Here is a 144179-nt window from a genome sequence, read left to right as displayed (position 1 = left end):
CCTACGGCTACAGCTCCTCCAGCCATGTGTTTTTTCTTTTTATATGTTACGTTGACACACAAAGACAGGTAGTAGAGGGCGAGGGCAATAAAACGAGTTAAATAAGAAAACTCGGCGATGTTGCGTGGAGGTTGCACTTTCGTCGCGCTAAAGCACGAAGAGCGCGCGCGAGCTGCCCCCGAAACGCCGCGACGTGTTTTGTCCCGAAGCAGTGTGTGAAGATGAGCCCCCGCGAGAAAATAAACAAGCGAGCGGAGAGGCGCGTACGCCGACCACTCGGGCACACAACAACTTTTAAGAGAACTGAGAGTGAAAGGAGTGAGTCGGCCTCAAAATCTGCTGACGCGTCCGCGTGCTAAAGAAACGAAAAAAAAAAAAAACGGTCAGCAGACGGCGGCAGAAGAGGTCACGTGGCGGCGCGCATGCAGGCTCAGATTTTCATTGCAGGTGGTCCCATAAAGTGAATGGCCCTAACGAGAACCTACTTCCCATTTGCCGTCCTTCAAGTACGGGGAACATAAGACAACAAAAGCGAAAATATTAAATGTATGCGCACGCAGAAGGAAAAAAAAAAAAAAGAAACAGACGCTTGCCCCCGTTCTTCAGCATTTCGTCGTTTTTCACTCTCGTATCGCAGGAGTACAGGCGTAGTGTGTCCCCCGTTCCATCGTTACAGACGATGAAAGCTGAAAATGTCAACAGGGGCTAGAAAAAAAGAAAAAGAGCAGAACGGAAGAGACGAGGTTCAGACACCAGTGTTTACGGTCCCATTTCCGCCATTTATGTTGAATCCACATCTGTGCTTGATAGCGCAACGCGGCAAACAGAAATAAAATTTTCTTTATTTTTCCTTTCCCCCGTGTTCATTTTTAGTGTGTTTTTTCACGTTCATATATACCCGCGACGAAAGTGAGAACATGGCTATCTCGACCATTCTAAACATAAGAAAGGTTATCACAAGCTACATGAGCAGTTAATGATCGCCATCATTACACTTCTTTTGTAGCCTATATGCTACAAAAGGAATGTAATGATGGCGAGCGACCTTATAAGGTCGCTCGCTCATGCAGTGGCTAGACAGTAACTAGGAATCATCACCATAACAGGCCACGCGAGACTGCTGGGGAATGAACGGGCCAATCAAGCCCGCCTGCAATGTACAGTGCACCAGGATCCCGGCGTCCACTGGCCAAATTCAGACAGAAGGGCCAGAATATAAGAGTAGACTCTTTCTATACAGCTACATCCAAGCTTAACACGAGAGTAGGACACATGAATATGACAGCACAAACGAACACACTAACACCAGCAGGCGCGCACCGATGGCTTCCGGAGGCCATCTGTGCGTAGAACACACCCTGTGGTACACCTTAAAACTGTAAAAGCACACAAAGACGAGAACGAAGAGAGAATACAGGACCCTTACATTAATTGTGCACCCTTAAAAGTGAATCGGTGTGAAAATTGGGCTATAACTCACGCATTCACACCCCCCCCCCAAAAAAAAAATAAGGTGTAAGAGGGAGAGTTACAGACCAATTTACACCCTTATTTACGTTTGAGGGCGTAAATTATTTTACAGTGTAACATGGCACATATACTTCGCGGTAATCCTCACCATCGTCTATTCTCGCAACATCCATTTCCCAGTACATTCATTTGCTGCACACCGACGGCTGACTCAGACCACGTTGCCTGGACCAAATCAACGTGGCGGAATTTATCAGCAGCACCACGGGAAAACGCCAGAAAAGCATATATGATTGAGGGCTTCGACATGATCTTCATTTTATGAATGAAGCGTTCTTTTTCTCTCTCCTTCTCTCGCGTTATCGCATCTCAAGGAATGGCGCGGAAGGTATTTAATTTAGTATGACTACCGTAATTATGCTAAGTTGAATTTATATACATGCACAAACACAACTATATATATATATATATATATATATATATATACATATATATATATATAGTGCCTTTCAATCCCCCTCATCCCCTACCTGTATTTTATTAAAGAGATTTCGCTCCCGCACTTCGTATCTTTTATATATATATATATATATATATATATATATATATATATATATATATATATATATATATATATATATATATATATATATATATATATATATATATATAAAAGATACGAAGTGCGGGAGCGAAATCTCTTTAATAAAATACAGGTAGGGGATGAGGGGGATTGAAAGGCACTGAGATTGAGGGCGGAAGAAAAAGGTGTGTAAAAGACGGACTTGATATTTACATGTAAAATGATGTCCGACGTGTCACATTCAAAATGAAGGCTATGTGGAAATGTGAAGTCACGTCATTCTAATGTGTATATATAGCATTTCCCAAAGCCTTGCCAAGCATGCGAGTATCTCGAAGATGAGCAAAAACAAATTCGAAGCCTGCCATTGCCTAGAATGGCGAGGTATTGGACCTAATGTGCTTCTCAGCATCAGTAGATGGTGCCTGACTATAATTTTGCCCATTCGGCTTTCATGAAAGGTTATTTCATCTCGATGGGCTGTGCTTTATAACAGGATACGCTCAACAGTTTCTATAGCACCGCAATCGTCACAGCAGGCACTGGTACACTGCAAGTGTGCCGAGCTGCTCGCTCTAAGCTTCTCTGTTGGGCATAATCAGAAATGTATTGCTGTAGAAGTGTTGCTGTAAGAACGCCAAGACAGAGCAGAAACATTCCCTCCGCGGTATGCCGAGAGCAAGGTGCGCGGGCACAGCAGGAAATTCCGCAATTTTGATTCCCTGGCACGGAGGTCGTATCATTATGGGGGTGGGCTTTGGCACGTCAATCAATCAATCAATCAATCAATCAATCAATCAATCAATCAATCAATCAATCAATCAATCAATCAATCAATCAATCAATCAATCAATCGTTAATTTTCTTTTCAATTGGAGGAAGCGAGGCTAAAAGACGTGAGAACGGCTCTTCATAACCTGTGTCCAACGCCATGTACAACGTCATTCATCATTTTCAAAGCTAAACCCGTTAAACCACGAATAATAACGTAAAATAATCTACTGTAACATGAAGCGAGATACAGGCGACGCATTTCGGATACCGCCCGAAGACGCAGCAACCCGGGATGAAAAGTGAAGGCGAGCAACCGCCATGATAAAGAAGAGGTGCTGTAATCTGAACAAACTGGAGAAATTGACTCTCAATCCATATATGCGGACGTGCTGATGCGAGCATGTGCCCGTGCAATCTGATGAAGCAAGTACTTTTCTGATAATCGTAAGAAATTGCTTTCACGAGGACTTTGTTGGATCTGAGGCGGATATGCTGTGAGGCTTTATACCACGTATCATTGTTGGATGTTTGTATAAAATTGCATACTTAATACCTATCTGGCTGAAACAAAATATATATGCTTCAGTGTTCTACTCCAGATTATCGTAGGGAATATTGGTATGGGGCATCACAACAAAAACTGACTACAACAGGCTAATTATTCTACAAAAGAAGATATTGCGCATTTATGAAAACCATCAGGGGCCATGTTATGAACCATTATTTTTTAAATACAGAATGCTTCAATCGAACGACGTTTATGATTTTAAACTACTACAGTACGTACATAACAATGCGCTATATATACACTAAAACATTAGTGAAGTGCCTTACGACATGCGACTAAAGAGAAAACGGAAACTGAAAACAAGGATCAGTTATGGTAAACAACCAGCTACCATGTACTATAAATAAGCTACAATATTGATTTCAATATGACTAGAAATGCATTAAAAAGCTACGTGAAGGAATTGTTACTAACACAGTGTTTGAGAGAGTGATTATTGCAACATAAATATATTAAAATCCCTTTTTTTTCGTCTTTCTTTTTACGTTGATACGTACACGTTCATGGTCACATGCTGCATTTGAGTGTACTATTGTAATTTACATGTACAAACTGTACTTTACTGTTTGTGGACAGGGAGAGGAAAAGGGAAAAGGGGGGGAAAGGGAAACATTTATTATTTCACCGTCTATTTTAAGAACCAACTGTAACCCAATAATTTGTCAAATTCTATTTGTAAGTTTCTGCGTAAAGTCAAGTGCAGTGTGTGAAAATACGTAACGTGACGTGCATTTGCTCATCGCCGATGAACTGCCACTAAATGATGATGGTACAGGGGCCCCTGTCAGGCGCTGCACGCCTTTTGCTCCTGCACCTTTCTTGAAATTGTATTCAAAATGAATACTTTATAACGTACGGTCCAACGTAACGATTTCCGCAGGAAATCGAGAAGCGCAGGAGCGCCTCCAGACTGGAGGCAAATTAATTTCCAGAGACGGCTATTTTTTCCTCGTGGAACAGAGTATACGGCGTTGTTCATTGTTCGCTGCACACTCTTTTATTGCTCACTAGGCTACATACGGCGCCTTCAATGGCGACGCGACAAAAAGTTGCCGCAGTTCTGAGGTCTGCATACGCGAGCTTCCCCCATTCATGTGTTTAGTTTACGAGCTTCCACTAACCACGGGCACTCTTCAGGGCACATAGTTATTTTGCAGAGTTGTGTGGGTTAGATTTAGTAAAGTGATTAGCGCTGTCGCGTTTGGCCATTTTGACTGGCACGCGCAAGATGCTTTTTATTTTTTCGTCGTTTTTATCCTTTCCCTTCCTCAATGCTCAGGAAAATCGTGCCTCAATGTCAGTTACAAAGCTCGCGCTGCATAGTAGTTTAAGAAAACGTTCGAGTCTTTCGTGTTGGAGTGGTTCGTGGAATCGAAATGCGAGAAAATTGTGAAACGAAGTTTTGTGACATCATGTTGCAGTCACGTCTCGCATTTTGCACATTTGTGAGAGTACATCCTATATACGTATGCAGGTATACGCATAGGAAGCTAACGTATATACGCCCGCGAAGAAAGCGCTACGGAGCACACGCGCCGTTGCGCTATATACAAACTCGGGGCGCTATGGCTGCGATGTGTAGCCACTGTCACACGGGACAATACTTAGACCGGGGCCAGTTAGTGGCCTTGAGAGGACAGACTTAACTGGCATGAAGGACTTCCTTACTACTTCGACCATGTGCTCAAAATAGTATAGGGATAAATTTACGTGGATTGCTCGCGCTCATTTAAGGAATACATTGTTGCTCCAAAAGCAAAAGACTGAGGGGGGAGAATAAGAAATGACAGGTCGAGCGCTTACTTTCCTACTCTCCCTCCTAAGCCCTTATTTTCCTTTTGGCGCAACAAAGTGTTCATTAGATCTCAACCAACTCGCCCAGCAACAAGTTCTACTCGCCGCTCATTGTTTCCTCATTTTCCCCCCTCTCTCTCTTGCAAGTGTCAGTATCTTCTCGTGCTAAAGTGCCCTTTATTATTATTATTATTATTATTATTATTATTATTATTATTATTATTATTATTATTATTATTATTATTATTATTATAGTTGCTGTTGCTGCTGCTGTTGTTGTAAGCCATTGCTTTTTTTTTTCTCGTCCCGATACGTAAAATGCAGCTTGCGACGTCTCCAATACTGAGACACCAACTAAGTTGAGCAAACTTGCTTATCAATCACATCCGTTAGTGTCAGTATACGAGCAATTGCAGGAGTAGTGAAGTAAGCCTCCAGTTTGAGCCTTTTAGGGAATTGAATGAACAGGAGTACGCTGAGCTTCTAAGGAGCTATAGGCTGATTTTGTTTTTCTGCGAGAAGTAATTTTGGGAAATTCATTTATCAAATAGGCAAGTTAGTGTTGAGTATACGTACATCTGCAGGGCGAGTGATATTTGCGCCGAATTTGAGCTTTTCAGAGAATTTAATCAGTAGGAATGCGGTGAGCTACTGTCTATAGACTGGCTTTTCTGCGCTATAACTAAGTTGAGCGATTTCGTTTTTCAAACGAAATAAGTGGCAGTACACGATCAATTATAGGAGTATGATCCGCTTATGATTCACGCGTATCCCTATGGCCTAACCGCGAACCAGTTTTCGCTGTAAACGCGAGCGGTTATCTTCATTCATTCGCACACTGTTGCGCCAGATCATCCGCGCGAAACTTCTAAAACGAGCCGAGTATAGGTTACGGGCAGAATGACGGACCAAACCTTCACGGTGTTAGCTGGATGTGCGTGCTTAAAGAAAGAAAGAAAGAAAGAAAGAAAGAAAGAAAGAAAGAAAGAAAGAAAGAAAGAAAGAGTTCACCGAGCAAGTCTCGTCACCCGGCGAGAGAGATTTTTTGACACAGGAAGACACGACGATCCCGAGACGGCGCGTTATACCAGCGTTTATTACTTCTTCTTTTTGTTTTCTTGTTCCCTAATTCTCCTTTATTGCACGGTACGCACGGTCTTAACGCGGCAAGAAACATATTGCGCATCAAAGTAAGGGTATATATATATATATATATATATATATATATATATATATATATATATATATATATATATATATAATATAGGATGCGAGTTGTGAGAATACGCGCGCGCGTCTACCGCGCGTTGGGGCGTGTGACAAATATAGATTATATGCGCGCCGTATACGACGCGCCTCTTCTCACCGCGCAGGCGACGGGCGTGCGTATGCGTGGCGAAAGCGTTGCAATCTGCATGATGAGGAAAGAGATTGAACGGAGTCTATAAACACGCATTGTCGCGCATGGCGCGCACACACGCGCACGAGCTTTTTGGGTCGAACGCTGCGCGTGCGCTTAACCTTGTTCTGTTGCCTTGCATGCCGCGTGTATATATATATATATATATATATATATATATATGCTCAGCCAGAATTCGCGCACGAAGGTACAAACTCAGAAAGAGAAACCAAGAATGCAAAATTCTTATTTCATTGCAAAAGTGTGCGCTTATAATAATCTTTCCCACCATGAGCACACACGGTACAACTTTCCGCAAGCGCTTAATGTAACAAAGGGAGTAGCTGACGTAGGTGTAATAATTGAAAGAAAAAGTAAATGATCCGATTTTAGAAGCCTCGTGCGTGCCTCAGATCCGTATGTACAGCAACTGCGTCTAGCGATCGAGCGTCGACGTATATTGCCCGATGTATCCCTGTAATGACAAGTATGACAAGTGACAAGTATGTGTTATATAGAGGTAGAGCCAGGGGACGATGGTGAGAGGGCTTCGTGCTCCACATCCGAGCATGCTTGCACGTTTTTTTTTTTTTATCGGCACTGAGCATCACAGAAAATCGCCCACGCTTCGCAAGTGGCTAGGACAATGTCCCCAGGTATAGTGTCTTCTTATTCTTACTAAAATATAGTTCAACAGACTTCGATTAGCTGCACAATAATGACAATATTATACGAGAAAAACTTGAATCATGTGTTGGTACTCCAGTTCAAAAAGGAGACAGAATATCATATTTCAATTGTTTATTTACTACGACAGCAGTTCGTTTCCTTAATTACCACTCAGCTCTGTTCGGTTTATTTCAGTCTGAATGAAGTGAGCAATGGTGCATAACGTTTACGTTGTATGCACCTCCCACGATACTTAAATGTGAAAAATGTCATCTTTAGTCAAATTGTGTAAAGTGTGTTCCAAGGGCTGTTCTTTTATTTTCAGGTTTTATTTTCGGTGCACTATATATATATATATATATATATATATATATATATATATATATATATATATATATATATATATATATATATATATATATATATATATATATATATATATATATAATGACAGCGGTTTATCATTTCACTATTTTTGAAGAAACAAGTGCTTGCCGCCTTGGGAGTTGCAGCTTTTGTCAGACAGATAGATTGCCTTTAGCCCGTACCACCTGAGACATTTGTAAGTGTCTAAATTAATTTGACTCAGGTGGCGTGTGTGTAGTACGTATAGCAACCGAAGAGTCTGTGAATCATTCTTTCGACTTGATTTTAAGGGCGCGCGAATAGTCACTTTCGAGACTGAATCGAACACAGATCGAACAGTACCAGGAGCGTATCGAATCGAATACTTTATCAATAGTTCTTGAATATTGAACAGGACGTTCTAACAATCAATATAAAAAAAAACTTTCGCATCCTAGCATTTATAACGTTAGCATTAAAAGCACAAATGGACCCTTATGAACGATTAAGCAGCTTCGTCTCACGAAAATTGCTCTTCGGAATGTGCAAATGATCGCCGTAAAGCCAGTCAATTATGGCGCCCTGAGCAATGTAGCCCTCCACACTACCCTAAGTTCTCACGTTTTGTGCCTATATATATGTTCACGGGGATGAAATTTATCGTACCGTTTCTCCAAGTTCACGTTTAATTTGGCGCGACAGATGCTTAAAAGTATCCGAAAAGAATGCCAAAAATATTTGTGCTTACGAATAGTGATTATTCGATTCGGAGGCCGAAATCGAATAGGACAATATGCGCTAGGTTCGTCATTCAAGTTTTCGAACATTCGCGCACCCCAACCTGATTTACATTTGGCCACCCCACCACTCTGCGCATAGTTGAAATCAAGAAAAAAAAAATGGGCATGGGCAGGACATGTAATGAGGAGGGAAGATAACCGATAGTCACTAGGGGTTACGAACTGGATTCCAAGGGAAGGGAAGCGTAGCAGGGGGCGGCAGAAAGTTAGGTGGGCGGATGAGGTTAAGAAGTTTGCAGGGACAACATGGCCGGGATTAGCGCATGACCGGGGTAGTTGGAGAAGTATGGGAGAGGCCTTTGCCCTGCAGTGGGCGTATAACCAGGCTGATTATGATGATGATTTCGCGCACTCCGTTACACGCCACTGCGCTTTCCTCTCGTCCCTCGAAAGCGCGCCATGCGTTCCGCCGCGGCCCGCTCGGGTCTCGGAGCGCCGCACGGAGCGTTACCCTATATACACGCAGCTGCACATACACGGGAAACATCATCCGGGAACCCCCGCGCTTCCTCGCGAAATAACGCGCACGCTCGCGCTACTGCCGGCGCCTCCGGCATCACCCGGCGAATAAAACGGCGGCGTGTGGCAATCTCGCGCGCGCGTTAAGCGCGTAACTGCGGAGCGCACGACGGCGGCCACGGCGACGCGCCTCGCACCACACCGCGAACACAACGCGCTCCGTGCCTCCTCTCCGTCGCGCTCGAGCAAGCGAGAAAGGCAACGGCAACGTCAGCAGAAATAACAACAATAGCGAACGAAAAAGAGGTAAGGCAAGAAACAGAAACCGACAAAAGGTACACAGAAGGAAAGCCCGAAAATCACGTACAAGAAAGACACAGAAAGCCTAAGTGAAGCAGCGGTGTACGAAGCCCCACCGCGAGTGCGTCTTCCCCATAGGTGGCAGAGAGAGAGAGAGAGAGAGAAAGAAAAAAAAGACGGAAAATAAAGATAAAAAACGAGAATCTGCGGATGAGTGAAAAGCGAGAGCTTTGGCGAAGGGAGCCCCGTGGAAGGATGGCTTCGCGGTGCGCGGCGGAGGTGCAGTACAGGCCGGCAGGCGAGGCGTGCGAGCGGCGTCGTGCGATTTCTTAAAGTAGCATCTTCCTGAAGGCCCGTTTCCCGGCCGACCCCGCGCTTGGCCCGGTCCCGGCAACAGGGAGAATGACGCGGCGAGCCAACGCGCGCTTACACGAATTCTCGTCTCGTGCTGTGTGCTGCGACTGCCGCTCGAAAAAGTCGCCCGCCCTGTGTATAGGTGGTTTGTATTTTGCCCAAAAGGAGGTCCTCACGCCCGCCTGCGTATAATAAGCTGGCGGAGGTACACGACGCTGTACAGCGCGGAAGGTTAATCACCGCTGCGCGCCGCCCTGGCTCGAATCGGAAGCGTGTACCTTCCTGCGTGAGAAGGGAGGGGGTGGGTGCCCATGCGTGATAAAACGTATGTATGTATATATATAGGTAATATCGACAAGCGCCCAATATATGCGCCTGTTGCGAGATGTGTCGTCACGCCTTCGGCCGACAGCCCTCTACAGTATGTGGGTGAGGTTCGGTGTAGTTACATATGTAAAAAAAAAAAGATGAAAGAAAGAAAACGCGCATATATTAGGCATGCGGCATGGTGTGCTATTCGTGCGCCTACACGGATATGTATACAGGAGCGGCCGAGGTCACAAAAATTTCCCTTTGTAGTAACTATTCTTCTCATCGGCAGGCAGAACGCCTTGACTAATACTATGTGTCTACTACTCTCATATAAAAGCCAAAAAATAATTATGCATCAATGAAAATTAGAACGAATTGATCACCTTCATTTCTAGCCATTAAATGAACATGCGTACAACAGCAAAAAGGAAAAAAAAACGGTGTTTGAGTTAAAGATTCATTAGTATAGTAACCGATTAATTGGTTTGAGCTGGCCAGAACTGGCGAAAGCTTTGCTTCAGCGTATCAGAAACGGTACTACGGGTTTTGTGCTAAGTTTTTTACAGCGAAGCTGTTTACCGCTATCCCCAAACGGCACAATCGTGTCCACGGACAGAAGAGAGCGAGAAAAAACTATCATCATCAGCAATGGCTCATACCCTAGTAAGCAAGCAAAAAAAATGCATCATAGAGAACATGTCGAAAACTGTGATCATCAATGGCTCATACCCGCGAAAGCAATGGCTCATGCCCCCGGAAGCAAGCCCATATATTCAACGTCCAGATCGAACATCGAATGATTCATGCTAACGCACTTCTTCGCACTGGCAAGTAACCACAACACACCGGTCATTGTTATCGGTCATATTAATATGGACATTATCAAGCCACAAAACAGGTGGTTTGTCCAGTTCGTCGCCGACGAGTTTGCCTTGATGTGCTTCACCCATTCCACTCAGCCAACAACCACACAGGGAACGTGTATTGATCTTACGTTGGCAGAGAACATTTCTGCGGTTAGAACTGAAAATTTAGCCGTGTATCATAACGTAACTCCGTAACTCACAAAGCAGTGGTGACGATTGTTACAAAACAAAATGTTTGCCAAAGTTTACTGTTTGTCTCGCCGCCATATCGTAGGGGGTGATTGTTCCCCCACAGCTTCCCTTTCCAACCACCTTCACAGGTTGGAATGGGTCCTGAATTTTTTCTTTCATCTCCCTCTACTTTTCTGTCTCCCCTTACGCCTTCCCCCGTGCAGGGTACGTAGCAAAGTGAATATCTATCTTCCGGTTAACCCCCTGCCTTTCGCATCTCATTTAACTCTCTCTCTCTCCCTTAAAACTTCAGCTCGGGTGTGCCTGTCTAAATACATGTAAAAGGAGAATTCGTTTTTCTCAGCAACCACAGCACCAGACTTCAGGAGATTTGTTGCATTGGAAAGAAAAACTTAAAATATAGTGACTGTTGGTTTCGAATTTACGATTTAGGTCGTCAATTTTTTACTATGAATTGGCAAAAATAGCAAATATTCAGAAAACGAGACTATCAAGTTTACAACTTCGTAACTCAACAGCGAAAAATATCACAATTCTGTGAATTGAATCTCATAGTACATGTACAAAACTGATATGTTACACATGAATCTGAATAAATTTAGTAATGTGTAAATACAGCATTTGCAAAACCCTTGTATCCATCGTAACAAATTCACGTAATGCATGAATTCTCATATCGAATTTGTCCGCTCGGAGTGATCTAATGGATGCTGTTTACAGAACCTCGACGTCTGTTCTTGACGGAGAGCTATTAATTTGTAAACTTCGTGCTTCTACTTTTTTCGAAAGTTCCCCGTATTTTTGAAAATTATTTCAACAAAATTCAGGCCCTAAATCGCAATTCCGCTTCCAACAGTCACTAGAACTTAAAGTTCTCTCTCAAATGCAGCAAATTTCATTAAGATAGGTTCCGGGGTTATTTTAGAAAAGCGTTTCTGCGTGTACATGTATTTGAATTTCGAAGTTGTATGTTTACGTGTATTTGAAGCGTCGGAGTTGGGCCCGAGTTAAAGCTTCCTCTTTAGCTCGGGCCCAACGTCGACGCGGCCTATTTATTCAACTGGATATTCAACTGGAAATTGGTTTCTATAAATTCTTTATTAACGTTATTTCTCCCTGATTGTAGCCCTTTTTAACATTCACCTTTAAGTTAGTGTGACTGCCCGCTCGCATACTGGTCTTGTTATTCACAGCAGTTAATAATTCTTCCTCCTTTTTCGAACGTTACTACAGGTGTACCACAAGGCAGGGTTCTTGGGCCATTACTGTTTCTAGTATACATTAATGACCTTACCCAATAACATTTCCTCACACGCGCGCATTTTTGCAGACGACTGCATTTTTTATTGTTCCATCATGTGTGTCGAGGATCATACAATCCTTCAAAAAGATCTAGAACTTATTTCTCTTTGGTGTACCACTTAGCTAATGAAGCTTAACGTTTCTAAATGTAAAATTATCTTTTAGCCACAAGCATGCTAAATCTACATTTCTTTATCAAATAAATAACATCACTATTTTGCATGATACTCACTCTTTCGTTGTTAACGCACATTGCATACATATGCGCCAATCGTTAGGGTACATAAGACGCAAGTTGCATAATTAAAGACATTCGTAAACTAGCTTATCTAACATTTGTTCCACCTTAGCTTGAATACGCCGCATCCGTCTGGTCTCAGCATCAGAAATACTTGATCGAAAAACTCGAATCTATTCAGAATAGGGCTGCGCGTCTTATTTCACGTTGCTATGACTTTAACAAAAGCGTAACGCAAATTAAGCTTGACCTCTCACTACAGCCCTTGCATTACCGTCATAATATAGCCCTGCTAATATATTTCATAATTATGTCGATAATACAGCACCATCAGTTCTGCCTCTTGAAACTCCTCATTATAAGTCACATCGGTTGTACAATCTGTTCAATTTCAAACGCATCAACGGAAAGACTAATTCATTTACCTACTCAGCTATTCAAGGAGCCATTCGCCTTTGGAACAATCTTCCTAACGCCATCGCTTATGAGAGTGACCGGGAAAAATTCCGGCATCTTGTAACAACGCATTTTTCAAACTCAACATAACCTAATGCATTATTTTTTCTAGCCTTTCTCGTTATTATTATGTTACTATCCCTTAAATACTGTTTTGTTATAGGCAAAGATGTCCCTCTCGCTCTGTAATTATATTGATTATATTGTGACATCTCACGTTCAAAAGTATTCGGTTTGTCCATTGTACAACACTACATTACTGTATGTTAGCACATTTCTTATACTGTATTTTTTGTATGCGTATTCACATATGTATTGTAATTATTGTATAATCTTTGAGTGTGCCCTCCCCACTTACACAATGCCTCTAGGGGCCTGTAAGGTATTCTTAAATAAATAAATAAATAAATAAATAAATAACTATTGCATCATCTCCTTTTTTGTTTCTTTTACTTACTTTTTTACAGTGAGCAGCGCCCTCAGCGGGAACCTGAGAAGAAAGAAAGAAGAAAGCGCTTTCTTCTTTCTTCTTCTCAGGTTCCCGCTGAGGGTGGGTTCGAAAGAAGCATGCTAGAATAAGTGTGGGGAAAGCGTCTTGTCCTTTCGGGGCTCCCGCTGTTCTAGCTTCTCCTGCTTTGGGGGCTTATAAGTCAAGTGTCGGGTGGTGTTTTCTTCCTTCAGCTTGTTATTTTACGTTAATACGATATTTTTTCTCCTTTTTCTTATGTGTTCTTGAGTTATACACTTGCTTGATGTCTGTATCATCACCTGGCTACCCAATGAAACTTCGCCGATGGCCGATGGCCGACTTAGTCTGCCGGACAAGCGAGGGCCATGCTCCGCTCATGCCTGGTCATTGACCACGTCGGCAGAAAGTCGGGCCAATTGCTTGGCCCAACGTCTTTGGGTGACCTGGGGCCGTTGGCTGCTCTCGCAGGTCGGTATAAGCGAGCGTGGCCGGTCAACCTCCTTATTAGATCGGGAGCTGACCCGCGCCATCGTGAACATACGAAAAATTGCGTATGTTCGCAAATAAATAGAAGTGTTCGCCGGCCGGGATTCTAACAATGTGCGGCCTGTTTGAAAACCCGATACTCTACAACCGTTAGGCCACGGAAGCGTACCTCAACAGGTCGCACGCAAGCCGGCGTGTTGAAACGCTGGTACATCATTTAAGATAGGGGCGTGAAACGTGATCCGAGACTTTTTATATAAAGCACGGAGGTCGTGACGCGAGGTCGGAAAAACTCCATTTTAAGGTTTCAGAGCCAACACTTTCTTTGGTTCCTGGGAACAAGATAGGTCAAAGATAAACTGGCAGTGTATCGGATAAGTTTTCCATTGTATTGGTCTCGGGAGGTTTTTAGGATTTGTTTTTCTTAAGTGTAACGCCTAACTTTATTTTTGCACTTGATTTTACAACGCTATAATATACGGTGGCTGCTGCTGCTGCTGCTGAAGTGAGAAACCGCTTGGCAGTCGCGGCAGCTGGATTGGTTATCCGGCATGCCAGCATTACGGACGCTTCTGCGACGCAGTGCCGTTTAACCATTCTAGAAAGGCAAGTACTCTGTAATGAAAAATATGTGTTCATGTGTTAACGGCATAATATTCCGATTTGGCCGAGGGGCAAGACGCACCCGTCATCCTGTTGCAGCTAAGCTTGAGACGCCGGTCTTTAAAGTAAAGGCTACTTTTTGTGTTATTTCGAGTCATGAAGCGCAGCGTTGTCTCACTGAAAGGCATGTATTTCAGCTCCTGAGCATTGTCCTGAGCTTCTGGAACGCGGGATAATGTTGCCAGGCAGTTCGACGTAAACAATTCCAATGATTTTTTTCGTTACCTCTTCATTTGCAGACTGCCTCGATTGCGAACCACTCCAAAGCATAATGCAAGATGTGAGCTCCGTTGGGATGCACTGGATCTTCAGAACCCAAGACAAAGAGGACGCACTGAAAGGCTCCAGGTAGGGTCGACAGGGTGCAACTAACGGGCTTGACTTAAATTCACTGAACTGATTTTTGATGTTATCAGTGCATAGAATCTATACGGTACAAATATCAAATTATATTTATTGTTAAGCAGTACCTAGAAAATGTCATCACCGAATCAGGTATGCTTCCTAATTTCTGCAGTACAGTTCTTAGTCTAGTTACGCGCATTAAAACATGTGAACAAGTTTGAGTGCTTCTGCCAAGTGCGTTTTGCAGATTTTTGTTCAATGAATGAATCAGAAGCATTCGCTGCATTCCGTACTTGTGTGTGCTGACCTTGCACTTGTGTGCATGTGCGGCTGCTTTACAAATGCGTATACGGTGCGTTTTTTTTTTACCTGCACCAAATTGAAAAAGAATGTCAGATTAGCACAATTATGAGATAAATTACTCGATGAGCGCGGCCATTACTTTTACGAAAAATCTGAACGCTTAATGAAGTTACGTAACTACGCGAATCAACTCTGTAGTTAGTTACTTTGCGGCACTTATTTCACTTCTCGAATAGCAGCTAGTGAGTTTGCTAAGCATACTTGGAACGAATTCTGATAGAGAATGGCATCGGTTTCAACATATGCGCCGTCAAACTTGCCATAAAAACGCAAAAATAACTGGAACGTAAATTCATTTCGTCGGACACTTCGTTTCAAGTGAATACGCCTTGCGAGCTCACCTGGTATAATTCGTCGATTTAAATATGTTCCTTAAAGTGATTAATTAAAAAGTTAGTGAGTGCAATTATGTTAATTTTGAATAAGCATTTTGATTTCTTGTAGAAGTAATGGCCGCGCCTCATCGTGTAATTTAGCTCAAGGGTTAGAATTGTGATATCTGCCACAGGGAATTTTTTTAATTTTGGAGCAACTAAAGAACACCTTGTATAAAAACAAATGCATATATGCATAAACGAGCGGCCTAACAAATTTTGTTAATTATCAGCGGGCCATGCATGGTCCCACTGTGGCTAACAGCTGGCCAGGTTGGCCATTCAGGTCGGCCCACTGTCGCTGGCCAAAACGTCGGCCAACGTGAGGCCAGTGTCAATCCCCAAATGTGGGCCGCGCTCGCCCGCTGACCATGTGCCGAGTTAGGCCAGGTCGGCCAGTGACCTCGCGCCAACGTTGTGCCGAGAACTTTTGTGCCATTGTATACGGGGCTTCCCCGTGGTCAGCCTCGGCAGCACCTCAGGAGCTGCCACTTGAGTTTTTCTTCGCAGTGGAACCGGCAACGTTCCTGTGGCCATGGTGCCTACCGACGGCGGTATGGTCGGTTGAAAAACCCAAAGACGATTCAGGTGGAATTGCAGAAGGCTTCAGCTAACTTCCGACAGATCACTGAGGTCCGCCAGTTCGGCAGAGGAGGTATATTATGCTGCTCGCCAGACCAACATGTGTCAAGGAACTGCTCAATTGTTCGACATTCGCTTCGCATCAGGTGAGCTGTTTCGTACCGCCGCATCTCGCATGCTCTAGAGGCATTGCACTTCTCATAGGGAATCTCCCGGGGCTTTCGTTGCGCGCATTACAGGCTCTTCTGAAACTGAGGCGCGTCCCTCAACACTCGGGGCGCGATGGTTCCAACGGGACGAAGTGGCTGCGTCGCTTTGCTTCGTGTCTGTTCGCTGCGCGTGTTTGTGACCCGCCGCACAACTCTCGGATGGTTTTTAACGTGAACGCGTTAAAGGGAAGCCGAAAGCTTTTCCAGAAAAAATGAGTGAAGAGCAGTACGTCATGGTTTCAACCCTCTGAATTCGAATATCGCATCGAAATTGAGCGAAAGAAAGCGCAAACAGGTTTTATTTCGTCGAAAAGTGCAGCAGCAGACTCAGGATAGCTCGCGCGCCTCGTTTCCGCATGTGATTGGTCGGGCACCGCGTGACGTCAGCAATGGTGTTCGTCCGGACCGACTGCTGCCGCTATGCACGAAGCACGGTGCAAGGTGGTTTGGTGCGATTTTGCTGAGACGGTCATGGAAAATTTCGAGAGCTTGCGTTTTTCTGCAGCGTTAAGTCCAAACCCCACGAGAGCGATTCTGCGCGCGACGGCGACGGGCGACGGCTTCGAGCGACAAAACAGGCCGTCGCTTGAACAGATCGCTCGCGTGGAGTTCGGCTTGTAGGCGACGAGTGAGCGCGACAGCCATCGCCTCGCTTGGCGCTGTCGCGTGCAAGATCACTTGTATGGGGTTAATACTTTAGTCCCTACATGTACGAGACGATTGCGAAGAGCCAGCCTCTCCAAGAAGCCCAGGCGCACGAAGGCGAAGTGTTAGCGTCTCCTTGTGTTGGAAATGTTCTTTGGCGAGTGTTTTTTGCTAAGCTGCACTCAGCGATCCAGTGAGTACATTTCCGGGAAAACAACTGTAGTGTTATGTTCCTGCATGCCTCCTCGTAGAACGTAAGCGGTGATGCGATCTTCGGCATTTGTGCGCTGCCCCAAAGCTGTCGGCAATCTACACAGACGGTTTAAACGCGGGAAAAGTTTACCGGCTGCTGTAGCACGTGTAGCATAGAACCTTCATCAGCGCGCCATCAGCACGCTACTCGTAACCGGCGAATTCCGTCGGCTATGTGAGATGGTCGGATTTTCCATGTGCGCGAGAGAAGGGAGAGCGCAGCATCCTGGCGTGAGCCGGCTTTCCAACACATGCAAACTTTGCACTTGCACTGCGTTATGCTAGCTGCATGCAGGCTGTTTCACAACACGTGCGAATAGAAAATTCGCGGCGCTTGGCAATCAAACCTGCGTCAAGCGTGGGACCTAAACATGCACCTTCCGTTCAGCATGCTTACACGAAGGAGACACCAAAGCACGCATTATTGATAAACTCTGGTAGTAATCGTCGTCACGGAAGGGGTTAGAGCACAGCACTGTCGTTCTTGAGCGCTTGAAGTTCTTTCGCTTCACAGCAGCCTCCAACTTAGGTGAAAGCTTCTTGTCTTGTGGGAACTAATAGAACATCGGAACATCGTCGCGGCTGCTGGCGTTCGTGCAACCGTAGGATGCACAGAACGCCGGAATGATCGGCCTACAAGTTCAATTGATGCTGCGCACGTCTACTACCACTCCACATACACACAAACAAAGGAATGTAGGGTCGAGCGAAGCAAATTAGGACGGTACGCACGCAGAAATAAGCACGGTCAGGCACGGTCAGGCACGGTCAGGCACGGTCGCGGAGACTGCGAACGAACAGAACACCAGTGCTGACGTCACTACGCCGCTGTTTCCGGTGACTGAGAATAGGTGAACAGCATTCAAATGATTTGAGCGTGGTAACGTATGGTAACCGCGCACGGTTATGACATCGACACTTGGTCGAGCATTAAGGTGCAATTTGGAAGCTACGGTCACGACCAGTGTTTGCTTAACGTTGTCACATAAAAGGATATGTGATTTCAATTAAGGAATTGATTTAAAGACATCGTCAGACGCGCAATGAAAGGGTGTGACGATCGCTAAACAGTGGACGAATAATATAATCGGAATTGTCTTTGTCAAGGCAACAGCAGCTTCGACTATAAAGCAGTTGCCCTGGCAACGACAAGTGAGTGCTTGGCCTCATCATATTTCTTGTGTGTGCATGCGTTTGTTTTGCATCCAAATTCTTTTCCTAACAAGACAGGCCCATCTTTCTTGTCAATATGTTTGCTCCGGCCTCAACAACTTGTTCACCCACTGTGAATCAATTCAAGTCTACATCATTCTGTGAGCCCTCTGTCTTGCCTGAAGGCTGATTATTGTTGCATGGTGTCTATATAAGGTCGTTCACACTCCAGTGCTCTCTCACAAGCTTTAATAAATTTCACTGGAAATGCATTCATTTGCATGAAATTACTTATAGGTAAGCTTGCCTGGCTAGATTATTACTGGAAGGATCTCTTTTGGTTTTATTGTTCAAGCATTACAATATATAACACTTCCAGACAAAAATGTGCAGAATTTTGTCTCTGTTTAGCAAATGGTGGTTTAAATTGTCAATAACCTGCAAATGTCTGCCCTGCTTTGCGATTGTTACGACTGCCGGTGCTTACTCAAGGCCTGCAGTTTTACTGAATATTACATGAACTCTATATCACTACTACGTGCTGCGAATGCCACACATGATCTTAGAACTAATGTTCCTGCACACCACTGGGAATCGACTCAGTGTATTCATAACACTGGTGGTGCAAGTGTAGCATATTGCGAGCACCTTGAGCACTGCGGTGCAGGCTTTGTTGTACACTCACAGCTAATCACTCAGCATCTGGTGCTTTGCACTGCATCCTTTTTAGCTCAAGTTTCAAGGGAGTCAGTCAATTGTCAACATATTTACATGGTATTGTGCTAAGAGTGTTGCTCGTTCATCAACTTGCACACGGAGACATTGTTCACTTACTGAACAAGGTTTCTGTGTGGAAGCCTAAATACCTAACCTCTATGACGACTCCACTTTTGTTGGCATTCTGCTTCTTTCCTTAGTATGGAGTTTTAACCATTCATTTGCTTTTTAGCAGGCGAATAACTACTATAGTCTCAACCTTTCACGTGGAATTGATGGCACTGCTCTTAATATGTCAATATTGAATACAAGTTTGTTAATGCCTCGCTTATTGTCTCAAAGTCTCATGTTCTCTTTTTTCTTTCAGCTCTTGTGAGCCTCTTTGAAGAGCAGGAAAAGCCTGAAAATGCAATAGCGTATCCTTTTGTCTGAATGCTTCCACTCACAATGATGACACACTAGTGCATGCTATAGGTTTGGTTTTTGGCTTCTGTGTTCTCATTATCATTAGTACTAAATAAATTTGAATGCAAAAGCACGTCCCTTTTGCATTTTTAATTTGCATTAATGTGACTCTGCAACATTCGGATGAAGCTTTGCATGATCTTCTCAGCCAAAGTGCTATCTGTATTTTTGTTGTTTATGTTGTTTTTTTTAGTTCTTGCGTAACAGAATTATGTTTTCTCGTAAATTAAAATTACAGTCCGATGCTATCATGTCTGCAGGTTGTGTGAAAGTCGTACTTTAGTTTTTTATGTATTTTACGTTGAGGAATTCAATTAGTTCAGTAATTTCCTTGCGCCACATGGAGGTCCTGCGTAGTTGGGTGTGCGAGGTTCAAAATTCTTTTTGCCAAAGCAACATTTAACACTAGATGCCGGACGCCAATGCCGGATTTTCTGCAGCACGGGCCTTTAACGCTACCGGGTCAATAAGTGAAATTATCAGCAAAACTTTGTCACCTACTGCATTTTCAGGCGCAATAGTCTAGCCCACCTAAACTGAACATGTCTTTCTCATACAATTTGTTCTTCCACTTGTCTGGGCACGGAGAGGGGAAGCAAGGTAGAGGGGAGTGTTGGAACCTCAGCGCTGACACCCGTTGTTGCAGCTGGGTCGCAAGCCCCAAGGGTAGCGTTGACCTGGCGGCCTGGGGCACAACTGGAAGCATCCGAAGGTCCCGGCAAAGCATGAGTCGACTGGTAACAGAACAACTTGTTTATTCTAGCATCGCAAAAGAGCGGGCGGTCAGGTCGACCGAAGTGGAGAGACGGGAGAACAGGTAACTCAACGGAAGAAATCGGAGCCTCTCTCAGCGTCCGGGAGCAGCTGCTCTTTTACTCTCGGAGTTGAGGGCAAGAGGGAACGCCTCGATAGAGGCGCACGTGACGCGGGGCACGGACAGGCTGAGAGACACGTTGAGACGAGTGTAGTGACGCATCCGCCGGGCCGGCGCCGATCAGACCTCCTCGCTTCACACTTGGGGAGCTCCTCTCCCCGGCTGCCGCGCTTTGACAAGCGTGGGCACCAACATGCACACACACACACACGCACACTTGAAGACACGTGGCATTGAAACATGCCTGGACGCGCTTGGCGGGGAGGCGTATCGGCGGCGCTGAACGGGCCAAAATGTCCGCCGCTTTGAACGAAGCCCCGGCGTCCGTTGCATCCGCGCCGGCTGTACCGCGCGTTGTAGGCGAGACGTAACAGGAGCTATGTGAGCTGCGTACTAACAGACTTTATTTTTAACAGCGGAGGGGGGGGGGGCACGTGCCCAGTTGCCACCGCCTGGAAAGCTCATATGTTGCGTATATGCTGCGTGACACCTGCGGTTTAACAGATGTTACACATTTTGCTGCCATGGCCACAAGTGGTGCTGGCCAACACTCCCCAAAGCTTGATTGTAAATATGTTTGAATAAATACCAGCATGAGATGCATGGTAGAACACTGTGCATTACATGCATAGGTTCTGGGTTTGACTCCGTCCTGTGGCACCTCGCAGGTGTGTCTGCATAAGCAGGCGTTTGATGTGTTGCGATATCACGTAACCGAGCACACGAGGGTTGAACCGTCCCGCGTCTTACCGTGCGCAGCTTAGCCTTGTACGGGTAAAAGAGGATCCTGGAGGTTGAGCCAATGCCGGGAGTTTGGACCTTTACGGTCCCTCAGTGGAGTCAACACGCCTCTTTGGCCTCGGCTTCATGTAGACGGCACTTCCGGGCTCACCCATCAGGGAGAAATTGGTAGTTGCTTTTTCCTGTCTTTATCTCTCCCTTTCCACCTCTCCTATTTTCTCCTCGCTTCATTTGCTTCTAATTTCCCAGACAGCAAGGGTTAACCTGGTGTAGTTCATCCAACCTTAGATCTATATTATTAGGTTATAGTACCTATGTACAGCTGGCATCTTCACTTCGTTCGTGTCTCGCATTGTCCCCTTGTTGGGCTCGGTGGTGGGTGGCTGGCGTAGCTACTTAAATATAAGTTATTGATGCTTTTAAGCACATTTCCCCGACTTCCTGATCGCCCTCTTTCAGGATGAGGGTGCACTGAAGAAACTTCTCGATTTTTTTCCCAACGCAAGGGATCCTTCCCGCGCTACCATGTGATACATAGTCAGTGCTCTGAAAAGACATACGAAAAGAACTTTAATTATTGCGAAAGTTCTCACCGATGTGCTAGGTCAAAGATACAAAATCACTAAAATGGCTAGTAGCAACCTACTGCTTAAAGTATGTGACCAGCTCCAACTTGTTCCAAATATTCTGGCTTTTGGTGATGTCATAATCACAGTAACCCCGCATCGCTCCATGAACACATCCAGAGGTGTGGTATCAGGTGCTGATCTTTTGAATCTGAGTGACGAACTGCTCGCAGGAAGGAAGGAGCAGGATGTTGTCAATGAACAAATAATTAGGATCAAGCATGACAACAAAGAAATTCCTACAAGACATATCATTTGCACCTTTTCTACAATTGTACTGCTAGAATCTCTTGATACAGGATATATAAAAACACAAGACCAGACATTACAAAGTCACGTAGATGTTTCAAATGTCAAAGATTGGTGATGGCTCACACAGCTGCCGAGGCCATCTCGCTTGCACAAAATGTGGTGAACAAGAGCATGCTTCCGACAACTGCACTGGCACACTCCACTGTGTGAACTGCGACGGTGATCATGCCACATAGTCCCGATCAAGTCTGACGTGGAAAAAAGCGGAAACATGTTTCATTAATACCACAGGGTATGTTGGTGCGGCGTGTAAGGGGGCAACGCTGCAGGAGACTCCGGCATTGGCCCAACCCACAAAGTGCGGCCACGGCTGTGCCACCAGCCTCCTTGGCAATAACAGCCAGCGCTACTTTTCTGTCACTGAAAGAGGGCCCATCGACCTCAGGGTTGGTAGGCACCAAGGGTTGGTAGGCATCGTCTATTCAGGTGAGGCCTTCACGACAAACACGCCGCTCACAAGAGCGGACGTCCAGTGCCTCTCAAGAGGCAATGGACGCTACTCCAAGCCGGACGGCGCAGCCAAAGGACCGTCGCGACCACACTATCGACTCCAAAGAACAGAATTTCTTAGTGTAATTGATGAGCTGCCTGAGCTTAAATACTCGGGGATTTCAATGCACCATACCCTCTGGGGAGACTCCCGATGCGATGCCAAAGGCCGCTTAATAGAACATTTCCTTGTTTCTTCAAGTGCATGCTTATTAAATAAAAAGGAGCTGACATTCTGTAGTATAGCGCATGACACATACTCTGCGATAAATTTAGCTATCTGCTCTGCCACACTTCTACCACGCCTAGAATGGGACGTAGTTAAAAACCCATATGGGAGTGATCATTTTCCCATCTACCTCAAAACTTTAGAACAAAATGAATTCCTCCCACACCCTCCTCAGTGGAAAGTTGCATCCAGAGATTGGTAAAAATTTGAGGAAATGACCCAGATGCAGCGAAGCGCTGTTAAACATTTTAGTGTGAACGATGTTATTGCTTATTTTACCGCTTTTATAATTGACGCTGCAATGAAGTGCGTTCCACAGACAAAGGGGACCACAAAAATGGCACGTGCTGTGGTGGAATGACCAATGCAAAAATGTGTGTAAGGAGCAAAACAAAGCCTGGCGTTTACTACGTCAGCCTCCAACGACAGAAAACCTCATAAGCTTTAAGCATGTGAAATCCCAAGGCGGACGAACGCAACATATTGCTAAAAGAGAAAACTGGGAAAAATATGTCGCAAGCAAAAATTCCTTTATGCAAGAAGCAAATGCCTGGAACAGGCTAAGAAAATTAATTGGTTGACAAGCCTACCATATGCCTTTGGTCGATGATTAAGGCTACAGCCTTCAAGGCCAGGTGAACCCTCTGGGACAACATTTCGAGCGTTTGTCTAGCTCAGCGAACTACTCAGTCATTCCAGAAACATAAACAGATAGAAAGTAAAGCGCTGAACCGTACAGAGCTTCTTCGAATGGCTGTGCGAAGTCGGCACCAGGAACTGAGAGTAATGTACATACTAGCAGAGTCCTTCCATCATGGAAGGACTCTGATACTAGTAAAACATCTTCATCCTGACACATAGATGGCTCTGTTGTCTGTTTTCAACATTATCTGGGAAACAGGAGACATTCCATTGCCACGGAAAGAGGCAATTGTAGTCCCTGTCTTGAAATTGGAAAGATCTGTCCTCTGTGGCAAGCTACCAGCCCATAGCACTCACAAGTTGTTTATGTAAACTCTTAAAAAAAATAGATCAATCACAGGCTTTTACACTTCCTTGAATCAAACAAGCTCTTTGACCCATATTAGTATAGTTTTAGGGAAAATATGTCGATGACATACCACCTCGTTTGCATTGAAGCATATTGTCACCCAGCTATGGCAACTAAAAAGTTTACCACCGACACATCGGGAAAAGACGTCTGCCTTTAGCGACGGCTGGCCCTCGCAGAGCCCGCGCGCTAACACGAACTTCATCGTTCTCGCCTTAAGGGTCCCGTGTCAACACGTGCAAACTTATTTCGCGTCATTGCTCCCCTCTCAAAAGCGACCGGCCCGGTCGCTTCAAGGGCAGCGGGCGCGCACTATGGGCAAGAATGCCAACATGAAAGACAAAAAAAAACATACAGGAATGTACACAATGCTATAGAGCGGTTTGTGAGGGTTGCTTAGCCCTGGCGTGCGTAGTACGGCTTCATCCATACTACGTGGACGACTTCAGCACGGGGACGGCGTCGGTTCGCACCAGGATCAGAGCTTTGAGGCACCACCTCGTAGTTCACATCACTGAGGCGGTGTACAACTTCGTAGGGGCCGAAGTAGCGGCGCAACAATTTCTCTGAGAGCCCACGGTGTCGTATAGGTGTCCACACCCACACGCGGTCGCCTGGTAAGTACTGGACATTCCGTCGGGTCCGGTTGTAACGGTAGGCGTCGGTATTCTGTTGGGTGCGGATGCGATTCCGAGCAAGCTGGCGAGCTTCCTCGGCTTTCTCGACGAACTCTTCAGTGGTGTCATTCCTTGTGGTTCCGTGGTCTACCGGGAGCATGGCGTCTAAGGGGGTGGTAACGCGACGTCCGTAAAGCTCGAATGGTGTAAACTCGGTGGTCTCCTGCACAGCGGTATTGTAAGCAAACGTGACGTATGGCAAAATTTCATCCCACGTTTTGTGTTCCACATCAATGTACATGGAGAGCATGTCGGCTAATGTTCTGTTTAGGCGCTCTGTTAAGCCGTTAGTTTGGGGATGATAGGCCGTAGTCTTTCGGTGGTCGGTGTGCGTCAGGGTGACGACTTGTTGCAATAACTCCGCTGTAAACGCTGCGCAGTAATGAGTACAGCGGGTGCACCGTGGCGAAGCACAATGTTGTGGACGAAGAAGCTGGCGACTTGAGCAGCAGTTCCCCGCGGCACAGCTTTCGTCTCCGCATAGCGAGTTAAATAGTCAGTTGCCACGATTATCCACTTATTTTGCAAGGAGGCAAATCTAGCTGCAAGTCGGAGGATGTCAAGGGAATAGGAGAACGGGACAAGCAGTCAGCGTCGCTATGCTTATGGCCGGATCTGTAGACAACAGTTATGTCGTATTCCTGAAGGCGGAGGCTCCAACGAGCGAGGCGACCTGATGGGTCTCGTAGATTGGCAAGCCAGCAGAGCGAGTGGTGATCACTGACCGCTCGAAATGGCCGGCCGTATAAGTAGGGTCGGAACTTGCTGATGGCCCACACGACTGCTAAGCATTCTTTTTCTGTCGTTGAATAATTAGCTTCAGCTTTTGTCAGACTACGACTCGCGTACGCAATTACACGTTCTGCGCCATCTTGCCATTGAACCAGAATGGCCCCGAGTCCTACGTTACTGGCGTCGGTGTGTATTTCAGTTGCCGCGGTGTCATCAAAATGCGCCAGCACTGGAGCGGATTGAAGGCGTTTACGCAATTCGGTGAAGGCCTGCTCTTGCTCGTCCGTCCACGCAAAGGGCACATCTTGTCGCGTCAGTCTCGTGAGCGGTTCAGCAATCCTTGAGAAGCCTTCAACGAAACGACGGTAGTAAGCGCAGAGGCCCAGGAACCGCTGAACAGCCTTTTTGTCTTTAGAACGAGGGAACTCGGCAACGGCAGCGAGTTTTTCTGGGTCTGGTCGTACTCCTTGGGAGCTGACCACGTGGCCTAGAAACTTGAGTTCCTGGAAGCCAAAGTAACATTTTTCAGGCTTGATGGTGAGGTTGGCCTTGCGTATTGCGGTAAGAACACTTCGTAGCCGGGCGAGATGTTCATCGAACGTGCTGGAAAACTCAACAACGTCGTCTAGGTACACCAGACACGTCTGCCACTTTAGTCCAACGAGTACAGTGTCCATCATTCGTTGGAACGTAGCAGGAGCGGAACAGAGACCGAAAGGCAGCACTTTAAATTCGTACAGCCCATCGGGAGTCACGAAGGCGGTTTTTTCATGGTCACGCTCGTCCACTTCGATTTGCCAGTAGCCTGACTTTAGGTCTAACGAAGTAAAGAACTGAGCATGACGCAGACGGTCCAAAGCGTCATCGATCCGTGGCAGGGGATAAACGTCGCGTTTGGTGACTCGGTTAAGCCGTCTGTAGTCAACGCAGAAGCGGAGTGTGTTGTCTTTCTTTTTTACTAGTACGACAGGCGATGCCCACGGACTTGTCGACGGCTGGATGACGTCATCATTTAGCATTTCTTGAACTTGACGCTTAATCGCCTCCCGCTCCATAGGTGACACGCGATACGGATGCTGACGAACAGGCCGCGCCGACTCCTCTGTAACGATCCGGTGTTGCGTAACGGAAGTGCGCTGGACTTTGGATTCCGTGGAGAAACAGCCGGAGAATTCTGTCAGTAGGCCCAGCAGCTGATCCTTCTGTACATCTGCTAAGTCAGCATTAATGTGGACGCGGGTATTCAGGCTGGCGTGAGTTGTTGCATCCGGTGAAGTCACTTGTAACGTGCCGATGTCGGAGAAGTCAGCAATGTCGTTCAGGAATGCCACAGCTGTACCTTGAGGGACGTGCTGATACTCATGGCTGAAGTTTGTCAACAAAACTTGCGAGCACTTATGCTGTATTCGAACAAGGCCCCGGGCGATGCAGATGTCTTTCGAGCAGCAGCGGGATATTTGCCTCGGCAATACCCTCATAGCCGTCGAATGCGTCGCAGGTGACGAGGGTCACTACGCTGCTCCGTGGCGGCACAACAATCCTCAAGGCGTCGACATACGTGTCGCCAGTGCTGCTCCCTGCTAAGGCCTGCGCCGTCGAAAACGCTACCCGCGACTTTTGTAAGTTAATCACAGCTCCATTAGCCTGCAGAAAGTCCATTCCCAGAATTAGGTCCCTCGAACAGCTTGGGAGGATAACGAAATCTCCGAGGTACGTAAACCCACGAATGCTCACGCGCGTTGTGCATCTTCCTACCGGGGTTAGCAGATGGACTCCTGCAGTTCGAATCTGCGACCCAGTCCACTGGTAGAAACTTTCTTCTGCTTGCAGGCAAGGTCCATGCTCATAACTGAGGTGTCCGCTCCAGTGTCGATTAACGCCGTTATTTCTTCGTCGTCTATGGTGACGGGAATGTTCGACGTTACTACCTCTCGTAAGGTGTTTGACTCCGTCTGTACGTCTGCGTCGTTCTGTTTTCGGCGTTGTCGTCGTAGTGGAGGATCTTGCGTACGGTCGTCGTCAGCGGCCTCACCTCCGAAGGTCGCTGAACTCAGTTTTCCCGACCCGCCTGGCTAGGTGAGCGGAGTCTGAGAGTACCGCGAGTAAAGGCTTGGCTTGGTGATGGTGACCTGTAACGAGCAGGAGACGACGAACGGGGCTCCTGCCATCGCTGATCAACATTGCGACGATTCGCAACGAAACTCTCTATTTCCGGCGGCCGCTCACCAGGTCGTGGACGAGGTGCATTCGGCGAGAATCCACGGAGCCCCACCTGACGATAAGGACACATTCTGTAGATGTGTCCGGCTTCGCCACAATGAAAACAAAGGGGCTTGTAGTCTGTGGTGCGCCAGACGTCACTCTTCCTAGTCCTTGCTTCGGCGATGTGTGCTGGGCTGCGAGGCGGCCTGAAGCTTACGTCCATTTGTTGAGTGGGATGTACCATGCTGCACGCACTTGAGGGTGACAACCGGCGTACTGCTTCAGCGTAACTCATTGCGGCGTGCGGTCCCTGTTGTGGTGCCTCGTACTGTCCAGGAATATGGACGGCCTGTCGTACTTCGGCGCGCACCATTTCCGCAATGGAAAGTTGTCCCACAGGGCCAGTGGTCGTCTGCAGCTTCTGCAGTTCCTCCTTGACGACAGCCCTGATGAGTTCTCGCAGGGCGCCAACGTCGTTACCGAGGGTAACGGCAGAGAGCTCCCTTGAAATCATGGCGTCGCGGTTGTTTTGCCTGGCCCGCTGTTGAAGGGCCTTTTCCATAGTAGTGGCTTCGTCACGGAACTCGGCAAGTGTCGCCGGCGGATTTCGAATGAGGCCAGCAAAGATTTCCTCTTTGACGCCGCGCATGAGATGGCGCACCTTCTTTGCTTCAGTCATCAAAGGGTCCGCACGTCTGAAAAGCCGATTCATGTCTTCTACGTACGCCGTCACTCGCTCATTCGGGCCTTGAATTCTTGCCTCCAACGCTAACTCCGCCCTCTCCTTCCTGTCCGCCCTGGCGAAGGCATTGAGGAACTGCCTACGAAATTCTTCCCATGACGTCAGTGTCGCCTCGTGGTTCTCAAACCATGTTTTCGCGGAATCCTCAAGAGCGAAGTACACGTAACGTAGCTTACGCTCGTGGTTCCAGTCGTTGAGGTTGGCAACCCGGTCAAAATGGTCAAGCCAGTCATCGGCGTCCTCTGAAGCACTTCCGTGGAACAGATTCGGCGTCCGGATGTGATTGACGACAACGTGCGATGCTGCAGGAGTGGCAGGTGGTGGTTGGGTCGTCATTCTAGTTCGTTCGGGTAGCAGACCGTGCTGTGTAGCAGACCGTGCTGTGGCTGGAGTCCCTGGAGGCGTCGGCTGGCACGTACGTGCACAGGGGTAAGCTCGGTTGAACTACTCGCCGGGCTGAGGTCTGGGGTATGCTCCAGAGATCTTAACATCGACCGTACCCCGCACGTCCACCAGAAATGTCACCCAGCTATGGCAACTAAAACAGTTTACCACCGACAGATCGGGAAAAAACGTCTGCCTTTAGCGACGGCTGGTCCTCGGAGAGCCCGCGCGGAAACACGAACTTCATCGTTCTCGCCTTAACGGTCCCGTGTCAATACGTGCAAACTTATTTCGCGTCAATATTCGTGACACTTTCGTGCACACAGTTTTCTTTCCGTGTTCTTAGACACGGAAAAGGCTTACTATATAACATGGCGGTATGGAATGCTATGTGACCTGTCGGAAATGGGCATCCGCGGAAATATGCTTAATGTAATCGAAAGCTATTATCAAATCACACATTCTGTGTCAGAATCAATAATGTTCTCTCGAGACCATTTATACAGGAAACTGAGGTATCGCAGGGTGGCGTGCTTAGCTGCACACTTTTTATCATAAAAACGAATTCCTTTCGCTCATCACTACCGAATAGTATATTTTATTCGGTATACATTGGCGACATTCAGATTGGGTTTGTCATGTTATCTCACTATCTGTGAGTGACAAGTACAGCTTTGTCTAAAGAAATTGTCTAAATGGGCCAATGAAAATGGCTTTAAGCTCAATGCTAGCAAAAACAGCTGTGTTCTTTTCACACAAAAGAGAGGCCTCATAGCAAATCCCGATGTAGAACTTCAGGGGCAGCACATATCTGTGAGCACAGAACACAAATTTTTAGGCATAATTTTAGACACGAAATTAACCTTTATTTCACACCTGAAGTACCTTAGAAACAAATACCTAAAAACCTTGAACATTCTTAAAATTCTGTCACACACAATATGGGGTAGTGATAACCTTTACAAGAGCCTCCTTTGATCACGCTTAAGTTAAGGGGCCATAGTTTATCAGTCAGCTACTCCTAGCGCATTGAAGATGCCGAATCCTGTCCGTCACCAAAGTATCTGCCTGGCGACCGGTGCCCTCAGGAAAAGTCCTGCAGAGAGTCTCTATGTTGAAGCTAATAAGTGGGCGCTTCATCTTCAGAGGTCTTACTCAAGTTTTATGTACTTTCTGAAGGTAAATGCTAACTGCGAACATCTCTCTTACGTAAGTGTAAACAACATGACATCTGCAACTTTATTTAATAATTGACCAGCAGTTAGAGAACCCTTCTCATCGCATATACGGAAACTTGGTCAAGAAGCGGGTGTTCCACTTTTTGAAGTCCTCTAATGGCTCCTGTCAAGCTATGTCCACCATGGCAATGGTAGCTTGTTGAGTGTGATACTTCATTTGTTCAAATAACAAAGAACGCTCCCCAGCTGCACATTAAAATGCACTTTCTTGAACTTCAGTCCAAATACTCTTGCCAAGAATTTTACACAGATGCCTCAAAGTCGCATGCTGGCGTTTCATATAGAGCCATCGGCCCACCACTTTCAGAATCTAACTTCCTTTACCTGGAAACAAGCATATTCATTGCTGAGGTATATGCTGTAGTGACAGCTGTGAAACATATCAAGTAAGCAAAATTGCAAAAGGCTATTATATTCACAGACACTCTTAGTGTCGTAAAATCTCTGATGTCACTCTAGAAACCCAACAATCCTGTAGTCAATGAGATGTATTCGCTCCTCTGCAGAGCATATATGTCTAATCAGCATGTCATACTATGTTGGGTACCTGGGCACAGAGGCATTAAGGGCAACATGTCTGCTGATGAAATTGCCATATCCATTGCAATGAAAGCTGGTAACTCCTCCGTAGGTATTGCGGCCACAGAAATAAAGCCATTTCCGCGAAAAAAACTTCGAAGGCATTGGCAACAAGTTACACCGAAACCTCCAATAAACTTCATTTAATCAAGCCACAATTTAAAAATTTGCTACCAATAACAAAAATACGGCGAATCGAGGACTTTTTCTGCCGCCTTAGGATAGGTCGTATGTATGGCACACTCTTTTCTGTTGACCGGTAGTGAACCTCCCATATGCTGTAGATGTGGCAAGACGCTAACCGTCCTCCATGTCTTGGTGGAGTGTAGAAAAATGGAAGCTGAAAGGAAGAAACACTTCCCTCTAGCCTACCGACAGAATATTCCTTTTCATCCGGCAATGTTGCTTGGTGCCGACCCATTTTTTAAAACAGAAAATCAGTTTTTACTTTCTGCAACATGTTACTTCATTGCAAATTATAGGCCCAAAAGTTTCGTAGCACGGCATCTTGCCAAAGGCTAGTGCTGCGATAGTAGCATTTTGTAGAGCACGTGCCTAAAGGCCCTTGCATTTAAAGGCCTCGTTGAGGCAATAGTGGTATTGGCATTTATATATTTTAGTATCTTATACCATCAGAGCATATCTTTTAAATTCATAACACATCTGAGAAGTCATTGTGACTATTTTAGTAGTTAATAATTTTATTACTGCTTCTTAGACCCCTATACAGCCAGGTTACATTGTTATAGCTGACAACGCTGCCAATTGTCATTAATTGCATCATTGACTGCATTACAATATTGCTTGGTGCTCTGAGGCCATGATTGGGCCTTGCGCCATAAATAATAATAATAATAATATTATTTAATAATAATAATAATAATAATAATAATAATAATAATAATAATAATAATAATAATAATAATAATAATAATAATACAGGAAACTGAGGTACCGCAGGGTGGCGTGCTTAGCTCATCATCATCATCATTCCAGCTGTGGCAAGCTGTCTTTCTTTTTCATTTTCCTTTTATGAGGAATATGAAGCAAGTTTCAAAATTTGTCCCTCATTCATAATTCTGCTGTACAATAAAGGAATTCATAATTTACCCTATGTTTTCCTTAACTTTGTCTATTGGCATTGTGTGGTTACTAAAAATTGTACCCCTTATATTTTCTGGTTCTCACCAAACTGCATATGTTGCGCGCATACTTGACATACTGTGGCTACAGGGCGGGGTTACTCCTCATATTAAAGGTGTTGCATGCTCTCTTAGAGAAGCCCAGGTGCTTGAATTAATCCAGAAGCCTTTACTACATTGTCGCTTTTAGTACTTGTGTGTGTGTGTTAGTAACATCAAAATCTGTCAGCCTGAATGCTTGCAACACTCTTCTGCCACTATGGTCCTTGACTGTCTCTTAGAGATACATAAGGAGACACCTGAAGCAGGAGAATAGGGAGGCAAACACTGAGAGGATGAAGGTATGGCTTTCTTTTAACACTTCTGTACTAGGTACACGATTGAAAAGTCGTCCTAAGGTGAAGCATTCTCTGCTTCAATCCTGCATGTTGCAGGAAGCTGCCTGTCTTGCCTCAATTTCCAGTGCACCACCTTTGGCATTGGCAGTTGCCATGCGACCATCATCATGCTTTAGTCTTGCTGTCATTAACATTGTACTGCTGTTGTCACCATGCTGCTGCCATCACCCATGTGTCAGTGTTGTCAAGCCGTCATAATCGCTGCCGTCACTGTAGACACACACTCAGTTCATATGCATAGTCCTTACATAGACACATTGTTCCATCTGGTAATACTTTTCGCAATCCGAAATGAGGCTAGATAGACAGCTATCTGCCAGTGGCGTAGTACTGGGGAGGGCGGGAGGGCCGTGGGCCCCAGGCCCCAGATGTCATTTGGGGGGGGGGGAGTCATATGTCTCATGACCCCGCTCTTTCCACCGGCTTCACTGGGCATAAGTGGTAAAGAATGCTCTGGTAACCAGCAGCCCGAGCTCGTGTACCCGATGTACCAGAAGTGTAATGTCGCAGAATTGTCGGCTGTAGCTTTATCAATATCCTACGTAATAATTAATATGAATGTGCAGGCTAAAAAGTTCAGTTCGCTAACTGGTCGCTAACGTGCTCGCCTTAGTGGAAAGTTTCGTGTGCGGTGCGCTCATGCTCGTGCGTTGCTAAGCATACAGTCTAGCGATGTGACTCTTGGGCCCCTCTTTCGTTCAGTCCGCGCTATCCTAAAATAAGATATATTAAATAACTGTTTAATTAGAAATTATAGAGAAAACATTGCAATTCGGGAATTGAGGACTCAGTCATATTAACTCAACAAAGACTTTTCTAAACAAAATCCTCTTGGGTGCTAGAGCCTGCAGTAGTTTGACACTGCAGGCGGCCCAGTGTGGCAGTACCAAAAGAAATATCCAATAGTGCACCAGTCGTGTCGATCTCTCTATCCTCTCCATTGCGAGTGCAGACCAACAGTAGCGGAGTCTTTCGCTGGCACGGACTTCTTCGTGGCCTTCTCTTTTTTGCACGGTGACGTCAAGAATCGATGCGAAGCATGCTCTATTCCGTTCCCGAACTTGTGGTTGTACCGCAGCTCGGATAATCACGTTTGGCTATAGCAGCAAATAAAGACTTTATGGATCAGAATGACAAGAACTCGTAATGTCATAGCACTGTCGTCCACGCAGCAGGGAAGCAGGTGGCATTTTCTTTTACGGTGGGGAGGTCAGCGTCACTGGCACGCTATTTAATTTTCGTTTGGGATCAGGGCTGCCCACTGCCAAAATACTGCACACCGTAGTACCTACAACGATTTCTGTTAAGTTGTTGTTTAGCAACATATGACTGTCAGGCTTCAATTTTGCAAATGCCATGTTGCCTCTAAAATTGCTAATTTTATTATTAACTTTATTAAGATGTTTTTGTTACTTGTGAGCCATATTTTCCACTATGCCACATCTGCATTGGCTGCCAAGCATTCCAGTCTGACAGCAGATGTGCAAATGCACTTATCACAAGTTATTACTGCAGCACCCTGTGTTATTTGGTGCAGAAAATGAAACAGCTTGTATACCTGCTACATTCGCGATCTCTGGAAATGAAAGCGAAGGGTGGGGGGACATGCGCGGTATCCAAGGTGGCTGTGCTGGTGCTTGAACATCACCCCACTGCCCCTAAAATTTTCGAAATCCTCGCCTTCCCGTCTACACAAGGGGGGGGGGGGGGAGGAAAGAAGAATGCCTATGGGCCCCGGGTGCCAGATGGCCTAGCTACGCCACTGCTGCAACATGCCTTGTATAGCATTGATTCCCACAGTGAGTGTGACCTGTAATATATTTCTGTCTAATGTTATTGAAAGGACAACCAGAAATCACCATTTCCACTGTCAGCAAATAGGCAGAAAACAAGCAAGTGTATTTCATTTTGAATGTAGTCTGAAAGTTGTATGTTTGTAGATATGTTCTATACATATAAAGTCCAGGGTAGCTCACAACAAGCGCGTTAAATATATATCCTAAAGTTCTTGAGGATTGCTTTAAGAGTTTATTTATTTTAGGAGCACATATGAAGCTTTGTTGAAGTGTGTGTGGAAGAGAGCGGGAAGAATTTTATTGTTCTCAGGCAATGTTCACTGCATAGTCAGCTAGACACTGACAAATGAAAACATCTGCTAAGGCTGTTCCACTCAAGTGTTTGCTGTTTCTTCCGTAACTTGCTACTTGAAGACTAATTGATACTGTTGATGCATTTGTGAGGGTCATCTCTACTGTGCATATTATTGCCTTCAGGAACATAGATTAAGCAATAGAATTTAATTGAAGGCTTTATTCAAGTGTGCAACTTTACATTTGGGAAGGGAAGACAAAAGGTAACAATACCTGACGGAGTCATATATGTCTCATGACCCCGCTCTTTCCACCGGCTTGACTGGGCGTAAGTGGTAAAGAATGCCCTGGTGACCAGCAGCCCGAGGCCGTGTACCCGATGTACCAGAACTGTAATGTCGCAGAAGATTTCAGTAGGAACGATAATTTTAATTTGGTAAAGAAAGTCTCAAAAACCAGCAAGTGGGGAGACCTGGCAGTGAAATCTAGGTACTTTGGATGTATTCTATGAGATTACTGTACGTAAAACTATCTGCCTGATCGCTTTCATTTCGTGCATATTCATAACGAAGATGCCACTTTACTGTTGCATCGCGAGTCCCCCAGGGCAGTGTGTTGGGCCTATTATGAACTGCTATTTTTGGACTTATGTTTACTGCCCTTCCACTTATTTAGAACGTGACTTGGGGATGAAGTTAGACCTGGTGGCTCCGTATTCTTATTCGGGAATTATGCCTGTATAAATGATCAAGTAAACGCAAGTAGTTGTCACTGAACTCTAGTACCAGCCGAGTGCGCCGTGTGAAAAATGCTCGTTTTTTAGTCATTCGTCAACCTACCCCTGTGCCATATCTCAACTTTGCAAGGGAATATCATATAGCATCACTTACGAAAAGTCTTTTTCTAGTAGTTTTTAGAGCCATATATAGATGTGTTCACAAATGCCCTCACTCAAATTCATCATGGAACCGTAACAAAACTTCTATTTCCATCACATGATTTCCTGAGCACTCAACGTTCCATGGAATGAGCCAGAACTTGTTGAATCGGCGCTTGCAAGGTGGAGGCTGCGTCCTCCTTTTCAAATACACATGGTGAGGATATGGTCGTAGTAAAACATGTTATACCATCTATTTGTAATATTTTGCCTGGCTTTTCTGTAGTTATAGAAAAATGTTGATTTTAAATGTAGCCAGAAAGTATCCATGTAGCCAACCCGAATGTTTTCCCGACGCGAGCCTTCAGAAGCAGTTAAATTGGCGCAAAGACGCAAAGTAGCCAAACCTGGGAACCCTGGCTTGTTGATAATTTGAATATGGTAGGATTTTACGGCATTGTGATAATCGATCCAACAGCTCCAGCAAGCTTTTAGCGGAATCAAGGGTATTTCCGCTGGGAGGTCGTTGATAAGCATGACATCGAGCGTTGAGGTAAGCCGAATATCGTAGCACACTGCTGTGATAGGATTATTAATAAAATTAAGCCTTCCGTCCGCAGTCTATTTCTCGGGCGACGAGTGGTGAACGCGTTCTTCTGTTCACTTTTCACACTGACCTGGCCACTGCGATGCCTTCCAAATGTAAAGTAAGATTATGTCATGGTTTCTGCTGATTTCCTTGCGGAAACATTCTGCAGTTTCATGAAGGTTACATTTAAGTAAACGGTGTAAGCCATCTATGAATTTTCATGAGCGCAAAGATATAATACACACTATATGAGATAATTATGAGATGTGGCTTCTTTGTAGACGCCTGCTAGCATCAAAAACAAGAAGGAGAATTACTACCTTGGTATGTAGGTGTTCTGCGTTACTAAGTTACAATGCAGTCAATGGGTGTGTTCTTGGTGCACAGCACTTCGAATCACCAACTTTCCGATGTCACGCTTGCGCAGCTCTCACCGGTCGCACTGAGCTCTTTTATGCCAAGAATGCCAATCGACATCGCTTAACGAGTCACGTGGTGCTGAGAGGTTGGCGTGGTTTGGTTTCTGTGTTGCTGTGTGGTCTGACAGCTTTCCCGGTTTTCGCTTAATCGCAACCAACTATTAAAGGTTTAGGTGAGCACTAGTGTCGCTCACCTTTCCTCCGCCTTCATGACGTCGTATCGCATACGTATCATCATTTCTAATTATGCTTGCCATGCTTGCGCGCAAACGGGAACAGCTGTGACAGCGCATTATTTTGGGAACTTCAGGCTGCTTCATACGTAGGTGCATTAAAATATAAACAGATATAGCTTCTTTGTAGTGCTGCCGAAGTTTTTGCGCACGTCCCAGGTAGCACAAAAGAGATACGTAACGTTTTCGTAGCGTTTATGCAAGACGATAAAAACGGGTTAAAGAAGACACGAATGAGAGAACTTCAGCGGGAAAACGTCGGATATCTCTGCTAATGTCCGGCTTAATTGCTTTCTTGAGACGATCTAGAGCAGGTCTGCAAGACGTATTCGAAAAGCTGGTCTAGAAATAAGATTGGGAAAGACACAAGTAATCCCTTTGCCAAAACTATTCGTAACCAATTTCTAAACGTTTTTAGGACGTTATCAAAAAGCTGGTCTAGAAGCGGTCTTGAAAGGGTTACGATCATCTGAAGCTAATTTTCGCGGGTGACGGGCGTGATGAGACATCGTTGTTCAAAACACGCGTTTAGTTTCGCCTCACGCGACTGGCCTATGCCGCGCAGACGTCGTCAGCCGCACCCGTTGGCACGGCCTAGGCCAATCGCGTGAGGTGAAACTGATCGGGTGTTTCGAACAACGATCTCCAATCGCGCCCCAGATGAGTAGAAGCGTCCGTGTTGACTGTAAGAGCCATGGCGCAGTGCCAAGCACTGTTCCCCGCATGGCCGGCGCATCGTCTACCAAGTCGCACGAAAATGAGCCTGTTAGGAATAAGAAATCCTTAATACCGCCTTTAGTAAGCTACGATGCTTACAACCACAATGGGAATGACATCCTGCAAAGAACAAATGGCCACGTCTTGGCAGGTGGCCAGACCAAGCCCTTCATGCCAAGAGTGCATGAAATGAGAACATTGTGACAAAGCAAGAACACTTTATTAAAATGTAATGCTTATGCAAGGTTCGAACAAACTGTGTGAGAAATGCAAATAGAAATAAAAGTACATCAACAATGACAAAAGTCGCAGAAAGGATTCGTAATGAACTCGAAAGTGAACATTCACTAGCACATAAACAAAATTGCAAGTACACATACAAAAATGAACAGAAAAACCTGGAGTGTACTAAAGTGTCTAATTTATCACAGTAAAGTGCGCGTGCTATTAGATGGACTAGAGTTATGCAGAAGTGACATCGGAGCGAATGGAAGAAGTAGACTGAAAAATGCAAGAGTATGAATTGGATGGTAACTGCCTCCAAGCAATGTTACCAATCATCTAGAAGCTTGAAAAGAGCACAAAAAGAAATACCACCGCATACCATCATAAAACAATCCTGTGACAGAAATAAAAAAAAATGGGAACAATGCAAAATTGGAAATATTGCCTTTAGGATATATCAAAGAAGGTAATGGCGAGAAAAAAATAACCATACAACAAAAAAGCAATCAAGTGAAATTAGTACAGAATACTTAAACGAGGGATTCAGTGTAACAATTAAGTGAACACTACTGTAGTACAGCGAGTAATGCTGCATCTTGCCACTCCAGAACGTGAGAAATGAATATGCAAGCCTCATATTAGAAACTTACATAAACATGGAAATAAACTGGAATGCACTGGAAGCTGCATTTGTGTAACAAAGGAAGCAATGGTCATAATAAATAGTAAGTGTTTTATCTAAAAAGCCCTTTACAAGAGGCAAAGTTGTACCTCTCTGGCAAAAACAATGTTGCAACGAATAATTTGCAAGCCAGCAAATACAATAATTAGCACACTGACATGTCCCACTTTGCGCACATCTCCAGTCTCCTAAAGTAAAAAAAAGCACTCTGAATGAGAAAAACGTTTAACACATGTAGCCCAGAGCAAATTCTTTGCCAATTCACTCACACTTTCACATCCAAAAACATTTGCCACAAAGTCCAGGCACAGTTCCACTGATGTTTACCAATTCACCCCCACTTTCACGTCCAAAAATATTTGGCACAGTCCAGGCAGAGCTTCATAGATAAACAGCTTGAGAGCATCCTACTGATTATTGTGCAGTCCCGCTGCTGAAAATAGAACTGCCGCACATGCTGGTAGTGGTTTCAATGTAGACACACGTACTTGCTGCCCTGGACAGGTATGCTCAGATATCTGCGCTTCCATTTTGTCGAAGTAGACACATTGATGCACTACGCTGGTAATTGAAATATTTTGAATGCACAAGTATTGGCTTCACCAGAAAGACTTGCCCACATACCACCACTGGCATATATATGCACTTGCTCTTCACTCAGTAGCATTGAACTTAAAGTGTTCCCTATGTGGGAGCCATGTGTAAAACCGGTGTCACACGACCACTCTCGATCGCGATCAAGCCCGATCCGGATCGAAATTATCGATGCGACTGGCTCACTCTCGTAGCTTGCGCAGAGGAGCCATCACGACCGAGAAATTCGATTTGTAACGGACTGGATAGCGGCTAAAAGAGCCCCGTGTGAAACCGGTACCAAATAATGCACAGACGTACGCTAGGAAAATGTGTTGCACAAGGACAAAGAACTGCGACATGCCCTGTTGTGCGAAGCGCGCGAACAGAACACATGTATATATATATTTAAAAAAAACTGCGAGAGCGCTTCGCGAACTCCATGCGCACACATGGCACCCGCACGAACTCGGCAGGCCGCCGTAAAGCGCGAAGGTCGCACAGCGTACATTCCGACTCATTTCCCAAACTGCAAACAATCGTACTACCTAAAGCATACAAGTTATTTTATACCAAGAGCATACTCGACTCACGTATGCAGTATGCACAAGCGAGTTATGCAGCGTACATGCTGTATCCATTCGCCAAATAGTAAAATTGATAACAAGCACAAAGCTACAAGGGACTCAATACATTACTACCATTTTAGGCGTCAAATAAAATCGAATTTGGCCGTTTCATATATTGGACACAATATATGGACACATGTGGTACACGGTAATACCATGAAATACCCATCACGTGGGTAAAGGGGGCGAAAACACAATCGAGAACCTGAAGCGCAAACGATAAAAGCACGGTATGGTGCACGCAAAATTCTGTCAGTGCGCTGTAGCGCGAGGGAAGAAAATAGGGTGAGCACTTGACCTCACCTTTTGGGATACCGCACTAGTAGTGAATCATTAAAGAAAAAGCCTGTTTGAACCAGTTCCCTTGTCTGCAACATTCTTGCTAAACGGGAGACTAAAATACCACGATGATGGCTCTATTGCGGAGATCGGCAAGGTGCGCACAGACAGAAATTTTGCCGCCTTTCTTCGCATTCAGCAAAATGCTTTCTTGTTAGGATCACGCATAGCGGCCGACCCCGACGCTAGGGACACACAGGCACGATTTCGTCCCTCTAACTTTCGTCCTTATACTGCCCTTAATGCCTTAATTACAGCGTCAGTGAAAAGGCGCCTCACATAACATGACAGTGAACTTGAAGAGCTGATTAGTGCCCTCCACTCCGCGCCCTCCAATTGAAAACACTACTGATTTCCAAATTAATCTACACAAACAGATCGCAAAACCCAAACTAATCACAGAACGTCGTTTTCTTGACGGCAAAACCCTGCAACACTTACATGACAAAGGGCAACGGCAGCACATTCAGAACAGTCGCAAACAGACCATAGTGCCATGCGAGTGCGATAACGTAACTATGCCCGGCTTCACGAATAACGTGGCCGCCTTGATCAAATAACAATTGAAAACACTACTGATTTCCAAATTAAAACCACACAAACATATCGCACAACCCAAAGTGATCACAGAATATCGTTTTCTTGACAGCAAAACACTGCAACACTTACATAGCAAAGGGCAGCGGCAGCACGTTCAGAACAGCCGCAAACACACCACAGCGCAATGCGAGTGCGGTGACGTGACGACGCCATGACGACGCGACTGTGCCCCGGCTCGCCCGGCTGCCCGGCATCACGAATCACGTGGCCACCTTGGTCACATGATTTGACGACGGTATCGCCACCTTGCGCAAGGTTGGATCGCGTTGATGGGTTGTTGAATATTGTAGAAGCCGCTAAAGAGGCTGACGCGCCGTGGCGTGGCGGTGGCGTTTTGAGTCGTTTGCAAAACGTATTCACCCCTCGTTTTTAAGCTGTCTGGCTTCCAACGTTATCAAAACGTATTCACCCCTCGTTTTTAAGCTATCTTGTTTGGAACGTCTTTGATGCGTCGATTTTGGTCAAAAATCCTTTTCAGACGTTGAATCCCTTAATACGACGTTTTCAAGACTTTGTGTGCTACCTGGGGTCTTGTAGCCATCAGTTTCCTGCGAAACGAAGGAGAATAAGCCGCTCTTTCATACAGAAGTGGCTTGAGTTATTGTTTTGGCGTGTTGCGTATGGTTACATTGCGTTGCATCTTTAAAAGAAAATACTCGCTAAATGTTTTGGTAAAACTGTCTCATCAAATCTGAGACGCCTTGTCCTCGTTTGCAGACATCCACAGTGGCGTCCACAAAAAAGGAGTTCGAAGAGTTTCTTCGGAAGGAAGGCGTGTACCAGGCCTTAGGAGAAGGTGAACAGCATTCAAATGATTTGAGCCTGGTAACGTATGGTAACCGCGGACGGTTATGACCTCGACACTTGGTAGAGAATTAAGGTGCAGTTTGGAAGCTTCGGTCACGTGCAGTGGTTGCTTTACGTTGCCACACAAAAGGATATGTGATTTCAATTAAGAACCTGATTTAAAGACATCATCAGACGCGCCATGAAAGGGTGTGACGATTGCTAAACAGTAGACGAATGATATAATCCGAATTGTCTTTGTCAGAGTAACAGCAGCTTCGACAATAAAGCAGTTGCCCTGTCAAAGACAAGTGAGTGCTTGGCGTCGTCATGTTTCTTATGTGCATGCGTTTGTTTCGCAGCCGAATTCTTTTTCCTAACAAGACAGGCCCATCTTTCTTGTCAATATGTTTGCTCCGGCCTCAACAACTTGTTCACCCACTGTGAATCAATTCAAGTCTACATCATTTTGTGAGCCCTCTGTCTTGCCTGAAGGCTGATTGTTGTTGCATGATATCTATATAAGGTCGTTCACACTCCAGTGCTTTCTCACAAGTTTTAATAAATTTCACTGGAAAGGCATTCATTTGCATGAAATTACTTATAGGTAAGCTTGCCTGGCCAGATTATTACTGGAAGGATCTCTTTTGGTTTTATTGTTAAAGCATTACAATATATAACATTTGCAGACAAAAATGTGCTGAATTTTGTCTCTGTTTAGCAAATGGTCGTTTAACGATATTTGCATGCCTAGGTGTAATAATTACAGCTAAATCAAAGGTTAACCAAGTGAAACCAAGACTTAACCAGGTTAAACGAAGCTTTTGCTTTGCATATCCAGGGTTAGCTGAGCTACGCCGCAGCCATCTTTGTTTTCACTACGCGCGCGGTTCCTGCTGCATAAATTTCTTTCAGAGCTTTAAGTTATCACAGCTGTATAAGTTTCTTAAATATGCAGTAAATGCGCTTGAATGCCGCAGTTAATGTGTATGGCCGTGCAACAAAGGTATTTCTCGGCCTAGAGAGGGTCACGGCTGGAGCAGCGGGAAATTTCCTAATCCTGCCGATGTATCATTGGAGTGACTCTGAAAATAGCCATTTTCGAAAGGAAATAAAATTGAGAAAAGAGGATTTTCGATGGTAGGGGCTGTTGACGGACATCCACCAGATCCAGGCGAGGTGCGAGCTCACCAGAACCGGCGACGTTCGGTTGCCGTTCCGAGCTAGTCGGCGCTTCGCCTTCTGCCATTCGCTCTCGATGCGTTGCGTGTTGGCCCATGCAAAAGGGTGTTTGTTAACGGTGTGCCAGCCGAAGTTCAGTGGCGTCCGCAAGGCTGGGTGTGCCCATTCGTCGCTGTAGACTGTCGTAACTGGGAGGACATTCATGGCGATGAGAAGGCCAAGGGTAGCCGCGTTTCTCTTGTATATTTTGAACAGCCTCAGCTACTTTGTCTGCACGCATAGCACGCCAAAAGTACAAGCGCCCCAGTCTGATACAACGCCTGTAGTTATTACGGAACATGTGAGGAACGTTATCACCAGCAAGAAGGCGAACACCGTTCGATTTGCGTTTGCCTCTCATTAGGCACTTGTCGATCTGCACCACCTGGCCTACACCTCGCAGCGGCGGCTTTTCTACAAGCTCTGCCAGCGCCACTTCTCTAATAATATTTCGCCAGTCGGAACGATTGATGTTGATCATTTTGAACACATTCTGCGCTAGCTTTTCCGCGCTTCTGGATGAGAGCTCATTCGCCAAGGCGTACGTCATCCAGATTATTTCTCTTCGTGAAAGTTTCACGTTCGGACGTCCTAGTACACCAGTGCAAGCAAAAAATGAACCCCGCCCTTGCTGCTGGTGCAGCGCATTGGTTCCGCGGAGCTGGGAAAGCTGCCTTCTGCAGGCATTGCATTTACAGCTTCGTCTGGTACCTCTTGCGCACCGGTGATGGTATGTGACTTCACCCTCGCATCCTGGCTCGCTGGGATTGAAGCCCAGATCCTTGCAGACGCCCCAATACTCAATGGTTGACGGCCTTGACGGCTTTCCTGTCCTCTGAGGCCGAAGTGTCGGCACTAGGACGACTCCACTCCTTTCTTCTTCCGCGGCAGGGTTCCTCTGTGGCGTTGCCATCGCGAAATCTACTGATAACTGGAAATTGTTTCGGTATTTATACAAGCCCCCCAATAAAAAAATATCATATGAAATTATAAGTGCCACGTATTCATACGTATCACGTACCCTTCATACGTACCCCTCCTAGCAGCAAGAACATCAGCAACATAGCAGAAGTTACACCAGTGCACTGTGCCAGCCGGAGATTTCGGAGACTACCCCTGAGATCGTGCCATCATCTGGGAGTACAATGGCCATGGCGGAAGGTATGGAGGCGACAGCATCTACTCATTACACACTGCAGAACCTGCGAGTGCCAAGTTCCTTCCACTGCGACCTTTTTGAAAACGTGGAAGACTGGCTAGACGATTTTGAGCGATTAGCAGCTTTAAGTGAGCGAAACGACAGAGCGAAATTAAGGAACGTGTATTTCAGCCACGAAGATGGCGCTCACACCTGGTTTCAGAACCGCGAAGAGGCCCTGACATCATGGTGAGTTACGCCGGCGACTTTCGGAGGCCTACTCGAGCCCCGATAGCTGAGTGCGGGCCGAACGGCCCCTCCCATCGCACGCTCAGAAGCCTAATGAAAGTGTAACTATGTGCGTGAAACACTTGACATCTCTTCAGGCGAGCCGATCCTAGCATGCCGGAAGACAAGAAGCTCCGTTATTTGATGCGGGGTGTCAAGAAGCACCTTTTCGGTGTACTTGTGGGGACATCATGGTGAGGACGGTTACACAACACCTCCCAGAAGCCACTGTTGTGGAAAAGGCACTACAGCCGCAGTCGAACCAGTATAAGCGGCAAGTGAAAGCTGCTTCGACCGCCATCAGTCTGGGAGCTTTCGCAGCCACTGACATTGATGTACTCCGCGACATAATACGTTCGGTAGTCCGCCACGAGTTCCAACAGCTGTACCGGGCGCAGCAGCCTACGGTCAACTCTCCCCGAAAAAGCGCTCCAGGCGAGTGACTTTAGGCGCACTACTTACGCTGATGCGATGAGGTGCAGCTTCCTTACTTTGGAATCCCCACCACCCAAGGCGAGCTACTTCCAGCGTGTGACATATGGAGACACATGGAGGCGCTCCATTCCTGCATCAGCAACGCTAGCCCCCGTTAACTCCGCCCCCCCTCCACGCTATGCTACGTTGGGCACAGGCGGTTCTTTAAAGACAAACGCACTGTCACACATAAATTGTGCATTTGGCGCACGCCCGACCGACGACCGCTTTGTTATCATTGTGGTGAGGCGGGTCACATATACCGCGAGTGCCACTACCACCAGCTTGACTGCAGGGTTTGGATGTGAATTCGCCTCGACCCCGGTTCGAATAGAGGCCCCGCGAAATTGAAGACTTCATCGCCCAGCAGTGCGCGCCACAGTCACCAAGACGCCAGTCGCAATCGCCATGGCCGCTGCGATACTATCGAAGTCATGCAGGAACATCGAGCATGACGCAAGGACGGTCTCCAAGCCCTCGCCTGGAAAAGTGACGTCAGCGACCTTTCGGCGCAAGGCCGCCGATATGCAACGTGTTGAAGATCTCCATCCGAGGCGACCTCGACCGGACGGAGATTCGACGACGCCTGTATCCAGAGATTTGACGACACCTGTACCTCAGCCTGGAGACAAGTTCTCAACGAACATATGTGTGCTCGTCGACGGTCGAAATATCAGTGCGCTTGTAGACACTGGTGCAGATTATTCGATTATTAGTGGAAAACTGGCGAGCCAATCTTCAAGAAAGTTGTGCCTTGGACTGGCACGCAGGTTCGTACAGCTGGTGGTCACGTTGTCGCACCGCTTGGCGTGAGCACTGCGAGGATACGAATATGAAAATGCCACGTTTCTTGCTTGCTGCATTGTTCTGCATGAATGTTCTCGGGATTTAATACTTGGAAGGGATTTTCTCCGGGAATATGGCGCCATCATCGACCTAGGAAAGCATTACATTACTTTCTGTACAAGGAAAGCTGCGACACAAGATGCCTGCCGCCATCCTCGCGTTTGTGACGAGAGCGTGGCGATGTCGCCCCGTTCCAGCGTTATGGCTTAGATGATATCTGAAGGGGCGCACAACGGTGAAGTCTTAGCAGAAGGCAACATTTCTCTTTTGCTGATCGTAAAAATTTTTGCGGCACCTTCGGGATAGCAGGGTTGAAGTATTGCTTGCAAAGTTTACCGACGACCATTGACACCTTTTTCGCGGCACTCCTATATCACCATGCGCTGAAGCCTAGGAGAACATCATTGAGTGTTTCGAATCTGAAGAAGCCGACACCGATGAAGGCTCGCTCCCAGGCATTGACATAATAACGAGCTGCTGGAGGAGAAAAGGAAGGCAATGCGGCAACTGTTATCTGAATTCAAGGCGTGCTTTGATTCCTCGTCTAAAGTTGGTCAAACGCCATTTACACAACACAGAATAATCGCCTACGATGGTGCATGCACTATCCACCAGCAGCCGTACCGTATCTCGAAAGAACGCGACGCAATTAAAGCACAATTAAAGGAAATTATTGACGATGGCGTTATCCGGCAGGGGCCTCCTTCTGTATACACAAATTTTTGTAATACATCTTATGCCTAAATAAAACCACTCCTGGCTTGCGACTTCTGCCTTAAAGCAGACCGTGGTCATCCCCGATCGTTCTCGCCAAGAAGGATGGCACGCTTCGCTTTTGTGTTGGTTACCAAAAGCTCAACGTAATAAAAAAACACGTTTACCCGCTGCAGCGCATCGATGACACTCTCGGCCTGCTACGTCGAGCTAAGCATTTTTCATCCCTTTATTTAAATACAGCGGCTATTGACAGATAGTGGTCGGCGAGTGGGACCGTGAAAAAACTGACTTTGTCACTCCTGACGGTCATTAAGAGTTCCGGGTGCTTCCATTCGGTCTCTGCTCTGCTCCAGCATCTTTCCAACGGATGATGGACACTGTACTGGCCGACCTGAAGTGACAAAGCTGCATCGTGTACCTAGATGATGCGGTTGTTTTTCAGCCAGCTTTTCCGACCACCTTATCCGACTACGTCAAGTACTTGAGGCAGTCCGATCGGCTAGCCTTACATTCAAACCTCAGAAATGCCACTTCTACCAAGAGCTTAAGTTTCTTGGTCATATCGTGAGCGCAGAAGGAGTCCGTCCCGATCCGGACAAAACTGCCTCTGCGGCCGCTTTTCCTGCCCCTGCCGATAAGAGAAGTGTCCGGTACTTCCATGGGTCTGTGTGCCAACTACCGGCGCTTTACGAGTAATTTTTAAGACTACTGAACCACTTACTCGTCTCATAATAGACGATATGCCGTTCATTTGTAGCGCTGAAAAAGAAGCAGCTTTCACCGAGCTCCGACACCGTCTGGCTTCGCCGTGCGTTGTTGGATACCTTGATGGAGAGGCCGAGACTGAAATTGATACAGACGCCAGTAACATTGGTCTGGGCGCGGTACTCGTACAACGGCAGGCGGCTGTTGAGTTATCGCGTTCGTAAGTCGCACTTTTATTTATTTATTTATTTATTTATTTATTTATTTATTTATTTATTTATTTATTTAAGATACTTTCAAGGCCCGAAGGCATTACAGAAAGGAGTGAGTGAACAGAACAAAAAAAAGCTCACAGCTCACCCGGGAAATTATAGAAGCTGATTTCATCAGAAAACTGGGTAGTGTGTGCGTTAGCGCCCCCTTTATCGCGCTGACCCCTGTGAAGTCATGTATCTCAACAGATGGAAATCGTAATGGTCGTTCTTTTTTCAAGTGACCATGTTCTTAGCATAACGACTGTCTGTTAGAACAACCCTTGTGACTGCCCTTCATTTTCTGCGCATGCCCCCTCTTGTATATATATACACACGATGTGGCAACGCAATAAGATATTGTTGGAAGTCAGCGCTGTGTATGTCATCTCTCGCAGTCCTTGTCCTTTGCGCTGTACGTCATTTTTTGTATACTCGCACATTTACCCGGACAGAGTAAGCCCGTACTGTCACCTGTGCGACGAGCTAGCTTCGCTAAGTCTCATCCTCTGGGACTGTGAGGAGAATCCCCCTCCCCCGATCTCCTAGCCTCTCCCTCACCTTCATCGTGGGAGGAAGGGCTGTTTAGCTCCAGCCCGGACGTGCAACTCCGAGCCGTGGAGCGAGCCGAATATGTTGTAGTCACGCATCGCCTGGCCGCCATCTGGCCTTCCTGACGAGTCCATGAATTAGCACTCCAATCTGACGAATAAAGTTCTCTCTGGAGGGAGGGAAGCTTACACACAAGTGAGGACGCGCTGCCGGCGCCGAAAACGGCATGTTTTACTGGGTGTACGCGTGCTTTCGAAAGCGTCCTGCACATAGCTGCACACATGCTATAAACGAGTGGGGCCTGCGTCTAAATTTTAACGAATCCAGCCCGCAATGCGCTGTGCAGCCAATTTCGCTCACTTTTCGTGCAGATGCAGGAGAGACTGCTCGGGATACTGCGGAGACCGAGCAGTGAGAACCCTTTGTTGCCGCTGGACGAAGAAGAGCTTGAAGTAAGGATTTAGCTCCCTGTGATCCTACAAGTGACAAATCATTCAATGGTATTAGGTAAAAATCAGGGCAGGAATAAGTGATTCTATTCCAATGCTATTCCTTTTTTTTACTTCAGATGGGCGATCATGCTATCCAGCCCCGCCCTGCAAGACCAGCTCCGACTGATCCACAGGGGCCAGGAGGCCCTGGAAGCATATGGAACCTGTGAAGAGGGAGCCACCCCATCAGGCGGTTAACGCGCTCCTTTTCATTATGGGTCAATAAAGTTTTTTTTCCCTCCATCTCTCGGTGGTCTGAATGCCACTCCACCCATATCACTGGGATCAGCAGACTGAACGGTGAAGAAAAGAAAGGTAGAATTAAGTAAAAGAAATCCTTACATTATACCAGATTTTTCACTCGCCAGTGAAAGTTGGAAGGCAGTGATGTACTTGAGCTTCCGCTGTCTGTAAAAGTTATCTCTTTGGTACTTAACAATTGTTTTTAACAATACTTTGCTTAATATTCGTCTTTAGTGTCACATTAACATAGTCATTCGATAATCCATTGAGGTAGGCAGGGAGTCCGATTACAAGCTGTGTGCTCCATTGTTTCAGATACTGACAAGACGTAACACACTTTATAATGAACGGATAACACCACACCTGTGATGAAGATTCAGAATCCCAAAACATCGAGCACAGGAACCTGCGGGTTAGGTTCAACGAAGAGGACGTCATAGACGCGGGTATGCTCATGAGCATTCCAGTGATGCCGGTTGGTGGGACATTAACGTTGTGGGATTCTGACCCATGCTCTCGGAACAAAGGAACGAAACAGCAAAAAGAAACTGTGCTTCAGTTAGATTCATTGGTGTAGTGACCAATTAGTAATTGTTTCGATTAGCTGGCCAGAACTGGCGAAAGCTTTGCTCCAGCGTATCAGAAATGCTACTACGGGCTTTGTGCTGTTTCTTTACAGCGAAGCTGTTTACCGCTACCCCCAAACGGCACAATCGTGTCCACGGACAGAAAAGAGCGAGCAAAAACTATCATCATCAGAAATGGCTCATACTCGCCTAAGCAAGCAAAAAATGGATCAGAGAGAGAGAGAGAGAGAGAGAACAATTATTTCTAATGAGATAGGGTGGAACAACATGTCGACAACTGTGACCATCAATGGCTACCCGCGAAAGCAATGGATCATGCCCCCGGAAGCAAGCCCATACTCAATGCCCAGATCGGACATCGAGTGATTCATGCGAACGCATTTCTCCGCACTGGCAAGTAACCACAACACACCGGTCATTGTTATCGGTCATATTAATATGGACATTGCCAAGCCACAAAACAGGTGGTTTGTTCAGTTCGTCGCCGACGAGTTTGCCTTGATGTGCTTCACCGATGCCACTCAGCCAACAACCACACATTGAAGGTGTATTGATCTTACGTTGGCGAAGAACGATCCTGCGGTTAAAACTGAAAATTTAGCCGCATATCATAGTGACCACAAAACAGTGGCGACGATTGCTACAAAATAAAATGTTTGTCAAAGTTTACTGTTTGTCTCGCCGCCATATCGTAGGTGGTGAGATTCACCCCACAGCTTCCCTGTCCAACCACCTTCATAGGTTGGAATGGGCCCTGAATTCCTTTTTTTCTTTCATCTCCCTCTCTTTCTCTGCATGTGTATTTTTCTTTACCTTTCTGTCACCCCTTACCCCTCCTCCAGTGCAGAGTAGCAAAGTCTATCTTCCGGTTAATCTCCCTGCCTTTCGCATCTCATTTAACTCTCTCTCCCTTAAGAAGAAGCTTCAGCTCGGGTGCTCCTATCTAAATACGTGTAAAAGTAGAATTCGGTTTTTTCGACAACCACTGCACCAAATTTGACGAGGTTTGTTGCATTTAAAAGAGAACCTTAAACTCTAGTGACTGCTGGTTTCCAAGTTTTGATACAATTTGTCAATTCTTAGTAAATATTGGCGAAAATCGCAAATTTTCAGACAACAAAACGATCAAGTTTACAACTCCGCAAATCGGCAATGAAGAATGGTATCACAATTCCGTAAATTGCATGTAATAGTACACCTAAAGCGGACAAAAGTAACATGTTACACATGAATCTCGAAGAATTTAGCAGTATGGAAATACAGCTTTTGCAGAACTCTTGTAAAGAACGTAACGAATTCACGTAAAATATAAATTGACATACCGAATTTGTCCCCTTTGAATGATCTAATTGATACCGTTTACAGAACCGTGATATCTGTTATTGATTCAGAGCTATTAATTTATTCTAATTGGTGCTTTTGTTGTTTTTAACTTTCAAACTTTTGAAAATTCTTTCACCAATATTCAGGCCCTAAACCGAAATGCCGCTTCTAACAGTCACTATAATTTAACTTTCTCTCTCAAGTGTAAAAAGAATTCTTTAAAATCGGTCCAAGGGTTACTTTAGACAAGCGTTTGGGCGTTTTACATGTATTTGAATAGGGCGCGTCGGAGTTTGGCCCGAGCTAAAGCTTCCTCTTAAGTTTCAATATGGAGTTATTAAACTCAAACATCACCTGGGGGCTCTTTAACGAAACAAAAATGAATGAATGAATGAATGAATGAATGAATGAATGAATGAATGAATGAATGAATGAATGAATGAATGAATGAATGATGGTGATTTCTATTGACAAACCATTTGAAACGGGGCAACGACAACCTACTTCTAACCTGTTTCAGCTAGTGAGGTTGTAGTGCATCCTTTTCAGGTTAGCATTATGCCTATCTCTACTTCACATTTTCTCTCTTTTCATTAAAACCACTATCTCTATATTGTACCTCTGCCTGTCACGATCCCTGCTCCTGCCGATCTCCTCCTGCTCTATCTTTCCCTCCAACACTCTAAACGTCTCTTGCTTATTTCGACCGCTGACCAGTCAATAAGAACGCTCCCATCAGCTTTGAATCCCAGTGATTCTGGAAGGTTGAATTTCCTTACTGTCCTCGCTGGGTTAATATCTTGGCATTCCATTACAATGTACTCGGTCGTCTCCACTCCTTTACTGCAGCAGACTGAGAGGCAAGCGCCCCCGAACGCCCGCTAGCGAGGATATGCTCCCATTCTTAATTAAAGTTTGTCAGTACGGGTACTTTGGTAGTACTCGAAGATACTTTTTGCCGGTGCCTGTAGCTCCAAATAAGGCATGCTCTTGGGATGGCACATCGGTAGCTTCATCGGTGGCGCCAAAGGTATATATATATATATATATATATATATATATATATATATATATATATATATATATATATATATATATATATACACCTTTGGCGCCACCACGTCTACGACTGGGCTGTGACCGGCACAGACTGGCTGTATATACGGGCTTAATATATACTCCGGTATACTCCGGAAAGTATACAGAGAGAGAGACAAACAGAATAGAGGCTGAGAGTTTGACTAGACTTTGTCCAGTTTGCTACCACTCACGTGGAGAGGGGGTTGATGGAGTGAAAGAAAGAGAAGACAAGAGTTAAGATTACGTACGTGCACTGGACGAGGCACAGAGTTTCTATAGTCAGGTCGGCTGATTTCCGGAACTAAAGAAGCGTTCGCGTGTCTCTCTGCAATGATGAGTGTTGAGGTCAGGCTCCCAGGACCTGTGCTTCAGTAAAAGGTCCGTCGTGCAGTCTGCTCGGGGTACACCGGCGAGTCTGACGTCTTTCGTCGAAGCATGAGCAAACATAAACACGGTGCGCATATATATATATATATATATATATATATATATATATATATATATATATATATATATATATATATATATATATATATATGCGAACGGTGTTTATGTTCGCTCATGCGATCATGCAACATAAACACGGAAACACGGTGCGCATATATCTATGCGCACCGTGTTTATGTTCGCTCATGCTTCGACGAAAGACGTCAGATTCGCCGGTGTACCCCGAGTAGACTGCACGACGGACCTCTATATATATATATATATATATATATATATATATATATATATATATATTCTAGATTGATTTTGCAGTAAGCATTTCCTGCATAAATTTTCCTGCGATGATTAGCCCCTGAACAGAATTCCTTGCTGGATTATTGCGCTTCGGCGTTACTTATATAACAGTGCGAAACCAATTTCTCGGTTGCGATATTCCAATGCTAACAGAACAGTGTTCTTGTTGTGTTCTTTATTTTATTTTAACTCAAAGGAAACGATTATTTCTGATTCAATCCGCAAGCTCCGCCTGACTGTACCTTCGCGCATCTGTGGCTGTTGCAAGTTCATAGACAAACTAAGAAGAAAAAAATAAAGCGAGAGATAAGAAGAGGGAGAGACGGGTGCAAGTTGTGGGGTGCTGACGTGAGCTTAATCCGGGACTCATCGAGGTTAATTCCTGCTGCGCGCTAGGCACTTGAAGACGAACGGAATGCCCCAACCACTGGCACGCGCCGAAAGCTTCGGCGCGCGCTGGCAAGCGAACGCGTCGCTTCGCTTCGGCTGGAGGGAAAGGGCGCGCAACCACTGGAGACAAGCTCCGACGCGCGCCGAAGCTCGCTCCTCGGCTGCGGCGCACTGTTGCTGGACTATTCCGTCTTCATCCGTCAAAGTCCGGCCTAAAACAGCCTGCTCTAAACTAAGCTTGAAACAATAAGGTTGTGATCTGTATGTGCTTTTAGATACAAAAAACACGTTTGCATAATGAATATACACCTGCCGCAACAGTTCGTTTTTATTTTTGAAGTAACAATAGTGTACAAAATATCGACATCAGCGCTCGCGCGTCGTCTGTCTGCAAGATCGCTTTGCAAACACCTGCACGACGATGCCATATATCAAAAACTGTTGTACCATTTCATTTTTTGGTAGCTTATTGCACAGCCAACTATGTAAGAATTAGGCGTGCAATGGTATAACTGAAAAGAATCTGTGTTGGAAATATTGCCACGTAGTAGTGACGGTAAATAAATAGTGCCGGCTCAATGGCAACGATAGCGGCGAGCAATGTCGGCAATCGTAGAAAATCTCATCTGCGGGTCAAGCGCGTCGGTTTGCATACGTCAGTCGTCGAAAGTTACAGCCTATTCGCTGGTGCCCGCGCGCCTTCCAGAAACTACAACACAACTCGTGTCGCGTATGCAATCAGATTAGCAAGGTTCGTCGACAACAGACAGAACCATCGATAACATTCGCGAAACTTCCGATACGTTCAGGCGCATCCTGCACCGAGCGATAACGTTTTAACATTTTTTAGCCGGTGAAATACGGTAACCGGATACAGATAAAGCATCCGTGTCAATATAATTATGCTTGTTGGTGCATGAGAGAAACGTGAAAAAATGGCTTCTGAGAAAATCAGCAAAACAGAATTGAAACACCTGTAGCACTCACAAAAAAAAAAAAAAACTAGAATAGCTAAAATGTATGTAATTCGTATCTTGTCTCCCCCCAATTCTTGATTCTGCCAAATCTAGCCCATGGAGCACCTCTATTATTCTAGGTTGTTTTGATGCATCAACACCGCATCTGGAGGCCTTCACATCGAGTTTATTGCTACAAAACATTTTCACAGTGTAAGGGCCATGTTCTATTGTAACTGGTTTCCACATATCAAGTTTGCCTTTCTTTACATTAATGAAATGACATACCGTCAGATAATACAAGCTTGAGAATTAGAGGGTTTTAATAGGAGTCTTTTGTTGCCCTTTGCCAAGTCGTACTATTGAAGCACTTATTCACATGCATGGGAGCAGCTCATTTGCATAGTATAAGAAATATATAAACAGGTTATTTTCACAATTTATACACTTCGTCACCACAAAAAGAAAAATTGCAGTTTATTGTTTTCAGCCTGCTATGATGTCTTGACTGAGAAAGATATAATCAATTTGTTCTGCGAGGCACGCAATAATTGCTGAGGCATATTTTATTGCACAAAACTGCATACAGTAGCCAGCCATTATTAAAACTCAGAAGAAATTAATAGCACAATGCATATGATCAGGCACATAGCATATTATTGCACTTTCCCAATTCATGCCAGAACGACGACCACAGGCGTCCTTCTCTAACAAGGTCAGCATCCATCGTGCCTCCTAACCTCCCTACCTTTCATTTATCATTTTCTCTCTCACTTCTTAATTCATGCCCTTTTTTTAATTGCACAAAAGCTACTGCACTAAAATAGTATACTAGTACATACTTAAAAAGCACAATTTTATATTACGATAATAATCAATCATTCAAATTTTCATTGTAGTGCCCAGGAACAGCTAGAGAGCCTTTGTACTGGTGCACTTAACGAGCTTTAAGGAATGTATAATGTCATGGACCACCTTATACAGGAACAAAAGGTGCGATTAATTAAGACTTGAATCTAGAGGTGCGAGTTGAAGTATATTTGAGAAGGCTCAACTGTGGTTGCCAGAATGGCAAAAGTGGTGCTTGAAGATAGACATCATTTTATTCTGGATGCGTTCAATGAGGTCAGAATTAGATTTGCTCATTGCACCCCCCTCCTACAGAGGCATACTCTAGTAGTTGGAGGCACACAGCAGAATTTCAGAAACACAACAGGTGAGTGGAAATCATGCAATATACGGCAAGCAATTCCAAGAGCGTGAAGGGCATCTTGTGTAATTATCTATGTGAAGAGAAGCTTAGCATTTTGTCGAAGTACACACCAAGATCTTTCATTTCATCGACCCTAAGGAGTGGAGCATCACGTAGGGTGTATCAAAATTTCACATGGTGCGTTTTGTGCATATAACTTAATGCCCTAGTGTTGGAAGCATTTAAGAGTACGTATTTTTTCTGCACCAGTTTGAGAGTGAAAAAATGTCTTTTTGGAAGTCGATGCAGTGGTGAACACTGTTGACAGTCTGAAATAGTTTTAAGTTGTCGGCACACAAAGTCATGCTGTTCATTTATTAAAATGCTCTTAGCACTAACAGAAGGCGAGGAATCCCATACCGATTCAAACACCTGACGCACTGAAGAGGATAGATATAGGTCGGCAGTTAGTAACTGCACATCCAGCACCTGATTTGTGCATGGGCAATGCTCATGCTACCTTCCGAGTGCTAGAAGAGGTACTAGACTTTAGGGAACTATTGAAGATGCTTGTGAGAACGAGGAACAAGTATGCTTCCATACGTCTTAACCCTTTCAGACACCACTTTATCTCGTTGATTGAAAAGTTGCTTTCACCACATCTCTTGCATACTCAGAATCGTAGAAAGTGTACAGCTGCAGCAAATATTAAGAATTTTCAATTGTTTAGCGAGTTTTGTCAAGTTTACAAAATTTCGACTCCATGCGAAAACTCACTACAGGAACACAAAATATGAGAACATGTACTATATCGTGTTTTGAAAAGCTTGAAAAGCACTTATCCAGCCACTTGACAATTATGCCTGGTGCACGACATTGTAAAAAACAATGAAAGAAGTGAACTCGCTACATACAACGTACTGACACAGAGTAACAACACCCAGCCGTCTACCTTCCCACTAATTTTGTTAAAACATTCTGCACATTATTCAAAATTGCAGCACAGTTCCAATAATAAGTGTTTCAAGATGTATGAAACACATATTAAATACCATTACTTTCATCAGTGCTTTTGCTATTGATGCACGCTCCTGCTGTGCCCAATTGTGTAGACAGCGTCTCAAAGGGTTAAGCTCTGTGGAGGAAATACCATCAGCACCACAAGAAAGGGAAAGTTTAAGGCAAAGTTTAAGGCACTTCATATACTTGGAAACGAGGTTTTCATTGACTGTTAGCATACACTGCGCCAGACTGAGAAGGAAGGTTACTTGAAGCATATTTCACACCATATAGCAAACAGAAATGTTCTGCAAAGGCATCAGCAGTGTTCGAGACAACACCACTATTTTCATGAAGAAGACGTACATCTTTGGCACTCTTTTTACAAGGGAGAGCCCACAAAGCTCCAGAAATATTTTGAATTATGTGTCACGCTGGCTTCAACACAATCAACGTGGTCAAAGTGATGATTCTAATAATAACAATAATAATAATAACAACAATAATAATCTTAGTGGTAACTTGGCACACTACACTAAAAAGAAGGCTGATGCCTGTATGTTAGAGCATCTGATAACCAGCCATCTAGAGCAGGAATTTGCAGGATGCAGAAGACACTTCCTTCCTCTCCATGTGCACACACACTTGCTCAATAACACAGCACGGCACACACGCACACATTTCACAGGTGCACAACACACACGAGTGCCAATTCAGTCTGGTTCCAAGGAAGGAGAATCCAAATCGCCAGGGGGGTGGAGGGAAAGCTCTGCATGCCAGATATAATCATGGTGTTGTGGTGTCGGGCCATAGAGGCGCGATGAGGGCTCAGACTGTGCTGACCACTTGTTCAGACGAACTGAAGAAATATTAGTGCTGTCCAGAGAGTCGTCAAGCACCCCGCAGTATAGACTAGTGCAATGTTGCGCTGGTATTGCAGGGTGTGCTACTTGAGGGGTTTGAGACAATCCTCCAAGGCTGGCATGAGCTTGTGACAACCGAAAAGACGGGAGTAAAGGGTGCGTATTGTCCGGCGCTCAACAAGCTTGAGTTTGTTAGCGTCGCGAGTTTGGTACGGGAACTATACTGATGAGCAGTACTCAAGTCGTGACAGAATGATAGAAGTGTAGAGTGCTCGGAAAACCTTAGGTCATCAGGGAAGGGAGACGCGACACAAACCCAAGAAAGGGCTGGTGCTTACATACAGTGCTGGTGACATATGCGGAAAAGTTGAGAGAACAGCTAAATGCTACACCCAGAATGGGAAGGGCCCGAACAGTCTTTATAGAAGTGCCTCCAAGGAAGAAGGTTGGACGTGCAGCAGTTTCGTTGTGGCTGATACGCATGGCAGCACTTTTTACGGTGCTACTACAAAGTTTGATCCCAGTCGTTCACCTTTACGGAATGTATTTATTGTAAGCACATATGCTGTGCATCGGCATATTGTTGTTGTGGAAGCGTTAACTTGTTAATAAAACACATTCTGCGCAGATGCATTAGTAACTTGGTTTTGAGTAGATCTTTGTCCTGACTACAATTTATAGTATCGCAGCAAGAAACATTTTAGTAGAAGCTGAAGGGATTCCAGCAGTTTAAGCATACTGACTGCACAAAACACTGACGGCACCTTTTCACCTTCCCCACAATGCACTCACACCATCTACACTTTCCATAAGCAAAAAGTGAGATAAAAAATCAATTACAATTTCATTGACTCAGTACTTGCTGCTTCTGAAGCAGGCATCGAAGCAATCGTGGTATACGCTGCTACACGCATAGGTCTTGCATGATGCAGGTCCTGCTATGCACTGCACACAGGGCACACGTTGCAAACAGATAATTTCTTTTTGCAGTGCTCAACTATTAACGACACACTGACTCAAACATGACTGCATTGTCACGTATGCTTCAGTGCGTCAGTGTTCTTGATTGCTACACGAGCGATTTATGCCCAACTAGCCCAAAAGACGGACGCACTAGAAAGAAGTGAGTGAATGAGTACAGTGAACTTGTACTGAACTGGATTCACATGCCGAATAGAAGAGCGCAGTGTCAGCTGAAACAGGCGGCACGGCTGATTATGTAAGTACTTGTAATAGTTCGTCTACTAGTGTATTTCGCTTTCGGAAGTTATCTTTACCACTGGAAACAGCGCAGAGCTTGGCCGTGACACTTGAGTCAACCGACACCACACGAAACACGCGCGGTTGACCAACCCAACTTCCACACGGTTCATTCACCACATCACACATCACACGAAGTCAGGAGTGCCATATTTTAAATCACTGCAGCACCAAACGGACCTGAAAATTCACTTCCTTCGACAGAGTTTCTTAGCTGGCCTCGTTCACTCGTCAGTTACGAACTCGATGGACCCGCTAGGCCTACGCGTAACGTAAACAACATCGGCGATACGCGAGTGCCGATTATCCAGACTTCGGAACTCGTAAACATGTTTCCATTCGTTTTGGGCACAACAAAATACACACACAACAAGCACAGACGTTGCGGTAATCGTGATTCGGTTGGCTGTTTTAGCAGACGATCGCACTGAGCCCGGCGGAACCCAGTGGGCAGGTTGGATTAGGCGGCGTCGTTCGAAGTCGCTTCGGATCCACGTCGCACTGCCACAACCCACTGTCGTCGGTCGGTCGGTCGTGTCGTTGTCGGCCTACTATTACAACACTGTCTTTTAGGAACACTGTCGCGCGCGTCGTGCGTCCAAAAAACTCGGACGATCGTTGATGCCGGAGCCTCCGCTTGGGCGGCCATTACAGGCATAGCAGCCGGAGGCTGCGCAGCCTTCGATTGGTTGACGCGTGCGACTCGTCGCAGCCTCTCATTGGTGCACGCCGGCGCAGCTTCGCCGCGCGTCGGCAAACTTCTAGCATCGGCAGTAGACATAATCGCTGCGCGACGTTCCGCTTCGCCGCGTTTCCGACCGACGCTTTGACGCATTTGACCCTTCGGCGCGCGCCGAAGCTTTCCAGCGCGTGCCAGTGGTTGGGGCATTATAGGCCGGCGGCGCGATGTATACCTTCCGCGCCGAGGTCATCTCGGTCATTTTGCAGCTCCCGCGGCATTCCCGGGGTACCACGTGGGCCTTTTCGACATGTCCACCCTGCGCCCCTCCCCCATCCTTCTCCGCCACTCTCCCCCCTTATCTTCTAAGCTGGGGGTTGCGCTTCACCGTTTCACCGTTTCAAGGGCGACTCAACGTGGCACGTAATGAAAGCGTCTGCGCGTCAGCGCGCCGTTACGCGTCTGCGCACGTTCTCGCGGCAAACGGGCTCCGTTTAAGCCCTAATCTGGGTATATGACGCCGGATACGCCGCGTGCATGCCAAGGTCCAGCGACGGACAAGCCGGATGTGTGACCCTACGCGTTCGGGTGCAATTATGACGCTTTGTTTGGACCGAAGGGCGCGGAGATGAGTGCGTATATACGCACGGAGCTGCGTATAGCATAAGCTACGCGTTGCGCGCACTGCGGTTGTGGCATCGCGCAGAGGTTGCTGTGTGCATGTGCCACGCGCGCTTTTTTTTTTTTTTTCTGCGCCGACTCGATAAAAAAAACACGCAGAAAATTGTTTGACAAGAAAGCATACGCTTCACTAAACTGAACTGTAAACAGTCGGATTATCCGCGTTTTCCAAGCATTTTCATTGGTCCTTTATATTTAACACTGTGCAGCTTTCCCTAGAGAGGGAGTGAGAAATTAACGAAGCTTTACCGCGTGGTGTTAATAGCTAGACTTAAGACAAACACATATGAGGCACCAAGGGCAAGGGAAATATTTGTTTCAATTCAATCGAAATACGACTGAAGATTTTTGAAATTGAACAGTTTCGAGCATGCACTCGAGAAAATGTAGGTGTACTTTAGTGTTGCTTTAAGACGATGCACATACTGCGGAGCAGGGGCTCCAGAAGTGTAGCTTGAGTAAGGGGGGGGGGGGGGCGGAAGCCAAGGTTTATTTCGCCCACGCACATTTCTTGTTGTTGTAAAACCAAGTCCTAACTTACTATATTGGAGGGTGGTGGGCCCTCGAGGCTTGTGACCACTGGGCGCTGCCCCCTGCATTGAAACCAGGCGCACGCTCCCAAAACTTCTTTTTTAAGGGACCTATACTGCACACCGGCCACCCTTCCCGGTTTCGAACTCTCTGCTACGGACACTTCAAAAAGTCGCTGCCCTGCACCGCGTCGAGTGTTGGCCGCTATTTCCACTAAAAAAATATACTCAGTTGCTCTTTGACTCCCTATTCCCAGTGAAAGAGCATTTACTGCTATATGTAGCCCTTGTGACCACAAAAAAAAAAAAAAAAAGGAAAACGCAGGCTCAACGTACGTGTTAGAATCTATGCGAAGCGAAGATTTCGTGAAGCCGGTTAATCAAATGCCATAAATTTTCCCGTTTCATTTCTGCGTCTTTGGCGCAACGGAAACTGGCGTGCGCGCCCCGTCTGCTCTTGCGCACCCGCGAGTTGCACGTGATGTGACACACGCGCGCGGTGATAATCTCAGAGCGCTATGGTTGGCGTTGACACGACAGGACCAGACGTGCGATTGTCCATGCATATACAATTTTTTCCATAATCTATGCAGGCCTATCAGAATACCTTCCTCAAGGGCACATTTCTCCCCGGTTATTATGCAATTGAAGGTCATTTACGGTCAAAGTTAAACGTCAGCTGTATTGGTATACACTTTTGACTAGGTGTTTAACTTCTCCGGTCAAGTTTTTGTTGTGATGGAAGGTGTCGCTTTATATGACGTTTTCTTTGCGTGTATACTGCTCGTTGACCTTTGCTTATGATTGTCTAGTGCTCATAATATTGTAAGTAGTTCATGTGCATAAACCATTTCGTTCATTGTAATAAATACGATGCATAAAAAAATGGTAAGAAAAGATTGTGGCCTAATGGTTAGAGCACCGGGCGGTTGCCCTGCGTGACCGAGTTTCGATCCCACCATCGCGCAAGTAATTGCCCCTTTTTAAAAGTGTGGTCTATTTGGCAAACCAACAGCACCACCCAGCAGCCACGGTTTTCTAAAATATAGAAGAATAAAAGCTGAAAAGGGACGCCTATTGAGTCTGTGGACTGTTTCATTCCTGGGAGGTCATGCCGGGCGCCTTTCATAGAATTCACCATGTTTGTGCCCTTGTCGAGTGGAGTGAACTTATGTTTCCTTTTTCTTGGCGGAAAGCGTACACAGTTTGACCAACATGGACCCGCGCTCACAATGAAACTAGTTACGCTGGAACTGTTCGTGGCACTGGATACGAGCGAATCACGTCGCCGAACATATACACTCGTAGTTATACGGGCTTCGATCCTCTTCGAGCTGTTTTGCCCCTAAAGGTGATAGGGCAATCCACATTGAAAAGGAAACCGGCTTGAGACGAAATTTGCTTCCATGCGGGGACGACTTTGTTTTCGAGGAAACCGAACAGTTTTCATTATAAGGGGCTTCGTGTGCCACATCCGGGTACACGCCAACTTCTTCCTTTCATGAATCCAACTCCGACCCGAGCATTTCCGCAGAAACGGTGGGGCTGATTAATGTGTATTCTCGGCTACGGCTGGGCATGTTCTAGCTTGTATAGTAGGTTGCTCGGGTGAAACCGCAGTTAACGTCACGCTCATCTAACTTCGCGTACTCTCGTGGCCGGAGGCGTGTAGGGCTCCCTGGAGTTATCATAGTTTCTTAGCCCGACGTCCGATGCTAATAAATGATGGTGACTGACAGTTACCATAGTTCATTTACATTTTTAAAGAAACTACCAGCACAGCTTTCAAAACACGAAGGACCACTTCATTTTCGCCTAGTACGTTATTATGCTGATCGATTCGAATATCTAAATGGCATACGACACTTCTGTGCTCAATCTTAGCAATTTGCTGATGCTGATCATTTGGACTCGTTACGAGCTATTCGGTTACTTGCGCGGCTTCATCTGGCGGCTACTCGTAGACGTAGATGAATTGGCGGATTAATTGGCGTTAAGAAGGTCATAAAACTAAACGTATGGGGAGTGAACAGACGGGGGAGGGCATCTAATATGATGAAAAGGCTGAGTGGCTGACCTGAATCAACGTTATGACTCGCTGTTCAACATTGGGCAATGGAAATAAGAGCATTAAGGGGGAAAGTGCTGAAAATGTGGAAGAAGATCGTGGTTTGAGTGAACAACAACGAACGCTCTTCAAGTACCAAATCCAGACCGCTATCGTGCAAGAATATAAGGATAGGGCCTTTCGAATATCACGTCGTTGACAAAGGACCCACCAAGATTCCAATAGAACCTTTTCATAAAAAAAGTTGGGGGATGAACTTCGACTAAAGCTGTGCCAGTGATTGTCATCCTCGCATACAACCTGTAAGAATGCAAGTGAAATGATGGTCGAGCCTATTCCACGCGGGAAAGGCCACACCCGCAGGCGTGTGCGCAAAAACTGTGTGAGAATTATGTGAACTCTGTTTTTCCGAAATGCAACAACGACAACGACGACGACGACGTACTTTTTGAGGAAAACATATTCACTCTTGTTAATATATAGACTTCTCACAGTGTGGACAGAAGAGGGTGAGGACGCGCTAGTGAGGGCTCGTCCTCATCAGCGTGCCCATGTCTGATCGCTTGACGCTACGGTTCGATGCGCATGGCAGGGTGACGGCTTCTGGTTGATCACTTTCGCGATCGTCATCTCCACTCCAGGAGCGGCTCGCGCGAACACTTAATAACGAATAGCATAACGAATTTAAAAGCGCGTTCTAGTGCGTTAGTAGTTGTGTAGGGATCATTTAAGAACGAATGCTTAAATTCGTCATTATTTTTGTTATCGAATGTTCGTGCAAGCCGCCCCAGAGATTTCATGCTCTATAACGGCAGCTTTTATGGGTCGTTTCGGCTCTCAATGTCTCGACCCACGGGCGGTGCCGAGAGGCTATCATCCAAAAGTCTACAACGTGCCGAAACATCCTCATCATTATGTCATCCTGTCGTAAGAAGAACTCGTATGTTGTCAGTATGTTGTCATCCCCGTTTATATAACACCAGTCTGCCGGCGGCTTCGAGTAATAAGTCTAAATTCTAGCTGCACACTGGTCACACCAGGAACCAAGCCTGTTGATTTCAGTATAGGCGCTTCATAGCTTACACAAAGGCTATTCTAAAAAAAAAGAAAAAAAAAGGCGTAGCGCCTTTTAAAGTAAATTCTTCAGTGCGAACCAAAGCAGCGGTATCTGAACGGACGACGTCAGCGTTGACGATGACGCGACGCCGGCACAACTTTTTCACGTCGCGTACCCTGGATCAGCTGATACGGCAGTCTTATATAGGAGGAGATCAAGAGGTAGCAGGTTTGGTTCCATGTATGACCAGTGTGCAGAGTTTACATTCATTACCTGATGCCGCCGGCGATGGCGACCGGTGTTGGCGATGTCGTCGGGAGAGTGCGAGAGCACTGCATGCTTACGACGCGCGTATCTGTGCATTGTATAACCGTTGCAGTGCCTCAAAAGTATCAACGAAGATGTGAAGATGCATCTCGTTCCACTGTTCTGTCGAGGTATAGGTGCACCATAAAGGAGCCCCCGCTTTCTTTCTTGCGGTAAAACTTGATTCGGAGCCTCGTGCCGTTGACGAAATGCATTTTCGGGACATAAAGCGCCGCCCCCCCCCCCCCCCGTAAAGTATTTATTACTATTTTTTTTTTTGCGGAGTACCAAGGACGAATGCCACTCGCGACTCCCCCGTAATGCGCGATGACGCTATTAGCTACGGCGATGCCGTCCGCACTTCCGGTGGTGGACGCACGATTTGTGACGTCACTCCGTCGATGCGTCCGCGCGTCGCGCGGCCCCTGATGGACAATGTGACCGCGTCCATCGAGGAGACCGGGGCGCGGTGACCCAACGTCCGATCCGTGCCATTCCTCGCGCGCGCACCTTACGGTGCTCGCGGTCAATGGGACACCCGCTTGCCCCGGCGCTTGTGCAAGCGTCAATTTCGAGTCGCCCTGCAGCGTTCTCATATGCTCGCCGTGCGTATACCGATCGAGCCCGTCGCAATCAGGGTTCACTGAAAGCGCGCTCAAGCGTTTGATACCTCGAACAGACAAACGATCTCTCGACCGTATAGCCTGTGCGGAAGGTCGTGAGTTCGATCTCGGCTTCTCTCCCGCCCGTTGTCAGTGGGCGAGCAATTTCGGAGGGCGTTGGCGTCCGGTGACCGTCGTCGTGAGTCACGACTGTGTGGACGCGTGTGCAAACTCACTGCGTGGTCCTGCTTGTAAGCGTACGGGCGCGCAGGTTAGGACACCGGTTTCGCGAGTGAGGCCCCGCGTGCGATTCCTTTGATAAGACGAATGCACTGCGTGTGGCACGGTCGGGACTATACCGTGCAGCCCGCTGCATTCGATACAGCTAGTGCTTTCAGGAAGTCTTGCATGCGAAGCGCTCGCTGGCGCATATACTGCGATCGTAAAGTGCGATAACTGGCAGGAATGCGAGTACGTTTCCTTTTAAATTCAATGCCACTGATGCGCATTGCGACGTCGTAGTTTCAAGCAAGGTCACGGGATGCGACATAAATGGGTCCTGCGATACACATAGCGGTAGAGCTGGATGTGAAGTTTGACAGTAATAATATTTGGGGTTTTACGTGCCAAAACCACTTTCTGATTATGAGGCACGCCGTAGTGGAGGACTCCGGAAATTTTGACCACCTGGGGTTCTTTAACGTGCACCTAAATCTAAGCACACGGGTGTTTTCGCATTTCGCCCCCATCGAAATGCGGCCGCCGTGGCCGGGATTCGATCCCGCGACCTCGTGCTCAGCAGCCCAACACCATAGCCACTGAGCAACCACGGCAGGTGAAGTTTGACAGTATGTGTACTGAACCGAAGCGAAAACGACCATACCTGTGATGCCGAAACCTGATTCTTCCTCTTCCTGGAAATGAATTTAATCGCCGTAACTTAAGATCTTCGTTTCACCGGCGAAACGCAGGAGACAATGTCATCATGATCCAACCGTGAAAGCGTTCTTGGCGCAAAAAAAGAAGAAAGAAAATCTATCACACGGGGCGTAATGTTTACATCACGCGGCAGCATTTATGTCTTTTTTCCCCTTCCCTAACACCACCATTTGTGCAATTCAGTCAAGCGGTTTGAGGCCATTATCCGCAACCTGGCGTCAAGAAAAGCAAACGAAGGGACGAACTGAGGAAAGCGAAGCAAGAAGAAAAAGATTAGGAAGAAGGACAGAAAAAAAAAAAGACAAATAAAACCCTGCTCGACGCAGAAAGTGACGGAGCAGGTCGTTGGCTGCGTGCAGGATGGGAAGCGCGAAGCGAGGGACCAACAACGCAAATAAAACAAACAAACAAACAAAAAACAAATGACAGCAAAATCCCAGCAGGGGCGCTGCCAACAGTGCGAGCGCGACGCGCTCGCCGCAGCTGTCTCGGAAGTGTTGTCTACGCACCGGGCTAGACCGCGACACGCGGAACGCGTACCGTGAAGCCGGCGCTGCACGGACGCGACTGAGCCAAACTACGCGCTCACGCTGTCGTGCTCATTCTGCCCACACGAGCGCTATAGCTGTTGCGGAACCGTTCCTAAAACTTCTCCTTCCGACCTTCCTTCTCCACTGCTTAGCCTCCTCATGGCCGGACATCTTAACGTATGCCGTACGCACGCCTGTCTCGCGATGAACGAGTTTTTGCTACCCTATGCGCACAACGCGCTGTCTGCACTGCTGCAGAAAACACGTCGGTTCGGAACGGCGTTAGGGTTGCAGAATTAGACTACCGACCTTCCCGAATTCATGACCACTCCGTTACAGTATAGAAAAAAAAATATATTACAACTACACCCGCTCTGTTGCCTATACGAAATGATTTGCCCCTGAGGTGATAACCATGCGAACGCATCGCACCTATGTGCTGCTACTCAGTCCAATGACGCTATAATAAAATTCAAGAAGCGAATTGGAGCCCTGGCTCTCGATCAATTTACAACTTTTCTATAGGACATTTGTTCTCCATTAGTACCCTCCCCTGTAGAGTAGGATATAAGTGATTATACGCCGCATAAAGATTCCGCCTTTAAATAAAGGGGTACCTTTCTCTATGTGTCTATAACTTTTCGTAATACATTTGGTTTGGATGCACATACACAAAAAGAACAAGAAAACGGTGACATTAGAACAAACGTCGAAAAAGCCATAAAGGTTGCTTAATGACCCACTTGTTTCACTTTTGCTTTAGAGAAAATAAATAAATAAATAAATAAAGAAGGAAGAAACAAAGAAAGAAAGAAAGAAAGAAAGAAAGAAAGAAAGAAAGAAAGAAAGGGGGCCACCGCCAAAGTGCACGTGACAAAGTGACTAGCAATGACATTGCTACTCGCTTTGCTTTTAAATGTGCACTATGGTGATTATAGGGTCTCTGGAGCTTTCTTCGTTGGCCATAGTTGTAAAGCACAGCGAGCAAGGCTATCATCCGCCTCATTTCGCACTGCGCCTACGGTGCGAGGGAAGCCATTCAAACTTTCCACTGTAATTGTGGCCGCGGTGTAGTTCCTTGAACCAGCGTAACAGAGTTTTCACGCCAGGCCGGGGCTAACTTCTGAAGCAACTGCGAGGCGGACTCGCTCTTCAACAGTGCCTACACGATCCGCAACCCTGCGAGACTTGGGCTTTTTTTACAGAGGCCACAGACAAGCATACTCTCGACGATACGACGAAGCCAAGTCGGGCAGTCCAGAATATATTAAAGGTCAAAATTACCAATGCGGAAGTGCTTGCTACGTGTTCCTTACCGATAAAAAAAAAACTGTCGGTGAAGACTTTCAGATACGTCACCTCTGTGCATTACAACGCCATCAAAATTTTAGATTCCACGACAAGCCCATACAGCGCATGACGGGCATATACGAGAAATTGTCAGATGGCGGTCCAGGTTTTTGTTGGAGCAGATGGTTCAAGTCGCCCTCTTTGTTTTGGATACTCCAGCCCAGAAAGGTCGAGAGTGTTGAGAATAGTGGAAGTACGGGGCTCACACGTCTTCGGAGGAGCTCGCTGCGCGTCAGACAACGTTAGCGGACTCTCTACACAATATATTGTGTAGCCAATCAATCGACAGGCGAGAATACGAACCGATGGCAGTCGAGGCTCGTAGAGCGATACACTTTGACGTCATTAGCTGCTTGTGGCAAGCAGATGGCTGCTGTTAGGTTTTGTCTCTAGTCAATTGAATTTCGATAGAGGCAGCTGAAAAAAAAGCACGTGGTTTGCAATTGGTGCTATATATGTAATTTAATCACACGGGTGGTGTAAAGGCAGATGACTTGCCGAACTGGTACCACCCGTTCCTTGAACCAAGTTTCCACGCGGCACAAGAGTAGCATTCACGGCAAATCACCAAGTCTTCATGGACTCAAACGTGATCTCAGACTACCGCAATTATCAATGTTTCTTAAACAACGTTGTCTTTTGGTTTCGTAAGCTCGGATCGTGATTCCAAAACGCAGTTAGGTGGAAGGAAATGTTGACATTCGTTAAAGTCTTGTACCATATACCCGTACCAAATTAACGGAATAAACCACCGTGGTGGCTTACGTGTTTGCGCAGTTAAGCACAAGGCCGCGGGTTAAAATCCCACCCACGGCATTCGGGATTTTGGGACGGGCGTTTCCGTCTGCTGACGTAGCTGCGGCGGCGCGCTCGGTTTCGATTTTGCTTGGATTGAGCGTTGAATTTCGATTATGAGTATCTAGTATTAGGTGCCCATTCTCAACAAATAAAAAATAAAAGAGAACGGGTGTATAAAATATGACTGCCTCCAAATTCGCCATATGAACGACTGCCTCCAAGCCTCTAATGAAATAATGATAAAGCTAATTAAATATTTTTGTCAATTAGTATGCTGATGCTGACGTTATCAGAGGAAAAGTATAACCACCTCGCCGAAGAACTCATCTGCGATAACGAAATGTCCGTTACCTTCATTGCCTTTATATGTGTATGCTGTAAATAAAAGAAACAAACAAAACGCCACGTAGGCTTGGCGATGCTCTAAAGACCATAGCAGACGCCTTGACTTGAGCTGCCGACAAGGTCCTCATTGTTATTCGCCCATATTATCGCATGTTTCTCACTTGTAGGAAAACTTTCATTCCCTTGAAAGCGCTGAGCGACTGACGTCACAAGTCCTACCACGGACTACGGGCAAAGCCACGTGGTTATTGTCAAGCGGTTCTGTTGGGATCTGACACTGCGACATGAATACCGCGAGTTCTCACGAAACTATATCTTGCTGCTTCGGCTATACAGTTGGCGCTGCACTACTGAGCACATCATATTAACGTCATTGATCAGGTCATTGGCAACGTAGTAGAATTTAACCAACCTATCTACATAATCTTCATAGATTACCAAAAGGTGTTTGGTTCATTAGAGATACCAATAGTGATGGATATATTACGGAACAGAGGTGTGGAGGAAACATACGTGAACACTTTAGAAACTGTCTACCGGGATTACACAGGCTACGAAAAAAAAAAAATCCCGGTTAGTAAGATTGGTGTCGCGTGCAATATAATGTATCCATTATTATTATCTGCATGTACGCATGCTTGATTGGGAAGGATTACGTGCGGGCGCTAGCGGCGAATGTCCACGCGACCTGTGGTCTGCAGACTACATTGCCTGTTAAGAAATGTGGCAGAAAGCTTGAAATAAGCGAGTGAGGAGCCGGACCGGCAATACTCAAGGGTAAGGTTGAAGATTAATACGGATAGACAGACAGACAGAGAGAGAGAGAGAGAGAGAAGGCAAAGCACGGACGTTAACGAGGTCGCAACTGAAACATGAAAAGAACTAAAGTAACATTCAATAGCCTGACGAAGAAAAAAGAGTTGGTGATTGTCAGTCAGCCACTCGTGTACTTAGGCCATTGTGTACTCAGTGTACTCCGGTAGGCACTTCATTCGTGGACGGCAACCTACCGACGTCCTTTAAAGGAAGAGTGATATAATCGATGCATAGTACTTAAACGGCTAAAAATTCATAGATAACAGTGAAACTCGAAAATAGGGAAAGGCCTGGGCCGCGAGCGATAGAAATGGATTGAATGGGTGTAACGTTAGAAGAGAGAAGAATGACAATATGGTAAACACTGGTAGATAAAACGTATTTTAGCTGCAATTAAAGGTAGATATGAAGCTGCATGGTAGGCCATGTATGATGTAACGCGTATGAAAAACCTAACCGACAGTCTATCAGCACAACAAGGTGATCCAGAGGCGGCGAGGGCGGATGGCAGATTGAATGAAGGGACGAGGTTAAGAAATTTGCAAGTTTATGACCGAGTCAGATGACGCAAGACAGGGGTCACACGAGCTCACTGAGAGGCCATCGTCATGCGAGTGGGCTTACTAGGCAGACGGTGGTGATGACGACGAACTTACGTGAACGAATCAAATAAACAGCAACAGTAAAACATCAAACGGCGACCAACAAACGTACTGTACACACACAGAAGCGTGAGAAGTCTTGCATTGGCTTCTGCCGTTCTTTCCACACGACTTGGCTGGCGAAGTTTAGGAAACATCACCTTGACGCGACTTCCCGCATGCCACCCGAGAGACCAGCATGTACTCTTTTCATCGCATTATCACCGCCAGGTACCGGAAAACGAGCCAAAGACGCAACTGTTTGATTGCGTTCCCGCGTGAAAAGCCGAAGGTGCCAACCAGACGGCATCCTGCAACGCCTCCGGCCAAGGACCCAGTGAGTGACCGTGCCGGACCCCGTGCCACGGGCCATGTATGCAGTGTGCGCGTATTGCGGGAGGGTGGAGCGGGGATGTGCAAGACCGTCGGGCGGCCGCTTCTTGGCGGATGGCGCGAACGGCGTGCGCCCACAAAGCGCAAGGGAAAGTACGCGCGCGAAACGCAGAAGAAGGGAAAGGGCTCGACAGTTCCTCCGGCGCGCGCCGTGCAAGAAAGGCGCGGGAAGAAGGTTCCCCCGGCGCGGCTGACGGCCGGCCCACCGACCTACATAGCGCGTCTTTCGCCGGCCTGCTCGTTATAAGAAACCAGTCTGCCGGTTGCGTCGGCGGACTCGAGCGAATGCGCACCACCGCTCCGCGGCCGACTCCTCTTCGTCATCTTCAGCGTCGCCCATCCCGGCTTTAAGCGGACGAGTAACGGCGCGTCGGGCACTCGAGTCACAGGTGAGTGTCGCGCACGCTGCGCGACCGGGACGACGGGAACACGCCGATGGTGGACGCAGCAGTCGGAGGATATACGTATATGAGTGTGCGTTCGGGCTATGCTATAGCGCGGCTCCATAGGATAAATGTCACCGGCTCACTCGTCGCTTCGAAAGATACGGCTCCCAACCCTGTCCGGCGCAAAGAAGGACGCTTTGGACTCCGCCCTTGCCATCCGAGGATAAGGATACTGAGACCACACGGACAGCCGTTTTGAGTACGATTAGGTCAGCGTGCGAGCGAGCGAGCGAGGCGCGAGAAAAAAATGCTTAAAAAATATGTGAAGGGCTTCAGTGAAATTTGCGTTCAAACTAAGTGAAGACTGAAAATGAAGGGAATGGTACTCGCCGACATTGACCAAAAATATGAGTTTAAAAGCTCGAGGGTGGAGTTACACTATAGCTATATACGCGCTTACCATCAATTTTTCTTGGAGGAACACCTGAAACGTGGCACCAGGTTCTTCCCTAAACGCCAGCCGTCCGTCATAGCCTTTGCTACAAACTTGCTGCGACGACACTGGCGGTTTCAATTAACGGCTTAAAGACGGAATTAAGGTGTTCGTGAACAAAGGTCCGCATCAAGTGTCGGAGCAAGGGTCTAGTTCTCCTGGTGGAAACTCAACGCATAGCGGAGCACCAGCTTCCTTCCTCGGTCGTCGCCGGCTGCGGCTGTTCAGAGTATTATGTATAAGTGCCACTGCTGAGCAGGTGCCCTACTGAGGTTCGACTCCTCAGCCATGGTGGCCGCATTTAGATGAAGGTGTTGATTGCTGCAAGGACCGCCATGTGTTTGTGACTGTGGTGTGCGTTTGATAAATCTATAGATGTCTGTAGGGCCTTTCTCCCATATATACAAGACGTTACCAGGGGTTTTTTTCGGAGCTATAGTTGGTGCATGACTTAGATACAAAACAGAGCAGAGATGACGCAAACGGACATTTAGGACGTTAGGAGACAGCAGGACTTGCCCTTCCACTGCGTCCCGCCAGTGCTCCGCACGCTGCACGCTGCAGTGATCCAAGTGTCGCTTGGCAAGCCAACCATATCGGTCTGCGGTCATCAGCGTCTCAACCGTAGCGTTCTAACTGCTCTGGCTTTCTTTTTACATTACGGTAAGCGACACCACCCTATTCTACAGCACCGCATCCTAGAGAAAGCGAGGGAGAGATGAGTTAAGGATTTCGTGGACCCGGTTAAGCAGTCAAGCTTACTCGTGTCCCGCCGCCGGCGGGCGCATCGCGTTGACGCGAAATGAAGGGGGGGGGGGGGGGGGGGCTTCCCGCTAGACTCAGTGCGAGCATCCGGGCGGCCTTGCCTTGCTTTCCGAAGCGCGACGGTATGCGATGCGCGACGGTCATCTTCCAATCGCCTAGCTGGACACGGCGCGGACGATCTGCAGGCTTCCCACGCGTCGGACGTGCGTGGCGTGGAACCAATTGATCGCTCCGCGCACGCAGCGAGCGATAACCCTCGGGGTCACTGTTACGCAATCAGCACATTGATCGGCGACCGAAAGTGCGCGGTGAAGCCACTGAACGCGGAACTGAGGTTCGCGAACTGCTAACGGTGCCAAAGTGGTATAGCGCCATTAGGGCTGGTTTTACCGCTCTCTCCTCGATTATTTTTGTTTCTCCAACCTTCACTGGAGTCACGGCTGAAGTATATGAAATAAACAAGCAACAGACACGTTTCTTGCCATGCTTGCGCGCTTGTAATATTGCCATCAGTAAATCAGCGCAGCGGTCTCATTTCGCTGCCTGTAATTACCGGTTACGCAAAGGACCAAATATAGTTGGCTGCATGATCTTGGCATTCGCGCTGTCCTTGCAGTATATCCTCTATAGGCTTCTCACGGGAAATTTCCGGGTGAATCTCCATGCTGACCGGTTAGCCATTTTCACAGACGGAAGCGGGAGTACGGTTCATCGATAAGCGCCCCAAACTTGCGAAATCCGTATACGCACATGCACTTGAACGGTGTTTCGCTGTCCTGAGTTAGGCTGAAAAGCTTCCAGCGGTCCATTTCACAATCGTGTTCACTGCCGCAGATAGGAGCAGTGATACAAGTGGTGCTTTGCGTGGTTTCTGATATCTGAAATCAAGATCTGCGTTGATAGATGAAGAAAACCTTTTATCAAGGTGAAAACCTTTTATCAAGGGCCGGCACTTCTATATATACGCCTAAAAAGGAGGCGCACGAAAATAGATCCAAAGATAACAAGCAATCCGCTGAGATTACATTCAGTTCAAGCAGACTAACAGATTGACGACGAAAACAACAAAAAGGAAACAAGCGAATGAACAAAGGGACGACGCAGGTTCGGCGGTCGAGCAAAGAGGAAAGTGCACCGCCAACAAAAACGAGTTCGCTTGACCCTAGCGATCCGGCGAAAACAGCCTTGCAGTGCTACAACCGGTACTACGGGAGTCTCCGGCGTACAACCAGGGGAAGAGAATAGGAGCATCGGCTACGCGAATTACCTTTCAGGGCGCGAAAATCCTTCGTGCCGCTGCTGTTCCGCAGTATACGTGCGTGCGGGAATGCATGCGCGTTCACAGGCGTTTCGCTACGCAGTTCAAGGAGGTTATATGCGAGCGTTCACGGAGAAAGGCAGCGCGGAGTAGCGCGCCATTTTTGATCCAAGCGCTAGCGAGAACTATGCGCTTCGGTACAGAAAGACGATAATTAATGAAAGAACGCGTGCACATAACGGCACGCCGCTTTTAAAGGTTAAAGGGACACTAAGTATCAATAGAACATAATATAATGTAATAATAAGATAAAAACATTATAAGATAGTGTAGAGTAAAGCAGGAGAGAGAGAGAGAGAGAGAGAGAGAGAGAGAGAAGTTTAATCATAAGAAAGGCAGAGAGGTCGTTTTGAGGTACATTCCTTCAGCCAGGCATACTGTAAGCTGGACTAAGGGAAATAGCGAACGGATAGAGGAACAATATGGGTGACGATCTTGTCATTCCTAAATTGCGAGGTTGATACCAAAGCTATCGGTGTCGCAATTAGCGGCGATTTGGTAAACCGGAGAAGATGCAAAGAAACGAAGAAGAAAAAAAAAACGCCGTGGCTTCTTCAACGCCACCTTGAGGTTCCCATATCGGCTCTACATGCGCGAGACGTCCCCGGGGGAAATGTTGCACCGGAAACCGGATACAGTTGCGCAAGAAGATTTGCCGCCACACTTTTCACCGAGAACAAAGCCGCTCTCACTCTGGCATTGTTACTACATGATCAGCATTTGGCTTACCTATTTATCATTATTTGGCTTAATTAGGAATTTTGAATTCTCGGGACACAATTGCACTTGAGAAGACATCCGCCGCTCTCTTATCTGTAGGATGTTGACAATTTATCACGCTTTGCTCTTTTCTAGTATTTTGGGACTCCGAGGTCAAGTTTATGAAAGCGCTGAGCATTTCTTTAGCGCCTGGGGCAGTGTCTAAAACGACAGAATCATTACGCTGCATTGTACTACCCCTATCCCGGCGTTGTTCTTTACGTTGTTAAGGAGAAAGCTGAAGACACATTTCTTACTTTATAGCATCCACATATCAATAATTACGGATTGGGGCTAACGAACGTCAATCTATACCACACTTATACTAAAGTATAGAAAGACGGGTTTCGTTATTTTTGCTTTGTTTAGGATATACGCCTCTTGCATTCAGGTTATTCAGCGATAGTGCATAAAGCAGAAGTTCTTAAATGTGTGGGTTTCGCGTTATTCTCAAACAATGCGGTCACGTTATTGCTGACCAATGTGTAAGAAAAAAAAAAAGAGAAACGGTCGAGCTGGCTAAACAGGATCGGCGCAGGAGTTGAAGGTCGGTACCAGGCAAAAAAGCTTGCACTTTTCGCAACCTCGTGGACGTTCACGAACGGCACGCCCGCAGCGTGTAACCGTTCGACCTGCACGTAGTTTATCTCGAGTAACAACAATCTCCGGTCGCATAAAATATCTCGCCATCTCAGATTTTTTTTTTCACGTTTTTCCCCCCATGTTCGCTCTGCAAACGCCGAGAGTCCCTCACGTTTTTCCGCATGTCTGCGATGTGCCCCCTATCCCGTATATTATACGCCGTACAGTATACACGTATTCTCATCGTGCAGTGCTTTTGGAGCCGCGGACTCTTTTTTTTCTTTCTTTCTTTCTTCTGTTCGTATAGTCGAGCTTGAAGATTCCACGAAGCGAGCGCGAGTCGCATGCGACACATCGTGCACGTGGTATATAGTGCAGCGCGCGCTCAGACCACACGACTTTCGTGTCTTACCTGAAAAACGTGACCCGCGGGAGATCAGATAGACGGCGCACTGCGCGCGATTTCGATCGCGAGCACGGAGTGCTACGAGTGGGGGTTGGACACCGGCAACGAAGCATAATAGCCGGCTCCCTATCTTGAAACCTGAACGCCCAGCGGTGCTCGAACAATGCTGCAGAACCCAAAGCTGCGCTGTGTTGAAGGCTTTCCCTGTGGCTTACTATTCGCCTTATAAGTCGCCAGCGGCTGCAGTTTCGCGTAAGAAGTGCGAAGCATGACTGCGATCAAAATTTGACAAAACTGCGAAGACAGCGCAAACTTAATTGACGTCTGGTGGAGGGGTCTAACAATAAATCAAGCACACACTGCGGTATACCTCGGCGGCCATACAGAGTGCCCTCGTGCACCAATTGTTTTAAAGATGTACAAATGCCATGTACATGGACAGAACCGAGGTAATGCTGTTTGCCGTCGCTTGGAGGTACCCAGAGTATCTTTTGCATTCCAGCTAATTATCTAATCAGTCCTAATTAATTAAACAACTTCTCAGTTATAATAATTAGATGAAAAGTGTAAATGAGAAAATCGTAGAGCAACATGACAAACTCCCGATACAGCTTTCTTTTGCTCAGTACGTGCTACATAAAAGTGTTTTTCCGAGCATAAAAGAAACCCGCAAATACACGCAGAGCCTCGAGTGGCCAGTCGCTCGGCATTTTCGCTTGTTTTGGCGGGTTTCTGTCACACTCGGAAAAAAACACCTTTATGTGGCACGTATTGAGCAACAGAAAGCTGTATCGCGAGCTTTTCATGTTGCTCTACGATTTTCTCATTTACACTTTTCTTCTAATTATTATAATGGAGAAGTTGGTTAATTTATTAAGACTAATTAGATAATTAGCTGGAATGCAAAAAAAAAATACTCTGAGTACCTTCAAGCGACGGCAAACAACATTACCTCGGTTCTGTCCATCTACGTGGCATGCGCATATTTTTAAATCTTGGTGCATGATAGTTGGGACACCCTGCATATATGCGCCTTGTCGTCTACTACGAGGTAGCGCGTTTGACTTCCGACTGCTGTCATTGCAAACTTGTTGAAGGGGAATTCGAAAGTGCCTTTGTGCTAAGACTTCGGTACAGTTTAAAGACTTTATGTATAGTTAACATTAATTCCGGAGTATATGTTATGGTGTTACTTCTATTCAGTTCCTGATGTTTGTTGTTAAAACTCCGAACCCCTAAATTCGGCGTACGGCATTATTTCCCGCTTGGAAGATTCCGACAATGGTGTCAAACCGCTCTAACTATAGGAGACTATCTATGCGTCGGTCTTCTACGCGTTACGTTGAGAGGGGCCGAGTCGCGAAGAAGACCGCTCCCAGCTCTGAAAACGCTGCATTCAACGTCATATATATACAGGAAGGAAATACGTTGTCGCTGTTGATATAAACTTTAGTGAGATCTGTTTATAACGTTCTGTGTTCTTGAACTTTGTCAGCAGTGAAATTAGCCAGGTTAGTGAAACCGCGATATAGAAATTAGGGCGCAGGCACAGTTCATTCTACCAGCCGGCGTTGTCATAGCTGAATTAATTGGGCTCTTGGCCATCGCGATTCACGAGAGCGACGTCATAGAGAGGCCAACACATTGCGCCGTCTCTGTACCATCTTCTGTCTCCCTTCACTTTTGATTTGCTGTGAAACTCATGAAAAAAATACGGCATACAGCTGACGTACCCATGGGATCAGAAGTATGCGAACCAGGGGTTCTGCGGAAAGAAATAAAAAGACAATTTTCTCGATGCCTCGGCATGCACGTAACGTGAAATTGGAACCCGCCGTAGTTATTTAGTGGCTATGGTGTTAGGCTGCTGAGCACGAGGTCGCGGGATCGAAACCCGGCCACGGCGACCGCATATCGATGGGGATGAAATGCGAAAACACCCGCGCACTTAGATTTAGGTGCACGTTAAAGAATCCCAGGCGGTCGAAATTTCCGGAGCACCCCACTACGGTGTGTCTCATAATCAGATCGTGGTTTAGGCACGTAAAACCCCATAGTTTAATTTAATTTTTGAATTTGAAGTTCGCGGTTCGGATTCGGCACCGCAAATAACACCGCAATCACTTTCAGCTTGTCAGTCTGAATTGCCAAATAATGTGGTTCTTTATTACAAAAGAAGAAAGAAAACTTATTGCCATGAAACTGTTCGCAATAGCAGATGTCATATAATCGTGATGTCGGACACGTCGTTAGCGAAGGCGGCCGGGCAATTATGAACAGAAAGCTTCGTTACCTATTCGGTCCCTGGCCCGCATACTTCTGATGACGGGTGCGTGTATAGAGCCTCGACTTTTCCGAAACAAGCAATTCGTAACGGACAGGAGCTACATACACTCCCCGCACTGCAACACCCGGCGTAATAGACGAAGCGTTTGCAGGGAAACCATACGAGCAGATCAGACAAGCAACGCATCAACTCGACCATCACTCAAACATTCCGCGAACGGCGCTATGTGCCTCCCGACACCGTTTTCAAACGCCAGGATCGCAGGTTTCGAGAAAGGCTTGCGTGGATGAGCGCGCGTACGCGGTCGCGCATAATTTCTTCCACATCGCGAAGAACCCTCGCGCGGACGCTGGAATTTATGGCAACCGCGGTGGGCACGTGTTCGCCCGACCCGAGTGACCACGCGTATACGTTTCGGAAAGGCCGTACATACAGCGATTGTGTACAGTTTGCCCGGCGCCCAGGAGGTTAATGGCTAAGGAAAAGCGAAAGTGTGCTTGTTTGTCTTCCATCATGCGGTCGACTAACTCTACGCGTGCCTCTGAGCTGTTTGCTAAGTGGCGTGCGCGCACGCGGTGCGTAACGGCGGGGATCCGGCGCACCAACGACGGACTCCTCGCGCGAATCGCAAGTGGCGCGGTCAAGGAGAAAGAACTTGCGCATCTTTTATCGCGTTCACGTCGCCTTCTCCGGTGGGAGAAGGGTGGGGGAAGGGGGACGTGGCGGGAGAGGGCAGCGCTTACCGTTACATAAGCCTATAGCTTTCGCTGGACGCAAATCCCGAGATCTTTCAGAGGCACGTTTGGTTGCATTTAAATGCCACATGCGATTTGTCCCGCATGAAGTGCAAGTCGGGTCTGCTATATACGTGATTAACGCAGCTAAATTACCGACTTGCGCAAGATAGAACTAAAATAAATAAAAGAAAAGCGTAAGGCTTTGTTTCTAGCGCTTCTTTTCCTTTAAACGTTATGCCTCCGAGTTACGGAGAGATAAGCAGCGTTTACAGTAACGACGGAAAAGGTGTTTGTATTCTCATGGCGTCTCGTTGCGACGCCGCATTCGATGCTAGAAATAGCTTTTGTCGCGAGCAGGGATTTCACTGCAGAAACATCTCTGCGAGAATGTCTTTTATCGTTGTGCCTATATGGGCTTACGATGGGTCATCGAAACTGCGTGGTACATAGGGAGCAAAATAACCTTGGGGATTCTTGGCACGTTTCTTGGAACGAAGAAAGCTACCAAGAAACGTGAAGCCAGCTTTGAGCTGCGAAGCTGGCTTTTCCTCTACACGTCAAGGACATAAATGTGGCGGTCGACACGTTGTTAAAATAATTTATGCATGCAATTGCTACGTTGTTCTTACTTTTGTGCTTTCAATATGTTGGGCAGGAAACTGCACAACAAGAACAGCGCAGAAGCAGCACATTCATCGATGCTTAACGATGAAGAGCTGTGGTGCTTTACAGAAAAGTAAACTTCACAAGAATAGAAAGAACGTATTGTGGTCAGTTGTGGCTATTGACCACTTGGTATTTCTGTATTGTCAGCTCTGCTCCGTTACGGCCAGTTGCGGTCCATTGTGCGACAAAAACTGCGCGTTGCCTCTCGCGCAGTCGGCGGCAGAACGCACCTTCTTGCTCTCATGGCCAGAGCAATCGAAAACGCAGAGAAGAGATACCGCAGGGAACGCAAGCAGGAAACGTATAAGCTTGCGTGTGGCTTCGTTCCTGGAACGCACAGCGCATGCGCTGTCCTTGCCACTCACCATCCCAAACGAGGCAGCCGGTGTTACTTCGCAGAAAAAAAGGTTCCTCGGCGCTTACTCCACTCACGCGCCTCGCACGGAGATCTTCATTCGTGCCTGACCGAGTCGGGCTCCTCGGCTTCGAATTAAGTACCGCTGGAGGACGGACACTCGGCGAAGTCGTTATATATATCCTTAATGAAGCAAGCACGCGCACAACGTCGGTTATAGCTGGAGCAAGTGAGAGAGTTGGCCACCGGTTTCGAGTGAAAGGGTCGCTAGTTAACAAATGACCGGACAATGGCGCGGCGCCCATTAGACCGCGGCGCGCCAGGCTCGCGCGGGAATAAGCTCTCGGAGAAGAGAGGACGGGTCCGGGAGCGCCCGCCGGCGCCGGACCTTGTCCCACATCGCTGTCCGAACGAGTGCAGCAGCAACAGGAGCAGCAAGCCACGGCGATCAAGCGTGTGCTTGATCCCAAGACGAGAAGAGGCGATGCTTCCACGTGGATGGCACGGTGTCGGGGAGGTCATGTCTGCGGAGGCGTCACGAGCCGGCCGGGGCGACGGCGACCTCAGAATGCCGCGCGGCCGGATCACATCCTTGACGCCCCCCCCCCCCCCCGCCCCCCTGCTCGAGGGTCGACCAGATCACGTGCACGCACGAATATGCCGGCCTGGCGTAGCGCATAATGTGCTGCTATACGAGGCACCTTGCGACCGCAGCCGCCAGACGTACCTATGCAGATATTGTCCACGGCCGCGAACTCGAAGGACATCCAGCGGTCAGGCCGTGCTGCGTGCGGGGTCCTTTAATGTTGCTCGCGGCTCTTCATCTTTCTGGTCTTGACTGATGCGTGGCTATTGTTGGGTACAGCGTAGGTGAGGACGATGGGAGCTGAGTGCCTTGCCCCGAAGATGAGGTCGAGTTTAACGTACACCTATACGGTTGGATAGCCCGCATCGAATCATTTTTTAACGTGTAGTAATGACTGCGTTACCATTTCAAACTGCGCGTAGTTGCGATGTGCACCTCCAGACGAAGCAACACCCTCCGCGTTCTGTCTTTGCCTTCTTTTCATCTCCTAGCCACCTTTCCCTGCGTAGGGTAGCAAACTGGGCGTGCGTCTGGTTGACCTCACTGCCCTGCTTTCACTTTCTATCTCTAAACCACGCAAAGTAGCCGGGAAGGAGGAGAATAACGGGAGAAAGGGTACCGCGCAAAGCCAGAATACCAGACACGTACGTATAAAACTTACTAGGCAGGCATAGTGAAACGCAGAAGTCAGTTCGTCTAGCTGACGAGCCGTCCCTACACGACCTGTCCTCGAAGGCGGAAACGGCCAAGCTATTATTATATCCGAGCACCGCGGCATAGCCGAAACACTCAAAAGACTTTTGATCTAAGCTTTCCTAAATGCAATTTGCGTAAATAAAACTCTCACGCACTATAATTTGTAAAAGCTCATCGTGAAAGGTTATCTTGCCTGTCACCTTTCTTGTGTTATTAACGCAAGACGTTATTAGCCAATAACGCTATACGATTATTGTTTTATGCATGAGCTGACCAGCTTAAGAACAAGGTCTGTCAGCCGTTTTGCGTACACTCAGTCACTTTCGCTCATGCATTTGCTGATTACATCGAAAGTTTTACGCCTGGAAGGATTGCCGAAACAAGACAAAGTAAAACCACTTTCACTTTTCATAAACTTAAGACTCGTGTCTTACAGAGCGATGGGGCAAAAAAAAACCGGTACAGGAACGGCGGCGCCGACGTGCATGCCTTTGCTTTTCACAAAGTTTTCACGTATACAGCTAGGTTCTCCATCTCGTTTAAAGTGGTAGAATGTAGTCACCCGCGTTTCCTCGGTGTTCTTGCTAATCCTCTTGCGTAACTTAATCCAGTCGCGAATGCGCGTCTTCACATGCAGTCGACCAACGTGCCTGACCACATAATGTGACCTCGGTGGAACGTTCGGGTCTGCGGGCACGTGCGTGGAGCTTTAAGCGCCAAAACTGGAACCGTTCGCGCATGAATCCAACCTTTAGTGGGTCGAGGGCTTCTACCCAATCCGATACACGCAGTTGACGTTGTGGTATAAACGTCTCGGCCTCCCTTCCCCATGAGACCTCAAAATTCACCCCGTTTGGAGAGCAGAAGCGTTACATGCAACGAAATTTGTACCGCGTTGAAAAATTAAACTCGGCTGTCTAAAGCCACCATTGATGATTCTGAGCCGCGCTGGTTAACTTGTAGTTTGTCCTTGGTTAACCTCCCTACCTTTCCGTTTTCATTTCTCTTTCTCTCTCTCTGCCGAGTGAATCATGGATGAATGATCGATTTACGCCAAAGTGATAGAAAATCTTTGTCAATTTAACGCCACTGAACTCCTCACAACGATAAATTGCTCAACGGCTGTTTCCACCAAAATTTCACGAAGCGCAGCTGGCAGAGAAACATAACGGAGAAGCCGCGCCGATCGAATTGAATTCGATATCAAAATTTCTCTAGCACTGCAGAACAGCAGTGGTTTGAGATTAAATGTGAGTAACAAACTTGTCAATGCACGGAAAACAACTTTTGTTTTGAAAGAGGACAGTCTGAAGAAAAAAAGAAAAGAAAGAAAGAAATAACGGCGACTTTGATTTGAACTATACGGAAAATCCTCGTCCTAACTTTATAATATCTTGTGTTCGTTATACATCTTGCTACCTTTATATTCCGCCATAGTGTGTCTATTTGCCGCGACCCGAAAGCCACTAAAATGACATTGGTCAGGCGCCACGGCTTCGGCTAAATATAGAATCCAAGACGATTGTCGGTGCTTGCATGGTACAGTATACCTGCGCAAAACTAAGTAGCGCGCAGCTTACGCGTTAAAAGTGTAAATATAGCACATGTATATACACCGTCACGCAGCATTTGCTCATGGAAAGCTTGCGAACTTCAAGAACTATTCACCTATTCATTCCAGGACTTTACCTTGACAGGGGTGCTATCGAAACGCCATGGCAAACAGTTTCCTCATTTCGCGGACACGCGCAGACTTTTTTTTTTCCCGGAATTGACGCCGTTAATGAGATGCCACGAACAAGGCGCGCATACCCAGTATTGTATTTTGTAGCGTGCAGTGCACGTTAGATCGTCAGCTGTATAAGCGAACGTCTGCCCTCAGCCCCTACTCCCCCCAAGAGAACGCAACATTAGTTGACAAAGCTGTACATTCGATGGATGTATACATGAAGCTTCACGTGAGTTTGCTCCAAAAGAAAGAAAGGAAGGAGATAACTAGAACACAAAGAAAAACATTGCCGTATACATATCCTGAATTAGAAATAGGTGCTCAAAAATGTGAATTTGAAGAAAAGAAACATACTATAGCAAAAAAAGAAAAATTGCAAAGCAGTAATAATGTAACTATCGAGCTGGCTTTAAACGTATGGCGTTAGGTCTATTTTACGTTAAGTGGCGTTATATTCATGCGTGTCATTCGTTCGCTAAGGGCATTTATTATATCCCATAGATGCGCATCGAAGAGCGAAAAAAAGTACACTCGGTTGCTTCCCAGCAATAGCTTCACATTCTAATGATATGCCGGAAAGACGATGTAAATTATGGGCCAAATAAATGAAGTCTAGGTGGCTCACTGCAGAAATGCCGAAATGCTGGCGGTATAGGGACCGTACACGTGTAACAGGGAGACAGCGCGTACGCCCGTATCGTTGAATAATGCTTGGCAGTTTTCACCACTTCATCCAAATAAAAGCTGCCTCAAGCGATCTCTTACGATAAGTTAGGAATAGATGCATGTGGACCTTTTATCGCCCACTGACTGCGACTTTGTGATGTTTGGCATGTTGGTACGCGCATACGCGGCACTTTAGGCGCATATACCCTTTTTGTACCTCGCAGTTCGGAACGTTTGTTTCATATGGAAGCTATAGGATTGCAAGAAAACTTCTTTCCTTGAACCTGTGTCTTCTACACAGACATCTTGATATCCCGGGAACGCCAGTAGTGAGACTGCTTCTTCGGATTCGCTTTTGAAATCACTCGGATTATTGTGCAACGCTAAACACGGCGTAAGCAGATGTTGCTGCCAGCCGCTGTGACTGCACCTTGACCCCAACGAGCCACAGCGTTTGGCTGTGGCGTGATAATCAATGCCCGCGTGGAAGCCTTTCGCCAAACGGCACGGTCGTCGATGATCGCCGCCCTAATCCTACACACTAATAACAGCCTGTTGCGAGCACGTCTTGTTCTCGAGGGAGCCATTTAGTGACGCCGAAGTGCCTTACGTTTCAGAGGAGGCATATATACCCGAATGTCTGGCGTCCGCTTCGCCTTCCTCGTTCCGCCGTCTCGACCGCGTCGAAACGCCCCGCGAGCGGTCGTCTTCTTCCTTTGGGTCCCTGCCACGCCCACGTCCGCCACACCACAAACCCTCCATTATGTGACGATCGCGTTGCTGCATCGCGGTGAAGCGTGCCGTAGGGCTGCAGCCGCGCAAAGGGAGCACGCGGGCTGGTCGCCACCCCAGAACTTTTAATTTTTTTCCCCCTCCAACTCGAGCAGAAGAAGTTCCTTCACGACACGTCTGGTGCAACAGAGACAAGAACACAAAGGAGCCCGCGGGCGCACCCGCTATATATACGACCCCGTCGCACCTAGCTCACTTTTGGTATACCAAAACCCGAAGTTCGCGCCAGACAAAGGCTTCCATTTATAACCACGCCGGGAGCGCGCGCGCCGACCTCAAAATCGCGGTCCGTCCCACGTCGAGTAAGATCCTTGCCCTCAGCACGGCAGCGAACGCGCACTGATTGGCTGTCGTCGCTGGGCGTTCGACCGTCTCCTAAAGGTCACAAGCCGTTTGCATATGCATGACTGCTATTCGGACAGGCAAAACGCTCCTCCTGCCCATTCTTTCGCTCTTATGGCCCGAGATGGCACGCGGTGACGCGTCCCACTAACTTTAAGCGCCAAGCGTTGGCGTCCGCGCCTGCGGACGAGAATATTTCGGCCTCGACGTTCTCCTACTTTAATATTGGCCTCACTTGCAGTAGCCAGCTACTAACTAATTTCATGTAAATGAGAATTCCTTTCTTTCCCAGTTCGCCTTTGCATAATGCATGTAGCACTAACAATGACACAGACAAGAATGAAAGAAGTAATGAGACAAAGGAATCTTGTCGGTTTGTGTTGTGTTACTTAAAGTTAGGCTACACCATCTAATCGAAATCGCAGTTTTGTTTGCAGAATACGTCGCGGGTTTTCAAATGAGCTCACTTTTCCCGAACAACAGGAGAGTGGGATTCGTCTTCTCATGCGTCAGTCTTGCACTTTTCTTAGTACCGCCGTTTCATTACGTGGTGAAACACAAGAAGAACGAAACAATACTCGGGGTTTCTTGACAATATTTCAACACCTCCTAGACTAAGCATAAACGTTATTACCAACTGGGAGTGCCGAAAAAAAGAAAAAGACGCAAACTGTCTGCAATTACTCTTGAATATTGTAACGGGTTTCTGTGCCAAAGTCATTAGCAGTCGCAAGAGAGTTTAGCTCGGGAAGCCCAAGCAAAGATAAGGTTGCAAGAACTTGCTTCTCTCACGTGGGAGCCGAAACTAAAGAAACACCGGCGAGGACGCAGTAGCTGAATGAATTGGCATTTCGGAATAATCGCCGTCAAGACAGTCTCTAATCTTGTGGTTCGAAAGTGATTGCCACCGTCGAACTTGCTGAAACACAAAACTCGAATAAGACTGCGTATTGCACTATAAGATTTCTAAAGTCTATAATAAGCTGTTCGCATTAAGTTGGCGCAGTCTAAGGCCAATAATTTTTTAAATCTTTTACTTGCTGATTAAGATTGCTGTATCTTTATCGTGTAGGGGTTGACTGAGACTTCGCTATAACACGGCATGTAACACGGCTGGAAAGCAATTGTTAAAGCGAATACTCCTGTGCCTAATATCCCAAGATTTGCTACACATATACGTAGACAAGTTACGTTTCTTGCCGAATACACGACTTACATAGCCCTGAACTGGAAGATATCTATAGCGGCTCCACAGCCACCGTAGTCCTCCATAAAGCAAGCAACAAAATCCCAATAAAGAAAGGCGTCAGGCAGGGAGATACGATATCTCCAATGCTATTCACAGCGTGTTTACAGGAGGTATTCAGAGACCTGGATTGGGAAGAATTGGGGATAAAAGTTAATGTAATGAGGAGGGAAGATAACCGATGGTCATTAAGGGTTACGGACTGGATCCCAAGGGAAGGGAAGCGTAGCAGGGGGCGGCAGAAAGTTAGGTGGGCGGATGAGATTAAGAAGTTTGCAGGGACGGCATGGCCACAATTAGTACATGACCGGGGTTGTTGGAGAAGTATGGGAGAGGCCTTTGCCCTGCAGTGGGCGTAACCAGGCTGATGATGATGATGATGATGATGATGATGATGAACGTTGATCCACGTTGTCACAGTTAATAAAAACAAAGAGAACGTTGATCGACAAAGTAGGGACAGTGTGCCTACTTCTCTTCAGTGTAATCAAACAATAACTCACCACCATAAAACGTATATATATATATATATATATATATATGAATATGTGCGGACGGATACTCCGGCTTTCTTTTTCTTTTCTTTTTTTTATTCGCCTGGGTTGCCACGCATCGAGATGCCGGAATGAAATTAAATATGAGCACGGAGGCTCGTTTCATGCAGATACTGTAATAGGTACCTAACAACTGTATTTTCCATGAGCCGAAGTTCATAGTCTCAGGCTGGTTGCAATTCGCTGGTCGCAAAGAACTGTGGGAACGTGAAGTGGTTAACCAGAAGTCGTGCTTAGAGACTCAATAGCACTGTGCGTTTCTAACCACCATTCCTAAGTACCACTTGTAGCTATCGGCTCGCACGCAAGGATACAATGCAACAACAAGCTCCACGTTTTGCCTTCCCTATAAGGCTTTTTTCACTACTCCTACGATACACGTTGCATTTCTTCGTATCTCTTGTATAGCGACCGTGACCTCACAGAAACCATTTACACGAATCACTTTTTTACCGTAGGTAAGCTTGCCTTGGGTTAAAAAAGCTTCGCACAAACGACGAGCATAGAACGGTAGGAAGGTGAGACGTTTTTTCCTTACTGAGTCGCTGCTTAACGATCCCGACAACTAGCTTTGCGCGACAGCTTACTATTACTCGCGAAGAAGTGTTCGCAAGCACTGGTACATTTTAAACGTGGGCTAATTTGCCCGCGGCTAATATGTTGCCTCGCGCAAGGGGCTCCCGCTGTGTTGCTCTACAACCACCCGTGTCCTTTAAGCGCCGCATGAGCCAAGTTTCAGCAGAGCGCGCTGCTATCGCATACCCCTACAACTCCAGAGAAAAAAGAAGAAGTAACCCGAATGCGCTAGAAAGAAACATACGTGGGGGTCATATTTGTGTTTCTTCCTGACCTTACGGCACGCGCTGCAAGAAGCAAGATAGAGAGAAACGTTGACGCTTCAGGTGACACGAGTATCCTACGCGTTTTCAGCCGGACGCGAGAGACGAAGAAAACTACGCACAGAAGGCGGTGCTTGCGCGCGCGCACGCAGTCAAATGCCCACACGCGACGCATCCATATGCAACAAGGACGGCACCGACGCGGCTCGGCGACCTTTTACGCGCGCCTTCCGAGAGGCTTCGCTGGAGAAGCCAGAGCGGCGCGACGCATGCACTCGGGGCGCCCGCGGTGAAGCGGAGAACACTTCGGCGGCCGAAACGTCGTCTACAGCGCTGTGGCGCAGAATTTTTTAGCGGCCGCGAAGGCTCGCTGCAGAAATGGAGCCGAGGGTTGGTCCCGTACTGTCATCGTCGCTCCGGGCCTAAAGCGCGGTAACGGTGGGAGCGCGAGGAAAGTGCGGCGCGTAATACACACGGTGCTAAAATGTGGCGTGCATGGCTTCCACTGCAGTTACGCGCCGCGTATACGCTCAACGGTCGCTTACACTGCTTCGCAACGCACAGCTATAGAGCGCTTCGCATGAGATGCAGTGGACGCATATCCGTATGCAAAAGCATACGGGGCGCAGCTGTAGAAAAAAGAAAGCGCGCGGATTCCTGTTTTACCATTATTAGGTTACCTGCCTACTGGAACGTAACCTAGAACAGGCAAGCATACAACGATGTCCTCACAGTTATGCCGAGGCACGCTCTATACTGTGCTACCAGTTGCATGCCGAGGCAGCAAAACAATTAACTTGCGGAATTTACCCGTGGTCCGCATACTGCTGCTGCTCACGTGTGTAGTGCTTATGTGTAAACGGGTATAGTTACACGAGTAACGACAACTGTGGTGGCAGAACGAACCAAGCAACGCACCAAGCAAAGCTAGTCCCGCTTTTTTTCAGACTATGGGGTTTGACGTCAAAGAATGTTGATGTGAGAGGCCGTAGTGGGTGGGCTACGGATTTTTTTTTTTTACCACTTGGGGTTTTTTAACGTGGACCCGAATAACGCTACACGAGCGCACTCGCATTCCACCTCCATTGAAATGCGGCCGCCGTGCGTTGGAGTCGAACCCGCGACCTCATGCTCAGCAGCAGAACGCCACAGCAACTAAGCCACCTTGTCGGTTGCAAGCGTGGCAGGGAGCATGTTTTACAGAAGGAACGTTTCATTGGATTCGCCGCATAGCTTGGACGTCCAGACACGTAGATAAAACTTCATGAGGACCAAGAGCGATACAAATAGGACGATCTATGTTTTGTAATATCGAGCCATCAACAAATTCTTAATGTGACTTCACTGTACAGCTCTAGGTTTGATCAAAACATGGCGGCACAGCGATTCTTTGAAGCGACCGCGTGATAGTAAGACGTGTAAGTGAAGTGTTTGTGGAATAAATATGTTTAAGTGGCCACTGGTAGAGGGTACGTGCATTTGCCAGACGCGAAAAAAAATTCTAATAAGATAGAGCGAAGGTCTCCCTGTTCTGCACGCACCTAGAACGGGCTTCACCGCCATGTTTGAGAGCATCGCGCAGTGTGGGAAGGCCAGCGCAAAGGAGAATGTAATTGATCTATTACACTCTGAGGATCGCAGATTTTGAGCGAATGAGGGCAAACATTGAAACGTGGGATCACTTCCCGTTTTTACTACCTGTCTCCGAGCATCATTACCTGCGCGCATTTTAGCAAAAGCTTTCTGCCGAGCTTTCCTTTCGGCTCCATAACGGCACCGGTCCCGTTCTCGATCCAAACCGTTGTGTGGAAAGTGTAGCATCTCTGAGCTGGACCAGGCTTTTCTACGGAAATTGACCGAGCTCGTTAAAAGTGCACGATGTACGCAGGCATCGTGGAAAGGGTGAGACAGCAAAATGCGACTACAATCCGCACTGCGCTGTCGGAATGACCGCGTGTGCCAGAGACGATCGCGAGCTTTCGAAATCTACACGGCACCTTCCCAGGCTTGCCGGTCTTTGCTTCTTCTTGTCGAGGAAAAAGCGGAGCGTGTCATGCGCTCCTCTACGATCGCAACAATGCGGACACGCGCACAGAGTAGGCGCATCAAGAGGGAGAGATGTCAAACAAGAACAAAATAATAATGATAGTAATGATAATAATAATATAAAAGACGAAATGTCAGACTGAGTCGCGCGTCCGCTGCAATGCGCTGTCGTCACGCTTCGTCAAAAAGCGGCTCGCCGAGTCTCGAGAAAGCGGCTGCGACAGAGGCACCTGGCGCTCTCGTCTGCGGCGCCCGGTTCCGTTCTCGTTTGACCCCGAAAACTCACGCGCCGTGTATTCGAATTCGCGCCGTAGCACGCCCACGTGCATCACACAGCTCCGGCGCCGCCGCCTATGTGGCGACGAGTCGCCGCCATCAAGCAAGGCAAACCACCGCTCGAGAGAGCCCTCGGAAACCTCGTAAACGTGTACGACGCTGTCTACAACATCACGCGGCACGCCTTCTTCTTCATCTCGCAACGACATCGTTTTGGCGTGACGACGCGAAGACGACGAGGCTAGTTGGCTAGACCTGCCTTCTTTTCTTCTTTTCTTTTTCTGTATGAATGAGAGACAAACAAAACAAGTTCAAATGGATGAAAATGTGTGCCTCATGGGCCCGCCTATGTCGTGCTAGTCGTTGACGGCTCTTTCAGTCAGGAGTGTGTACGTGTGTGTGTGTAACGGACTCCTACGCGCGAGTGTTATTTGGCTCGTGGTGGCATGGTTTCGGATGGTCGCTAGCCTTCTCAGCGGGTCATATTGCTCCAGTTACCGCGCATTACACGTCTCGCGAGCGTGCTCGGACGTTTCCGGGTTTCTGTGTCGAGGGGCGGCCGGCGAGTTCGTGCAAGAGATTAATCTTCCCACGGCTCAGGTCCTCGCGCGTATAGCGCTATCGAGACGAAGTGACGCGGCCCGCCCCTAGACTAAACTTTGATGAAACGGATGCGTCATGACTCACAAGGTATAATAGTGCAACGTCTTGTCGAAGAGACCATTGCCCACGCCCATACACTCACGGAAGCCGTACTGCTTGAAGATGTATAAGGTGAATGAACATATATGAACAGATGGATGAACATATATGTTCCTGTCGTACCAAGTTATTGCCTAAGAGGGTGCGGCAAATTACACAGCGTTTCTTGCTCAAGTTCTGTTCATCGCACATAGATGTTGTTTGTCACTTGTTGGGTATGTTCCTGCGTAGCGAAAAGGACAGATAGCTCTGTGTAAGATTGTGTCCCGCGTTGTCTTTGTATATGTTCTCTGTCCCGAGGACTTTGGTTTCCAGCATGTTATGCGACCTTTTTTTTTTTTTTTTTTTGTCCCCATCGCAAAGCGCCTTGGCTCCTTCACTAACCGCAAGCCGTTCAACGCTTTCTTGTGGTGGTTTAGAAAACGTAAGCGAGCACATGTATAGCATAGAGTCGTGCGCATGTGGTATAGTATACTTAATCTCCCATCACTGACCACTATACGGCATCGCCCTGCAGAGGAGCGCGTCTCTCGACGCGTGACGCAAAGGCAAGACGTTACCTAACCAGCGCTCGATGAAAGACGCTGCTCCGTGCAAGAACGCGGGCGCGCCATACCGCGCACGACCGCGTGCTATAGCGTCGCGACCGCGCTCGCGTGTGGTCCCTGCGCCGCTTCCGTAAAAGCCGGCCGCAGCCGCGGACCAGAAAAGGCCGGCGAGAGGTCGTTACATGTCGTCGCCCGCATCCCGATGACACAACGGCACGCCACTGTCCTTCCTGCCCCATGCGCAGGCGCCGCAATCCGGTCAAGCGGGAGGCAAGGAGCAGCTTCCTCGGACACCGTCCCAAAGGAGCCGGAGGAGGTGCACGGAGAGGAAGAGAGCGACCCAGGAGAGAGAGTGTCGTCGGGCGGCCGGCTTTGCCAAGCCGAAGCGCCATGGGCCACCATGCCGCGGGGGTCACAGGTGAGTGAGACGGTTTTTATCTCGTGCCGCTCGATTCTCCCCGGGGGACGGAAGGAAGGCGCCCGCGACGACCTTGTATAGGAAGAAGCGTCCGCTTCCTGGATCGCCGCGAACAGAGGAAGTATAGCAGCTCGCTGTTGTGCCAGTTAGGTCTGCTCGCCCTCTCGCGGGCACGGCGCTTTCTCCTATTGAAGACGGCGTAGGAACAAAGGAGAACCCGCCCGCGGAGAGACGCTTTCGCACTACCTGCTGAGCAGGGACATCGCTTCCACCCTCCCAACCGACCCCCTCGCATTCGCGCCTGCCCGTGGACATTCTTGGGTGACCACGGGAGACGTGGGGCACAGGCGACAGGGCAGATACAGGTGTGGGTGACGCAGTGCGCGCCCGTGCGTTCCGTAGCAAATAGAAGAGCGGCGCTCTCCCATCCTATATGAAACTACGAAACGACCGTGGCGGTGTTTGTATTAAGGTCCCGGGCTTTTGTTGACGCTTACTTGACCTGTTCGGTCGGGGCCAGTGGCCAAGTGGATGTCGTTATATGAGCCTGCCCTTCCTACACACCACTTCTCGTGTGTGTTTTGTTAATTTCTTCTTGTTATCTCTTGGTATAGACAGGAATCTCTGAAGCTCGTCGTTGAAAAACGATCTGCTGCTTGCGAACGCCGTTTGGAATAAGTGATCGTGTATGTATACACGCGTGCTCAGATACATTTACCTCAAAGGGAGACGCCAAAGAAAGAAACCATAATGGCGGCAGTATATGCGATTTCAGTGATGGTCTCCCCCTCTACCCGCGGTCTTATATAAAGAAGACAAATAAGTACTGTTGACTGCAAATATTTAAATTAGGTGCTGCATTTGGGTGAGAAAGAATTCCCTGTCTTACTCACCTTTTGGCATTCGCAACCAATGAGAAAAGGAACCACATTGAACTTTGCTTATATCACTAATGAGAATGCAAAGCGTGTCCCACAAAAACTGTCAGGATTACAAGTTCTGTATCAGACACCCGCCTTCATCAACTAGGGCGCTTACCCTACCGATCTAAGATCAAAGTGTAGTACTCTCCCGTCTGATAAGAGTGCTGGAATTGCAGCTCTCTTATTTGTGTTCTTTTTTTTTTTTGTGCATCCTTTTCACCTTCTTCGAGGACCGCTTCTTTACCTTCTTCCTATTCACTGCAGAGTAGCTAACATGTAGGCGAATATGTGCCGGCTAAGCACACTGATAAAAAAGAAAGAAAAAGAAAAAACAACTCTCGTGTCTTCAGCTGCATTTTAGACACAACTCGGGAAGAAGCGCGCGACTTTTCCGGCCTCCACTGTAAATGCATCGTGGCGAGAGCAGTTCGAATTCATAGACGAACCTCTGCGAAACCCTGCTACGGGTTTCCAGGGGCAAGACTGGCACCTGAGCGGTTCTCGAGTCGGTGGGATACTGCAGCAGCTATACACTGCGCTGCAACAACGCGACTCTGCCCGCTACGGCACAGCGCTCTCTCGATCGTTATATGCTAGACATACGTCGGCATATTCATACGAAGCAACAACCAGGAAGGCACGCCGCGTGGTGCTGCCATCGAAAAAAAAGACCGTCGCGCGGTCCACCCCGAATACTGCGAAACAGTGGCAGCAGCGTCCCTGTCAACCCGCCCCTCCGAAACGGTGACAGGTGTCAGCCGCCGCCGAAAGCGTACGAGAGAAAGCGGGCGGCGGCCCCGTTACGATCAGGTTCGACAGTTCCCCACAGAGGAAGCGCATGAGGCTATAGACCATGCCTCGCCCAGCGTCCTCGCATCGACACAGAGCTCCGCCGCTTGGCGCGCCGTGTATAGTACGTCTTCGTCGAGACGGGTGCTAAAACCAAACAATAGCACTCTGTTCATATATAGAGAAGCTGCCGGTCTCGCCCCTCTTTGTGCCGCGCAGACTCATTTGGCGCCGAAAGCGGCAGCGGGCGCGCTAACGAATTGAGGAGACGGTTGTTTTAGGCTTGTTCTCCCGGGCGATGCGAGTTGCAGCGACCTCGTTCGCCGCAACGACGCTCAACCTGTGCTCGTCGCGCACTGCTGTCACGTCACAGACCTCCTTGACGAACGCTTGGCACGTTCGTTCTACGCGGAGCTGTCTACTGAACGTTACCCTCCTCTAACGTGTTTGCTTTGCAGAAGGCCGCGACTAACTAAGTTCAGGATCGCTGGTATTGGTTAATTGCCGAAGTTTGATTAATTGCATGCGCTTGCGCGCACGATGCCCGTTGCTTTGTTTTAATATCGTGCACACCGACGGGTAGGTAGGATGCATAAAAGTCGGCTATCCCAATACACAGTTGATAAATACACGCGCACATGTCACAAACACACAAACATACTAAGTAAAAATAAACAAAATAAAAACAAACGAAACTAGGAAAAGCGACCCATATGTATCCGCATTAAGTAAGAGTTCGTGTACAGCGTACAAAAAAAAAAGTGCTACAAGACGTATAACAAACGAATGTCATTTTTTTTTCAAGTAGTCCAGGCGTCAAACAGTCAATTCACATAGAGTTCCTGTACAGGCTGTCAAGGCACATTTCTGTTTGGCAGGGCGTGACCATGGACCAAGTGCTTTCGTAATGGAAAGCTCACGTCTGTCCAAGTGGCTTAACTTATCTCGGAAATGGACTCGTTGTTGGTCATACTATGGGCAATCTGTGAGCAAGTGTCCCACAGAAGCGTCCGAGGTGACACAGTACAATAGGTGCAGTTGGAGGCATGTGAGCCCACGTTCAGTCGTAAACGGTGCAGGAGGGTATCTAATGTACAGTCAGTATTTATGTGCACAGGAAATCGTAGCGTAAAGTCGACTCGCTAAAACGATAATGACTCTGTTTGCTCGTCAAACCACATATCTTTAGACAGCGTCCCAATTTCCTGTCTTGAATTTCTCGCCGGACCTTCAACGCCAGAATATGTCAGCGTGTCGTCACGTATTTCCATACATTATTCGATCTGGGCCGTTTTGGGGACAGAGGTTCTCCGAACTTAACTGCCAAGTTGAGACCTTGGGCCTTTTAGAATGCAACGTAGCCCTTGTTCGGGGATAAATAATTAACTAATAGATGCGAACAGAAGCAGTCAAAATCCGTGACGTCGAGGCGAGCTTTTGCGGGGACGACCAGGCGATGTCGCCATCGGTCTTCCCTTTTCGCGTTATCTTCTGGCTCACCAAGCCTCCTTTCCCGGAAAATATTAAACTTTTCTTTCGTACTTCAGGAGCCTTATCTGCTGATACAGCCTAACCTAATCAACCGCTTAATGTCGCTTAAGGATTAATGATTCCCGCTCAAACTGTAGTCAGTGTACAGTATCAGTTGCACCAAGACCAACCACCGCTGCATGCGCGCGAGGCAGAAGACAGCTGCTGATGCGCACGCAAATGTGTGCTGCCTGTGTCCAGCATGCAGCGCTCACAGCGACGACAGCACACGCAAGCCGACGACACGGCTGTCGACTGCCTTCGAATCGCGCGCGGACACCATTGCTTCTTTTCTTCTTTTTTTCGCTTTGATTTCCTCGTGCATCCGTGGAGTGATCCGTGACACACCAGCACATATATAGCGTACACTTGCGACCTGAGCAGCGTGCGGCTCAAAGCCAGCTCAAGCGGTCGGCACGGAACGCTATCGCGCGCGAGGCTTGGGACCCGTTGCGTTAATGAAGTCGGCGAAGGCGTATAACTGCTTTGGGACGAGCCACGAGACCGAACGAAGCCTTCGGAACACGATCCATCATGTCGCCCGCTGATGTCATTTTAGCGCGACGAATCCGCGGCGGTATATATGTCGGTCGTCGCTCCGGGATGTAACAATGTGCCCGCTTTGTTCTGCGTATACGCAGAAGGCAAGAGCCAGGACTCGGCAACGTGCCGACTGAATTTAGCGCCGTTTAACAATGCGATAGAAAGGCTGTGAGATATACGATGGTGAGACAGTGAAATGTGACAGCGTATGTGAGGAACCGGAAAAAAAATATGGGCCAGCCAGAATCAGAGAGTTCAGGTGCAAGCTCATTGCTGTCAAGTTGCGCTTGCGTTTACAGTCCATCCACTTGACGATGACTGCGATGATGGCCTCAAACCATGGCACACACCCAAGAGGAGCCGACCAGAAATTGAGTGGTGCACGCAAAGAAAAAGCATTAACGGAATAGATATTTAAAGCTCAAGAAGTTAAACGAAGATCTGAAAAATAAGGAGTGGGATTGAATGCTCCCTCTCCGCACTTCTTCTATATACTTCATCATCGTGTGCTTCTTTAAAATTTTATCATGTATTTTTATTTCTTATTTTATACTTTTATTTATTTTATTCGCAGACTAAGGCAACGAATGCATTGCCGGTTACAGTGATAGCTCAGAGGCTGTAATGTTTTGCTGCTGAGTGCGAGGTCAAGGGTACAGGCAGTGGCAGCTACATTCCGATAACATGGAATGAATAAGAATGAATGAATGAACATGGAACTTTCGGCGCACGTTAAAGGAACCACAAAGCGATCATTATCTGTGCGGAGCCCTCCACTGTACATGACGCCTCTCGCATCTTATAAGTGTTGCATTAGATGTCAAACCCCAATATAATTGTACAGGAACCGTCGGCGATGATTGTAAATACAAGTGAACAGCCCATCGCTTTCAGAAAGCTATTTACTTTATTAAAGGAATGACGGGCTTGACGGCGTATATTTGCTGCAGTGGTGATATTTAAGCAGCGTTAAGTAGCGTGTTAAATAAATAAATAAATAAATAAATAAATAAATAAATAAATAAATAAATAAATAAATAATCTAAAACTGATGGATGAGCTAGAGGTACGATATGCTAGCTGGAATAAATAAGTACATATTCCCTGCTAAATAAAGAGAATGAAAGGTAAAGAGAGAGAGAGAGAGAGAGAGAGAGAGAAAGGAGAGAAGAAGACAAAGCGAAGCACATTATACTGGCGCTTCGAGGATACCGCGATCTAGGTGGTATTCACGGAGGTATTATTTGGGCTCCCGCTTTGTATTCGTCTTTCCGGGTATAAATCTCGCATATAACACGAGCTTACTGGTTTTCTTCTTTCCTGATATTGCCACATCAGCTTTGCTTCTTGCATTGTATTCAAGCGCCAAAGGCATTAGGCGCTAAAATATTTTATGGTCGCATAGTACGCTCGTCAAATTATTTTCTTTCCTTTTTGCAGCACCTAGATTGCTTACAGCCGCCAGTTTTTGCGGGCACATTTAGGAGCTGCCAGATTATTTCATTTAAGATTGACCAGAAATACAGAACGAGACGAAGATAACGAAAGCGACAGTCGTTGCAAATCTAAGCCGAGCTCCACAAAACCTCACGGTACTAATTAGAAAATTACATTGTGTCATTATTCCATACTGAAACTGCAGGCGACAGGCAGCACTGCGAGGCTACAGTAGCTTCGAAGAAACAAAACCGTGATAACCGACACCTGTGACGTTAGGGGCCAAAACGGGCAGAAAACGTAACAATTATTAAGCAACGAAAGAAACTGGCATTTTGTTTGCGCTTAAAAAAGAGAGCGGAAACAGGTTCCCTTCTTTCATTCCTTATTTCTTTAAACTGGATAGCCTCGAACTGCGAAGGTATACATGCTTCCATCTAGAGGCATACTTTTTGTGTATAGGGTTGAACTATAGGCACAAAGCGATTTTATACGAAGCGATTGTCGGGAAAAGATGACGCATGATTGCTATATAAGATCGCATGACTGCCTGATGAAACTTTATTAATTTTTTTTGCTTCTTTATTTTCTCCTCTTAGGCCTCGTGCTCCTGTTCTTGGTGCTAACCAACTGTCCTGCTGCCGAAGGGGAAGTATGTGACTCCCGTTTTTTTCTTTCTTTTTTTTTTCACTATACCGGGCATCCCACATAAGTTGAGCCACACTTTAAAGATATGCAGATGCAACTCAACTGGACTGAACCATGGTGATGTTGTCTGCCGTCGCATGCAGATACTCAGATTATTTTTTGCATTCCGCCAATTACATAATTAGCCTTAATTATTTAATCAACTTCTCAACTATTGCAACTAGATTAAAAGGGTCAAAGATAAAATTGTAGAGCATCATGAGAAAATCCCGATACAGCTTTCTGTTGCTCAATACGTGCTACGTTAAAGTGTTTTTCCAAGCATGAGAGAAGCGTGCGAATACACGCAAAGTGTCTCGAGCAGCCAGTCGCGTGGCAATATTTTGTGTATTCGCGGGCTTCTCTCACGCTCGGAAAAACACTTTTATGTAGCACGTATTGAGCAACAAAAAGCCGTGTCGAGAGTTTTTAATGCTGCTCTACAATTTTCTCATTGACACTTTACATCTCATTATATTATTTGAGATCAATTAAGAATAATTCTGTAATTATGCGGAATGCAAAAAATAATCTGAGTGGCGGCGTTACGCGACGGCAAACAACATTGCCTTGGTTCTGTCCAGCTACGTGTATTTGCACAATTTTAAGTCTTGGTGCATGATAGTTGGGACACCCTATATATTCCAGTTGTACTTGGAAAAGTGTAAATCGCCTACAAAGCATATGTTGCTCACGCTGTCATCACGCCATCCAAAAAACCCCGAAAGAATGTTCGATTGCTGCAAAGATCTAGCTGTTCTGCATAGATAGATAAACGAGATAGGGGTAAAACGAAGAAAAATTAACGACCGTTATCGTGCACCTTCAGAAAGTTATCCACGCAACAAAATATACGGGTTGAGCGGAGGTGTTTTTTTTTTATACATTTCTTTAATGTAAACGAAGATAGCGATAGGAGTCATAGCTGCTTTGTGATGAGCTTACTAATAGTTACTCAATTTGCATAAACGGGGTAGGCGGACCTACCATAATCGAAACGTTGGCCAGCTTTTCTGAGGCGCTTCATCCCTATTTATGTAACTTCTATACCGCAGCGTGCTACTTCATCTGTCAGCCCCTTCTTGATTTTGGACTTTGTACTTAATATTTCATGATAATGCATTAAATGCCATTTTTATAACCTACCTGAACGTATATACTTTTCTTCTCTCTCTCTCTCTCTCAGCCGAAGACGGGCGCGCTTCGAGAAGACCGTGCCACGACTAGTCAGACGGCCACCGATGGGAACGCGACGCAGTCGTCCCTCGTGCCGCCCCGAGCGGGCAGGCGCGTCATCGTGTACATGGGAAACCGGCCGTGGTTCTCCAGCATGTACGGAGCGGCCGACGCCAGCCGGACCGAGTACCACGTGCCTTCCTCCGAGGCCAAGCCGTCGACGGCGATAGTCAGAAGGAGCGACGCTCCCTCACTTTCGTCCAAGGAAAGTGGCCAGACCGGCGTCGCCCCCGGCCCCGCCGCCAGCGACAAGGCGAACAAGCTCAGCCGCGCCACTCTCCTGGCCTCGGAGACCACGAGCAACGAGGCCAGCACAGAAGCCGAGAACGACAGGCCCGACCTCGTCGGCGAGCTGGACGTGAACAAGCATCCGCCTCCGCCCCTGCCGCCGTTCAACGGCCCCAAGATCGAGTTCCGCACGACGACCGTGCACCACACGTCGCTGCCCAGAAACGACGACGTAAGCGGCGCCGGCGACGCTTTCCAGCAGGAGCGGAGAGAAGGCGATGCTGACGTCCCCGCGGCGGCGGTCGTCGGAGCTAATCGTCGCGCGGCCTTGCAGGAATCGACCGCCGGCAGGTCTTCTTCTGCGCAGCTGAGTGCAGCCAGACAGGAGGAACTCGCGGACCGCAACTTGAATTCGAGGTACTTCACGTTTGGTCCTGGCAGCGCTACGGCCGGCGGGGGCTCCAGAAGTAACAGTGCCTTCGGGACGACCGGAAGTGACGACGGCGAGTCGTCGCGCGACGACGATCCTGCACCGTTTAACGGAGGCGGCGACCGCTTCAACCAGCAACGCCCGACGTTCGGCGGAGGTCAGGACAACCGGAGACCATCTTTGCCACCGCTTCCACCTCCGCCGCCGCCACCGCCGCCGCCTGCGCCTCCGGCACCTACTGCATCTCCGCCGACCGCGCCGACTTTCGGAACCACCCGCTTCCACTTGTCGTTCCCATCGGGGCCCGCGATCTTCGGCAACAACAGCCTCGCCAACAGGGGCGACTTCCAGTTTGAGACGTCTCACGATCAGGACTCCTCGTCCGCTCAGAGAGATGGCGACGGCAGATCCGGTTTCACCAGCGCCGAACAGAGAACGACACCTCCGGTGAGAAGCCAAGCGTTGCGGCAGTTCCCGACGCTTCCTGCATCACGCGCACCTACTTCAGTGACTCCCCCTCCGCCGCGGAGAACTGCTAGCGCAGAACGGACTTTCCAGACGTTCGCAAACCAAAGGCAAGCGCCTTCGGTGGCTGACGCTGGCGCCCCTAACGCGCCTTCTTCGGCAGGCCAAACGCTTCGCTTCAACTTCAGGGACTCCAACGGTCAAGCGAGGACGAACCCACCACCGCCACCTCCCAGGCCGGTTCAGACACCAGTGACGAACTCCTTTGTCACTTACTTTACTAATTCGGATTCGAGGCAGCCGCAGAAGTCTGCACCACTAACGGACACTCGGGACAGGCAACAGAGTGAGCCGCGGCTGAACTTCCGCAGCGGTAGCTTCCAGACGACGCCACCGCGTCCCCCGCCCCAAAGGCCAACATCGACATCATTTTTCCAGGGACCGCAGGCCCCACAGATACCACGGTCATCCTTGAGGAACAACTTGGATGACAACAATGGCAGGTCGCGCGATTTCTCGGCACCTAACGCTAGAAGTCAGGTGACTTTCCGCCCAAACGTCTTTCCAGTAGACCCACCATCGAACACTTTCGCCTCAAACCAGAGGACGCAGAATGGATTCACTTCCAGTCCAAGGTCGCAAGAAGACTTTTCTTCCAGTCCACGAACCCAGAATTCATTTTCGCCAGCGAACACCCTGCCGCGGGGTTCTTCGACTCCGAGGAACCAGAACTCCTTTTCGCCAGCAAACACACTGCCACGAGGAAATTTCCAAACTAGCCAGTCCCCCCGAAGTAATTTTCAAACACCCAGGCCCTCGAACAACTTCCAGGCAAACCAAAGGTCTCAAAACGATTTCTCCTCCAATTCGAGGCAACCGGACAGTTTCGATGGCAATGCGAGGAGCCAGAACAACGCTCAGGGAAACTCAAGAGTTCAGGATACCAGATTCCAGAGCTTCGGTAACAGCCAGAGCAACTTCCAGTCAAACGACAGGCGACCGTCATCTTTTACAAGCAACCAGCCGAGTTCACAGACACCGGCACAGCGCTCCCAAGGCGGTTTCGCAGTTAACCAGAGGCCGTCCGACTCGTTCCAAGGAAACCAGAGAGACAGGAACGCGTTCCCAAGCAGCCCGCCAAGACCACAGAACAACTTCGCGGGAGTAGACCAGTCGCCACGCGACAGAGTTCAGACAAGCCAGCGCCTGCAGGAGGCTCCCCGTGGAAGACAGCAGAACAGCTTCCAGAATGCTCCTTCACCGCGACCGCAGGCACCAGTGTCCTCCCCTCCAGCCGTGAGGAACCCAACACCGCAGAACAATAACAACGCGAATCCTCAGGACAACTTGGAGCCGTTTCGCAATGACTTTCAGATCGCGCTGAGACAACGAGCGTTTTCAGCAACGACGGCATCGCCCGTGGACGGCAACGACGGTGTACAAAGGCCAACGACCACGCAGAACTTCCAGTCGTCGTCGCAGTCGGGCAACGCGGCGACAAGGAGAAAGACCAACAGGGTCGTCTTCATTCCCGGAAACTTTGGTGTGACTCCCACGCGAAGGCCCGACCCGTACCGGTCTAAACTTCCGGGACTCGCCGGTTCCGACTATCCGACGTACAGCGAGATTCCCTTCACGAACTTCAAGTGCTCCGAGCAGAGTACTTCAGGGATGTTCGCCGACGTCGAGGCTGGTTGCCAGGTGGGTGTGTGCAGTGGGCTGCTGTGTTTTATAAATATATAGGGCGGAAGAATTTCGCGCGTGCCAGATTTCGTCAGACTCAACGACTTCCTTACCAAGGCTGAAAAGAAATGTAATGCGATGTAGCAACGGTTTAGCATGGAGCCACCGACTCCACGATTACACTGTGGCAAACACATCTTTCCACAAAAGCTGCTATCATAGGGCTTATGTCCAACGTTCTGGTCAAAAATGGCGTCCCACCGAGCACAGCGCTGCTACTGTCAAGATCAGTATCCTAGGCAGTGCTTTTTTGCTCGTGTGTGGGTGCTATTCGTACAAGTGAAGCATAGCCATCAGCCATATCACGTTGAACACACCGGTTCTCGGCTGATCACCGAAGCTAAACAGCATTGGAACTGTGCTCAGTCAGTGCTTAGAAGACAGAACCGTCTGATAAAGCTAAGAGCTGACGAAAAAATGCAAATAAAAGAAAGCGACATGATCGAGTTAATGCAGGCTCCCCTCTCCAGAACTTACGCCCCGATGCGGCAGAGCCAAACAGAAAGGATGCTTTGTCCACTAATTAGACCAGACAGCACATCTCTAATCTACGGTTTTGCCCACTGTCTTGGTTGGTAATTGTCTTAAAAGTAATAACTGCCTTTGTTGTTGTGAATCATCAGCTTGCCCAATCAACCATCCTGCTAAGTCTTGTTTCGCCTTTCATGTTTCGAAAAAGTGAAACCTCTGCCGAACATTTAGCGGAAGGCAAGCGGGGCTATTTTCTCGAAAGGTTGTTTACGCATACAAAGCCTTGAAAGTCACGCGATTCGAGGTGTAAGTGAGACAGACGTTTACGTTCTCGTCAATTTCTTCTTTTCTTTCTGCAACTTGCAGGTCTTCCACTCGTGCGACAACAACGACCGACAGAAGAGCTTCCTCTGCCCCAACGGCACCATCTTCAAGCAGGAGCTCTTCACCTGCGACTGGTGGTACAACGTGGATTGCGATTCGTCTTCCAAGTTCTTCCATCTCAACGCAGAAATGTACACCACCACTCCGAGGCCCCAGCCACGGAACAGTCAGGACGACGTCGGCAGCCGATCCGACTCCGGTCGGAGCCGGTCCTTCTAGCTTTAACCATTGCCATTGTCATTTTGTATTCACCTTCATTTGCAAAACAGAGAGAGGGAGTGAAGAAAAAAATCGGGGGGGGGGGGGGGTAGGTCGGGAATACTTCTTGAGCAGGCTGATGCCTTCCCGAAGCCACGAAACATAGCCAAGGCGCACGCAACTAAGCACACATAGTATACGCGTATGTGTAAAAGATCTACACACTTCATCGCCCCATGGACAGGTAACTGTCTCGCACTTGCCAGAGCGGACTTGGAAGAGCCTTCACGCGGCCCAATCATAAGCGCTTTGGCGACCGATGACTAAGAGTTTGCGATTAGTAGTTGTGCAATATCCGATTGAGTTCTTCCTGCACATTGTCTAAGCAGGCTACGCCAAGACACTTACTCGTCTTACGTATATATGTGCCGCGAAAGAAGTCGAGGCTGGGGGAGGAAATTAGAGACGCGAATAGAGAGATCTCGTTGGAATGAAGGGGGCTTGTGCCAGCGCAGTACCAATAGTTTCTACGGAACACTCGTGGTAACCAAGTCCGATTGCCAGTGCTTGCTTACAGGCTACAGACAAAAGTAAAGAGAAAACGATACTGCTGACTATGTACAAATATGTACAAATAACTAAGCGGAAACCTTAAGTCATGACGGGTTCGTAGGCATCGTTCGTAAATGCAAATTAGACCACAACGGTGTGCTCCGTTTACTGACCGTGGCGGTTGTACATCAATCAAAAACTGAAGAAATAAAACGAAGGACACCGACCAACATAGAAGTGCTAAAAAATGAAAAAAAAAATTTAAAAGACGTTTCGGCTTCGCTACGGAAGCCTTGTTCACAATGGGTCGGTGTCCTTCGTTTTATTTCTTCAATGCTTCATCCCGACCAGACGGGCTTCCGTCGAACCCTCGATTTCATCAATCAAAAACGAACGTTTATAGTCTTGGACAAAAGTCTACGTGCCACAGAAGCTACAAAGATCACAAAGCCTCAATTTCTTCTGGACCAAGGAGCGTGGTGTCAAAATGAGAATGTCTGCGCCTTTTTGCGTGCGACAGCTGACACTGGCGCCGACCAATGTGTTTCACTCAGCGTGTCCAAGCTTAGCAGAAAGTGTTTCATTTTTTGAAGCTTATATGTTCGCACACTTTTGACCTAGCGAGTTACGACGGTGCCTTTCCCGGGGTAGCACAGGGTTCACATGCATTGAACAGCTTATGCACTGTAACAAACGACATCATGGCAAAACAATATTATTTAAAGGAGACCATATCGGCGTATATGGCGGTACCACAATGTAATGCGTTACATATGAAGCAAGTGCACAACAAACATGCTACGTTTTTTTTTGTTTTTTTTTTCACTTCAATATTATTGCAGCTGATCAACGACTGTGCACTCTGGTCCGAAATGTCATGGGAACGTCAGAACACGCACTTACAAAACAAAATAGATAAATAGGGAAACTCACGTCGGCATGTCGCACTTGATACGAAAATCTGTAAAGCGAGCAACTCCTTGGAACTTCAATAAATATTTGTCGTTTTGTTTGATCGTTGAAATTTGAATTTCTGATGGATGGAGATGCATGCGAAGATGCCGCCACGTGTAAACGGCAAAGAAATGAAAGAAGAAGAAAAAAGAACCCAATTGTGAGGAAGCAACACTCGCCGGCACGGCCTGCTGTCGTACGGTTATTGGTTAAACCTTATTTTTGCAGTGAACGAAATAAGTACACAGCCCGAGAGGAAATGCGTCATCGAGGTACGTATACACTATACTGTGACAGTGAATAAAAAGAGAACGACCGCCACTGGAGGGGGGGGGGGGGGGGGGGGAGGCGAAGACGATGAAAAACGACTCGACCTGGCTCGAGCACTCTTTTACAAGTTCCCTCTTTCAGATAGTTGCCACGTAGATAGTGCTTTATCGACGTAACATTACAAGCCCTCTGCTTCCTTTGAGAGCCCCGTCAAGCGCGAATACAAGCCCCATCAAACGCGTTTCCGGCGCATTTTTGGGACGGTGTACTACGATGTTGACGGGCGGAATCAGCCATCATCTTGGGTCCAAGCCAGCAGGCGACGTGTAAATGTCACGCTGACAACTGCGTAGAAGTGGACATCGCACGACAGGAGGCACCGTTTCTCTCAGCGAAATAGCTAAGCAGCTAAAAAAGTACTCTGCGCGCATCGAGGCTCTCTAAAGCTACACTGATTCAGTCTTTTCTCCAGCACACAAATTTAGAAGATTTCAAACCTCCCTGCCTTCCCCCCACCCCACCTCTCTCTCTCTCTCTCTCTCTCTCTCTCTCTCTCTCTCTCTCTCTCTCTCTCTCTCTCTCTCTCAAAGATTTCAAAGATTTCATTTTCAAAAGATTGCATGAGACATTACAAACAGTTTACATATGCTGTAGGAGGTCCCATGGTTCAAAAACCGTAGGCGGGACCGCATGCCTCGACTTGAAATGATCCTCTACTCGAAACCTTCCAGGAACATACATAAACTCTTCCAGCTCTTTCTCGACTAGACGGATGGATGGATGATCACGAGCAGTGCCTCTGAGATGGGGTTCGTGGCTGATACATCAAGATAGTTACTGTTACTTTTTTTCTGCGCTTATAATCGGCCCCAAAGGGGCAGTTTATTTTTAGCTCGGGGTGGGTGCTCCTTGGTCGGGAGCTTCTATGTAAATACATGAGAAATCGTTTTCTCAGCAACAACAGCACCAAATTTGATGAGGTTTAAACCTCATCTTAGCTTTCTCTTTTAAATGTAACAACTGTTACATTTAAAAGAAAAAAAGTTAGGATTTAGTTAATTTTCTAGAAATCTAACTTTTCATTTAGGCCGTCAAGCTTTAAAATAAAAATTGATCAAAAATTGTAAAATTAAAAAATAAACAATTTGATGATAACAAACTATCAACTTTGAAAATCTGTAACTAAAAAATGATAGAAAAAATGATATCACATTTCTGTAAATTTCATCTAATAATGCACCCAAAGCGGACAGAATTTACGCGTGATGCACCCCTCTGAATTATATACCAATAATTTGTGAGTACCACTTTTGCAAAAATCTCGTAAACACCGTAATAAATTCACGTAAGCTGTACATTCATAAATAAATGTTTTCCGTTTTAGGTGCTGTCAACAGTTGCAGTTCATAGAACTGGGATATGTGTTTTTGATGCAGAGTCACTGATTTGTAAACTTCGTGTTTGTACTTTTATAAGCTTACCAAATTTTCGGCAATTCTTGCCGAAAAAATGTGATGTTCTAAATAAAAGTTCTGCTTGGTATAGAGTTACTAGAATTTGACTTACTCTCTCAAGTGCAACAAACCTGAATCACTTACTGTCCAGCAGTTGTCTAATAAGAGTGTTTCTGCGTGTTACATGTATTCGAACAGAGCAGTTGGCGTTGGCCAAGAGCTAAAGTTCCATCATTGGCTGCATCGCTGCGCTGCTGAGAACGTGGTCGCGAGGTCGATCCCTACCGTGGCAGTAGCACTCCGATAGGGGCGGAATGCAAAACGCTCTTGTATATACCGTGCATTGGGAGCACGTTAAGAAAGCTAGTGTCGTTCAACGTTAATTCGGAGTCCACCGTTACGGGCTGCCTCTTAATCCCATCGTGGTTTGGGCAAGTATGACCCCAAAATTGAATTTACTTCACTGATTTTGCGTTATATCAGCTATTACGTGATCCTGCAGCCGTTTTATATCTATTCTCCACTGAAGATTCATCGGCTTTTCCTTTGTTATCGTTGAAGCACAAGGCATTTGGCAAGGCCACTGACACGTCTCGGACTACGTCTTCGTTTACTTCTGGGTGTAGTACATGCAGCATGGTAACAAAGTGTGACCTTCGGTTTCTGCCCCATTTCTACGCGCTACGCGTGCATGCATACTTTCATCGGCAAATTTTCTCCTTTGGCAGCGTGTTCTCAGACAACCGGATCTGGCTTCGAATAGTAACTCACTTCCGCGACTGCTCTTTGAATGAACGCAAAAAAATTTTTTTCACTTTTGATTCCATTTTTTGCGGTTTGATATGGTTCATCCCTGGCTTCTTACCCATCGAGCCTATTCAGCAAGTTGTTCCTGTCTCTCTAACTTACGTTTATAATTAATCCCCTCTTCCTTATCACTGTCTATGCTGTTAACGTAATACTTTCTATAGTAACTTCCCTAGCTTTTTTTTTTCTCCGCTATGAGTCACAATTTTTTTCTATATAGATATACACAAGAACCTCTCACCCATATACATTTTCTTTTTTGTTCCTCAGTCGTTTTTCGAAGCACATTTGAAACACTTTGAAGGACGCCCAGCCCACGAGTCCCTGCTGTTTCTCTGTGTGCATCAGCCCTTTGGTTGACCTCTAGCCCACTTTGAACTTTTATGCATATAACACCGCGTTAACACACGTATATCCAGGAACCATTAGATCCATTCAACGGGCCTCGCACTATACCTCCTCACATTTGTTGTGCCCCCATATGGCGCTCCGTATTTCAATATGACCGCGTTTCCCCCCCTTTCCTTTCTCCTTGAGTAAGTCTTCATGTTTTCTACTTAACTTTCATGGGTATACAACGTATTTGCATTCTTCAACCTTCGGTACTTCGTTTCTGTTCATCGTGACCGTCTGGTCAAAGGCGTATATATGTTTAAGCACCATAAGCCCCCAATTTCATATCACTGAACCCAAGTCCTAGAGTCTCGTCTTCCTCTCCGCAAATATCTGTAGGAAGCTGGATATATTCCGTCTATATAGGCAAACAAAACAATGACGTCGTCTGTTATTAGGGAGCCTTGGTGCAAGTGCTTGCGCTTCGCATTTAGGAACGCTGTTGTTAATTAGTTACTGTATACGCGACGCCTTCGGCTGCAGAAGACAAAGCGCTTCAATAAGCACATTTATATTGGATAAAAAAGAAAGAAATCCGCGCGCGCGCGCGCGCGCGCGCGCGTGTGTGTGTGTGTGCGTGCGTGCGTGCGTGCGTGCGTGCGTGCGTGCGCGTGCGTGTGTGAGCGTGCGTGCGTGCGTGCGTGCGTGTGTGTGTGTGTGTGTGTGTGTGTGTGTGTGTGTGTGTGTGTGTGTGTGTGTGTGTGTGTGTGTGCGTGCGTGCGTGCGCGCGCGCGTGTGTGTGTGTGTGTGTGTGTGTGTGTTTGTGTGTGCGTGCGTGGTCGATACCAAATGTAAATGCAACGCAACTTGTGCCGGAGCTAAGTTACATTGAAGCTTAATAATGAATGATTACAATAATATAAAAGTTACCTTGCACATATATCATTCGAATAGACAACAACTTATATGCGCGACTGTTTTCTAGTGATCCATTATATATATATTGCCTCACAACCAGCTTTTTTACATCGGCTCTATGCGTTGGAGGCCAGCTAGGAGTTCGTACGGTTGCGGCAGTGAAAGGTGACTCTGTGATGCTGCAACGCAGCCTGCGTGGGGGCCGTCACTAATAATTTGAATGTTACGTTGCGTGTGTACCTCAGCGGGATACAAAACTGCACTGCGCGTTTTATAGCGAAGCTGTTTATGGCTAGGGTTACGTGAAATTTTCATGAGTGCGAGCAAATACTACAGTAAACTGTCAGTTGTACGAACGTCGGTTTATCGAATATTTCAGAATAACGAACTTTTTAAAAATCCCCGGCAGTTTTCTTATAGATTCTATGCAAAAATGTTTCACTTAAACGAATTTCGGAACAGTGAATATTTCAGATTAACGAACTCGCTCAGAGGACCAAGGCTTATTTTTACGATCACTACAACGAAGTTTCGCACCCTGCACTGCAGGCGCAACCGACGCAACCTCCCTCATCAAACCGCCGCTCCAGCGGCAATGTAACGTCGCTGGCGCTACAGCGCCCCTGTGTGCGTATCGAATACCTGCCGCCTAACTGCACGGCTGTGCTTCAACCGCTCGACCTGGGCATCATTCAAAACTTGAAGGTGGAGTACCGACGGCGGCTGGTTCAGCGGATTTTGATTAATCTGAGGGTTGGCAGCAATGCCCTCATCGACGTCAGGCAGGCGGCCGAGATGGTGACAGCCTCCTGGTGGTCAGTAACTCTGGCTACCATTAGAAACTGCTGGCAGAAATCTGGCCTTTCCCCCCTGAGCAATGAATGCGAGCCTGAGGAACAGCGCGATGAGATAATAAGACTCCGCGATGTGGACAGAGATCTGTCATCAGCTGGAGGTCGATAGCAATACCTCGTTTGAAGACTATGCACAATGTGACAGTGCACTGATTACCTGTGCTGGACAGACGAATCTAGAGATTGTTTCCAGTGTTCGTCCTGAAGAATAAGAAGAGTGCGACGAAGAAGAGGCAACTGCCGAGCCAGTTTCAAGCCCTATAACTCTAGCTGAGGTTGTAGGGTACATTGGAAAGTTGAGAGGCTTTGTGTCTCAACCGCAAGCTGTGCCAGAAGAAGTGTACAAAAACAATGACTCTTTGGACAGTTTTGTTACTTCCTGTGCTTTAAAAGTACAAGTCCAGAAGAAGATTACAGATTTTTTTTAATTGAGAAAGGCAGCATTATAACTGTTATGAATCTTGTACTTGTTGATATGTACAAATTCCATTTCACATATTTCTAACACTATGGATGCCATGTCTTTTGCTCCATGAAATGCACTTCAAACTTTTGACTCTGTACGCCATGGCTTATGTTGGTGTAGTGAATATTCACTTTAGTGAACTTTCAGTTAAGTAAACTATTGCCTTCGACCCCTTGAAATTCACTCAAGTGAGAGTTCACTGTATCATCATCAGCAATGGCTCATGCCCCTTTAAGGCTGTTTATGGCCAGGATTCCGTGAAATGTCCTTGTGCGCGAGCAAAAACTATCATCATCATCAATGATGACGTAGACCAAGTAGGAGTTTTCCACGACGCCGCCAGGAAACTCAACCTCCCGGTTCCGTCGTGGGAGACGCCCACTCCATGAGAGCCCGAAGCTCTCGTGGCCTGCAGGACCTGAATAAAGTTGATTTCCTTCCTCCTTCCTTTACGACCGCAGCCATGCAAGCTGATGGCATTTGACCCAATGAAACAGCGATATCCTATTAACATCCAGATGGGCATGATCTATTTGTCCACGTCTCGACATAACATCTAAAGGATGATCTACTAACATGTATTTTGCAAATATGAAGTAGCCGATGTCTTATTGACGTTCATTCTACTTTAGGCTCTTTATGGACATTACATACTGACGTCGTATAGAGACGTACGCAATACGCGATATCGGTTGGCTGTACTTTAAGTTTTTTTTTTAAGATTTAGTATGCCGTATAGGTTGGTCGGTGTAATCAAAGTTTTGTACTTCTTATGCGACATGAACATTGGAAACATTAAATTCCCATAGCTTTATTGCGTATGAAATGCCGTTCACATTGAATGAGGTATACGTAAATATCGCAGAAGTAAAATATGGTACCATAGGCTCAGATTAGGCATTGAAGGCTTGTCGAAAATTTTCAGAGAATTTTGTTCCGTAACGTGGTAGACCGTGGCTGTGGCGTTGTGTTGCTCATCACACGGCGTGTAATGTATGCTGTAACAGCGTCAGAAAAATACTTCTTTCGCGCCACTAATGACAGCAAAGTGATCTGGATGGGACTTTATCCACGGTATGTATCTGTAGAGTCGTTTGGATAAATCTAGATAAGTATAGAATGTGTGCAATGTTTAAAACATCACGTTCGGTTGACATCTATGGAACATAAGTGGTTATCTGGAGGGTACTTTGATATCCGGAAAGCCTTTTAGCTCATCTTGAAAGCATTTGATAGATTATATATGTGTACCTCACGATACATTGTTAGCTATAATAAAACACGTGGATGCAGAATCCGTTTTAAGGAAGGGTGTAGCCACGGCATACAGAGGCTGCACAACGCGTTCGGTAGTAAATAAGGAGGTTGGAGCGCGCATCCAAGTGGAACGCTCGGTACGCCAGGGTTGCCCTCTGTCGCCATTGCTTTTTTTCCATGTACATTGAATATTTTTGTCTGAGCATAATGAACAGCACCACCATACGAGGATTTCCTCTCCATGCAGCGGAAGTATGTCTGCTTGCATGTGCAGACGACATAGCACTATTTTATGCTGATCATGAAAACATTATTAATACTGTAAACGCTGTCAAAGATTTCTCTGGGGTTAGTGACAGCGCAATCAACTGGGGAGAGTGCTTGGGATTTTGGCATGAATACTGACCAACGACCCCAAGCATTTTCTGCAATATATGGTGGGATATGACTCCAGCGTCCTATTTGGGAGTGGCGTTGGAAAATTATAAAGATAGTGAGCCCTTGTGGCAGCGGAAAGTCGTCGAAGTGCGCGAAAAGGCTGACAACTTAAGCGCGTTTACTGGCCAATTTTTGCGAGAGCAACGATATGTGATTTGTTTTCAATAGGAAAACTATGATATATAATGCAAGTAATTCATTGTTCACGTGTGAATGCGCGAAAGTTGCATAGAGTTTTCACCATTTTCATTTGGGGATCTATGTGAGAGCGTAGACGGCGAACCAACTTACTTCGTCGCGTGGGCTACGGTGGATTGAGTTTGTCGCACGTCTACAAACAACAGCTAGTTAACACATTCATGTTTTTTTTTTTAGTGATGTATCAGGCCCGTTTCTGCGGACTGTTTGTCAAGTCAGACTGGTATGAGCGTTGTCGAATTTAGTAGACGCGTCGGAAGGTATGCCAGGAGGCCTCGGTGGGTACATAAAAGAGGTCTACCTGTATTGTATTTTCCTGGAGGTTCGTTTTTCATTGTGCTACCTTTGCAGTATGTGGCAATATATATATATATATATATATATATATATATATATATATATATATATATATATATATATATATATATATATATATATATATATATATATATATATATATATATATATATATATATAGAGAGAGAGAGAGAGAGAGAGAGAGAGAGAGAGAGAGAGAGAGAGAGAAATCTACGTGATACCGTCTTACCGGTTCCTATGTATAGATTACACTCCTGTGCCGGACCATGGGCAATTGTTCTTAAAGGGAAGCTGAAAGGTTTTCCAGAAAAAATGAGTGAACATGTGTACATAATGGTTTTCAACCCTCCGAATTCGAATATCGTATCGAAATTGAGCGAAAGAAAGCGCAAATATATTTTATTTCGACGAAAAGTGCAGCAGCGGACACGCCCAGCTCGCGCGTCTCGTTTCCGCCTGTGATTGGTCGGGCGCCTCGTGACGTCAACTCTAGTGACCGACCGCTGCCGCTACACATGAAGCGCGGTGCCAGGTAGTTTGTTGCTGTAATGGAAAATTAAGAGGTAATGGAAAATTTAGAGAGACTGCGTTTTTCTGAGGAGTTCGGCGTTACTCCCTACATGTACGAGCCGATTGCGAAGAGCCGGCCTCTCGAAGAAGCAAACGATGCATGTGCGAGCAGTGCTTTCGACGCGAACGAAAGCGAAGTCTTGGGATCTCCTCGTGTTGGAAATGCTCTTTGGTGAGTATGTATTTTTGCAAAGCGATCTAGTGATCTCGCCGATCTTTCGCCGATCTAGTGAGCTCGTTTCCCGTCAAACAACTGTAGTGTTGTGTTCCTGCATGCCTCCTTGTGGAACGTAAGCGGGGACGCGATCGTCGGCATTTGTGCGCTGTCCAAAGCTGTCGGCAATCTACAACGACAGTTTAAACGCGTGAGAAGCTTCCCGGTTCATGCAGTACGTGTAGTGACCTTCATCTGTGCGCCATCCGCACACTACTCGTAACCGAAATCGTAAAGGCGTGCAGGAATGCAGGGTCGATCGAAGCAGATTACGATGACACGCACGCAGAAACAAGCACGGTCAGGCACGGTCGCGCAGGCTGCGAAGGAACAAAACACTAGAGTTGACGTCACAACACCTCGGTTTCCGGTCTCCGCTCGCATCGTCAGCGTCAGCAGCAGCGCGCAGCATTCGACGGGGGGCGGAGCTACAGCGCAATTTTAACCGACGATTACGTCGCTCCTAATTGAAAAAAAAAAAACCCAAAATTTTACCTACATGGTTTATAAGGTTCCCGCATCCGTATATGAGCGTCTTATTGAATTCGACCGACTCTTCAGCTTCCCTTTAAGACGACTTAAAGTATGAATGTACCAGGAGGGGTTACAACATTTTCCTTCAAATTGCGTACAAGTATGTTTGATGTGAAGACTTATCTGGAGGAAAAGGGATTTGTTGTACTTTGGGGGACTCACTGTTTCACTTGTCGGAAGCCATAAGCGATCGAGCATGTATTTCAAGATTGTTGTCAAACATTTTTCTTTTGGTATGTCTTACAACGTACTCTCTCTCTCTCTCAATATATATATATATATATATATATATATATATATATATATATATATATATATATATATATATATATATATATATATATATATATATATATATATATATATAGAGAGAGAGAGAGAGAGAGAGAGAGTACGTTGAGAGTACGTTGTAAGACATCCCAAAAGAAGAATGTTTGACAACAATCTTGAAATACATGCTCGATCGCTTATGGCTTCCGACAAGTGAAACAGTGAGTCCCCCAAAGTACAACAAACCCCTCTTCCTCCAGATAAGTCTTCACATCAAACGTACTTGTACGCAATTTGAAGGAAAATGTTTTAACCCCTCCTGGTACATTCATACTTTAAGTCGTCTTAAGAACAATATATATATATATATATATATATATATATATATATATATATATATATATATTGGTGCTGAAAAAGCGAACTTCAAGCAATGTAGTGAAATTTCTCTAGTAATCTTTGTGGGTGTTCTGCAAATACATATATTACATATGTATATACATACATATACAGTGAACGTTTCGGTCATTTATTATGTGCCTATTCCAGGCACTTAGAACAAACTGACACTAGAAACGCTTTTCTTTTTCAAAAAAAGTCAGTGCCCTTCCACTCTGTAAAGAAGGATGACGAGCGAAGCTGTGTATGTGGGCTCGTTAATGGCTAACTACACCTCCGCCGCGGGTCGGCCCGGTATTGCACTATCTTCGGGATCGGCCCACGTACGGGGAGCGCTTAACGCCTGCGTCACCGCTGGCGCGGGTGGGCCCGGTATTGCACTAACTTCGGGAATGGCCCACGTATGGGGACTGCTTAACGCCTGCGACACATCCGCCGCGAATGGGCCCGGTATTGCACTATCTTCGGGATCGGCCCACGTATGGGGAGTGCTTAACGCCTGCGTCACCGCTGGCGCGGGTGGGCCCGGTATTTCACTTTCTTCGGGATCGGCCCAAGTATGGGGAGTGCTTAACGCCTGCGTCACCTCCGCCGCGGGTGGGCCCGCTATTGCACTATCTTCGTGAGCGGCCCACGCACGGGGAGTTCTTAACGCCTGCGTCACCCATGATTTCAGTAGGCGGGTTCCACTGCCAAGCAAGACGCTCTCTCCACTCGCCCCGTCTAGCCTACGCAAGCGAAATTACTTCCCTGCGTTCTCCCATACCGGACCTCGAGGATCGCGTGACGCCTACGTCACAGGACCCGCCTTCATTTTTTTTGCTCGCTTTTTGTTTCGTCGCTACGCACTTCCGCCGACGGCGTCGCGCGCGAGCTGTTGTCCCGTTCGCGCAGCGCACGTTTTTGCGCGCTGTGCACAAGGAAACATGACTAGAGGTATAATTCAGTGCTACACGAATACTGTGGCAGAATAAGCTGATAACAGAACGTGATCACGCGCTGGAACACGGTAGAAAATGGCATAGTTTCGGTACCTGCGCACGTGACCGTGAGACCGTGGGCACAAGCAGACGAAGCGGAAGTACATCTCTGTTGCTTCTGCGCGAAGCAAAACAAGAAACACGAAGACATTCCATTTTCGTGTTTTATTATTTCTCTAAACACCAATTCGTCAATTCTAGCAACAGATCGCACAGATAACAGATGTTGTCTTGAATAATTTTCGATGTCACGTGTCACCACGAGCAACGTCACACTGCGGACACGATTATGTAGGCGCAGGGGCACGATTATGTCACCGTGCGGCTTGGAGCGCGGCGGCGTAGTGATGTAATACTCTGCAGACACGATTGTTATCGCGCAATGTATGCTATGCGCTTGTCAGCTCAACATGGCCAGACCTGGTGAGGGGCCATTTAAAGCTTCGCTATAAGATAACTCGGCAAGTAAAGGGTTAAAGGGACACTAAAGGTTAATATTAAGTCAACGTGATTGTTGAAATACCATCCCAGAAACCTCGAAAAGCTTGTTTCGTGCGAAGAAGAGACTTATTTTAAGAGAAAATGTGTTCTGAAGCTTCCGCGTACCTCTAGCGCAGTTCAAGTCACCCGCCCTCCGATCGAGGAGTGTTGACGTCATGGTCTTATAGTGATGTTGCGCCGCCGGTGAGTAAAACGGCTCCCGCAGACAGCGCTACGGCTTTTCTGCACAAAACGCAAACGCGCGGCCAGAAACAAAGCCAAGACAGAGCCGACAGAAGCGCGAAAGCGGAACTATGGTGGCTAGCGGAAGGGAAAGCGCGCGACGATAAGCTGGTTCTTTATTTTATGACGCCAACTTCGACGCTCGTTGCAATGGACGACCCTGACAACGACACAATGGCTCGCGATGCTGGGCTCGAGTTCAGCTATTTAAGCACTGATGAACGTGACCTGTTGCTGAGGGCTCGCGCTGCCGGCGTCGTTGCGTACTACAACGACGGCAGCCTGCTTTGAAAGGCACTCCACGCGACTTCAGTAAGTCGGCGTTCAACTCGTAATCCTCTGGACGAAAGTGCAGCAAGCACACTACGCGATTTTTCGGCTCTTTGCCAGCGCGCTGTGGCAGAGGTACGGCACTTAACCACTTCGAACGGAGAGGTTCACTCGTTGGCACACAGTGATAAATAACGTTGGATTCGCCGCTGCAACTGCCCTTGGCCAAGTTCCACGGACCGTCCGCGCATCCCACGACATCACATGGACGTGGCATTCTCGCTGCTTATTTCAAATGCAAGTTTCGCGAGCCAGCAGGACCACCGCAGCACGACGCGATAAAGAAACAACTGAAACTCCGAAGCGCGCGCGGCGCAAAGTCGAGCGCGCAGAGTCGAGCGAAAACGAAACCTTTCGATCACCCATACTACTGAAGGTTAACGTCAAATTGTTATTTTTTTCTTAGAATCGAGCAGAAGTAGACAAGTAGCATTTTATTCCGTCTTATAACCTAATGAAATGATGTTTTTAATACGAGTAGTTGAGTACTAGTGACATGAATTATGACGAGGAGTGCCTTCGTCATCGGGCTAGTACTGGAATGTCGCTGGGGGGTCTCAAATCGCGTCATGCATTTACTTCAATTTCTCGGTTACTAAAGCTCTGTTCGCGATTACATTGACGCCTTAGACGTTCAAGAGCATTGCTTTATCACTTTAACTTGACTTTCTGGTAAACTTTAGTGTCTCTTTATAGATGTATGAACTCAAAGCAAATAACTCTAGCTGCAACGTAGAACAATATTGGCCTTGTATGACAATCTCAGACTACAATATATTTTGTGCTTTCACACCTGCTTACTTATAAAAGTGGACAAAATACATGCGTCTTTGGTATAACACAGCACTAATAATGCTTAACGAAACGAATTAAAATTAAGCGGCAACCTTAAAAAAAGCCGAGGTGAACCTTCACTAATTCAAGAGCAGGTAGATTCACGCTCAGACGGCTCATGAAACAGTATGCTGTGCCAAGAATCTTAGTCGAACAAGGGTGATGACCATCACGTACAGTGCCTCGGGGAAATGCACGCAGCAGTGTGAGAATACCTGTTTTGTTTTTGCTCATGCCACATTAACTGAATAATCGCAATTAAATCATTAATCGAAGAATTGGAGAGTTAGAATTACCTAACTCAAGGCACTACTGGTAAGAAAGTCACCTCCAGCGCTTGTGTAATGGTACCGCAGTGCTACAGTTGACCTTCCAAGGAGGGACCAAGCCCTTCCGGAGAAAATGTAGAGGAGGGGGGCTGCCCCCCCCCCCCCCGCCTATCCTAAAGGGACTGACAACAGGCGAGAGTGTGTAGTTAGACGTAGATGGAAATGAAATGGCCATAATTTACAGTGAAATAATCCAGCACGCTATTCGCGATTTCAGCTGGGACTATAATTTTAGATTGGTAAAGAAAGTCTCAAAAACCGATAAGTGGCGAGACCTGGCAGTGAAATTCTGGTACTTCGGATGTATTCTATGAAATTGCTGTACATAAAACTATCTGCCCGATCGCTTGCAATTCGTGCATATTCATAACGGAGATGCCACTTTAGCACCTGTTGCATCGCGGGTCCCCCAGGGCAGTGTACTGGGCCTATAATGAGCTTCTATTTTTGGAGTTATGTTTACTGCCCATCGACCTATTTAAAACGTGACTTGGGGATGAAGTTAGAACTGATGGCTCCGTATTCGTATTTGGGAATTATGCCTGTATAAGTGATTAAGTAAACGCATGTAGTTGTCACTGAACTCTAGTACCAGCCGAGTGCGCCGTGTGAACAATGCTCGTTCTTTAGTCGTTCGTCAACCTACCCCTGCGCCATATCTCAACTTTGCAAGGGAATATCATAGAGTATCACTTACGAAAAGTGTTTTTCTAGTAGTATTTAGAGCCATATATAGATGTGTTCACAAATGCCCTCACTAAAATTCACCATGGAACCGTAATAAAACTTCTATATCCATCTCTGATTTCCAACGTTCCATGGAATGAGCCAGAACTTGTTGAATCGGCGCTTGCAAGGTGGAGGCTGCGTCCTCCTTTCCAAATACACATGGTGAGGATATGGTCCTATCACGTCGTGTGTGTCATAAGAGGCGTAGTACAGCAAATTATACCATTTATTTGTAATATCTTGCCTGGCTAGTCTGTAGTTAAAGAAAAATAGTTATAGAATAGTTATAGAAATAGTTATAGAAAAAAGCCAGCCCGAAAGTTTTCACGACGCGAGCCTTCAAAAGCAGCTAATTTGGCGCAAAGTAGCCAAACCTGGCAACCATGGCTGGGTGATAATTAGAATATGGTAGGCTTTAACGGCATTGTGATAATCGATCCAGCAAGCTGCAGCAAGCGTTTAGTGGAATCAAGGGTTATTTCCGCTGGGAGGTTGTTTATAAGCATGGCACCGAGCGTTGAGGTAAGCCGAATATCGTAGCACACTGCTGTGGTAGGATCATTACATTAATAAAATTAAGCCTTCCGCCCGCATTCTATTACTCGGGAGACGAGTGGTGAACGCGTTCTTCTGTTTCACTTTTCACACTGACACAGCCACTGCGATGCCTTCCAAATGTAAAGTAAGATTATGTCATCGTTTCTGCTGATTTTTGCTGGTCTCTGCTGGTGAATGAAGGTTACGTTTGAGTAAACGGTGTTAGCCGTCTGTAAATTTTCACGAGCGCAAAGATATAATACACACTATATGAGATAATTATGAGATGTGGCTTCTTTGTAGACGCCTGCTAGCATCAAAAACAAGAAGGAGAATTACTACCTTGGTATGTAGGTGTTCTGCGTTACTAAGTTACAATGCAGTCAATGGGTGTGTTCTTGGTGCACAGCACTTCGAATCACCAACTTTCCGATGTCACGCTTGCGCAGCTCTCACCGGTCGCACTAAGCTCTTTTATGCCAAGAACGCCAATCGACATCGCTTAACAAGTCACGTGGTGCTGAGAGGTTGGCGTGGTTTGGTTTCTGTGTTGCTGTGTGGTCTGACAGCTTTCCCGGTTTTCGCTTAATCGCAACCAACTATTAAAGGTTTAGGTGAGCACTAGTGTCGCTCACCTTTCCTCCGCCTTCATGACGTCGTATCGTGTATGTATTATCATTTCTAATTATGCTTGCCATGCTTGCGCGCAAACGGGAACAGCTGTGACAGCGCATTATTTTGGGAACTTCAGGCTGCTTCATACGTAGGTGCATTAAAAAAATAAACAGATATACCTTCATTGTAGTTCTACCGAAATTTTTGCTCGCGTCTTGTAGCCATCAGTTGCCCGCGAAACGAAGGAGAATTAGCAGCTCTTTCATACAGAAGTGGCTTGAGTTATTGTTTTGGCGTGTTGCGTATGGTTGCATTACCTTACATCTTCAAAAGAAAATACTCGCTAAATGTTTTGTTAAAACTATCTAACCAAATCTGAGACGCCTTATTCTCGTTTGCAGACGTTCACGCCTGTGGACTCCAAGAAAGAGGAGTTCCGGAAGTACCTGGAAAAAAGCGGAGTGTTTGAAAGACTGACAATAGGTGAACAGCATTCAAATGATTTGAGCGTGGTACCGTATGATAAACGCGCACGGTTATGACATCGACACTAGGTAGAGCATTAAGGTGCAGTTTGAAAGCTTCGGTCACGCCCAGTGGTTGCTTCACGTTGTCACACAAAAGGATATGTGATTTAAATTAAGGAGTTGATTTAAAGACATTGTCAGACGCGCCATGAAAGGGTGTGACGACTGCTAAACAGTGGACGAATGATATAATCCGAATTGTCTTTGTCAGGGTAACAACAGCTTCGACTATAAAGCAGTTGCCCTGTCAAAAACAAGTGAGTGCTTGGCCTCATCATATTTCTTGTGTGTGCATGCGTTTGTTTTGCATCCGAATTATTTTCCTAACAAGGCAAGCCCGTCTTTCTTGTCACTATGTTGGCTCCGACCTCAAAACTTGTTCACCCACTGTGGATCAATTCAAGTCTACATCATTCTTTGAGCCCTCTATCTTGCCTGAAGGCTGATTGTTGTTGCGTGATGTCTGTATAAGGTCGTTCACACCCCAGCGCTCTCTCACAAGTTTTAATAAGTTTCACTGGAAATGCATTCATTTGCATGAAATTACTTATAGGTAAGCTTGCCTGGCCAGATTATTACTGGAAGGATCTCTTTTTGTCTTTGTTGTTCAAGCATTACAATATATAACGCTTACAGACAAAAATGTGCAGAATTTTGTCTCTGTTTACTGAATATTACATGAACAGTTTATCACTACTATGTGCTATGAATGCTGCATATGATCTTAGAACTAATGTTCGTGCACACCACTGAGAATCGACTCAATGGATGGTGCAAGTGCAGCATATTGCGAGCACCTTGAGCACTGAGGTGCAGGCTTTGTTGTACACTTGCAGCTAACCACTCAGCATATGGTGCTTTGCACTGCATTCTTTTTAGTTCAGCTCAAGTTTCAAGGGAGTTGGTCAATTGTCAACATATTTCCATGGTATTGTGCTATGACTGATGCTTGTTCATCAACTTGCACACGGAGACCTTGTTCACTTACTGAACAAGGTTTCTGTGTGGAAGCCTAAATACCTAACCTCTGACGACTCCACTTTTGTTGGCATTGTGCTTCTTTCCTTAGTATGGAGTTTTAACCATTCATTTGCTTTTTAGCAGGCGAATAACTACTATAGTCTCAACCTTTCACGTGGAACTGATGGCACTGCTCTTAATATGTCAATATTGAATACAAGTTTGTTAATGCCTCAGTTATTGACTCAAAGTCTCATGTTCTCTTTTTTCTTTCAGCACTTGTGAGCCTCTTTGAAGAGCAAGAAAAGCCTGAAAATGCAATTGCGTATCCTTTTGTCTGAATGCTTCCACTCACAATGATGACTCACTGGTGCATGCTATAGGTTTGGTTTTTTGCTTCTGTATTCACATCATTATTAGTACTAATCAAATTTGAATGCAAGAGCACCTCCCTTTTGCATTTTTAATTTGTATTAAAGTGACTCTGCAACAATGTGATGAAGCTTTGCATGATCTTCTCAGCCAAAGTGCTATCTGTATTTTTACTAGTGTACTTGCTGTTTATGTTAATTGTTTTTTTTTTTTTTAGTTTTCGCGTAACAGAATTATGTTTTCTCGTATATTAAAATTACAATCCGATGCTATCATGTCTGTAGGTTGTGTAAACGTTCTACTTTACAGTTTTTCTACGTATTCTACCTTGAAAAATTCAATTATTTCAGTAATTGCCTTGCGCCACATGGAGGTCCTGCTTGGTTGGTTATGCGGGGTTCGAAATTCTTTTTGCGAAAGCAACATCTAACACTAGACGCCAGGCACAATAGCCTGACCCACCTAATCTTAACATGTCTTTCTCATCGAATTTTTTCTTTATGTCCACTTGTCCGGGCACGGAGACGGGAAGCAAGGTGGAGGGGAACTATGTAAGCTGCATACCAGCAGATTTTTTTTTTTTTTTTAACAGCAGTGGAGGTGGTGAGGGGGGGGGGGTCACATGCCCAGTAGCTACCGCCTGGAAAGATCATATGCTGCGTGACACCTGCGGTTCAACAGGTGTTGCACATTTTGCTGCCATAGCCACAAGTGGTGCTGGCGAACACTCCCACAGCTTGATTGTAAATATGTTTGAATAAATACCAGCATGAGAAGCATGGTAGAACACCTTGCATTACATGCACAGGTCTTGGGTTTGACTCCCACCTGTGGCACCCTGCAGGGCTGTCTGCATCAGCAGGCGCTTGGTGTGCTGCGATACCAAGTACCCAAGCATACGAGGGTTGGACCATCCCGCATCTAACCGTGCGCGGCTTAGCGTTGTCCGGGTAAAAAAGAGTCCTAGGGGTTGAGCCAGTGCCAGGAGTTTGGACCTTTACGGTCCCTCAGTGGAGTCAACACGCCCATTAGGCCTCGGCTTTATGTAGACGGCACTACCGGACTGACCCATCTGGGGGAAATTAGTAGTTGCTTTTTCCTGTCTTTTTCTCTCACTTTCCACCTCTCCTGTCTTCTCCTCACTTCATTTACTTCAAATTTTCCAGGCAGCAAGGGTTAACCTGGTGTAGTTCATCCAACCTTGGATCTACAATATTAGGTTATAGTAGCTGTGTACAGCTGGCATCTGCATTTCGTTCGGGTCTCGCAGCGTCCCCTTGTTGGGCTCCGGTGCTGGGTGGCTGGTGTAGCTGCTCAAATATGTTATTGATGGTTTTAAGCACCTTTCCCCGACTTCCTGATCATCCACTTTCTGAATGAGGGCGCACTGAAGAAACTTTTGAATTTTTTGCCCAACGCAAGGAATCCTTCCTGTGCTACCATGTGATACATAGTCAGTGCCCTGAAAAGACATACGAAAAGACCTTTAATTATTGCGAAAGTTCTCACCGACGTGCTAGGTCCCAGATACAAGATCACTAAAATGGCTAGTGGTGACCTACTGCTTAAGGTATATGATGAGCTCCAGCTTTTTCCAAATATTGTGGCTTTTGGTGATGTCAAAATCACAGTAACCCCGCATCGCTCCATAAACGCATCCAGAGGTGTGGTATCAGATGCTGATATTTTGAATCTGAGTGAAGAAGAACTGCTCGCAGGAAGGCAGGAGCAGGATGTTGTCAAAGTACAAATAGTTAAGATCAAGCGCGACAGCAAAGAAATTCCTACAAAACATCTTATTTGCACCTTTGCTACAAGTGTACTGCTAGAATCTCTCGATAAAGGGTGTACAAAAACACAAGTAAAACCAGACATTACAAAGCCACGTAGATGTTTCAAATGTCAAAGATTTAGTCATGGCTCACAAAGCTGCAGAGGCCGTCTCACTTGCACAATATGTGGTGAACAAGAGCACACTTCCGACAACTGCACTGGCACACTCCACTGTGTGAACTGCGATGGTGACCACGCCACATATTCCTGATCATATCTGACGTGGAAAAAAGAAAAGGATAGTATCACACTGAAACTCTAAAAAACCATGTCATTTCAAGAAGCGCGGAAACGTGTTTCATTCATTCATACCGCAGGCTATGTTGGTGCAGCGTGTAATGGGTCAACGCCGCAGCAGACTCCGGCATCTGCTCGATGCACAAAGAGTGCGGCCATGGCTGTGCCGCCAGCCCCCTTGGTAATAACAGCCAGTGATACTTTGCTGTCACTGAAAGAGGGCCAATCAACCTCAGGGCTTGTAGGCACCAAGGGTTGGTAGGCATCATCTATGCAGGTGAGGCCTTCATGACAAACACGCCGCTCACAAGAACGGATGTCCAGTGCCTCTCAAGAGGCAATGGACGCTACTCCAAGCTGGACGGCGCAGCCAAAGGACCGCCGCAAGTCTCAGGACTGCAGCAAGAAAGACGAAACTCCGCATTGCAGGGCCCGGGAAGGGCCTTGTAAGCTAAATCAACTTTCCTCTCTAAGCACACAGCATACACACTTTCGTTAATATGGAGACACAAATATTACAATGGAATGTCAGGGGACTTCTACATAACCTCGACGATGTGAAGGAACTCCTGTGTAAATATAATTCGAAGATGCTGTGTGTCCAAGAGACCCATTTAAAACTTACACAGACGGGCTTTCTACCGCAATTTAACATTTTCGGCAAAGACCGTGACGATGCTCTCGCTTCGTCTGATGGTGTCGCAATTATAGTTAATAAGCATGTAGCATGTCAGGCCTTGGAAATCGGTTCGCCTCATGAGGCAGTTGCGGTTCGAGGCTTACTGTTAGGAAAACTTCTGTGTACATACCACCCCACTGTCGACTCCAAAGAACAGAATTTCGTAGTCTTATTGATGAGCTGCCTGAGCTTATGTACTCGGGAATTTCAGTGCACCATACCCTCTGGGGAGACTCTCGATGCGATGCCAAAGGCTGCTTACTAGAACATTTCCTTGTTTCTTCTGGTGCATGCTTATTAAATAAAAAGGAGCTGACATTCTATAGTATAGCGCATGACACATACTCTGCGATAGATTTAGCTGTCTGCTCTGCCACACTTCTACCATGCCTAGAATGGGACGTAGTTAAAAACCTATATGGGAGTGATCATTTTCCCATCTGCCTCAAAACTCAAAACAATTTCAAACAAAATGAATTCCTCCCACACCCTCCTCAGTGGAAAGTTGCATCCGCAGATTGGTAAAAATTTGAGGAAATCGTCGAGGTGCAGCGAAGTGCTTTTAAACATTTTAGTGTGAAAGATGCTATTGCTTATTTAACCGCTTTTATAACTGACGTTGCAAGAAGTGCGTTCCACAAACAAAGGGGACTACAAAAAAGAGGCACGTGCCGTGGTGGAATGACCAATGCAAGAATGTGTGTAAGGAGCAAAACAAAGCCTTGCGTTTACTACGTCATCCTCTAACGGCAGAAAACCTCATATGCTTTAAGCATGTGAAATCCCAAGGCGGACGAACGCAACATATTGGTAAAAGAGAAAGCTGGGAAAAATATGTCGCAAGCATAAATTCCTATATGCAAGACGCAAATGCCTGGAACAGGCTAAGAAAATTAATTGGTTGACAAGCTTACCATATGCCCTTGGTCGATGATCAAGGCTACAGCCTTCAAGACCAGGTGAACGCTCTGGGACAATGTTTCAAGCATGTGTCTAGCTCTGCAAACTACTTACAGTCATTCCAGAAACATAAATAGATAGCAGAAAGTAAGGCATTGAACCGTACATGCAGCGAAACTGAACTGTGCAACAATCCTTTTAGCATTGCCGGGTTTCTTTGAATGGCTGTGCGAAATTGGCACCAGGAGCTGACAGAGTAATGTACATAATGGTAAAACATCTTCACCCTGACACATAGATGGCTCTGTTGTCTGTTTTCAACATTATCTGTGAAACAAGAGACATTCCATTGGCATGGAAAGCGGCAATTGTAGTCCCTGCCTTGAAATGGGAAAGATCTGTCCTATTTGGCAAGCTGCCAGCCCATAGCACTCGCAAGTTGTTTGTGTAAACTCTTTGAAAAAATGATCAATTGCAAGCTTTTACATCATCATCATCATCATCATCCCTCCTGTGGCAAGCTGGCAAGCTGTCTTTCTTTCTTCATTTTAATTTTCTTCTTATGAGAAATATGAAGCAAGTTTCAAAATTTGTCCATCATTCATATTTAATTCTGCTGTACAATAAAGGAATGCATAATTTACCCTATGTTTTCCTTGCCTATTGGCATTGTGTGGTTGTTACTAAAATTGTGCCCCTTGGATTTTCTAGTTCTGACCAAACTGCATCTGTCGCGTGCATACTTGATATACTGTAGCTACAGGGTGGGTTTACTCCTCATATTAAAGGTGTGTTGCATGATCTCTTTGAGAAGCCCAGGTGCTTGAATTAATCCAGAAGCCTTTACTACATTGTCCCTTTTAGTACTTGTGTGTGTGTTTTAGTAACATCAAAATCTGTCAGCCTGAATACTTGCAACACTCTTCTGCCACTATGGTCCTTGACGGTCTCTTACAGCTACGTCAAAGCTCATCTAGATCCTGATCATTCGGAAACTACCATTGACGCTTTGAAGCAAGAGCTTGAGCAAGTGCGGAGGCAACTTGAAGACCTACAAATAGAGCACAACCATCTGAAGATGCAGGTACGACCTTTTTTTAACACTTCTGTACTAGGTACACGATTAAAAAGTCGTCTTAAGTTGAAGTATTCTCTGCTTCAATCCTGCGTGTTTTAGGAAGCTGCCTGTCTTGCCTCGATTCCAGTGCACCACCTTTGGCATTGGCAGTTGCCATGCCACCATCATCACGCTTCCGTCTTGCTGTCGTTAACATTGTAGTGCTGTTGTCACCATGCTGCTGCCATAACCTATGTGTCAGTGTTCTCAAGCCATCATAATCGCCGCTGTCACTGTAGACACACACTTGGTTCATACGCAGAGTTGCTTGCCTTACAGAGACACATTGTTCCATCTGGTAAAACTTTTCGCAATCCGAAATGAGGCTAGATAGACAGCTATCTGCCAGTGGTGTAGTATTGGGGAGGGCTGGGGGGCCGTGGGCCCCAGGCCCCAGATGTCATTTGGGGGGGGAGGGGGGGAGTCATACATGTCTCATGACCCCGCTCTTTCCACCGGCTTGACTGAGCGTAAGTGGTAAAGAATGCTCTGGTAACCAGCAGTCCGAGCTCGTGTACCCGCTGTGCCACATGTGTAATGTCGCAGAATTGTCGGCTGCAGCTTTATCAATATCCTACGTAATAAGAAATTTGAATGTGCAGGCTAAAAAATTTAATTCGCTAAGTGGTCGCTAAACTGCTCGCCTTAGTGGAACGTTTCATGTGCGGTGCACTCATGCTCGTGCATTGCTAAACATACAGTCTAGCGATGTGACTCTTGGGTCCCTCTTCCATTCAGTCTGCGCTATCCTAAAATAAGATATATTAAATAACTGTTTAATTAGAAATTATAGAGGAAACATTGCAATATTGAGGACTCAAAGTCATATTAACTCAACAAAAACTTCTCTAAACAAAATCCTCTTGGGTGCTAGAGCCTGCAGTAATGCAACATTGCGGGCGGCCCATTGTGGCAGTACGAAAAGAGATATTAAATAATGCACCAGTGATGTCGATCTCTCTATCCTCTCCATTACGAGTGCAGACCAACAGTAACGGAGGCTTTCGCTAGTACGGACTTCTTCATGGCCTTCTCTTTTTTTGCACGGTGACGTCAAGAATCGATGCGAAGCATGCTATATTCCGTTCCCAAACTTGTGGTGGTACTGCAGCTTGGATAATCATGTTTGCCTATAGCAGCAAATAAAGACTTTATGGATCAGAATGATGAGAACTCGTAATGTCATAGCATTTTCTATTAGGGTGGGGAGATCAACGCCACTGGCATGCTGTTTAATTTTCGTTTGGGATCAGGGTTGGCAACAGCCAAAATACTGCACGCCATAGTACCTACAACGATTTCTGTTAAGTTGTTGTTTAGCAACATATGACTGTCAGGCTTCCAATTTTGCAAATGCAATATTGCCTCTAAAATTGCTAATTAAAACTTTATTAGAACGTTTTTGTTACTTTTGAGCCATATTTTCCGCTATGCTGCATCTGTATTGGCTGCCAAGCATTACAGTCTGTCAGCAGATCTGCAAATGCACTTATCACAAGTTATTACTGCGGCACCCTGTGTTATTTGGTGCAGAAAATGAAACAGCTTGTATACCTGCTACATTCGCGATCTCTGGAAATGAAAGTGAAGGGTGGGGGGACATGCGCAATATCCAAGGTGGCTGTGCTGGTGCTTGAACATAACCCCCCTGCTCCTGAAATTTTCGAAATCCTCGCCTTCCTGTCTGCACATGGAGGGGGGGGGGGGACAGAAGAATACTTATGGGCTCCAGTTGCCAGATGGCCTAGCTACACCACTGCTGCAACATGCTTTGCATAGCATTGATTCTCACAGTGTGTGTGACCTGTAATATATTTCTGTCTAATGTTAGTGAAAGGACAACCAGTAATCACCATTTCCACTGTCAGCAAATAGGTAGAAAACAAGCAAGTGTATTTTATTTTGAATGTAATCTGAAAGTTGCATGTTTGTAGACATCTTCTATACATGTCTACAAACATGTTCAGGGTAGCTCACAACAATCACATTAAATATATATCCTAAAGTTCTTGAGGATGTTTTAAGCATTTATTTATTTTAGGAGCACATATTAAGCTTTGTTGAAGTGTGTGTGGAAGAGAGTGGGAAGAATTTTATTGTTCTCAGGCAACGTTCGCTGCATAGTCAGCTAGGCACTGACAAATGAAAACATCTGCTGAAGCTGTTCTACTCAAGTGTTTGCTGTTTCTTCCGTAACTTGCTACTTGAAGACTAATTGATAGTGTTGATGCATTTGTGAGGGTCATCTCTACTGTGCATATTATATTGCCTTCAGGAACATAGATTAAGCAATATAATTTAATTGAAGGCTTTATTCAAGTGCGCACCTTTACGTTTGGGAAAGGAAGACAAAAGGCAACAATACCTGATGGAGCCATTTCACTTGGGACAACAGTTGCGCACAAGCCTTGGCAGCAGAACAGAAATGTTAATCTACGACTGTTGAACCAAATATACAGAAATACAGGAGTGCGGATTTTTGGCTAGTTGGTCATTGCATCAATTGATGTGCTATGACTTCAATTGATACAGCAATAGTTTGTGCATATCTCTACTTTCGCAATGCAAAATCGTGCAATGGCTTTGCTCACTATCGTTGATTCCTCGACGCTATCGTCACTGTCGTCTGCATAATCCCAGCATGCTCTGCATGCAACACTCCTGACGTCATACACAGCGTGGCTTGTAACTGAGGAGGAGGCCAGGTAGGGTGTTCAAGGCAGTTAATTAAATTCATTTGTAAAAAATCTGTGCAACTCTCAAAGCTGCTTTTTTGGGGACGTGACGGAAGTGTTTAGAGGAACGTACCCAGCGAATTTCATCGACAGCCGTTGACATTGAAAAATCGCCGGAGTTGCCCTTTAAAGTAGACTCCTAAAATCTCAAGTTCTCAAACATTTTTGTGCCCAAAGAAGCAGTTTGGCATCAATCTGGAAATGTTTCTACGGTTTCACCTTCTACAGTGATATCTGTTATCGGCTCACTCGTCTGTACTCTGTTTCGTACTTAATGCTACAGAAGCTACTTATGTAGTGCGGTAATAGTAGTACATATGACTGTGCACCTTTAGCAGTGCATTTTTTGATCTGCGAAGCATTCTAAGGGGATAACTGTTCCATATATTTCAACTACAATTTGCATATGTAGAGGTACATTAAAACATATATTTTGGTTGCAAGTGCAAGTGTTCTGGTGTGGCTGCTAGTCGCAGAAACTTATCACCGTGTTTGTTTGGTGGTAAATGGGCTCATATCTGTGATAGTTTCTACTGTCGCATCGAATTACATGACACCTAGCTATATCTTTTTTATATGGTGCAGTTTTTGTGAGGCATTATTTTTCAGTTGTGAGTGCGAGAAGTAGCGTTGCTTGCTATGTGTGAAACAGAGTATAGTTATTTTGATGTCTAGTGATGACTGTCACAGGAATCCCAAAGTGCTTTGTGAGAAGTTTTTAAAGACAAATAATTGACCATTTCACCCATAATGTGAAGCAGCGACATGATAGCTGTCAGGTTGCCTGTTGAAAGTTTTGCCTTTCAGCCACTCCACTAATGCTGCTGAAAGGAAGAATGCTGTGCTTGGAGTTTTTGTTCATGCCACCAGCTGATATGATTGGCTGGCGCAATGCTCAGAAGCGTATCTATAAATATGATCGTTTCTCTCAAACACTCAGAGGAAACATAGAACACACGATCACAGGATCACGCAAGGACTTGGACAACTGAGTGGTGAAAAGACATCATATTGACATGATAAAATTAAAAACTTCTTACATGTGGCTCTCTAACATTAACTCTTCTATAGCATGTCGGCAAGATATGCTTGGCACACGTGGTACATGCCTTGGTCCTGGTCAACACCTAAGGCCCACTGACAAACTTTGTCCTGGTTGTGGGATGTCAGTAAACGATCTGCACCGTTCCCATGTTTGGTCAGCAATGCAGCCTCCGCAGGGCTGTCAGCACAGCCTATCCAACCTATGCTGCATGAAATAGTGCAAGGAGTACTGGACATAATACTGTGCAAGCTATCACGTCACTGCTTCTCACTATGGATGAAACTAAAGTTTTCTTTCATTACAGTGAAAGCCGTTATAAACTCACTCCCCTGGTTGTTTTGATGTCTGCTGCTGTTCGTTACTGCAATCCTCAAGCCCTTTGCGAGAAAATTGCAAAGAAAGGAAAGAAATAATAATTCTTGCTGTTCTGCGAGGACTCGAACTTACAGCCAACAGATTGGCAATCCAGAATTCTGTCTCTCAACCACTCTACTGATGCTAGAGCAGTGGAGAATGCTGAACCTGGAAAGCGTGATCACACTTCGGCAGTTGCCATAATTGGCTAATGCCCGCTAAACATTTGTGTATTGGATAAAGCTGGAGTTCACGCCTTCTTTGTGTTCTCATGTCGTCTTTGTAGTTGCAGTGACAATGATCGAGTGTGTCTGCTTTGTCTTCATTAGTCTTCACCTAGCACTTGGATTCTTCTCATATTTACTAGATGGCGTCTTGTTTTCTTGAAGGATAGAGTGAGGCCTATGGGGTAGCACAAATACTATAAATTTAAGAAAATCTGAATGAATACAGCAGTAAGAAGCTGAAGAGTTGCTTTAGTAGAGAGCAGTGGCTAAGTCAGGATAGCTGAGAGGAGGAAGGAAAGTTGAGTCTTCCCGCTTTATCAATGGGAGGCGCAACTTCTGCAAACGAGTGTGACTTGCACTTCTTTTACATCACGAAAGGAACTTGCTTGCTTAGGCTTGCAAATGCTCACTCTAACAAGCACTACACAAAACAGTCTAAGGCTTACTGCACACTATGTTTAGCTAGCTATATTGTCACTGCTTTGCATTATGGATGGAACTAATATTTCAAAACGCACAACTCGCAATGTACAGACCTCAGAACGGTTAATGCCAGCACATGTATGAATTGATAAAAGCATCAAGCACTATATGCTCCTTTCTTCTGTTCACTGCCATTGAGTTGTACTAGCTCAAAGGCCAGCGGCATTTCTTGGCACAGACAGCAAAGTTCAGGAAACTGATGGTACATTTGAATGGGTCCTACCTTGCTCCGACTTGGTTTGCAGCAATGTGGAGGCCTCTTGACATAGGAGCCAGAAAAAGCATACCCGACTTGTATGCTCAACTGCTCCCAGAGCAAACAGAGAATCCACATGATTGGAATTCTATCAGCTCTCAATACTCCCTCAGGTTGAAGGTAAGCGCTCCTCTCCGAGCTGGAGCGTAATGCTCTAAATGAACCAGACAAATGTATTCCAAGCACTCCATTATGACTAGTCAGATGTACCATCAGTTTAAATTCCACAACGGTTCTTAATGATGGATTTACATGTTCCTATGAGCAGTTCCAAGGTTTGTGCATGCTCCAGTAAAAAATAAATGAGAATGATTCAAATTTTTATCATTTAAGGGGGCAGTGCATGTACCATCCCTTGTACAGAGTAAGCCAGCACACCATTGTTAAATGGACAGTTCTTTATGAGCTACACTTTGCCACATTGTACTGATTTTTTTTCCTGTAGCATGCCGACAGGATAGTTCTCATGCTTCTCTGCAAACTTTCAGCACTCACAGCCACAGTCTGGCAAATAATGCACTGGCAGCCCCAAAATACACAATGTCACATTTTCCTATGACATAATCATTTTGCGATAATGTTGATGTTATTGGTAATACAAGTATTCCGTTTGCTCTCTGAATTGCTCTCTGGATCATAGTGGTGCACCACCCATGCATAAGAAAGATTATAATTTTCGAATAGCAGTAAAATTTCCATACTCGCCTCCTTCTATACCAATAGTAGCAATGATTTAGCAGCTATGTTTTAGTATTGATACCATGGCATCGCTATGTGCTACTATAGAATGACCTGCATTTTCATACTTTGTATTCCAGCCCCTAATTACAATTTTGGTAATTACAGTATAAACTGTAAACAGTGGAAAAGTTGTTATCCACTGAGCTGAGCTTAAAAAAATATTTTGCTAGTATTCAGTCAGTTTGTTCATACAAGTTTAAACAAGCGTACATGCACTTAGACAAGGACCGCTTTGTCTCCCTTTCGTACTTGTCTAAAGTGTTTCACTTGTGAGCTTTCAGCGAGGCTCTCGCGAAATGGAAGCTCCTTGTCCCATGCATGCCTGTTTCGTCATCTTGCTTTCAACTTAGAGAGAAAAACTAGTATGTGAAGGACAGACCACTAGCTGCCCTGATTAAAGTGCTGCCTTTTGTTCGAGTGTTTCCAAGTTGCTTTGAACAATAATTAATTTGTTGTTTTCTATGTGGGTATCGTACTGTCTTAGCTTGGTCCTTAGTGCATGCATAGCATGCGAGTGTGTTCTCAGTTCATCAAAAATATTCAGTCTAGTCTGATGGCTTTAGTGTAGTTGTCTGAAGAGTACAGAAGTCCCACATGAACTGAACATGTGCTTGCTTGAAACATTGGTCTGGTTATGTGTATCTTTATTGATTAATTGGTTGATTAATTTAGTTCCCCTTTTCTCCCCCAGATTGCCAAGGGCGAAGTGGAAGAGGCAATTGTTGCCGAGCCTGATTTGTAGTTGTCTGTTTGCAGTGTATCGAAGGCGAATTGTTACGCGTCTCTCTTTGAAAATGTGTTGCTGTTTTGATGGGATCATTAATTCCTACTTCGGTGTGCTTCTCGCAGATGAAGCACACGTGTGCATAACATCCAATCCCCCGAAGGGAGGAAATTGTAACAAATTTGGCCTTGGGCTTTCCGTCCACGACATGTGCCTCTCTCAGTTTACTACGTACCAGCACTCCCGACTATGAATTCTGCTGCTGAGTTAGCCGCAACGTTGATCTCAGACAGGCTCGCATACATATTCCTGTACTTGGCTGAGGAGACAACGTGTAGAAAATTTCTAAACCAGGGAGAAGGAGTAGCGAAAAATTTCTCTGCGCTTTTGCGCTGGAATTTTTTAATTGGACATTGATCACGCCAGTGGCTAAGCAAGACACATATTGCGTGATGTCTGACATTGCACAATCTGCAGGTACTATATATACCTTTACTTTTTTAAAAGCTCACAATACAGATAAAATAATGATTATCATCATCAGATCTGCCCTTGCAGCCTGCTGGGCATCACTTATGCATGAAATTGTGGCTAATTTGCGGTTGAAAATCGTGTGAGTCCCGGTAGCGCAGTCCGCTCTATCAACCTTTTTTTTTTCGTTCTTTTTGGCATGCTGGTTTGCAATAGATTTTTAGTCTTAAGGATTTTATATGTAAACGATGTGAAAAATGCTTAAGCAAGCTCTTTTAAGCAAGGTGGCATTCGATTAGGAATTTTGGGAACATGTTGGCGAGCAACTGCTGCACTAGTATAAGCTTCGCTCCTTTTCATTTTCCAAGCAGCACTATTGCATTCAGTCAGCCAGGAGTGCTGGACATAGTCACCTGTATGTATGGTAATGTAATTTTTCTTTTTGCATTTAGTTTGTTTTCAAATGTAGTGATTGCATGTGGCCACCGATCAATGGCTCTGTTCATGTGTTCAGACAGAACCTGCTATGGTAGTGAGGAGCCCACAGTCAGTACTTGTAGTACTTAGTCTGGTGGAAAAAGTCTTCCTTATTTTGTTAAAAGAGATCTGTTATTTTGTCTTTATTATTTACTGCAGTAAAGGGGGACTGCAATATGCGTGCCATTGAGGTTGTCCTGGTTACTGTTTCTGTATTCTCTTTTGAAAGTGATAAGCATAGAGTCATTCCTGTTTTTTGAGCTCACAATAAACTTCATTGTGATAAGACAGTGCTCAGCCTGCTCTGCCTCTATGTTGAGTAGAACACAGATATGTGAAATTGACGGACAAAAATTATACAGTTAGTCACATCTCCAAGTAAAAAAAAAAAAAGTGGGATTTGTCAAGCCCAACATTTCGAGGTCAACTCTGCTCCTTTCATTAGCTTTAAGCAATGGTTGGTGGTGCAGCGCAGCTTAAGGTACGTTTTTGGTAACATGATCTATAACGCTGTGCACCATCCATAGTTTAATAATAATTATATCTTTATTAACAAAGATATAAAAATACTTATTTCAGGCCTATCAAAGTCACAGAGGACTTCACTGGCAGAGCCTGGCAGACAACGAAAAGCCATATGCAGTATTTGCAAAATATTGCATCGAAAATTATAGCAAAATAGAGTGAAGAGAAATAGTAGGAAAAGTGTGGCAAAGTCAAGAAAAAATCGAGGTATTAATGACAACATGACATAATAGTAGTATTTATTGTAACTATCAAATGGAAAATTGCATGTAATTAGAAGAGCGCCTCAGTGCTTTACTAAGTTTAGTTCTGAAATTGGCAACAGGGATATATTGTGGCAGTGAATTAAACAAAGAGCATATGTAAATTTCTTTTTTTCATGCCTCGTTGAGAATCTAGCGATCCAATAGCGTTGCTTTGACCTAAGACTGCAGGGGAAAATATATGGCATATTAAAGTGACTTGCTGAAAACAAACGAGAAGAAAGGGAGCTAACCGAGGGGCTTGATTTTTATTAGTCGTATCATAAGAAGCCAACAAGCACCGACACCAAGGACAACATAGGGGAAACTACTACTGCCTAATAAATTAAATAAAGAAACGGTAAATAAATCGAAATGAAAGTGGATGAAAAAATAACTTGCCGCAGGTGGAGAACGATCCCACAACCTTCGCATTTCGCGTGCAATGCTCTACCAATTGAGCTACCATGGTGTCGTTTCCCCGTCCACTTTCTTGGGTATTTATGTTTCCTCGTAGAACCCTGGGAGTGTTAGCCAGCGCCACCACTCAAGACCTAGGCAGTGGACGTGGAACATCCTTTCTGCCGCAGGCGTCACGAGAACGTGATCTTTTTGGGTGAAGGCAACCGGCCAATAAAGCCACACATGCTACCTGAAGGCGTCAGTGTTGCCGGATTCGAGACCCTCGTTATGTAATAAACAAGAAGAAAGAGGGTTAACTGAGGGGCCAGGTTTTTATTAGTAATATAAGAAGCCAGCAAGCACCGACACCAAGGACCACATAGGGGAAATTACTTCTGCTTAATAAACGACATAAAGAATACGTAAATAAATGGAAAGAAAGTGGATGAAAAAACAACTTGCTGCAAATGGGGAACGATCCCACAACCTTCGCATGAGGTTGTGGGATCGTTCCCCATTTGCAGCAAGTTGTTTTTTCATCCACTTTCGTTTCCATTTATTTACGTATTCTTTATGTCGTTTATTAAGCAGAAGTAATTTCCCCTATGTGGTCCTTGGTGTCGGTGCTTGTTGGCTTCTTATGATACTGAAAACAACTCTTTTTCAGCAGATCACTGAAATCGAGAAAAAGCAGTACATGACAAACATCTTAATGTAAGCAATAATTTTTAAGAACACGAGAGTTCAGTTTCTTTTGCCATCAAATTGAGCAATCCCCTAATAAAAAATGCTGTATGCTAAGGCACCTACGATTGTCTTTTTGGACGGATAATGGCACAAGCTATCTTACACATGATGCATGATATAGTACGCAACATATGCGAGCTAGATGTCCTTGAAATAGCAGCCAAGTTGGCCCCAGAACTTTGAGTTTAATAAGAATCTCTCTTTGTTTATATTAGAGATGTGATTAACTTTACAATAAATTAGCCCAATTAGATAAGCCATTCTGTCTATATGTACAGCTTCCACTTGGGGACAAAGGTTTGTGGACTTCTCATGCTACAAAACCCAGTACTTTTGGGGCTTGTGCATGTAGTTTAATCCAATAGTACATTTGAGCATTGATGTTCATGATGGAACTTGCAACTTTAGTTTGCATGCTTGGGCTGCATAAAAGTTCATGTTCTTTTCAGCATTTATGATAGGCAAATTTTTGTTTCCAATTGCTCATGACCACTTTTGTTGAACCATGAAGAGTTGATTCCATCAACGCTGTCAAAACAATGGGGCATACATGTCTGTAGATGCAGTCATTGCAGGAAAGATTAACTAGGACGATCTATTGATCAGCATGAAGAAATGGCAGCATGTCACAATGCAGCCTGTGTGCATTCAAGTAGGATGGCTTGGCATGCATTGTTGTGACGCCGGTTACTTGAAGCTTGACCTACGTTATTTTTGGGTAGCGTGGCGTTGTCGGCAGGCTGCAGGCGTCTGGTGGACCATGGCGATCAGGCAGGGACGAGACGATTTCTAGTGCGAAACTTGCATGGTTTATTCAATGGTTGGTGAAAGATAAGAAAAGAATGAATTGAAAAAGTACATTGTGGGGCCCTTTAAATAGACCCACTAAAATCGTAGGCGGGATCTTGCTCACGTCGACGTCACGTGACAGGCACTGAGTCTGGTTGTGGATGGGCGGCGTATCCCTCCTACCCGGTGAGCTTGCACGGGCCCACCTCCGCAGGTGGCAACCCGCAGGTCCGGGATCGTAAGCGGCCGATTCGTTTTCCCAAGTGACTCTTCACGACCTTGCCTCCACAGGTATCAACCCACAGAGGGATAGGCGGTGGATCCCTTCTCCCTGGCGAGCTTGCACGGGTCCACCTCCACAGGTGGCAACCCGCAGGTCTGGGACCATAGGCGCTTATCCTTTCTTCTAGGCGACATTGGTTCGCGGAAAGCATTGTCCCCTAGAGTTTGGACTGTTCGTGGAAAGGGTTCTTCTAAAGTTGCACGCACACAAAGGGGCCTGTAATCACTGCGGGGTGCCAGCCAGACCGGCAATCCCTCGAGACACAGCCACAGCAAATTAGGAATCCATCCTTCATTTCGCTTAGGCATGCACACACACGAAGGGGCCTGCAAGTACTGCAGGGCACCTGCCAGAGTGGTAACCACTCGAGACAACCACAGCAAATTAGCAATCCATCCTCCATTCCGGTTGAGCAGGGTGCCCCGAGCACCCTTTTATCCCGGGGTGTTACACGCCAACCGTAACAGCATTCACCACCTTCAAAACTACATGCTTTGGGCTCGACCTGTCAACTTCAAAAGCAGGTTGCTTTTTAAATAACAGGTTCAAAAGCTTTTTTAACCTGTCAATTCTGAACAAGCTTTGAACTATAGTGCATGAAACCATGGCTGAATAATGTAAGTGGCCTGGTATTGTAGCTATAAGCTGCTGCTTTTTGGTGGTTTCTAAACATTAATTTCATTTTAGCAGTGACTAAATTCACGTGGTGGGGAGGCATACCATCCTTAACAAATCCAGTTCTTAATTCTGTAAATGTCGTAGTGTAGCCTGGCAACTCCTGAACTGCACCTGGTGCAAAGGCTACATGTTATTGCAGGTCAACAGAACACATCCAACATATGGCACATCACTGCTTTGCATAGTTTGTCAAAACATAGTGCAGTTTGTGGGAAACATGTTTTTAACCTTTAATTTATTAAGGTAACACGTTGTCATTAGGGTAGTATGTGTGTGGTTACTGTATTACCTAATGGGTGACGTGGAAGGCTGCAGTTTTAACAGCAACGTTCATGACAATTCTCATGCTTTAAAGGGACACAAGAAAAAGACTATATTACTTTAATATGATAATGTACTCTTTCAAAACTATTATTAATTAATTTCATGGCGATAGGTTGACATTTAAGGGAGCAAATGAAAGTCAAACTTCATTTTAGTGAATCTTGAAACAAAACCCTAGAGTCGGTACACAGGGAAGATCAATCCTTTGTTTCCTATGAGGCTGTCGGAGAAAGCAGCTTTTTCTCTCATCTCCTTGAAAAGCATAAATGGGAGACAAAATTGGGAACCTTTAGGACGTATACTGAAGAGAAAATCAGATGCATTATTAAGTTATCACTGTGCAATAAAAAAGCCACTTTGGCGACGAGGTGAGGCTTGGCAATCCAGAAAAAGCAGGAGAACAAAAGACTGGTGATGGTGCTGCGTTCAAGTTGCCACACCGGATTGCCTTGCATATAACATCATGGACTTTTAACAGCGTCTGCTGGGGCCTAGTTGGTTGTTCATCAGTAAAGATGAACTAAGTTGGTTTCTAAAGGGGCCAAAGCCTGAACTTGTTAACTTTCAACAAGTGTGCCACAACTCAAATAAAAAAGAAAACAAAGATCCACGACGTCACTGAGTATTGGATTTCAGCGAGGTTGGAAAGGCCTCTTGGACACCTGGTAACTCTACCATATCGGTGTAGGGAAACCTTCAACCAGTCGTGGGAATGCTGCTACAATTGCTCCAATCGACTGCCTTTCGTTAAAATTGCTACATTCATGCTATAATTGAGAGAAGTATTTTAATGACTGGAAAATGTAGAGAGGTCGGCTGGATAATGGAGCATCTGGCCTGCTACTCTACGTAAGGGAAGGGGAAGAGGGGAAGAAAAAGGGTCACAATTGGGGATGATAATGGGAGGAACGATGTGAAGGACACATGACACAACTGGTATCACAGGCGTGAGTCCAGGCCCGTGTCACCTAGGAAACGTGAAAGAGCATGCATTGTCTCTGTTGTCTGCCAACTCAGTGGCCATGCGCCTAGCAAGAGGTCCTCCGACAGTGGTCCATTGTGTATATGTCTCAAGGTATCTGCCATTGTCAGTCTTTCGCGTGCGTACTCGGGGCACACCACGAGCACATGTTCTATAGTCTCTACAGCGCCACACACTGAACAGTCCGGGGAGTCTGTCCGTTCAATAATGTGCAAATATTTGCGCATGAAGGCGACGCCTAATCGCAGTCTGTGTATCAGGCATGTATGAGGGCATGGAATTCCACGCAGAATAGGATATTTCATATCTCAATTTCATAATTGAGAGAAATTGCTCCAAAGCTGCTCCAGGATGAACTGCTTGGCATTATGGGAGGCATCTGCAAAGAGCTGTGAAAGTCGGGTGGAAGTTGCCAGCACCCTATGCAAAGAGCGCTGTCACATCTGCTGCCATTCATAAAGCTAAATGAGCTAAAGGGTTACCGAGCTAAGGATAATGAGGATTTTCTGTCGGGCCTAGTAGTGCGCGCTTCGCCCATACACTTGTTGGCATGTCCTGTGCTCATACTTCGTATCGGCGGTGTAAGTACTGCGCATCCCACTGGGGATGCATAGTACTTATTGAGCATGCTGGTTGACTCACTGTGGCTGCATGATGGTTGCAATTTGTTTTACAAGTGGTCGTGTACACAGATGATTTTCCTCAAGAACATACACAATCATACGTGCTGGTATTATAGAACTAGTCTTGATGCGCAGGAATAGTGTCTGGCAGATAAAAATTCAGAACCGTCACTGTCGACTGCTACAAAATCTACTCCAAAATGCTCTTGGCCATTCCCTCTGATGGCACCAATGCTCTCACGGCCCGAGATGTTGAAGCGTGCCAAAGGGGTGCCAACAACGTGTGATGAAGGAAGACTTGGATTTATTTTACATATTTATAAGCATAAGGCCAAGAAAAAAAAAACTATGGGAAGCAGCATGAATTCTCTTAAGAGAGCTATGACAGCAGAATGAGTGCTGCTCTTGACAAGTCTCAGAATCCTCCTCACACACATGCACTGCTGCTTTTAACAACCTTTCCCCCTCCAGGGTGAAAGGGGCTTTTCCTCTTTGGGTCCTATTAATTTCATGTCATCCACTTTCCCACACATTACGTAAGCACTGCTGTCACGGTGACAACCAGTTTTCCTTGGGGTCCTTGGACGATGAGTTCTCCAGAGATGATTCGTCACCTCTGAAACGGCGTCGATGAACTCGCCGAGACCGACAGCAAAATGTGGTTCTCGCTCTCACCGCATGAGTCACTCGTCAAATGGCACGCGCACATAGGGGATGCAAATACGGTTAACCACACGTCCGCACTTTTCGTGCACACAACAAGTTGCTCGAAGATCAATGGTAAGCAGTGTGACGTCGTTGGATCAACAATCCCTGTCAGCTTGCACGAAAGGTTTGGAATGTATGTGCGATGACAGGGAATCTCCTGCATGAAGCAGCAGCAGCAGGCGCTCGGCTGACCGTATCTAACATGAGGTTATGTAGTTGGGGTTGGGGGAACGGTTCCCTTTTTTTTTTTTCCTGGTAATCAACTTACCACAAGAATTAACGAAAATAGAGTTCTGAAAGCATACTTAATTTGTCTGAACTGTTTTTCTCTCTCTTTGGTGTCCCTTAAAGAATAAGGAGTCCTTAAATGCTGCTTGAACTGAAAGATGACTGACTGACCTAGTGGCTTAACATTTCAATGCAACTCTATAAAACTATTAGCAATGCCATACTGTATAGCATTTCCTACAACAATTACTACTAGAGAACTCTGGCACTTGTGTCAACAGGAGCTGCAAGCATGGCAGCTCAGCCAGTGTGGGAATGAAGGCTAGACAAGTGAAGACTAGTACATGTATTTGCCTAAACTTTGTCCTTCTGGCTTTGTGACTCTGCAAACTTTTCGTTTTCACCAAGATATTGTTATAAATGGAATAATTCTGCATGTGTGCAGAATCTTATTGCCTTCTGCGTTAAGAAATATAGGATTGTTTCAAAGTTTAGCCCAATAAAGTGCAGTAATTAACGCTGTAACTACATTCGAAGCCATAAGCTCAAAGATACGATAAATCCATGTACTGACCATACCCCTCCCACGCTGGATGAGTGATAGCAATGCTGGAATTCCCTCTAGTAACTTTAACAAGAAACTTTGTGCTATTAGGGAAGGCTGTAGATTAATTCAGATCAGCTAGGGTTGTCTATTTTTGCAAAAACCTTTCGGTGAAAATGAAGAACAGATACGGAGAAAAACTGCACATGTGACTGCGCTACTGAAAGAGCCCCACGGTATCATACGCATTTAATCTGGGGATCAAAAACATCTCATATACAATGTACAGAGGCTTCTGCAGAACCGGTTTGCCACGTTCTGTGTCCCTGTGCTTTGAGTTGTTGATTAATTCAGCCTTGCTCTGCAATCTGCTAGCCTCTGGGTTTGTTCAAATGATACAGCGACTGCCCCAGAAAGGTTTTGGTCCCTGGTTCACTCACTGGACCAATATGAATTTTTACTTGTCTGCGAAGCATTTTTTCTGTGAGAACCCCCATATGGGTTTCCTTTGTCACTCCCTGCTACAGCAGGGCAGATCACAATCTTGCCTTTTAGGAACTTGTCTGGTAGTATAGTGCCTATCGCTCAGTATACAAGTGCTTTCGTATTGTGCTCCCGATCATAATGCAACCATTGTGGCGGAAAACTGGACTGATGACCTCATACTCTCCAACAGAATGCCCTAGACCCTTAATCGCAGTGGCACGTCGACGTGGAGGCTTGGGGACACGACGCCTCAGATGCTTTGTCTTGTCAGACATGTGGACATTTGCCTGCTCTGCCCTGCTACCAGGAAAAGAACTGAATAGTGGTTTGAGGGCTTTAAGGCAGGCTGTCCTGTAATGCCATTAAGTCACAAAAGAAACAGGGTTTACTTAAAAGGAGTCAAGGCGAGCCTGAGACGGGCAGAACGCCCTTTTCCTCCTCTTCGTGTTCTCCACCCACACTTCTTCCACTCATGCGCTACATTTACCCTAACATTTCTCCCCTCCTAGACAAAGCCTGCTGGGCAAGTCAGTTAAGTTCTCGAAGTGAAGGACTTCAGACGAGTGACGTGTATAACCAGTCTTGGCAGAGCATCGTCCAGTTGCGGTGAGACGCACCAGTCGATAGTTTACCTCACTGAGCTTGTCAACAACATACGGGCCTTTATAGCTGGCGAGAAGTTTATGACACAGGCCACCATAGCAAGACTAGATCCCCTGGAGAATAGGTGACATCACGATGGTGCCTGTCGTACCGTGCTTTTGACCGGTCTTGCGAAGCCAGAATACGCATGTGGGCCAAGCGTTGAGCTTCTTCAGTGAGGCAGTCTTGCCGATGGATTGTCGCGGGTTGACAAAGAAAATATGGTGTCTAGTGTGTGGTGCGGCGGACGAGCTGTGGAGGAGGAAAAACGGGCTGTAGCCGGCAGTTTTGCGCTTTGAAGTGTTAAAGGCATATGTAATAAAGGGCAAAATTTCGTCCGTCTTTATGGTCCGATGCGACATACATGGACAACATGTTCACCAGTGTGCGGTTGGTACGCTCGGTCAGCCCATTTGTTTGCGGGTAATAGAATGTCAAATGGCATAAGCTGGAAGCGCAGAATTGAAGAAGCTTTTCTGCGACATCTGCAGTAAACTGGCGGCCACGGTCACTGATGATGACTCAAGGAGGGCCGTGACGGAGAATGATCAAGTGCAACAGAAGAGGAAACTTGGCTGCTGGTGGCAGATGGCAAGGCAGCTCTCTTGCAATACTGGGTCAGATGATCGGCAGCTACGATGATCCAACGCTTTTCTTACGATGAGCGGAAACAGCAACCCATGAGATCAATTCCAACTTGCATGAAAGGAGAGTTACAAGGTGTCAGTGGTTGTAGAAGTCCGGCTAGCGTAGTAGTTAAGTGCTTGCGGGCCTGACACTAAGCCCAACCAGCCACATACATTTAAGTTGACCGACGCATTTGGAGCCAGTAAAGCTGCTCTTTGGCACAATGAAATGTACGCGCTGCTCCTAGATGTCCGGAGGTAGGATCGTCGTACATGGCCCACAGAATAGTGGAGCATAGGTTCTCCTAAACAACAAGGAAGCAGGCACCAGTGGTTAAGAAATTCCTTTTGTAGAGGAGGCTATCACGAACACAAAAGCCTCGGGTTGTTGGGTCACGCGCAGCGTTGAAAAGTGGCTGTAAGCAGAGGTCTCTTTATCAGGAAATGCTGGCATCACAAGAACCAATCAAGCAGTCAAAGTTATCCACATCACATGTGCTATGTTTAGTGGAATTCTCGAAAGGCAGTCTGCATCAGCGTGTCGGCGACCACTCTTGCATGAAACTGCAAAGTTCTACTCAAGACGTAGAGCCCAGTGTGTGAGATGACCAGAGGGATCACAGAGGTTGACAAGCCAGCACAACGAATGATGATCTGCGACGACTGTGAATGGATGCCCATACACATACAAGTGGAAACGTTGCACAGCAAAAACGTCCGCTAGGCATTCTTGCTTCGTAATGGTGCAATTGTGTTCAGGCTTACTTAGCGCGACTCGCATAAGAAATGATGTGCTCTTTCTGGTTGCATTGTTGAATGAGGATTCCACCAACGCCCAAGGCAACCACCATTGGTGTGGATTTCTGTCGGTGCGGCTGGGTCAAAATGCCGAAGAATGGGGCCCGTCATCAATAGGAACTTCAGTCAACAAAAAGAAGTGTCGCACTCATGAGTCCTATCAAAAGCGGTGTCCTTATGCAGCAGACCAGTCAGGGGACAGGCGACAACAGCAGAAGCAGGTATAAATTGACGGAAGTAAGAGCAGAGGCCTAGAAAATACAAAGCTCTTTAACAGATCGAAGAGGCTTGAACGCTTCAACAGCTAAATCAACAGATCAAATCAACAGATGAAAAGTAGGACGCCGAGTGAAGGCAGTTCAATGCATCATCTATCCTTGGAAGAGGGCAAATGTCTTTCTTGGTAATGGAATTGAGACTGCGGTAGTCCACACACAATCTCCCAAGTATGTACTGTCTTTCTTTTGCACAAGTATAACAGGAGCAGCCCACGGGCTGGAGGATTCCTGGATTACTCCTCTCTGAAGCATTTCGTGAACTTGTTCGTCGATAATCTTGCACTCCGACTGTGATACTCGGTAGGGGTTTTGTTGAATAGGCTGCACCAACCCTGTGTTAATTCTGTGCTTGGTTCGAGACACAGGAATGGACGGCGCATTATCCTCCTGGGCAAAGTCGAAGATGCATAAGTGCTTAGTTAGAATGTTCACTAATGTACGGTGCTCATCCGTGCTGGTTGATTTGCTATCATAGGAAGAATCTGAGTCTTCTGAACAAGCAAGTGCCAACTCGTTTATCTGGAACATCTGCGAGCATGTAAACTGATGTCGACTTGTGCTCTTTGAAGTAAGCAAGCTTCGTGCCAGGGGGTACCACTGCGTTTTCGCCTGGAGGGTTGGCAATCCATAATTTAGAGTGCCGCTGAGCCACAGACACAAGACAATGTGGTAGAAAAATGTTGTTCCTCATGCACGTCAAATGTGCAGGCTCTACTGCAGCGTCAAATGCCTGACGACTGCTACTAACACAGCTCACCGGAACGTACACACCAGACAAAGCAGGCACGAGTGTGTCCTCACAGGCATGAAATACACCGTCCTTGCTTGTAGCATCCTGCCTGAGCTCGTACGAAATGTTGCCACTTACAAACATCTCCCCTGTTCGGCAATCAACTGTGGCACAGCACATCTGTAGAAAATCAATACCTAATACAACATCAGGTGAGGATCGGCAGAGAATGGCAAATTCAATTGTGAAAACTTGATCACCCAGTGACACTTGCGCAGTGCAAACACCAACAGGCTCCAACAAATCCCCACTTACGCCACAAAATGTTGCAACTTGGTTCCATTGAAAGACCACTTGGCATCCTAATAACCTTTTAAAAGCAAGGCTCATCACAGAAACAATAGCACCAGTGTCCACTAACGCCATTGTAGACACACCATCAACAAGTACTTCCACTTTGTTCGTCAACATAAACACAGGCGGAAGCATATCTTTCAGCAGCGAATCTCCAGCGACCTCGCCTCCATTGGCCGCGTTCTCTAGTTTTCCAGCGGTGGTGACCTTGAACGACGCAGTTGAGGAGCAGGAGGCAGCGTCACGCTACGGTCGAAAGCGGGTGAGCGGTTCCAGAAGTTTCCTGGCCAAAAGTTGCTGCCAGAAGGCGACTGGGCCATTGAAGGCCATTGGGTGTTGGGCGCTGGGGCTGCAAGTTGATCGTACCGAGGCCTTTGACGATGAGGAGAAAATCGGGATGTGTGGCGAATAATGCCGCATATGTAGCATATAGGAAGCGAATGGCTTTAGTTTTCAGAACAGTCAGGCACTTGAGCATGCCTAGGACAAGTGACTGGCTCGTATCGCGGACACTGCCACTCGTGGGAGGTCCACAGGAACGGGCATAACGAGGGTGAGGTTCAAATCGGGTATCCGAAGAGTAGTTACTGCTCGATGCCGGTGCGCGTCGGTACTGTGATAAATCTGCGACGTTGGTCAATGGATGCCACACATTCGTAGGTGGAAAAGTGGCCAGGGCTTGCGAAAAAGAGGAGCCAGAGACATCAGGTTGGCGACGTGCCATCTTGTTGTGCCTGTATAACTCTTCGCGGACGATCTGCCTTATGGTCGACGCCAAGTCAAATGAAGAGCTCATGTCGATACTGGCCACAGTGGTAACAGTGGCTAATTGGCTAAACCTTGGCGTTATTCGGTGCATCTTCAGTGCCACGAACGTACAGCAGTGCTTCATGACGTCAGACACTGAAGCAAGACTGTCCTTGTCGATCAGGAAATTGTAGACATCTTCTGCTATGCCCTTGAGTAGGTGCCCGACTTTGTCTTCCTCCGACATTATGGCGTTGGCTTGCTATCACAATTTCAACATCTCCTCGATGTAGGTACTGCAAGTCTCGCATAGTAGCTGTGTTCTTTGTGCCAGGGTGTGTTCTGCGTGTTTCTTTTTTGCGTCTGAATCACTGAAGCATTTCTTTAGCTCAACAACGAAACGCTCCCACGTCATGATTTTTAAACCACATCAGGGCAGTGTCAGTGAGTACGAAGAAAAGGTTGATTAGTTGGTAGTGTCCCAGTCGTTGGAATTGCTTACTCGTTGGTAATGCCCAAGCCTCTTGTCCACATCTTCACCTGCTTTCCTGGAGAAAACCCGAGCTTCTCGGTAGTTGCGCCATGTACCAGCAGGCACGGATCCCCGAGCAGCAGGCATCAGATCCTGAATGTCTCCGTCACTGGACATGTCAGCAGGCAAAGGTGATAGTCCGGCGAGGCGACGACTCCGGTAAAGAATAAATGGTTCCGGGTCTGTCGTTACTTCAATTACCCCGCAACCTACACCAAAACTGTTACGTCATGAAAGAAACTGGGTTTATTTAAAAGGAATCAAGGCGAGAGCATGAGACAGGCAAGACGTCCTTTTCCTCTGAAGTGTTCTCTGCCCACACTTCCACTAATGCACTACATTTACTGTAGTAATATGGCACAGGAGCCCACGAGCAAAAGAAGAGGTAAAATTTGTGCCAGCTTCACCGGCACACTGAGTTGAAATGGAAATTACAGACTGCAGCATGGCCTTCGTTATCAGTAAGAACAAGGGGCGTGTGAATATTTGAAACTTTTGAATAACAAATTGAATAGAGTTCTATTTGACTTGGTCTTCGAAACGAATAGTAGCTATTCGTAAATGCGAATATTTTCGAATATTTCAAAGCATCTGCACCCAAATAAACAAAATTGGGGCAAAAGTGTGGGAAGTTTTCACCCACGTGGGCATAGTACTACTATAAACATAAAACGAGAACTTTTGTGGTGGAGCAGGCTGTGTCACTTAGATAGCCATAACTTAAAGGCTGTATAACGATCGTTTACATTCTGAAGAGCCCTGTGCATGTGAACAAATGTGTTTGCTCCTAATGCTCTATTCGTGCTTAAAAAAAATGCTTCATAGCATACTATGTAATGACAGAAACTTGCTAACTTAAAGAATATCCATGCGTGAACGTCGCTTTACAATATGAAAACGCATATTCATTATTCAACAAGTATTCAATAGTGAATTCAATTCTGGCACTATTTGACTCTGTCTCAAAAATGACTGCAGTATTCTTTGCACACCCCTAGTAAGAAAACTGCTTTTACTAAAAAAAAAACCATATGGAGTCAATAGAGAGCCTTAAGCCATGTTTACATGAATGCAATGAGTGGCACATTTAATCACTTTTCTAGCATGTTGCATCTGTGAAAGGTAGTAATGTTCCAGGAAGGCAAATAGCCTTAATGTGACAGTACAGGTTAGCTAGAGACGGAGTGTGTAAGCACTCGGTTATCGCGCCAAGGCAGAGAAGTGAGAAGGCTGCCCACTTCTGCTCTTCGCTCACCAGAAACAGGGTCCAGGTTGCTTTGAACATAGCATTGTGCAAGATGTCAATGCCTGTCGCATTTGATTACCACAATGTGCAAAGAAATTCGATACGCTACTGCCACATCCATGTAATGCAGCTATAAATGTGGCAGTGTACTGTCCACTGTCTGTTGTGGCCAAGTATGCACGATCACAACAGGCATAGGCTGAAACTTCATGCAAATATTGTTTGTAGTGTGGAAAATGAATACAATTGCACTGCCATGTATTGAACGTCTTAGTTTTGGGCTTATCTGGGAATGGCTTCCTACACTGCATGGAAAGTGAATCTTGAGAAATAGTGAATCTAACAGCTTTTCTGACAAATTAGATGGTTTTACACATTTTGTTAAAGGGGTTGAGACACCAAATTTTGAGGCTATAAAAAAGGATGTTGAAGGCTGCTTCTCTATGCGAGGAAACCCACAACGAGGTATTGGGCGCTGCAAACATTTGAAAATAATTTTAATTCAGCCCCAAAAAGTCATTAAAGGCTCCTTCTCGTGGTCGAGACCCATCGCTAG

At 46.3% G+C, this 144179-nt stretch overlaps 2 protein-coding genes across 3 annotated transcripts; both read left to right on the top strand.

Annotated features, from left to right (window-relative positions):
* Positions 1 to 69001: 69001 nt before the first annotated feature.
* On the top strand, positions 69002 to 100834 carry LOC142585681 (uncharacterized). Its single transcript, XM_075696628.1, has 5 exons — positions 69002 to 69219; positions 88852 to 89024; positions 94846 to 94898; positions 96120 to 98993; positions 99873 to 100834. Exons 2-5 carry the CDS (start codon positions 88997 to 88999, stop codon positions 100107 to 100109), a joined length of 3192 nt encoding a protein of 1063 aa, XP_075552743.1. The 5' UTR covers positions 69002 to 69219; positions 88852 to 88996; the 3' UTR covers positions 100110 to 100834.
* A 14371-nt stretch (positions 100835 to 115205) lies between these two features.
* On the top strand, positions 115206 to 130399 carry LOC142585684 (c-Myc-binding protein). Of its 2 annotated transcripts, none has more exons than XM_075696631.1 (5): positions 115206 to 115341; positions 116373 to 116454; positions 117735 to 117783; positions 122437 to 122563; positions 129129 to 130399. In XM_075696631.1, the coding sequence occupies exons 1-5, from the start codon at positions 115225 to 115227 to the stop codon at positions 129177 to 129179; spliced, it is 426 nt and encodes a 141-aa protein (XP_075552746.1). In that variant the 5' UTR covers positions 115206 to 115224; the 3' UTR covers positions 129180 to 130399. The 2 variants fall into 2 exon arrangements, with proteins under 2 accessions (XP_075552746.1, XP_075552747.1); XM_075696632.1 differs by lacking the exon at positions 115206 to 115341 and adding an exon at positions 115862 to 116021.
* Positions 130400 to 144179: the final 13780 nt, after the last annotated feature.

This window comes from Dermacentor variabilis, chromosome 6, assembly GCF_050947875.1.
Source record: "Dermacentor variabilis isolate Ectoservices chromosome 6, ASM5094787v1, whole genome shotgun sequence".
In the NCBI taxonomy this organism is placed as follows: Eukaryota; Metazoa; Arthropoda; class Arachnida; order Ixodida; family Ixodidae; genus Dermacentor; species Dermacentor variabilis.
This window is presented reverse-complemented; position numbering and strand designations above follow the sequence as displayed.

Excerpts from the sequence above, each read along its gene's own strand:
- LOC142585684 (XM_075696631.1), top strand. The coding sequence starts at position 115,225 with ATGGTAGGCTTTAACGGCATTGTGATAATCGATCCAGCAAGCTGCAGC. Across the intron at positions 115,342-116,372 it reads GCATGGCACCGAGCGTTGAG|ACGTTCACGCCTGTGGACTC; the intron begins GTAAGCCGAATA and ends TCTCGTTTGCAG. Across the intron at positions 117,784-122,436 it reads AAGCCTGAAAATGCAATTGC|CTACGTCAAAGCTCATCTAG; the intron begins GTATCCTTTTGT and ends GGTCTCTTACAG.
- LOC142585681 (XM_075696628.1), top strand. The coding sequence starts at position 88,997 with ATGGGCCACCATGCCGCGGGGGTCACAG. Across the intron at positions 89,025-94,845 it reads CCATGCCGCGGGGGTCACAG|GCCTCGTGCTCCTGTTCTTG; the intron begins GTGAGTGAGACG and ends TTCTCCTCTTAG. Across the intron at positions 94,899-96,119 it reads GTCCTGCTGCCGAAGGGGAA|CCGAAGACGGGCGCGCTTCG; the intron begins GTATGTGACTCC and ends TCTCTCTCTCAG.